The sequence below is a fragment of the Sphaeramia orbicularis genome, chromosome 2, assembly GCF_902148855.1.
Source record: "Sphaeramia orbicularis chromosome 2, fSphaOr1.1, whole genome shotgun sequence".
Taxonomy (NCBI): Eukaryota; Metazoa; Chordata; class Actinopteri; order Kurtiformes; family Apogonidae; genus Sphaeramia; species Sphaeramia orbicularis.
Window position 1 is genome coordinate 13,267,413 of NC_043958.1, and position 144,179 is coordinate 13,411,591.

Genomic DNA, 144,179 nt, shown 5'->3' on the forward strand with positions numbered 1-144,179 from the left:
CAAGTTCTACTTCTCATGCTATCGTACAATGGCACCACGGGTAAAATGCCGCTAGTAAAATATAACTTGTACATTAGACAAATTAGTGACAAAGTCATATTGCAATTTTTGTAGTCAAAATTGTGACTTGTAATTGAGAAAAACAAATGAACTCATGAATGTTCTTGTTTGACTATTAAGGGCAACGTCATTGAATCCAAAATATGACCATACCCTTCTTTTATTTATTGTTAATAAACACACAAAAAGAAAACTGGTTGTCACATAATTAAACTGCTGCCTCTTATCATCATATAATGACACAGGCTGATAGTTCCTGAAAGCATGTGACCATCAGGCTACAGCAGCTACGGCTACCATCAGGCTACAACAGCTAAGGCAACCATCGGGTAGAGGACATAGAAGACATTATAAAATCTCTGAATGTCATGTCTGGTGAACTATCAATGCTGACATCGTAACAAAAAGGACTTATAAGTTTGGTTGATGAGGTAAAGGCACTAAAAAATATGACATCGGGTAAAGACAGGAAAATAAAAATGTTGGAACAAAGGGTGGATGAACTAGAACAATATACAAGGAGAGATGATGTGGTGATAACGGGACTCGTAACACACCAATCATATGCTCGAGCCACCGCCAATATAGAAACAACAGATGATGCCCCACAGGATGAACTACAGTCTCTGGAGCAACAAGTGGTGAGTTTCCTGCACAGCAAGGACATAAACTTTCCATAAGAATCAATATCTATTTGCCATACACTACCAAGTAAATCTGGGAACACAGGAAGGGCCACAGGCTAAAATCATAAAAAACCCAGAAGAATTAGACAAGTACAAAGGAGGTTAAAGAAGCAGGACTGATGAACCTGAATCCAAAAAGACAGTGCTATGTGTGTGTAGATATAAAAACACTAAATGGGCTCTGAAATAATAGACTTACACAATATCCTAGACAAAGATACAGAAAATAAGATACATGAACTAAAAAATGGTATAACTGATAACTTACTGCAAGCTAGTAATAATAAATGTGAATATTATACTGAAGAACAATTTAATAATAATATTAACATGGCTGGGACACTATCTATAATCCATATTAATGCTACAAGCATAAACCTTAACCTATCAAAAAATTACAGACTACCTTAAACAACCTCAAAACAAATTTACTGTAATTGCAGTATCTGAAACATGGCTAAAAGAGGGATATTCAGATGAACATCAAATAGAGGGTTATGAACTATTCTGTGCAAGCAGGAGGAACAAACAGGGGGGTGGGGTAGCACTTCACATTCAGTCAACCCTGAAATGTAAAATTATTGCTAATATGACAACAGTTGTCGAAAACATTATGGAAATTGTCACTGTGGAAATTATAAATGCAAAAAAAAAAAAAAAAAAAAAAAAAAAAAAAAAATATATATATATATATATATATATATATATATATATATATATATATATATATATATATATATTGACCAGCTGCATCTATAGAACACCTGGGTCCTGAATAGAGAATTTCTCAGACAAAATAATGGAGTTATTTGACAAAAGCCCGAATAAAACAATTTTTCTATGTGGAGATTTCAAAATTGACACAGAAACCCAAAATGGATTAAACAGAACTGATGATTTTCTAAATTCAATGTACACTCTAAATCTGTACCCAACGATATTCAAACCTACAGGAATCACAGTTCTAAGTGCAACTGTCATTGATAATATTTTCACTAATATAATAGAGGGAAACGTTACAAGTGGGATCTTGATAACAGATATAAGCGATCACTTACCTTTAATCACTGTTCATAAAAATTATCAACGTAAAATGACAAAATCTCCAGTAAAAATACAAATAAGAGACAGATCCAAAGATACGGAAGCCGAGAACGGCCATGGTTTTACACATAATTTTTTGGTCATTATCTCGTGATAACGACTTAATTAATTCGTTATCTCGAGATAACAAGCTCGTTTTCTCGTGATAACGACTTGATTATCTCGTTATCTCGAGATAACAAACTTTGTTACCTCGTGATAACGACTTAATTAAATCGTTATCTCGAGATAACAAGATCGTTTTCTCGTGATAACGAGATAATTAAGTAGTTATCACGAGAAAACGAGCTTGTTATCTCGTGATAACGAATTGATTAAGTCGTTATCACGAGGTAACACACTTTGTTATCTCGAGATAACGAGATAACTTATTCGTCGTTAACTCGAGATAACAAGTGTATTATCTCGTGATAACGACTTAACGACGAATAAATTATCTCGTTATCTCGAGATAACAAAGTGTGTTACCTCGTGATAACAACTTAATTCGTTATCTCGAGATAACAAAGAACGTTTTCTCGTGATAACGAGATAATTAAGTCGTTATCACGAGAAAACGAGCTTTGTTATCTCCAGATAATGAGTTAATTACGTCGTTATCACGAGATAACGACCATAAAATTATGTATTAGCCATGGCCGTTCTCGGCTTCCGTACAAATCATATCAGACAATAACTTAAGCAGAAAACACACTGTAATACCTTATATGTACTAATAAATACAATTTAATATGAGGAAAAAAACTGAAAAATGTAATAGGCTTCTACAGCCTTAAAATGTAAACATCTAACTTTTAGTGATGATGATGATAATGATGATGAGCAGTAGATGGCAGTGTTGCTTAAGTTTTCCCATGATTGACCAACCAACGAATTCAACCATCTCATGTTCTTTCAGAAGAGAACAGGGACAAAGTCTTGTTTATCAGATTTGTAGATTGATGATTTGTACGGAAGCCGAGAACGGCCATGGCTAATACATAATTTTATGGTCGTTATCTCGTGATAACGACTTAATTATCTCGTTATCACGAGAAAACGATCTTTGTTATCTCGAGATAACGAATTAATTAAGTCGTTATCACGAGGTTACAAAGTTTGTTATCTTGGCCCCTAGTGGCCAGTAGGGAGTGTCATACTGACATTAAAAAATTTCTCATCGAGCCGACAAATATATGCTGATACTCATAAGCTAACGCCAACAGGAAGTTAGCAATTTGCCTTTCAATGAAAAAGGCACACAAAATTCCAGTAGGAATGTTGTAGAGACATGAAACCAATGGCAAAATGTTTGTCTAATCCAGCTCTACGGAATCATGTGCTGACACACACATACCACTAGATGGTGCTATATCCCCGTGCTTTGACAGTGAGATTACTTTTTTGACTTTTCCCTCACCTAAAAAAACAAGCAAAACAACTTTACTGTCAAAGTTTCCACTCAAGAACATTTTAACAATGCGGAAAAAATAAAAAAAATTCAATAATAAATATATATGTACGTATGTAGAAATTAATATATACAAAAAACTAGAATAAAAATGAGGGCATGATAAAAATGTGAATGGTACACTTACACACAATACAGGGTTTTTCAAAATAAAAGCCTTGAATGTGGTAAATTATGAATTTTATGCTCAAATGTCTGCATAATTTCAAGTCACTCAAATAGATTGTGTCTCTCTCACATACACACACATTTAGTAGGGTTTTTCAAAATAAAAGCCTCATTAATATCTAAAATAATGAGTATTACATAACTTTTCTTCATTTTTATGACCAACCACTCAATTATTTGTACAATTTTAGTTCATTAAAAATTGTTTCTAACAGACACACACAATAGGGTTTTTCAAAATAAAAGCCTTAAATGTGGTAAAGTGCGAGTTTTACACTCAACTATTCACACAATTTTAAGTCACTCCAACGGATTCTGTCTCTCTCTCTCTCTCACACACACACACACACACACACACACACACACACACACACAGAGCATGTTTTTTCAAAATAAAAGCCTCATTAAAAATGCAAAATGAGTATTTTGAGTGTTTGAGTATTATATAACTTTTCTTCATCTCTATGACCAACTCTTGACTGTTTGTACAACTGTAGTTCATTAAAAATTATCTTTCCACAGACACACACGACGCACAACAAGGCCTGGCGGCCCCCCAGGCCTATAATGCACTGGGGGGAATCACTGGTTCTACTCTCATAGCACCTAGGTTAAGTTAGTCACTCAGTCCACTCTCATGTAAAAGAATGAGAACAACTGGGCGTCCTCCATCCTGGGCGTATTGTGTCACACAAACAATAATGCCTGCTTGTCGGTCACCGTTTACAGTGTCATTATCCTTTTTGAGCCTTCAGCTTCTTCTTCTTACTGCCACCTACTGGGCTGGAGGTGTAGTGCATTCCCATACAATATCAGCCTGATTTAAATAAATTGCCTGGAACTTTGGGTTGAGGTGGAAATGCGAGGGACACAGATTACCAGGACTTGTTTTACCTCGGTACATAAGTTCTTGGTAATAAAAGTTTCTGGTATTTTGGTGGAAAACTGACTATTTTCCACCCTGGTATTGTCACAGCCTGTCCCAGCTGTCACTACAAGTGATGTGCCTGAGGCCATGCAGACTGGCCGCACCCATCTCACTCCATTGACACTGATGCAATGGTTGTGGATGACAATAAGAACCAAAGAGTAAGAGGATAGCAATGTTGGAGATGAAGAACAGGCAAGGCTTGTTGCAGAACAGAGGGACTGAAGTCACTACACAGGCTATGGTTAAAAGAGTTGTTGCTCCAAACAGACTAAAATAGTATCAGCAGAAACTTTGTGTTGGTCTAGCTAGCTATGTTATCAATAAAAAGAGATGTGATCCTAACTAACAACATCTCCTCGTTAGTATAGTGGTGAGTATCCCCGCCTGTCACGCGGGAGACCGGGGTTCGATTCCCCGACGGGGAGTGTATACACCTTTTTTTTTTTTTCTTCTTGGCCCTTCAACATTAACATTTTTGCAGTTTGCAACAAGTCTGTCAGAAAAATTCTGTTATTATAATTTGCCTTAATTAAAAATAAATGACCCCTTGTCACTAAGTAAAACACTAACACTAAGTCTATGGGCATTCTTATTGAAAGAAAGACATCACAACTTCCTGATTATTTATGGAGCAATAACAATGGTTAAAAGCAAAACAAAAGAAAAACACACGTTTTTGTGCTACTATGGCAGAAACGGTCAGAACTAACAAAGTGTGCAAATTAATGGAATTAATTTTAAGTACTATCATACAGGGGAAGTGTTTATTATTAGTTTATAGTTGCTGCAGATTTGCAGCTGAAATTGGTTCAAATATTGAAGAATAGATTTCTTAAATTATTTTCCAAAAAGTAAAGATTATGACAAAGATGAAAAGGAGTGTTGCATTGGCCGGGAATCGAACCCGGGCCTCCCGCGTGGCAGGCGAGAATTCTACCACTGAACCACCAATGCTCACATGCTAACCATTATTGCCAGCCGAAACAAAAATGGTATTAGTCACAACATACCATACATACATTCACTTCTTGAACGGGCAAGTCTGTGAGAGGTACATTGAGGTTGCTTGGGCTTATCCCAACTACTAAAGGACAAAGCAGGGTATACCCTAGACATGTCACCAGTTCAGCGTAGGACAACATAAAACACAAACATAAATGCTGTTCAGAAACAAATAAAGGAAATCTTTCCCGCAGCATTCTATTTCACTTCCCCAAAAAATTACCTTGAACGCTGTGAAACCCTGTGTCGTACTGGCTACAGTGTGGTGTCTTCAAAATGACAGCTAAAGGAAACCATTCTCATCTCCTCGTTAGTATAGTGGTGAGTATCCCCGCCTGTCACGCGGGAGACCGGGGTTCGATTCCCCGACGGGGAGTACACATACCTTTTTTTTCTCCCGTGCAACATGAACCATCTCACAGTTTCTCTTTACTTTGCCAAAGGTTTGCCAGAAAACATTTTGTTATTTTAATTTATGAGCCTATCTACTTCCACCCCCCAAGCCCCCGACTCCTACACACCCATACTATTCCACATACTTCATCCCCTCCCCCCTCACTCTCATGCAGCATCTCTCCTCCTCCACCCCTGAAGACAACAGCACCCTTAACATGACAATGCTGACCTGACGGTCTTCTATTACTGAAATACAAAAGCTGTTCAGAAACAGATACAGGAAATCTTTTATGCAACATTCCATTAAACGCACCTGCTTCTGGACATAAACCTATTTCCACTATGCACTTTTGTGCTATTTATGCACATTCATATTCATGAAAAATTCTATCTTCCCTTGAACTCTGTGAAACTCTGTGTTGTACTGGCTACAGTGTGGTGTCTTTAAAAACACAGCTCAAGGCAAGTACTCCTATCTCCTCGTTAGTATAGTGGTGAGTATCCCCGCCTGTCACGCGGGAGACCGGGGTTCGATTCCCCGACGGGGAGTACACATAACTTTTTTTTTTCCCTCCCCCCTTACACATACTCCCCTTACATACCACAGCAAGCTAATGCTAAGTTAGCAGTGGAGAAGCTATACTGCCTGATCAGCAGACAGTTACACACAAATGTACCCAAACAATGGAACATATCCTCAGAGAATGTGCGTTGGGCCCACACGGCTCCAACAAAGACCTTCTGGAAGCAACACAAACTCCCCTACTGTGGTCCAGTGGTGAACTGATAAGATATGATTTTTTTATTAATTAACTTGATTCTAAGAAAACTATTTGCCCCGTGTGAGGCTCGAACTCACGACCTTCAGATTATGAGACTGACGCGCTGCCTACTGCGCCAACGAGGCCTGAAATAAGAAAGAAATTGATAGAAAAAAGAAAGACAGACCTTACCATTTAGCAACAGCAAAAAAAAAAAAAAAAAAAAAAAAAAAAAGAAAAGAAAAAATATATATAAATGATAAAGCTTCTTTGTGACATCAAGATGAGGTCAGATAATATTGCAAATGTAAGAGAAGTATTGTAAGCCCAAATTTGTGAACCAAACATATATTTCCTGATAGAACTGCACATACAAAACAGAGGGTTATTCATACTTATGCCATAACATGGCCACAATCCTGAACTGCTCCCCGAGGAGCATTGGAGAAGGTTATTCACCACATGTATCTCATCCCAGAGCATGGGGTTCGGAGCCTGATAATCCAGCAGACGACCCATCTCCTCCAGTATCTCAGCCTGGTATGCATACAGCAGTGTGACAGCGTTGATGAAGCACACTGACTGTACTTGTACATTCTCTGGTAAATTGATGCGGTGAGGCGATCCCACTTACTGGGCAAAGAAATGCTAGGGGACCCTGGGAGTGATTTTCATTTGGGGTGGAGGTGGTGAGCCACTGAAGGCTTCACAGCTGGGGGTTCGGCCTGCCCCAGCTCACTCATTCCCTGAACCTCCAATGTACAGCCCTGGTAGGTGCATTTTTGAAAAAGGAAAATATATTTTTGATTTACAAAACTTCACTTGTGCTTACAATATTTCCTGTACGTTTATAATCTGGCCTCATCCTGACGCCATACTTCTTACATTTTTTCATATTGAAAGAAAACATTTGTTAATTTTATCTTCCAAAAAGTAAAGATTATGACGAAGATGAAAAGGACTGTTGCATTGGCCGGGAATCGAACCCGGGCCTCCCGCGTGGCAGGCGAGAATTCTACCACTGAACCACCAATGCTCCCATGTAAACTTCATTCACCCATAACACTGAAACCACGTGCTCCTAAACGCCAGTAAGATTACAGAGATTGTGACTGACTTCCGCAGGTCTCCCCCACAATGCATGCCAGTGAACATCCAGCGCTTAGAGATTGAGACTGTGGCCAAAATTAAGTACCTGGGTGATCACCTCAACAATAAACTATACTGAATAGGCAATACAGACGCCCCGTTGAAGAAGGGCCAGGGCTGGAGTGACATATACACCATTTTTAAACAAAACATATGAGGGGCCGTATGAGACATAATTCAGAAGTAGCATTCACGCACGCATGTTGAATGCACTCACACGCACATGTAAAAATGCACACATACACTCACAAACATTTGTGAAAACGCACACACACACGTGAAATGTATTCACACAAACGTGAAAATGCACACACACACACGTGAAATGCATTCACACACACGTGAAAATGCCCACACACACACACACGTGAAAATGCACACACACACGTGAAAATGCCCACACACACACACGTGAGAACTCACACACGTGAAAATGCACACACGTGAAAACACATACACACACGTGAAATGCATTCACACACATATAAAAACGCACACACACACATATGAAATGCATTCACACACACGTGTGAAACACTTTCTCAAACATATATTTTTCACTTGAACAGGAAGGCATTTCACTTGAACAAGAAGGCATCTCAGTTGAACAGGAAGGCATTTCACTTGAAGCAGCGATACTGACAGCTCTGGCAAATAGGTCTACAGACGGCCAGCATTCCACTACTTTGACACAGTTGGTCAGACCCATAGACAACCACCTAACAAGGCTTTTTACCTCACATCAAGCTGGCACAGCTCCGGAGCACCCCAGGGATCTCCTTCTACCTTAATCTGCAGATATGCCTGGATGTTGCTAGGTGGTTGTCTACGGGTCCGACTGACTAACTGTGTTGTAGAAGTCGGTTGCTGGACTTCAGTGTCCAATCGCGGAATATTCAAAACGTTGTAAAATGGTGTAGTGCTGTGTCCCATGTTGCAACAACAGAAATGATGTACATAAAACACTAATTTCCACTTTCCTCCGACAAAAAGAAGAGAAGATGGCTGAAGTTGGATCTCAAATGATGAATACAGTTTAGTGTAGGCTAGCATCTGTAGCTTACGTTAGCTACTAGTACTAGTGCTAAATATTAGCTTATATAACGTGACCTGTCTATATGTAACTTTAAAGCAACGAAACCCACGCACATGCACCCACCCACCAGTGAAATGCATGCGCGTGCACCCCCCCATTACCCCCCAACATCAACAGATGAATTCCACAGGACACACTGACTGTATCCAATGGTTCAATAAATCAATCGTTAAGGAATATGACATGCTTTTTTCATGAAGGACATAAACAATATTTAGCTTTTATTCTTATAGACCGTATTGAAAAAGAAATTCAGGTTCTCAGGAAAATTGCCGCTTATCAATTAATCGTTACTCGATCGATAAGGTCAACCAACTAATGATTAATGAATTAATCGATAATTTGCATCCCAAGTGTGAATGGTAATTCTGAATAATGTCCCATACGGCCCCTCATAGAAACGTGTGATAAATTCATAGCCAATATGGGAAAAAAAAAGGTGTTGCATTGGCCGGGAATCGAACCCGGGCCTCCCGCGTGGCAGGCGAGAATTCTACCACTGAACCACCAATGCTCACATGACCAGAATTTCTACCAGGAAGGAAAAGCGTTATCAGACACAACATTCCAGAGCACTCAAACAATCATGGGGGTTGCCAGGTTTTATCCCAGCTGCCAAAAAATAAAGGCAAGGTATACCCTGGATGTGGGTATACTCTGTGTTTTTTCAGATCAACTTATTTGTCAACAAAGTCGAAGTGGAGTCGACAACTCATATGATGACATCATCCCATTGACAGCGGAGGAACAACACAGACACACGCCGTTCCCCAATGAGCAATTTGTACTAAAGTTCACTGGAACATTAACAACATACAGTAAAAAGCAGAAAAAAAACTTATAAGTCACAAGCATCAACAGTCCTCAGACATTTTTACCAAAACATAGGCTAACACCTTGAATTTTCTTCTAAAATTAAGTGAACAATATAAAGTGGGGAAAGGTTAAGACAGCGGCAGCCATACTTATCCACTACAACACTAACTTTTCCAAAATACAGTGTTAATGTATTGATACCTCAAAAACTAATAGTGTATTTAACATTACTGCCATGCACAAATGTATTTGTCTGACAATTTTCTCCCAGAAAATTGTTGCAATAGTATTTCACTGTCCAGAATAAATAAATAAATAATAATTTAAAAAAAATTAACCGCCCAACGTGGGGCTCGAACCCACGACCCTGAGATTAAGAGTCTCATGCTCTACCGACTGAGCTAGCCGGGCTTGTTCAATGAGAACCTGACTGGATATTATGTACTGAAATATAACCTCTCCAACACAATACATGAAAATTATGCTAAAATACTATTTCTCACATCAACCTATATCATTACTTCAAATGAATCCTGAGACGACTCTTTACATGGATAACAAGTCTTTGTCACATATGCACATACGCAAATAATACATGAAGTACAAGCGGCAAATGACTTTCGCAATTTAAAGGTAAAAACGTCTGGGGGAAAAAAGTAAATTTAGGACTGAATAAACAGCAAAACACATGCCCCGTGTGAGGCTCGAACTCACGACCTTCAGATTATGAGACTGACGCGCTGCCTACTGCGCCAACGAGGCTACGAAGCCTGAAAAACCCGGAAGTGGATATAACGGTGCTGATACAACACAAGGGAACATGACACCATTCGAATCCATATGTACATGCCCTGTTACCATAGCACTCAGAATTTGAAAATAAATTAAATAGGGGGCATAAAACAAAATAAAAATCATTCATCAAAATTGCTTCGTATTAATGAATCAGTTACAGAGTTACCGGCTCCGGTTCTCATGCCAGCTGCTTGTAGATGCTGTGAGCTGTACTGTCCACTGGAGGGCAGCAGACTGCTGCAGAACCTCTGCACATGGCCTGCTCATACCAAACACACACTTCCGTCACCGATGCCACTTGCTTCTTCCACTACCACAAGCTTCACATGATTTCCTCCAATTTGGATTAAATTAATCTTGTGGTCCACAACTCACATAACTAACGCTGGCGTGAAACCAAAGTGAAACTACATACTTTCACCGTCCAACTCCCGGGTCTGTTCCTCTGTTCTACAGCAGATCATACAGGACATTTCCACAACTTCTGACCTGGATCCACTGGACACACAAATGCTGGGCTCCATGTGTTTGTCATCCCCCTTTTCGGTGCCCCAGCTCATGGGTACGTTCGCGAATTCTGAGCCTGCCGACAGTTCGGTTCAGTTGAACGTTAATGCCAGTTGACCCCCCCCCCCCCCCCCCATCAGATCGCACCCTGCACATAACCTTGTAATTAAAGTGCACAAACCTACACCTCTGACCACTATAAAATATCTGGACGTTTTCATCTTTAACATTTTACTAATTACATTAGCAAATAAAAAACTAAAATGATTAATTTGCGCCACTTTTTTTTTTTTAGCTAACTGGACGCAGAACACCTGCGTCACTACACTTAACTGAAGTTAGCTTTAATTAGCACACACCCAAACTAAAAAGTACACTTAAAAAACACTCACTAACAAATGGTTTGTAAACAATATGGTAATAAATGTGCATGTAACTCACCAGTTGGTCGCATTAATTTTGTAGACTTCATTTCACAGTGAGTGCGCATCTGTTTTTTTGTTTTTTTTTTTAGGCCAGTTGGATGCGGCCCACCTGCGTCACTACGCTTAACGCAAGTTCACTTCTATTCAAATCCAAACTAAGCTACACTTGAATAATAACCAGTCCCAAATGTGTAGTAAATGATATGGTATTAACCGTGCATGTTACTCACCAGTTGTGTTGCATTAATTCTGCTGACCGGAAGTGGAAGCTCTGTGCAGAGGGTCAAGCTAGGTTCAACGGTGGACTTTCTTTGGCTCAACTTTGTTTGCCTATTTAAAGTATTTCTCCAAGAAAATATTAAGTATAAACGAAAGAAATACATTAACTGAGCACGCTACTTTAATGAGGTCTAACTTTAGTTTTCCATCAACTTAATAGATTCGCGACACCTAGGAGCCGTCAATTAAGGAGCAGCCAATAGGAAGTTAGAGAAGGAAACCACGTGACGTAACCGAAACTAAAAAGGTGGACAGTTGTGACCCTGGGCTAATTCTTAATTGTGTATTACTATATATTATCAGAATGATTTAGTGTAACTTTTAAATTAATATACAATAAAGATATATTGAAAATAGAAAATTAAACATAGTTTCGACTTACTCAAATGTGCAGACATGAATAGTTTGTTTTTACCTGAGGTAGAATGATTAAAAACCATCTATACTCAGCCATCCAAGATGAAGACCATAGCCAAATAAAAGCCATATTTAATAATTTAACTTCACCATGCATAAACCATATAGAAAATACTTTACAGCAATGACAATACTTAAAAAAAACTGACATTTCATGATGCCAAAAAAGCAAATGTCACAGATCACTGAAGGCTCACAAGTTGTCATGAGGTTAGGCTGATGGTAGTTTGTACATGGTTAGATCGACAGGGTTAAAGTGTACCCCAACAGGAATGAACAATCTAAGTCAACAAAACAGTTCAAGAAAAACAAACATGAATGAAAAATGTAGCTTGTTAGAAAATGCTGATGTCACGTCCATTCAACTGATACCCATCCCAATGTAGGTTTGAAACACACTATTTCTGCCTTTTCTGTGTGAAATGATCTGGTGTGTCATCACTACTTTGCCAATGAGGTTCACTAGAAGGAGTTGATCTGTGACCCCCGACAGAAATGGGGGTGGAAAAGAAATAAAAGGTGTAAGGATTGGGATTAGTTTGTTAATGTGAGGCGGGGGAGTAGGCTGAAGGCATTCTTGCACCCCTTTCAAATGGCACTAAAACAACAATAAGACAACCACTGTCCTTCATATAACAAGAATCTGGATGAAACTCATCTTCATGCCAAGTGATGTCACTACACCAGCTTGTAAATAGGCAAAGAGGAATTCTTGTCAAAGGCAGAGGTAAGAGAAGTCCATCTGATCAAACAGTCTAACTAAAATGCCCTAAATATGAACAATAAACACTCATATATCAGAAAAAGAATGCAATATTATCAGTTTAATTGCAAACATGGCTGAAGAGTGATGAATGATATGAATTATTGTTTTAATTTTGGAAGTGGGAGTCAATATTACAACTGCAAGTATCCCAACTCTGCTTTGTGTATTTCAATGATTCCACCTAGCCCACTAAAACAGGAATTATTGGCATGTTTGACTGTGTGCAAAATTAGCTTCATAACACTGCTGATTATAATACTGCTACACGCATGTTACAAACCAAAGTAAAACATAAAGCACTGTTTGATTTTTTCTTTATATGAGTCATTTGAGACATGTCCTTTTTCACCATCTGCCGCTGGTGTATGACAATTAGAGGAGACTGATTTAGAAACACGTAGGAAAAATGTTAATCATTTAAGTTACAGCTTCAGCAGCTCTGTTACTGGTTTGACTTCAATGGTAAAACTAGAAAACAACCACTTAATAATATGTGTTAGCAACTAAATGCCTAATATGTCGTTAGTGTAAGATGGCTGTATAATTACACAGTAATGGCACTGACAAAAAAGCTGAAAAGTCAAAAACGAAAAAAAAAAAAGTACGTAAGGAATGAAAAACAAAACAGGTCCAAGTCACTTAAGTTCCATTCAGAGGAATGAGTGTGCATTATGGGTGAGTGATTCACTTTTTCCATTCATTCATCCAGCTGTCTATTGTTTTGAAGTCAGTGCGTCTTCTCTTGAGGAGGTTAAAAGGATACCTTGACACTTACGAAAACAAAGTAGTAAACAAAACCCTTTGTAACTACCAGAACTTGAGGAACTGATTCTAAAGCAGTGCATTTTTACTTCAAATCATCAGTGACCACATGGAGACAGTGGTTCATTAGCTTGTTGCTAGCCAATCATTTGGTTTCAATGCAAAGAATGCTGACCAAGAAAGCTGCAGCACAAACAGTGGCAGTATGGTGAAAGCAAAAAAAAAAAAAAAAAAAAAGTCAAGGCATCGGTTTTAAAAAGAGAAGATTTTAACAAAGATGGATTCCACAGTGTTTCCCCTAAGAAGTTAAGTAGTGTTGCAACATCACTGTTGATTTTTCCTCTTGATAGAGAACATATTCTCCATGCTTCTCAGAAGAGATTATGACAAATATTTGAAGAGATTTCTTGTTCTCATTTCTGTACGGATACTAAACGATACATTTTAGATTTTTCGCACAAGCTTCAAGTTTTTAATGGGTCTGTTATGATCACACCAGAAATAGACTAATAATAAAAGAGGAAACACTGCATCCTTCCATTAACTTTTCACTGTAAGTGTTTTAACTTTCTTGCAGTTAGGATTATCCTTCATTTTTATCCACACCTTACAAAAATCAGGTAGCGTCCCTTTTATCTTCTGTTTTTTTTTTCAAGTCCAAGGCATCAAGTTTATTCTTCATTTTCCTTTCAAACGTTGTCTTTTCACAGAAAAACAAAGTATCTGAGCATTGTTCGATCAGGTGTGTACTCCCTGTCCCTGTTGGAAGAGTCACTCCCACGCTTGTCTCTTTCTTCTTTTCAGAACAGCACGTCTTCATTAGTGATGAGAGTCTCCACCACCAGTCTCTGGTATCTGATGTCATTGAGTGCTGTCATGGCATCCAGCTCAGGGGCCCTCATCAATGTCGGGCCAAAGACAATGCCCAGGTTCTCACTGGACATGAGATTCTCCTTCTCACACTGCGTCACCCTGGATCGGTACAATGACAAATATGTGGAATGGCAAAGGTAAGAAAATGGACAATAGAAGCAGGGTGATTTTGTTTAAAGGAAAGATTCTTTAACAAAACCCACATCTGGGTGATAATGACTTTTTGATTCAGACCTTTTGAGGTGAGCCATGAGGTATCGCAGGGTTTCGCAGTGAGCGGGTGGCAGCAGCTTCAAGGCCTCGTGGAGAGACTCCAGTCGTTTTTCTGGGTCTGCAATTTCTGCAATACACAATCACAGGACAAGCTGTTTTTCAGGGGTTCTAACCTTTTTTCCAGAGCAGGATTATCCCCAACACACAAATGAAAAAGGATTAATTATCAGATAACAGAAAAAGACCAGGAACTATAAATTCATCCGTGTTTCCTTCAAAGTCCTCGGATGTGCAGGATTAACTGTACTGGTTGCCATGGTTTTTCCATGCTTCACTGCATTTTATGTAACAAGGTGCAGAAACCTTTACCACTTAAGCTCTTTTTATTTAATCAGTGATTGGTCCAAAACTGTGAGGCCAAAGAGAGCAACCTCAGGCTCTGTGGATAAGGAACACTTTGGAGAATTTTGAAGTACAGTAAGTCTGTGTGATGCCTGAGGGAAATGTGTAAAACTCCAGCAAAAGATTAACTTGGCTCCAGCCTGATCAAGTTTTAAATTAGAGAATGAATAATAGTGCTATAACAATGAGTCAATAAACTCAAACTTGTGTTAAAATTGTCAAGCGCAACAGCAATTAAGATGAGCAAATGTAACACTCATTGTGGTCATAGTAGTGGCGGGGGGGGCCTCTATATACAAGACATTTGTTTTGAAGAGCAGAATGTGAACCCGTGATTTCCATTGCTAACAGTTCTCAGCACACAACAAATGATACTATCATGAGATATGACGTTAATCTGAGAAACTAGTTCAGGACAATCAGGAGATGGTTCCAAACTCCATGAGTTTCTTATTGAGCTTTTGATCACCAACCACCAAAATGTCAAAGGTCTGAGGTTGCTGACATTTTAGGATTAAAATCCAAACTGTTGCATATTTTATAGTATTCATGTTTTGTTTACATATGGTAAAAACCCAATTTGTGACCTTTGGGAAACAGAAGAACAAACTTGGCAAATTTGTCAAAATAGTGGACGTGGTGTTCTGTTGTTAGATAGTGGTTCAGACTTGGTACATACTTGCAGTTTCTATGAAGCGGGGGTAGGCATCATAGGTGATGATGGGAATAGGCAGCTCTCTGAAGTACAGCTTGAGGGCGCCAGTGATGATGTTTATGTCTTCGTAAACATTTGAGGAAATATCAGCCTTCTCTCCATCTGTATACAAAAAGAAATCACTATCAGCAGGGTTTTATTGACTCTAAAGAGAGAGGTTCTATTTTTCTGGTGGGGATTCAGCTTGTCACAGTGGTAAGCACCTGTGTGAATAAACAAAACGTTTAAGTGCAACTGATTTTTGACATTTATGAAAAACAATGTTGGATGACACTCACCTCTGTCAAAGCTCAGCTTGACATCTTCAATGAGCTCACTGAAGCCTGATATTCGGTACAAACCCTCTGACTGAAGACCTAAATGAAGACAACAAAGAATGAAAGGGAATTTATGAATTATTGATTATAACCCACTATAAAATGACAATAACAGCTGCAGTAGATTACATTTAAGAGGATACATGCTTAGAGCTTACAGCAGGTGGAGGGACAATAGAAATAAAAACAATGAAGATAGATGAAGACAGAGAAGGCAGGCGGAGAGAGCTGTAAGTGAATTCAGTTGTCTCTCCTGCTCCAGTCAAGTTCAATCACTCCAAGTCGGGTGTCTTTATTGATTTTGCATGTCATTTTCACTCAGTCTTCAATCAGAGTCAATAAAATCCTGTCTGTGGCTGCTTCCCTGTGACCACAAATGCTGTATTACACACAAGTTATTCAGGCTGTATATATCTTTGTGGACTTTTTACCCCCCAAGAGGATTCACTGATATGCACACATCTTGCATCCTCTAGCCCTTCTATGTAAGCTGCAGCAAAACGATACTTTTTTCAACATTATATAATCACTGACTCACACTTTATCTTGTTCTCTCACCTCTGGCCTCAATTTCCTGTATGCACATGTCAACCACCATGGGCCTCTTGGTGTTGTGGGCTTTGACCAGCGTGGTTAGGTCACAGCTGTACACCTTCTTGACGTGCCGCAGGTCTGGCTGACAGTCGTTTGGGACAACCTTGGAGCACTGCTTATGGACATTCAGCCCACAGTCTGACACAGAAGAGATAAAAATGAGCCTGTTGTTTGTTATACTTATTCCACTCAGCATCATAGCTAGATCAGAGGGTAGGTAAGGCAAGCTAAAGTGTAAGTGTAGGCGTTGCAGAGGAACTAAATACACATGCAGCAATCTCACTCACAGTGTGTTCTCTGGCATCAAATTGAATCTTTTAACATTTAAATCTGTGACACACTGCGGATGAGTCAACAGCAAAAGTGACTAACTTTAGTGTGCTGTCCTAGTTTCACAAGCGAACATGTTAGAGATAAAAAGAAGCTACTTTTTTTTTTGGTGTAGGAGGATTAACGTCAGCAAGACTAAGAAATCAATATTTCCACAATGAGATCCATTTCTGCCCATTTGTTACCTGCACACTTGACTCCCTGAGCGATGAGACCCCACATGAAGTTGGCACAGTACTCACACCAGTGGGGGCCTCTGAATGTGTGAACCTAGTCAGAGAGTCAGAAGAGAAAAGAGAGAAGTACAGTGTTATCAATGACAACTAATATTAAGGGGAAAAAATCTCTCCCTGTGCTGCTTGACATGACTCTTGAAAAAGTGGTCAAAGAGGGTGATGTTAAGGTCTGATGTGAGGACTGGTCTATCCCATAATTTGCACGTTGTCTGCCTCAAACCATGCGCAGGTATAAGATAATTTTGTTTCAGGTGGGTCGAGCCTTTCTCCTGTTCAGACGCTAATCTATGGGGATCACATTCACTCTTCTCCATGTTACTTGTGTTGCCTTCATACAAATTCCTGCCTGCATCTATACCATTTGGAAGAACGCCAACAGGGCATGATGATAATGAAAAATATTACTGGAAAAGATTTTGTGACACAACAGAATAAAAACTGGGGAATAATGAGAGATAAACCACATTTTTGCATCACGACACAATATACAGTTTTTCATCATATTGCACTGCCCTTTTACAGTGGGACAAAAATATAAACAGTACAAATGTTTAAATGTGTTTAAGTATACAACAAGAGAAAAGGTGAGGATATTTAAGTAACCTAGACTTGGCCACCTGGAATATAAGAAATCATCTTCACAGACTAATGGGCACTGACAAAAGAATGATGGAGACAGAATGGGGTGCTGAAAGGCCACTTATAAGACAGCTCTGGACTATATAATGAAATGCTAATAACCTCCATCACATCATTGTCTGTGTCTGTCAGTGTGTAGTTCTTATAAACTGAGTACATTGTGTCTCTGACCTTTGTGCTCTGTAATAATGGCTGCTTTTTATATGGAAATATGGGAATTTAAAGCTTATTGTCTCACACGAGAGGTGCAACCCTGGGATGTAAATGCAGAAATATGGGCTTCCTGGTCTATACACCCTGTGCTCTCTAAGGTGAATTTGAATAAGCCCTTACAAGCTGAATCAGCAGTGCTGCCATTTTTCAGTTAACACACACACACACATACACACAAACAGGGAAAATAGAAAAGGCACAGAGCATCTCACCTTGAAGTTGTGGACCTTCTCGTACTTGGGTGCTAAGTCGTTCTCCCTCAGGGTTGCCCGCCGTACCAACGATGTAAGCTGTGAAAGGGCAAAGGATCTAATTGGTTGCCAGAAAGTAGAAGCAGGGGAAGTGGGCTTGGAGGGGGCTGGTGCCCGGTTGAGACGGGGCCCTGGCCCTGGCCCTGTGCTGGGGTCCGATGTGCTACCAGGACCCGGTAAGGAGGGAATCGAACCGCTCACGTTCAAACCCAGAGCGGTGCTGAACAAAGAGCCTTTCTGACCTGCCTCCTTTTTGGCTCGCCTGCCTGAGTGCTTTTTACCTCTTCTAACCATGTACACCTCCCTGCTAGGCATTGTGGGACCTGTAGTTTTGGTTCAAATCAAATTCCGGCTCTGGACCAAAATATGGATCCCATTAATAATGACAGGAAGCCAGGAAGTTTAAAATAAAACTGAAAAAAAAAAACAAGTAAATTTAGTACACAGAAGGTTCTAAAATAATAAAAAATAAACAAAAAGCCCTGATATAATACACAAAAACAGAAATTTTTTTTAACTTGCTCAACAACTAGAATCTCTGAGCGGTGCAATCCATCTGACAACAACACAATTCACAAAAGAATCCCAAAATGAGGAGCCAACACTGTACAAATCCGGCTGTTTTAGTGCCACAAAGATCAACCAATCAGATCAGCTCTGCATAGCGATGGGCTGCTCTGCGCGATTCCATTTCACAACAAAAAACAAAAGCCAGCAAGTCCATAACTAAACTATCTGGAGATCTCAAAATTAAAAGCAAAAATTAGTCTAGTCACTAAATCTTCACTATTTGTATGCACAAAATCCATCAAAGATGCGGCAGAATGTAGATTCCTGACTCTGTCTTGTGTAGGTGAGGTTCCCAGCCCACATGGCTCACTGTGTGTGTGTGTGTGTGTGTGTGTGTGTGTGATAATCCGCTTTTCCCTGCCTCTACACACTCACTGGATAGAATGAGCAGAGGGAGGGAGGGATAGAGGCGGAGAAAAAGGAGTTGTGGTGGTGGGGGGGGGTCTGCAGAGCAGTAATGGATGAATTTAACAGGTCACATTGAGGAGAGAATGGGCCAATGAGAATACAGCATTTCTTGTTGTTCATCACCAAATCTGCCATCTCAATTGTCCCGTGGGAAGAGAAAGAGAGGCAGAGACAGACTGCGCTGAAAAACAGGCTATTATTTTATTCATTGTTGACATATTTTTGTTCCTTCTGGTTTCCCTCTTTTTTGCCAGCTGTACCTAAAACATCAGTCTTCACCTGTTTTAACCATTTTCCAACAGTAACTAAATAATACTTGAAATTTCTAAGAACAAAAAACTGCCCTGCAACATCTTTGTATCCTTAGATGCATTATAGATCAAAAGTCACAGCCTTCAGTTTTCTTACATTGCATAACAGAAGAACAGTTGAAGGCTGAAAGAAGTGCACTTTAGAGATTTTTGGTTAAGTGCCGCCTCTGGTTGTTACATGGACTTGGTTCCTTTCTGATTTTTGGGCTACAAAAACAACAAAACAAACAGCAGGACTGCAAAAAAAAAAAAAAAACAACTCAGTATCTCTGTGAGAGATTAACAAGATACAAACTTTGTGTTTGTTCTTTTAATTCATATTTGACCTAAATATGTTACTGGTGTTATCGTTATACCATAAAATTCCATGAAGCAAACATGCTCATTTCCAAACCATTAATCCACAGCTAATATACTGAGGACCATCATGAATATGTGGATCAGTGGTCATGGATATTTAATGACTGTTTTCATTGCATGAGGGGTGAAGGAGTGGAAGGTGCAGGGTGCAGGGTGGCTAACAATAGAGCACCTCTGATATGGAAAAGAGTCCAATTAGAAAATACAAAAACACAACAAAAAAAGGAAGAGCTTGTGTATTGATACTGGTGGGATTTTAATTTTTTTTATTTGTGTTTTCTACAATATGGTTATCTTCACTCACGCTCTCCTTTTCTGCCTCCGTCCACTCACTTCAATCTTCTAACAAGCCTCTCATCACCAGAGCAATATCTTATAACTCCTCTTATAACACCTATCAATATCTATAACTCCTGCTAGATTCATGGAGCTGTATTTAATTGACAATACCAGCTAACAAACTGGAGTATATCATACATGCACAGTTATTTCTCATGTATTTGTCTTCAGTGGAGAACCACCTCTGGTCTCAATGTCACAGCCTTAGTGCTTTGTCTGCAAATCCATCCAATTACGAAAGTGTACACGTTCACAGGACCACCCCCATTACACACATGCACACACCACACACACACGGACAGTGATGTATGAGGTGTGGTATAGGTGGTCATGCACTGCAGGTCATACAAGGCCTCAGGAGGCTCGGCACTGGTGTAGTGGGTAAATGCATTGCACATGCTGCACTTTGTTATACGTGCCTGTTGGTGTGTGTTTTGTCGTCAGCTAATATGTTCTACAGAGGAGTGTGCATACGTGGTTTTACATAAGAGTCTGTGGAGTGTGTGGGGGTTGCAGCAGTTGTCTGAATGGATCTGCATTTCCTGCTTCATTTTCACACATCCAGCTGCACTTATAGAGCTGCAGTGCTGAAGTTTCCATTAAACTGAGCCCAGTGATAAGCATCTCAGTTTACTCCAGTGTCACAAAGACATCACATATACCACCTTCTGGTTTCTTGTACAGAAAATCAAGTTTCAACTTCAAATCAAGACCAACTTTCTGTCTTGGGAACTAAATATAAAAACCTCCTAATTACCTCATAGCTGAATGGAAATTAATGGGCCAACACCAAACTGGCTGTGTGAATACTTAGCAGACAGCTTTAGGGAGACAGCGGCTTTCTGCAGGCACACTGCTGTTATGTAATTTTACTGCAGAGCCCTTGGCTGGAGGCCATCGCTCCTCTGCATCCATCCTCCTCCTCTTATTTCTTCTTCTCCTCCTTTCACCACCTTCCTCAACTCTCATCCTTCTATCCTGTTACTGTATAGACAGCAACTTCTAAAAGCATCTTATATAAACTCCGCAGGTTACTTCCTTCCCACAATCTATGCTTTGTAAGCGTTTCTTTAGATATATAATTACATGCATTTGTGTTGAAGTAGCTTCCATTAAGGCTAAGACGCTGTCTGAATGTAACTTTACCAGTCTTCACCTTGATACTCAAATCTTCTGCTAAACAATCCCTTAACATTAAAGTTCAGGAGTTAAGTAATGTTGTGCCTGTGCTGAAGGGAATCTATTCCAAACTTTCTTCTTTTTATCTTCCCTCACTCCTCTGCATCATTTCATCTTGCAAGAATAGGTGCAGTGTTTATGTAAACGTCTGTGTTTAGATATGAATGATACAGTGTGTCACGTTTATGCTAATTTTACTAAAGAGCAAGAAAATTAGCAATATGCCTAGCTAGGAAGGGTTAACCTAATTTGTGTATTTTGAGGTTGTTGTTTCCTATGTTGACGAAACCAACCACTTGACTCCTCTGAGGAAGCCTAATCCCCCCTGTCAATGTGCTGATGCTTTGGCAGTGCTAGCAGTCATTAAAAGCTTGTTTTCATCCTCACCCTCTCCTCTGTATTGCAATCATCTTTGGCTGGAGCAGGTCCATCGGGGGCTTCAGGGCTGTGCGGCAGGTGTTTTTTCAGGGTGGGCTCCTGGTTCAAGGTAGTGTAGCCGACATGCTCATAGATTGGATTTATGGTCATCTTAGCAATATATTCTGCTGCCTGGAAGAAAGAGATATTCCTGTAAGGATGACTGAAAGGGGTCGTATTTTGCTAAACCCACTTTTTTTTTAAACTAGTTTTATTGATCATCAAGGTCAAACATTGAGGGGGGGTCCTGAAATACCTGGCCTTAACCTTCCACTGGAATTCCTTCCACATTGGGCTACTAAACCCACTTTTATTAGTCTTTGGTACATTTATTTGTGTATTTGGACCCTAAAACTTCCAAAAATTTGAATTTGAACCCTCCAGGTACTGCAAAGCTATCTTTATATTCATTCCAGCAAAAATCAAGTGGATTTCTACAACCCCTTTTAATTCCTGCTTAATTTGTTACGTCTGTAACTAGTTACGTCACGACATTTGGTCAAGACTTCCGACGAAAATTTCAAACTCCAAACAGTTCCCTGAGAGGCAGTGGAGATTTTCTGAACTCGCTACCTAGTGGACCACGCCGGAGTAGCCTATAACTCTTTGGTTCTGAATGTGACCAGTCAGTTTCTTCACGTTTGGTGGGTTTCTTCAAGCTGTTCAAGCTCCAAATATGCTATAATTGTTTGTCAGCAGCAGTGGTTGTAGTCCATACTGAAAATATGTCCAAACTTCAAGCCGACTACCTAAAATGTTCAGTTGTTGGTTGTATTAACAAACACAAGTGGCCGAATGGGACAGAGCAGCATGGTCATCAACCTGGAGGCGGTGGGGTGTGAAGTGGCTCATTTGCATTTAAAGGGCCAGTGCTCAAAATGACCTTTCTGGTGTCATTAGTCAAAACAGGGTAGAAGATGGACCTGTGGAGTTTAATTAATGAAGAATTCAGACACAAGTATAGCATTTACAGTTTACGTAGACCACAAGGAAATGTTTTAAAATGCACAATTCCATTTAAAGAAAAAAGCAAAATATCACTCCTTTAAACTGGACTCAGTCCCATTCTGTATGACTACATGACTGTCCAACAATGATTCTTTGTTTCAGCACATAAATTACTCTTTACTTCTTTAGGCACTTTTACCATTGTTATTAAGAAAACACTAAAAAAAATGTAAATGTAATAAAAAATGTATTTGGCAGACAATCTAAAGGATGGTGTAAAACGATCATGAATCATCATATTTACAGTGACAGATTACAACTGTTGAGCCCTGATCACTGGGTCTATTGTAATCAAGAATCCACATGCATTAAAAAACTAACAAAAACTGTTAAAGAGATTTGGACGTGTGACTACTGATGGAGCCACCTGGACTGGGTCTGTTCATGCTGCATCCATTCTGCATTTACATTTGCATATAAAACCTTGCAGTGTGGGTGGTCTATAAAAACATTTTAATTCTAAGTCAAAAGATCCAGCCAGACAGTCATTCAACATGCCAAATGTTTGGAGTGGTCACTGTGACCCAGAGGAGAATGGTAAATGCATACAAGACAAGCAGAGCAAAGGAAAAAATTTATAGTGTATCGGATAGTTTATAATACTAAAGTCTCAACTGTAGTAGGAGAGGGAATTCATACAAAACATTCTGTGAACAACACATCACACTAACTCATCTTGATCCACTTTAGTTTCACAGTAAAGACAATTTTACCTAAGATAATGGATTCGTGGATACAGTCTACATTGAATAATGTACAATCCAGGGTCTTATATATACTTTTTGAATCATCAGTTAACAGCACTGTAAATGAAAAGCACTAGTTCAGAAGCAAATAATTCAGATCCATCCACTGAATAATTAATGCAGTGATTAATATGTTTCAGCTGTAACACGTTATTTAAGTAGACGTAGCTTCTCATTTCTTAAACAACCATCAGCTTACTAGCATAAATACTGGACTGTGTTCCAATGGAAAAGGGTCATGTGGTCTGATGAGTCCAGCGTGATGGGCATGTCAGGGTGAGAAGAGAGGCAGATGAAGTGAAGTGATTACCCATTACGCCTAGTGTCTACAGTACAAACCTGTGGAGGCAGTGTTACAATCTAGGGTTGCTTCAGTTGGTCAGGTCTAGGTTCAGCAACATTATGTGTCGAAGAAAAATTAGGTCAGCTGATTCCTAATATACTGGATGACCACATCTGAACATCATTGGATTTTCTTTTTACTGATGGCACAGATTTATTCCAAGGTGATAAGCAATTGTGCACCATCAAAGCTAAAGGCAGTCCAATTAAATATTTTTCTTGCCATGCTGTGTATGTTTGCTGCGACTCTTGACAGCTGGTAGACGGTTACAGTGAGTTGTGTTCGTCTGATGACAAACTGTCCAGTCACGGAGTATGTTGTGTTGTTCACTGACTCATCCATTATGTTTGTGTTCTTCTGTATGTCTAAAGCTAGAGTCTACTCCAGACTGATGAAACGGCGTGTGTTAAGAGAATATCTGAGCTACTTGTTTAGTATATGTTCTGCATAAAAACATACCATACTTTCTACAGTTTTAGCATGCAAAGAAAACTCGTATATATTATTAAAAGGCAAAGATACCTTATGTCCTTACATGTTATTGTGTTAAGTTACTTTATTAGTTGTCCTGTTTTCATTGTTCCATTCAATTCTCTGCATTCTGTACTCTGCTGAATGAATGTATGTTATAAAATCCCAATAAAAACATATGAGAAAAAAAAAAAGGCAAAGATACATGAACTCACCTTTGTCTCGATGTAAAGTGTGATGAGGCCATCTGTGACCAGGTCATGGATGGACTCAAACCTCTTCTCTCCTACAAAGTGTTTCCCATCATGGTAGAGACGGAAGTTTCTTGTCTGGTTCCCAAACCTGAGAAAGGATAGAAGTAGAAAGGTCAGAAAAAAAGATAATAGATCTTCAAGCCATTCATAGGTAAAATCAGATCCATCAGTCTCTCAAACAAAACTCAAATCTTTTCAAACCTCACTGACTGCTGATAAATCTATATAAATAACATTCTCAGTTTCTTGATATTAATTGAAATCACAATGTAATTTCTCACATTATTGCATTATAATGCAGTTATTCATCAGGATGACTCAAAAAGCTCAGGATGTCAGAACTCTAACGGACACAATGAACTGGGCCAGTATTCCTTAGTGGATCACAATGAAATCACCAGAAGTAAAATGGTACAGCTACATCATTAACCCAAAATCCAACCTTTCCTTTTTCTGACAACCCAGAGTGGGCCCCTCGTTTCAGCTGAGGTATTTATGGAAGAAAATAATAACCACAGGGATGAGAGAGACAAATTTGTGCAGGTGGAAGAATGATGAGGCTATGAATAGCATAAACTGACCCAAAACCATTCTGTGTGCCACATTCAAATGAAGCCATGCGCCAATTTAAAAGTGTGACACCTCATAAAATGATAGCTCACGTTCTAGAGAAAACGGCAACTTATTCTCATGAGTGAAGATAGAGTGTGAAGCCTTGTGAGTTTCTAGATGAGCGCTTCTTAACAGCTTATAAGAGGACTGCTGCCATAGCTGCAGGGGATAAAGCCTCACACCTCTGAGAAGTCTGAAGAATTTCATATTTGGCGGACAAAGTCTTTAAGTCTTTACCTCAGAGCCAGTGTGTATGTGCCTGGCTGTCTCTGACTTTCTCTGATGAGGTAGCTGCCTTCGGCTTGGCTCAGTAACTGGTCAGCCTCTTCTCTGGAGATCATGCCATGGTATCTGGGCAGAAGCAGGAGGAAAAATGTTAAGAATTATGAAATCACGGAAAACATAAGATTGGGTTAAATTTGCAACTTGTGATACACAGCTTACTCTCTTCCATAATATTTAGGTCGATTATCCACCTGAAGGAAAGAGAGAAATAAAATGTATAAAAGGGCATCAGGCAAGAACGTACACCACACAGAAAACTGCATTCCAATACTGTAGTGTTGTGCTCTTGGTAAATATTTTCCCAGACTTTAGCAGATTTGGGCTCAAATGTAAAGCAATGTGTGCATGGGTTTTCAGTGTGTGGGTGCACAGAATATTGCATGAGTCAGATAAAACACAGAGTCCTGAACATTCTGTTGTTCTCAACAAATCTGCTGTTGAGCCAATAAATCAACACAGGCACAACACACAGCAGAGAATATTAATTTAGACACGCAGAGTGTGTGCTGTTTATATGCGTGACAGCAAACTCCAAGCAGGTGCATTAACTAAATGTAAACTATGCTCAAAATGGTAGAATTTAGCGTGAGAAAGGCCAAGAATAATAGTAAAATATACAGTCGCAGAAAAATTTTTAGAACACCCCTTGTTTTTCTTTCAATTTCTTCTTCATTTAAATGCCTGGTACAACTAAAGGTTCATTTGTTTTGGACAAATACAATAATAACAAAAAAAATAGCTCATAAGAGTTTAATTTCAGAGCTGATATCTATCCATTTTCCATGGTTTTCTTGATAATAACCAAAATCACTTCAGTTCTTACATCAATACCTATGGCATTGTACTGACAATAACAGTGCTTTTAGACATTCCATGTTTTCTTTTCTGTCTGTTTTAGTCACATGATACACACAGGAGTTAGTACTTGATTGCATAACCATTGTTTTTAATGATTTTTGACGGTCTAATAATTTTTTTCTGCGACTGTATCTGTCTGAGACCAAAAAGAGAAGTAGTAGGCTAATAGTAGTATAATACAATCAGGTACAGGTAAGACAGTTTTCTGACTGGATTTGTTACTTTAGTTAGTCTTATAAGAGCATAAGTACTTTTGCCTTTACTTTGAGGAACTGACTGATTGTAGCTGAGCTTTTATTTAGCTTTTTTTTTTTCCAGGTATAATGGGCAGGATAAAAGAATGCATAGCCCCAGGTACACTATGATTTACAAAACATTTGTTACGTTATGATCAAATATTGTCACTTGATATTGCTCATTGTCGATCAAGTACCATTGGCTTTAAAGGTAAATTAAAACAGCATCTTTAAAATAGTTATTTTTTCAGTGCTAGTTTTAGTCTCAGATTTTTGTTGACTGTATTAATTCTGCTCATCCTTCATTGCACATTATAGAGTACTGAGCTGGAGGGAATGTACTGTCTGAAAAAGAAACACACTTTAGTCTCTGTTAGAGATCTCAAATCTGGTGCACTTTAAGTGAAATGATGAAATACATGGGTCGTGAGTGTAACGATTTCTAACTCTGCCTCGCCGAGTCTGGAAACATGACCATGAAACTTAATCCCATTTATACAACACAATGTGGAACATCCTGCATTCATGATAGGATTTTCCCTCCCACAAGTGGATCATCCAGGTCAATTTGGGCAACACCTCTCCCAAATTAAGGAAAAATGTGGAAACAATGAAAACTAACTGAGTAACTGAAGTTTTTGTTGTTTATTTTACTATCTGGTCTGGCCTACTGAAATATTTGTACACAGATGTGGCCCATCCAACCATCATCTTCCAATATCAACAGACAAATGATAATCTTTTTTACCGTAATTAACCTTAGATGACATGAAATTATGCATTTTTCATTGAAAATATATGATTTTTTCACCATATCAAACCCTGTGGTCATGCATCTACATCTACCAAAAACCTAAAGTGTAAAATTCTAAAAATATTTGAAAATCAATACACAATTGCTTGACAAAAAACATAAAATTTTCTTGAATGATAATCCCACACCTCTTAATGCACAGCCACATCTTGTAAGATCCAGACACCCTGTATGCCACGCCATAAGATCACCAGGGACATGTAATTCTTATTGATGCATCACTTAATCACATATGAATTTCTAGGTGGTGGTAGAGGGGGGTGGTGGAGTGTTTGGCTCCCCCTGTCATCTGTTTCCCAGTATACAGGTCTTATATGGGTCAGCACCAATTGCTGCCCATCAATCTACCAGGCCTTCAGAGAACTGTTTTACAGATTAATACACACAGAACACCAGATGCCCAGTCCTCCACCTTTAATCCCCACTGGATTTCCCCAAACCATGCTGCCCCCTAAACACGCACATCTGGTGGTTGCCTCCCCTCTGGGCAGATCTGCTGGTGCACGGCATTTGGTGGACATCAGCAATGTCTGGTGCCACCTGGGTGCCCTCAGCTGGAAGATGCTTCTGCTCATTTTTTAGATTAAACTACATTTCCCCATCTTCAGACTCTTTAAAACATTCAGAATACTGGGATAATACAGTTCTGAAAAAACAAAACATTTTAACCCACAGCAAGACCATCTGAGTGACTTGGATTCACCCTCAAGACAAAAAAGGAAAGTGGAAAGACAGTCTGACACCACAGGCTTAGATGTATTCAGTGATCATGTGTAGTGCAGGATTAGTGTAGCATCCGACCTTTAGCACAACATCATCTCTGATCTTTTCCATTTTTTCTTGTGCACTCATTTGTCAGTTGGCATCTTACTGAAGCAGAACAGCAGAAGCCATAAAAAAACACTCTAGATGAAGACTATACTGCAATACAGATCGCTTCAGACAATGGATTGGTGGACTACAGTGAAAACAATCAGTGCTGCTGGCAAGCAAGTCAGCAAATTCGGTCTCCAAGGGACATGCATAAATGCGCCAAATAGGCACACACCATATTAAAAATTCAGCTTACTCTTGGCTAGTTCCGTTTCAGCATCGTTCCAGTTGGCTATGATCATATTTAGCTCTTGTTGAAACCAAAGGCATTATTTAATCATAGTGCTTGTGATATTGTGGTAAACACAACAGGCCTGGGCACAGATAGAAAGAGGCTAAACTTTGTGCCAGACCTCCTTTGGGGGCTTTGGCTCTCATTCAAATGAAACATCTGCTAACTGATGTACTAATGTAATAACTAATGACACACTGCACCTGCTCCCAGATGCCCCATTTCTTATTCCAGCTACATTTAGTAGTGTTAAATTAAAACAGCACAAGGGACTGGAAGACCAAGAAGATATAACAGGTAGATTTGTTTTCAATGTTAGATCTTACCTGCTCATACAACATGCAAGGTGAAAATCTTAATATATGGTCTTCATACTATTTATTTGGATAAATCTTGCTTGTTGCCACCATATCTTAAGTGATGCAGGGAAAGGGAGTATGTCCTAATCAGCATTGTGACAAGGTGGATTATTTTAAAGAAAATCTGATTTCTGATATTTGACTGATTCTCACTTCAATTTGCTGCACTTCATAGCTTTTTAGCAAAGGTTCCATAATTACCTTTCCTCAAACTGCAATGCAATGGTCTGACAAGAAACAAGAATTCTACCCAATTCTGTGGACTGTGGAAATACTGTGGAAAATGTACCCCAAGACACAGACATGGAGTAACTGAATGTGACTCTACTCTGTGGTGCATCATGAAAGCTTGGGAAAAATGGCTTCACTTTTCCACAATGGTATGGATAAGGTTTTGCAGCTTATCTCAGAAATATATCCTGTTATTCCATCTTACCTCACATGTGCAGGTGAGTCTGCGTGGGTGGGGAGCCTCCTGCTGGAGCTGGTACACTAAGGAAATAACAATGCAGGTTTCCACCACAAATAAAATAAAAAGACCCAAATTTAGATGAATAAAAGAAAAAATCAACAAAGTAATTCTGATACTTACAATATGATTTCCACACTGGCGGTCTGTATTCATCATGATCTGAGGATAAAAACGGTGACTTTTTGAGTAATTCAATAGTTAAGCAAACTTTATTTATTTAGCTGCAGTGCCCCCAAGTGGATAAACTATGGTAGTGATGAGAGCAGATTTTATCTATGTCTCAAATTAGAATGAATTTACAAAACATTCATCAAGCAGAGAAGATTTTGAGTCAAATGAGTCTGGGATCAAATCAGGGTTGACTCATGTCCTTTCATTTAATTTCATGCCAACTAATCTCTTTCCGGGTTTATATTAGTCAGAATATTGGGGAGCGGATTTTTGATAAAAACCAGTCAAACATTCTCCAGTGTAGGTTAAATAAATGAATGATTAATTCTGGTCAGGACCACCACAAATCTGTACAAATTTCATATTTTTCAAGGCAGTACCAAAGATACTATTGCTATTTTTTTCACTACTAAAGAACCTGTCACAATGATGTTTACCATACTCTAGCATTATACATTAAGGTATGGTTTTATCCACTTATTTTCTTTTAGCAGTGCCATAATCTCTGAACATTAAACTAATGGATGACATATTTTTCCACAACATAAACACACTTACCTAAATGATGATTTAATGAATATATTTACTCTGCAGCACGCAAAAAGCTGTGGAACATCACTTTACCTCTGGAGTCACAGCTTGCTAATGAGCTTTCTGTGTGATGTTTATCTTTTTACACGCTCACAAGCTTATGCTGTCACCCCCCTTCAGGCCTAAATGTCTTAATTGTAAATGAAAATCAGCATTACGGCAGTGTTTTCTCACTGCTCGTTCAGCTGTACCAGCCCATAACCGACACTGACATTAATAGAACTGACTCAAAGCAACATTAGACACTGCCGAGAACAGATCTTCATATCCCCAGGCACTCATTTGGATCCTGACTGAACTATGCTGTAGCTGCTGAAGCTTTCTGTGACTTCACCAAAAATCCTGGACGATTTGAATTCAGCTTTTTGCATTTATTCAGTGACTTACTGTAGTCCACTTCAGGGGGATTGCTCTCACTTTTCTCATATTTAACTCTGCAGTAAATACCTTTTAAAAACAGAACTTTTAAAATATGCAAAGGTTATTGTTTTTTTTTATATATATATATATAAAATACAAAAGTTGCAGTTCTGTTATTTGCCTACATAAAAGTATATTATGCTTATTCCCAAAGTACAAAGAACAGTCAACGGATTCAGTCGCTATCACAACTAAAACTTCATCATTCAGGTTTAAAAAAAAAAAAAAAAAAAAGAGTTTGTATGTGATGGACATTCGTGTGTATGATAAGACGGTTCCTTGCACACTCAAGCTGTCTTCCATCGTCACTCCCTGGGTAAAGACTTACAGCCTGTTTCCTGTCTTGGTGTACTCTGTGTTCGCTCTACAAGCCTTATCTTTTTAGCACTCGTCGTCCCAGTATCCTGTCTTCAAAATAACTCCAAATCCTCCCCAAGTGTCTCTACTTTCTTCTCAAGGCCACATAGCCTCATAGACCAAGGCACAAGAAACCAGGCATACTGACTGCTATCACCTGAGACCTCTGCAGCTGAGGGGGAAACAAAATCAAATCAAACTAATATTTTTGAATATTTGTATTTTTGCAAGACATTCACTCCAGTGCACCCTAGAGATGAAACATAAGATTTTCCCTAAGACCTTATCTGAAAGAAGACACCAAACCATTTCAATTAACTGAGACACAAAAAGCTCTGAGCCCTTTCACAAGGCACAACAGATGAAGAATGAATAAGATTTTGCACTGACCACTCCCAATCTTTTCAAAAGCACAGTAAACTTAAAATGTTCATGATAATATATGGCTGTTTCCCTACGCATTGGTCTGAAGCCCAGAGCTATATACAGTGTATCAGTGGCAAAAGCAACAAAACACACATACAAATAAGAACAGAGACAAACAGAGTGGAAAATATTTGCCTTGCTATGCTGCTTACCAAAAACATTTAGGGCCATCTTGATTCTGTCTGTGATGTGATGATGAACAATAATTGACCAGTAGATCCAAAATCTCAGCAAAGCGGATCCACTTAATGCAACTACTGAAAGAGAACAGACGCGAAGGATTAATTTGAGAGTACTTACAACCAGAGCTTGCTAAGGATCCGTGGTGAAAGTGAAAACAGCTGAGTAACGATAAACAATAAATGATGAAGGCTCACATTAAAAGATAGCTAACGTTAGCGGATTCGCTCAGCGTTCATTTAGTTGGCAGGGTGAGCCGAGGATAAAACGGAAAGGCTGGTGTTTTGTGTTAGGCACAGTACAGCGAACATTTGTTCTGTAACACAGTGAAAATGTACCGACTGTGATTTATAACAGAATGAAATTGTCCATTGTTTTCTTTAAATCTAACGGTTAGCTAATAATACGTAGTACTCACATTCACATCCATTCTACATTGTAGTCGCCATCTTGCTGGATCACGTGAACAGTCTCGCCCTCTCTCCAGGGTAACTATAGCAACTGAACTTGCTAACGGTCCTAAATGGTCTAAACGTTGTTATTCCAAGTAAAAAGTTTGTCTTTTGTGTAATAAAATATATTATGTTGCAAAGTACAGTCCACCTAAAGTTCTAAGTCCAGACATTTTTCATGCAAGTAGCTGTTGGACTCTAACCAGCTGGTGTTAGCTAGGTTAGCTTAAGCATATTTCATAAACACTAAAACAAACAGAAACATATGCTTCCTTTGCGTATAAAACTCCAGTGTGAGACAACGTATATAAGGCCGGTTAGCTCAGTTGGTTAGAGCGTGGTGCTAATAACGCCAAGGTCGCGGGTTCGATCCCCGTACGGGCCAACTATCCTTTTTACGTCAAATATAATTGATTGAGAACAGTAGCTTCATGTTTTTTTATGTGAATGGAAAGCTTTTGACTGATCAATGCAGAATTCTAAATACAAACAAAAGGTATCTTCTTCTTCTTCTTCTTCTTCTTCTTCTTCTTCTTCTTCTTCTTCTTCTTCTTCTTCTTCTTCTTCTTCTTCTTCTTCTTCTTCTTCTTCTTCTTCTTCTTCTTCTTCTTCTTCTTCTTCATTAGAGGTAGCAATTGCTAACTTTGTACTTATCCAACTAGTTCTTTCAGTTAGTCTACCATTTACTTTTCAGATTACTTATTAATGGTGTTTCTGTCCTGTTGAGTATTTCTAATGACCTTATACCTTTGTGGGGTGAAATTCTTCAACTTTTTCAGCTTAAGAAGACCATCTTGACTCACCTGGAACATGCATGTCTACAAATCTGCAAACTGGGCCATGTCCATGAAGGTGAGGTTTCACCATAGCTGCACACGTATAATGTTGTAATCTTGTAAAATATAGTAAATAAAATACCTCTCAGTGTATATATAATGTGTTTAAATTGACCTCAAACTGAATCAGCTGCATCAGTAAAATATTGGACCATTTTACTGTGTAATTAAATCAACATATATATATATTTAAAGGTTTGACCATGATACCTTCACATATATTTGAGTATTCTGACTTTCACTGGTAGCAATCTGTCCCATCCTCCTGAGACCCAGTAGAGTAAAAGCTTTTTTTTTTTTTTTTTTTTTTTTTTTAATAATTGCCTTCTTGCTTGGAAGCAACATGATGCAGCAATTTTTCCAGATACATTTTTTTGGTTGTTTTGTGGATTGCGTTTTTGTTTGTTTTGGTTTTTTTTACTACATAGTACAAAAATGCTTTGCTTTCTCTGGGACTCAAGGTTCAAGGTGACTTTATCAATACTTGTAGGTAGATTTGTTCTTCAATATAGGGAGGGCATCTCAAATACAAAAAAAAACAAACATTAAAACCGCAGGACACATACAGGGGACAGATTAAAAACAGCACAGAGGAAAAACATGGACAGGTACTCCCAGCAGCTCGCAGATCATGGTTAAAACAGACTACAAATAAATAGATAAAAAACAGACTAAAATGAATAACAGTCATCAGATATCACTAAAAATGCACAGATAAAACCTGTAAAAACATGATAAAAACATCAACATATAATAAAAGAAGATAATACAACAGATAAATAAGTGATAAATACGTTAAGACCACATTAAAATAAGCCAGCACCCAAGAATTAAAACAAAGCTCTCTTTTGCTTAAATATATCGTAGCGACTATTTGTCATCAAATTTAAACAACTTAAAAGTGACTGAACTTAAGACTTTAACTTTACTCAAATAACCACTAGATGTACCCTGGGTTTGTGGTTAAAAAAACACAATGTCCGCTCCAGAGATGTATTCCAAGTGGTTTATTTTCAGGCTTTTTGCAGGCAAACAACAACCAAGGCCTTTTTGCTGTCTCTCCTGCTCATCCTGTCTGACTGTGACTGACAGTCTGACTGGTAAAAAAACATAGGCCCACCCAGGTGCATACTGATCTTCCTTGGTACTGCCTATTTAAACCCAGGTGCCCACAGTCTAAACCAGTGGTTCCCAACCTTTTTTGGCTCGTGACCCCATTTTAATATTACAAATTTCTGCCAACCCCAGACATTCAAAACGAAGACAATTTTTTGCTAAAATTAATTTGTTTTCGATCATGTAACAGTTTGCTATGCTATGTTGCAAATAAACGTTAATTTTAGACGACATTTAGTCTATATAATGTATATTATTATGGATGGAGGCAGAAAAGCCAGGTGTAGATTACTGTGCAAAGGGAGAGTTTTATTTTCCTTGGTCAGGATATGTACAGTCAGTCCAGCTTGTATTTACAAGGCTGACAATTAATACTTTAAAAAAAAATAACTCAATCTATGAATTATGAAAGAGCTGCAGCATCTGAAACTGACCACAATGAACATTTGAAATATAAACAGTACCACAGTGCTTCAGTTTCAGCTTCAGAGTTTGTCATATCTTTTATGTAATGTGATTGTCTCTCTGAACTCACCATAAATTTTATATTAGTAAGTTTTTGTTCTGTTTTTTTTTTTTTTTTTTTTTTTTTATCAATTCCTAGAAATTTTAGGCGACCCCATTTGAATTCGCAAAATATAATAAATTAGGATATATATTTAACATATATCCTTAGTGTCCAGCCAGGGTCATGTGCAATATATATTTATCTCTACTGTTTCTTGGTTGGTTAACATGCTTGTTTTTATTCTGTATATATATTTACATTGTCTTTTCTTTTAAACTGTTTTGCACTACGCACCACAAGAGAGTTGTCTCTTTTAATTCCGTTGTACATATGTTTCATGACAATAAAGGCATTCTATTCTATTCTATTCTATTCTATTCTATTCTATTCTATTCTATTCTATTCTATTCTATTCTATAAATTACTAACCCTTTCATGCATGAATTATGAGAACCTGAGTCATGATATTTTTCCTGAGTGTTATTATTTCTCTTTAGGCATGAAAAAAACAATGCAATCGAGTTTTTTTTAAGGAGTTACAAAAATGTCCACTCAGCCAGACACTATGCATTTAATTTTTGAAGCAAAGAAACATTTATTTAAAACCTAATATTAGAAAGTGATATAGAAAACTATACAATAAAAACATTATTAATGCAGCTAATCTGACGTTTTCTTACATTTTATCATACTCTAATACTAGTCATTACTCACTTCACGTAGATCATATGCAAAAAAGAACAACACCTTTTTGTTAAAAAAAAACCCAAAACAACCTGTTAATTACAGTCTAACAACAATTAGCCATTGATTTACACTAAAACATGTCAATGCAGATGAGGTTTATCAAGAACAACAAAGTTACAGTAATGGTATGTATGTCAGTGTATGGGATAGGGCTGAAAGATATATCGTTATCGTATCGATATCTAGATATGAACATTCAAGATATTAATATCGAAAAAGCAACGATATAAACGATATAGATTTCCCCCGCGCTCGCCCTGCATGTACAGCTCTGGAAGTCACAACAGATTTCATTTATTCGTACCTTATGTTAATGTTGATGACTGGCAGTGAGTTCTTATAAATAAATCTGCACTTTCCACATTCTTTTGTATTATGATGTTTGTATTTTTCTGAAAATGCTTGGTTTTCACCGAACCTGTAGTGATATCGTATCGTATCAATATTGAGATATCTGGCACGAATATCGAGATATGAAATTTTGTCCATATCGTTCAGCCCTAGTATGGGATGGTGCATAAGTGTCCACTGTGTGGGCTGATATGGAACTAAAACAACAAAACCCATGAATACAGGGTGGGGAAGCAAAATTTACAATGAGCATTTAGTTGTTTTTTCTCAGCAGGCACTACGTCAATTGTTTTGAAACCAAACATATATTGATGTCATAATCATACCTAACACTATTATCCATACCTTTTCAGAAACTTTTGCCCATATGAGTAATCAGGAAAGCAAACATCAAAGAGTGTGTGATTTGCTGAATGCACTCGTCACACCAAAGGAGATTTCAAAAATAGTTGGAGTGTCCATAAAGACTGTTTATAATGGAAAGAAGAGAATGACTATGAGCAAAACTATTATGAGAAAGTCTGGAAGATACTATTAAAGAAGAATGGGAGAAGTTACTTATAAGTTAAGAATACTTGCGCAAGTTTCAGGAAGCGTGTGAAGGCAGTTATTGAGAAAGAAGGAGGACACATAGAATAAAAACATTTTCTATTATGTCAATTTTCTTGTGGCAAATAAATTGTCATGACTTTCAATAAACTAATTGGTCATACACTGTCTTTCAATCCCTGCCTCAAAATACTGTAAATTTTGCTTCCCCACCCTGTATATATAATAATAGAACTGTATACAAGAGAACATCTGGAGAATAGCTGTCCATAGTAGTGACCACTGTGCATGAAAGGGCTAAACAACAAAGTAAATTATCTTTGAACAAAAAACTAAATAGACCAATAGCTCCTACATGTGCATAGATCATTTCTTCCATGTTACTTTTTTCTACTTGCATGGAGCAGCTGTCACAACTCAATTCCCTCCACACCTGCACTTCCCCAAATCACCGTAGGATGTCGCTGTGTCCCCGCCGTGGCTGCACTCTCAGTGTGTCTGACACTGTAGTGCCGGGGTGCCAGTGCTGGAGGCACTGTGTTGCTCTTTATTGTTCCAGTAGAAAGCTCAATGCACGGTTTCCAACATTTGTTTCAATGGCTACCGCACAGAAACCACGTCCCAGCTGAGAGGGAGAGCTTGAGCCGCGAACAGAGGACTACCGCATCACAAGTTCCTCAGAAAAGCGCTGCGTGGGGATTTACACTCTGCGTGGGGAGATACAAGCTTTTACCAGCGGACAGTGTGTGGATCTAAAGGAAAGAGGGGTAAGGAAATCATGCTATCCGGATTATGAAGCCAGGTTACACGTAGCCTGTGTGCTGTCTCCTGCATGCTGCTGACTGACTCATGTGAACGGAAGTCTATTATTATTATTTTGTTCCACTTTTAACACTAAACATGTTGTTGATGTTTCTTGATGTTTGATGAGCCTGATATCTGAAGTATAAGCTCGCTTCGATTGTAACCAGTCTGTTCATTTTCCTAATCGGCTGAGCTTTAGAAGGTCCGGCAGAGCTTCTTTGACTGGGAAGCCTAATGAGAACCCAGAGCAGCCTTCTGCAGTGAGTGCTTTGGACATTTACACACATTTAGACAAACCCTGGCACTAAACAAACCTCAGTTTTCCTCAAGTCTTAGTCATGTTTCATTTGGTGTTTTTGTTTTCTACAGACTCCCATCAGTCAACCCCTGCTGGGCTGCATTCATGCATGTTCATTATCCAAAGCTTGCAATAGCTGCAGCTTGTCATTGTCAGAACATGCACATTAATAGTAGTGTTCAGACCTAACACACACACACACACACACACACACACACACATACATAGTCTCTTGAGAGTGAGCAGGTTGCCTTACCCTACTGACATCTTTACTCTGGCCTAAAGGATTACTCTGCTAACCTACATTCTAGGGCTTGACTTTGCCTACTGTACTGTGTCATGTTTATGTGTTTGTGCACTTGTTTTATTTCACAAGACAAGGCGTGTGTTATGTTTCATCTCATTAAAACCTTGACCAGCTGCCCTTCCCTTTTCAATGAATGTATTGCACCTATTATCTTGGAGCATCAGCTGACCAACAAATCCCTTTCCTTTATTGATCTCTGGGGGATACATGCTCTTTTTGCCCCCCCCCCCCCCCCTCGTTTTGGCTGGAGAGGTCAGAGCACAGGGTAACTGATGGGGGAGGCAACACCTATTGGTCAAAAGACAGGCACTTTATTTTGCAAATGGGGAGGGTGGAACATAAAGTTGAAGCTTGGTAATCACTACGCTGCCCTGTTGCCCATTCACTTTTACAATCAATATCACGCCCACAATACCACAATAGTAGGAGATTTGGTGTTACGCTGCCTTCTGTCTTGCACACACACACTGCAGAAATTCTCCTGAGGGCACTAGAGCAGCTTAATGGCTTTGAGAGCAGAGAGTGTCACCTTGATAAAACGTGGTATCACATGCAAGCATTGATCTGTCAAGGACCAAGATGTAAGCACACTGTGTTGTGGCCTTGATCTGTGCTTGTAAGCTTGTACTTGATGCTTCCAGGTGTCATTTTTCACTTAGTTTGCAACCAGTAGCCATTTATACTTAAAAAAAAAAAAGCAATTAATGAAGCAGTGGATGATAATTCTTTCTTTCGTTAGATTGGTGTGATAATTATATATAATAGCAGGACATGGTGCTGAATACATTTCCAATTATTCCACATTTATTAATTTCCCCTGAACTTCTCTGCGCTCCTGTTTTGGTTTGATATTTCACATTACATAGGGGCAGATGAAATAATAGACAGGCCTATGTGTTAAATACAATGGATGAAATGTAAGCAGCAGTAAAAATGTGAAAGAGTATGCAGCTGCGTGATAGCTAGCAGGAGCTTTGTCCTTTATTATAGTCATTTTTTTACCATCCCTTTGTGCTCAAATGACAGACTCTACACAGTCATAAATGCTGCCTTTTGTACAAACTTACCCAGATTATGTAATGTGAGAGTGCTGTTGCATATTTCGACTTAATTTCACTTATCGTATGCATCCCTTTATTAAAAAAAGCCCCCAAATTGCTGTTGTTAAATCCAGCTCAGTAACCCCTTTATGCTGACATACACTAAAGCTTTCTCTGTAGACGCGTGTATCGACACGCACAAGCATCCGATTCCCAGGCTCTGGCTTCCCTCTCTCAAACTCTTGGGAAATTTTCAACTAACACCAGTTCAAAGGCTGGTTGAGAGGCCTTGGTCCCTCAGAGTTAAAGCCCCACTGCTGGAAGCTCCCACAGTGGCTTCCTTTGTGCCTCTGTGACCAGCTCGCTCTGTATTCCTCTCTTGCTCAACTCCATGTATTATCCTCTATCCTTACTGAGCACATGATGCAACCTCTGCTTCCAAATTTTGTCGACTGAAACGTAATTAGTTGGGATTGTAAGCAGGGGAATAAGGAGGGTACTTTGTGTTATTGATACGATCTTAAATCACTGCAGTGAAAATGAATTATTTATTTTGGGAAATTGTTAACACATTCACAGATTATTTATTGCAAGCTTTTGGAATCTGTGTTCATGCTCATTCTTGTGTTGGTCATCTAAAAACAAGCTTTCTAATACATACAACCTGCCGACATACCAACCCGCTGTGTGCTGATTTACTGATGTTGTCAGGGTAATTGGCACCCGCTTGTTAGTGAATGATTAGGTAGTGCTATAAACCTGGCTCTGACTTAACACTTGTTTTGCTTTGAGGGGTGGCAAATGGAGAGACTGGAATTAAACTTTAGGTGACTCTTAAAAACAGAACATTTACATTTGGGATGGTAATATACTCACGACAAATACATACACTGAGTAAGTTGTTTGCCAAATTGAATGAGTCATATTCAAGTAGAAAAAACAAGTGAGCAGAGCTTTCGTTTCAGTGCATTGGGGAAGTAGCACACAGGAACAAATGAGCGTTCCCACAGGTGTAATGAGTAACTTGAATGTCAGGTCTCTTTATTGTCAGGTCACTTCCTTGGCTCGGCTCCAGTTTCCAGTTACAGCTTTTGTCACTGAGGTGAAGAAAGGTGCTCATTTGTGTGTGCAGGTGGAGGCCTAAGTAGAAGATAGTGCTTTTTTTTTGTCTTTGCGTATGTATTACTATACTTTTAAGCTCTAATGCGGATTTTAGAGATGAAGGATCTGTTTAGTTTAAGGTGTGTGAGAACACACCTAAAGGCCAACAATGCCAGGGTGCCTGTTTTAAATAGAGGATTTGGAGATGTTTACCTATGTGTTCATTTTATTTCCATGGGTAGGCTTTTGTAACAACTGACTCAAGTCCAGTTTCACATGGGGGTCAGAGGTCAGCTGCTCAGCAACTCCCCTACAGCTTGGAGGCATTCATTTACTGGCTACAGAACCTTTTCTGGGGCCTGTAGGCTGAACCTCCTTCCTCAGAGGATTCAGCATCATGTCATCACAACTTCCAGACTGAGAAAAGTGACCAGCTCTCAGTGAGGTTTAAGATAGACTGAAGAACACTGCAAATTATACATCAGTGGAGATCCTACAGATTTAGTCAAAGGAACACTACATTTCTCAGGTAGATTTGCAACTGGATAGCCATATCAACTCAATGATGTACTGTATTTGGCCTTAATATATACTCTGGACATGGGGAATGCTTTGCTAAAGGATACCTATGTTGGGTGGATGCTTTCCATGATGGAGTTTTAAAGCAGAAAAACATCTTCCCGCTCACTGCAACACCCACCTGCACACAAATATTTACAATTATCTGTTTATACAGATAAACAGTCTTGTAGGTGAAGGGTGAATGACTTTTTTGCTTTTTTATTTTGTTTTTTTTCAATCCTAAATGAATATTGTATTCCACTTAGGAGGACAAAGACTTTTTGCTATTGCTACAAAGACCTAACACCTGTTAATCTGGGTCCAACAAGTCCCAAGCGGCATATTGATTTAAAGACTTATTGATCAGTAATTATGCAATCACGTGACCAACTGTAGCGAAAATAGAAAAAAATGCAAATCCATCTCAGAAACACAAGAACTTTGTGTTTTTTAAATGCATTTAATATATAAAGAAGTGTTTTAATGAACAGAAGTATAATTACAATACAGTTACCAGCATATTAACATCTGTAACATTTATATGGCAGATTTTATTTATTTATATGTATGCATAGGTCACGGCAATTCCTAATTAAAGTCTTTTTATGTAATATAGTGCACAGCAAAAGGAAGGTGAATAGTTTTTAAGCTGTGAAGATGCCAGTACACAGTATCAGACACTTCCCCTACTCTAACAAATGCATTACCCTTTTGGCCCATCTTGCAAAATCTAAATAATTTCTTAAGCTGATCTGTAATGAATGTCTGACTATTGATTATTTTCAATTAATTGCATTTTTTTTTTTGGGTCACTTTCATCCATAGCTTCATAGACTTTGATTTAAAACATGTCTCTCCTATTCCTTATCCTGGATCATGAAGCAGGTCACGACATTCTGTCCTTATCCTCTCACAGAGCAGCTTGAATGCAGACAGTAGGTAATACTGACTAATTGATCCCCAGGAAGTGTATGTCTATATGTGTGTGTGTGTGTGTGTGTGTGTGCTGGGACAGTCCAGCAGTGTGTAACCCTCATTACCCTCCGACTGTCTTCTAAAACATTCCTCCGCCATGATGTCATGCCTGTCTGAGGGGATATTTATTGTCTGAGGTTGAGGTTTATCAAGTGTGTGATGGAGGTGGGGGTGCTGACAAGTTTGTGTGTGTTTGTGTTTGAGTCGGGGAGAGACATGGGGGGGGGGGGGGGTGTCTTTGTGTGCTGTTAGACCGTATCTTTCCTGCCCTACTTGTGAAGCTTTGATTCAAGTCTGAACGAGTCCTACACAGAGCTCTGTGTTGGGTTTGTAGGAAAAACTCCAAATCCCACCTGCGAGTGCGGTTGTTGGAGTAACTTTGTGTCTAGCAGCATGTGAGCCATGTCTGTCTGGACAGACTCATGGCTTAGATGTCATACTGTATGTTGTCCTGTAATGTGGTTGTACACTTAAAAACCAAACAATAAAAAAAATCACCACAGAGAACTCCCTGACTAAACATTTAGTGGTTTTTACGTTGTGAAAGCCCATTTGAACTCAGACTGAACAAATGTGGCAACATTTCTTGCACATTTTGTAAACTAATTAAGCAGTGCTTCCCTCTTAGCAAAGTTGTTTGCATTACCACATTGGCCCCACTTACTCAGTTTTTGGGTTTATAGAAAAAAATGTTTGAAAGTTAATATAAAGATAGATAGATGGTTTTCCTAAAATGCTTGGTTTTTTTTTTGAAACACCAAAATACAGTCAATTAAAATTAGCTCTTGATTGTTATAATTTTTCAAAGGAATTCAATACATAATGTTCGATGTCATATATATAGCAACTGTTTGCTGTAGGAGCTTCAGCTCTATAGAGGAAATGCTTTCAGGCTTAAAATTGCCTACTATGTATTTAAGGATCCAAAAATCAGCAATGCCAAAATCACAGACTGAGGAGATTTTTGGCTGTGCTTGCTTGAAGCACATAAAAACACACAAACTGCAACCCTACATTTTGAGCAAAAACACCACTTGCAAAACACAGAATCTCAATGCACTCTTTTTATTTTTTGTTTTTTCCAGACGTGAACAGAGGTCCCTGAAGCTCAAGATCCCCTTACTGTAGCTCCTGCCACCATGGTTGAACCAGCCGACAGGCCGTCTGCAGCTGGACAGAGGCTTGGGGCCCCTGAAAGCTTTGGGGTGTCCACCCTGGAGCCAGGCCTGCGTCCTCCTGTCCAGCCTCCAGGGCGACAGGTCTCCATCAGAGTGCAGATGCTTGATGACACACAGGAGGTCTTCCAGATATCGGTGAGTAGGGTGGGCTTACGAGTGGGTGAATTATGTGATATTCTCTGTATTGAGACTAAACAAAACAATTTTCACTTTGTTTGTGATGTATTTCTCCAAATTCATGGATGTTAAAAAAATGTTATGGGTTTTATTGTCTCTGTTTTATGACTTTCCAGCTCTGTCTCACAGATTGTGTTGCTCAGAATGATGCATGATGAATGATAATGGGTGTTGAAAATAGAGAAATATAAAGAAAGAATTCCATCATGTCTCCTATTAATAGTGAGAGTTTCTTCATTTTATATCCTCTGTGATGTCAGGAAACATAAGCACTTGCAGCCTTTCACCACACACATTTTCAGATATTTTATGCTAGTCAATGCATATTTTGGATTTCTATGACTTAACTTTTTGTCTTGACTCACTGTTACTGCTTGACTTCCAAGTTTTATGCAAATTATGTGATCAAAACTGTACAAAACTCACCTTTTTAATATGTCTGGCCAATTTCGTAGTTTCTTCTTGTACAAGCTCCCCGTTCTCTCATCTGGGAAATGTCATTCCCATGAAGAACAGACAAATGGGTCGTGTTTAAACCTGTCTGATAAGCCCATACCATTTATGTGGTACTTACATTTTGGCAGCATATAAAAGAAGCGGTTACAGAATAACAGTGATGCCTGGAGGGCTGCGCAGTTTCATTTATTCTGTTTTTGAGGCAATAATATTATCTGCTTAAAGACTGTTTTCATGTCAGATTCCAGTCTTTGAAAAGGTGTAATAAAATATAAGAGATGTGACTTTATCAGTGAGGGTATTCAAATGTAATGATATTCAGCTGCAGGAGGATGGTTTAATATTTTCCACTTTTTACCTTCAGCCTTATCTCGTATCTCCACTTCCCTGACACACACAGGAAGTGGGACATGAGCCACCTTCCTGTCTAAACACACCACACCTACAGCACCATGGAACTAAGGGGGAGTGCTTTATGTGATTCTCCTTCATGAGCAGAAACTTGCACAGGAACTTTAGCTCGTTCCCGGGTTCCTTTCAGCCCCCGTTTTTCAATAGTGAGAACATTGATTTAATGCTGACAGGGAGGACACCCAGGCTCCTGGTGCTAAAAATATATGCGATCATGACATGTTTATAGTGGATACTTTTCCATCCTTCCCTTGTTATGTCTTTATTCCCCAGCATTTTCTCATCTACAGACATGATTGTATACTATTTGTAGATTCTAACCCTTGCACGCACACTTTAATTAGACATTTTATTATCTTCAAGAATTTGCAGCGTGTGTAGAGTGTGTGCTTCCATATAAGTGAGGCTTCATGTCTGCAGCAGCCTCCTGACTTCCTAATGCTGTTTAGAGAAAGGGCTCCTGTGAGAGTCTGCACTGCCAGCAGCTTTAATGACATCTGTGTGCTGTGTGGTGCTTCGGTATGTCGTCTCTGGGTGTAGTCTTGGGTTCTGAATTAATAGCTGCTGCAAGACAGAGTTTGGTTTTATTCCCTCCTTCTCGGTGATTTGCATGCCTTCTGAAAAGACAGCTGCTGTATTATCAGTATAAAATTTGGGGAGTTTTTGTGATGATAATTAAGTACAAATCCGGCGAGTCACTGTCTCGGCTGGCGTGTAGAACATCCAGAGCTGCCAGTTAGGGGAGCCGTAATTGGCTCTTGCAAAAATGCCAAGAATGTATGTGGTTGTTAGTGTGTCAATGCCTGAGGACGTGTCTGAGGCTAAGCGGACAGTTTGACAGAGCCTGTGTGCGAGATGTCATCTGAATGTATTTTTGTATTGTAGCTTTTGCAGCATCTTAAAATGATGTTTCCTTAAATTGATGTAAGGCCACAGAGCATGCGGGTCTCAACTTAGAAGCCCCCTCCCCCCTGCCTTTTTTTCCCTTTAATTTTTCTCACAAATACGAATACACATTGGCCTATCTGCTTGGAACATCTTTAGACGTCATTGCACAGTCAGAGCAGAACGCATCAGCTGAGGAACAGCATGTGTGTGTCTCCCAAACACCCACCCACCCACACCCACCCACACACACACTATTGTTTATTTTTGTTTGGTTACTGTCACCAGAGCTGGCCTACATCTCCAAATGTAAACCAGAAGGGGAACAGACTGAGAATGATAATGGAGGCAGATGTGGAGATGGAAGGATGGATGACAGGATGGGAATAAAATAAGAGGGTTTTTTAAAAAGGACTGCAGCAGCTATAGTGTGGAGGGGAAAGTAAGCAAATCAATAAAGCTGTTCCTGTGTTTATCACACATTCACTGAAATAAGGGAACCATTGTCTTTTAGGCTTGACTCACCTAATCTGTCTTTTTGCTGCTACAATAGCTTCCTGTGTGTTTGTGCAGTAGGTGTAACGTGTGAATCAAGAGATAAGCCGGCAGCTTACACTCATGTTGGCACTGATTGGGCATTTTGTCGCTGCAGAGCGGTAGGGTGGGAGGCTCACTCATTAACCAGGTCTGTTATCTTACAACCTCAGCTAGAATGCTGCAAAATGGGAGCAATCAGTTTTTAAGACCCAATGAATTGCACTCTTAGGCATGAAAAGGCATTTTTTTAGGTAACTTTGTGTAACAACGTTGGCATATCGAAGTATTATTCTATCATCCGGACCTGAAGCCATTTGGGACTTTTCCTTCCATGTTTTAATACATTTAGGTAGCGCCCATTGAGCAGATTTGTAATTGTGTAGCTCTCCACTCAGATTAGTTCATGTCAACTGATTTACAACTAGAAACATGAGTGCATTAGAACATGTAGCTGTAATAAAGTCAGATTCCTCAGCTCCAAGTGGTTGACATTCAGTGCACATGCTTTCATCTCTAAATTTATGTCGTTTATAAAATCAGCCTTATCCTCAGGGCTACAGTTCGGAATGTGGACCCCACTCTGCGCCATGAATGGATTCTATCAGTCAGAGTCCCATGAGGGATAACTCAGAATTTATTAGCTCAAAAAGTAGCGCCGTAGGAGTTTTAACTGGACTCAGGCACAGAGAATGAATGCCATTTAAATAGTCTCCCTCTCCTTGAATAGTCTCATTATAACACATATTACAGCTTGTGTTTATTCCTAGTAAGACTTTGACTTTGTGTAATATAGTGTCACCTCTTGTTTGTACTGACCTGGAGCTGCGAGGATTCCCCTTGTTTGAGTGTACATTTTATAAATAAAACATCATGACCAGACATTGCATACAGTAGAACACTGACAGCGCACACTTGCTACCCTTTGTGACCGGTGCAGCTAGCGCACACTCCCACACTCGGAAACTTCATTATTAATGTGGAAGAATGTGAGTGCAGAACACCGTCGCTCACTCCCACCTGGTGAATAATTGAAGATGAGAAGTGCGCTGTGTGTGAGTGTATTTGCATGCATGGCGAATAATGGGGGCTGTGTGTTATTCATTTTCTTTGAGATGGTGTCACCTGCTTTGACGTGATACTGCATCAGTGGAACCTTTCACAGACCTTATTTATGCGGCGATACAACTCAACTTGTTTGTGTCAATTGAAGCTTATTAATAACAGCATTCTTGCTCTTTGTTTCAGTATACAAAATAAATAACATCCAGAGATTTCTTCGGTCTCAGCCCGTTTATTGATATTTTATTTCACTCCAGGGTTTATTTGTGTGTCAGAGAGAAACTTCCAATACAAATGTTGCATGATTTACCCCCACATGTAAAGCCCGTTGCCCCAGATTCCCTCATTTTGTCATGAGGTCATTGTATCGTTGACTGATGGGAGGTTTTATGTATTTTTTTTATCCATGAGGGAAGGAAACAATTTTGGTTTTTGTGGTGGCGATTATAAAAACTCAAGAGTGGAGGAACAAGTGACTGCACTCAGATTTTACTCAGACCTGCTTCCAAATGAGGTCCATAAGCACCATCTACATGGTTTTTAATTGGGGGAAAAAAAAAAACAAAATTGACTCAGATTTCAATAATTCATGGCTTCTTTGAGCTCTGTTACAGTAAATTGGATGTCTTTAGGACCCAAGAAGACATATGAGGATCTTTTTGGGCTTTAGGAGACACCAACACAGATTTTTCAATATTTTCTGACTCTTATTCACAAATATCAATTAAAGAATGAAGAAATATGGATTTATCTTCCCTCCACATACCTTTTTCATTTTTACCAGGCTGTTTCTTTTCCTTTTAACCAGGTTTCTTTCTGTCCACTACCTATCTGCAGGTGCAGTTTGTTACAAATTTGTCCGACATCTGCAATATCTGCATGTTCCAGCTTGGGCTTGCACCGTATTATGATGACAAAGATGAAGTCCTTCTGCTTCCCTGGGGGGCAGTTGAGCTCAGTTAAGTCTGCCCCCTGTGGACCTGCCCTCACAAGAAAAATCTCATTGGTTCAGATGACGCATTCATAATACTTCTGGTAAAGGCCTTCACATATGGGACCACATTACTTGTGCTCTTGTTGGCCTCAAGTGACTTTTTTTCTTCATGTCTGTCAGTTGCTAATGTTTCTTTCTGTACAGTCTGCGTTATTTGACCTTAATCTGTGTAAGATCATCCATGCTGTGATGGACTTTCCCAGCAGACATCTTTGAAACTGACTGTAAGGGACAGAAGGGAATGGGGTTTGTGTTTGCATATGTATAGGAGGCTTGACTCTCTGCAATAAGATCACACATGTGTTTTTTTTGTTGTTGTGTGATTAGATTATGGCTTTATGATCTGCATGGCTCCTGGTCCTACTTTGTGTGTGTTTGTCTGAAACAGAGAGAGCTGTGGAAAGATATAGGACTACAGGGTACAGGGTTATTAGGATTAGGATGATAGAGACGCTTTATAGACAACATCAGTTGATGGACTAGCAGTCCCGGAGGCCTATGATAAATGAACTACAAGTCCCCTGCTCCATTATGCACAAAGACACACACACACACACACACACACACACACTTCTCAACTCCAATGTGGAACAGTTGACATTTCAAATGGATGGGCCTTTGTGGTGTCGGCTGCCTTGGGAGTAAATGAAACATGTGGGGAGAGGAGATATGAAAGGAATGAGAAGAGATAATGAGTTTATTCGAGCCTTAAAATGTCTTTGTCTTTTAAGACAAAAAGGCTGGTGAACCATAGAAATACTCAATGACAGACTGTTTGAGGCTTATTTTACTTTTCATTTCTTCTTAGTTTTTGTTACAAATGTGGGTTAAGCGGTATGTCACACTCCTTCACAACAAAGGTAGTACTGCTTCATTGTAATGCTGCTGAGACACTGGCGGTTTTACCTGAACAGGCACAGGAAATGAGTCTCGGTGCCTATTAGTGGATTCTGAAGATGAGTTCCCTTAAAGTACGACGCCTTTCTTTTACTCAGTTACAAAACTTTAATTTAATTTATGTATTATACAGTTTTTTTTTTAAGATCTGTTCCAGTGCACTGTGTGTTCTCTACTTTACTCTGAGGCTTGTTAAAGCTCAGCTGAGATTCGGTTATTTCACCCACTCCTGGTCTGCTTTTTTCACATTTACACAACGGAGAGGACAGTGAACCAGTGGAAACGTGTATTTTCAAGCTAGAAACCTAGCTCTGATCATGTTTCTTTATATCTTCTAAGGTTGGCAATAGTCCTGACAGTTGCAGAGGTTGGTTGTGTGTGTGGGTAGATCCAAGGTGATGTTTAAAGACAGTAAAATGTAGTTATTTCAGAGTGAAGCTGAAACACCGGATTTGTGATCTCTGCAAGTTTATATCTTTTCTTTTCTTTTCTTTTCTTTTCCTGCTTTCCAGCTTCAACCAGCTGCATATTGATACTTACATGGATTCATAAAAGCAACATTAAACCACATCATATGGACATATGAGTATATAGGCCAGTGTGTATGTCTGAATGCACAACGTCCACCCACTTCTCCAGCCTCTCAAGGCTAGATAATGTCTATTAAAATAAATATTTTATTAGATTTGCATAAATATCCTCCACAACTTGATAGATGGGGATGAAGAATGGGTCTAAATGATGTGCTGCTTTCACATTCAGATGAACAAGTGATGCATCATCCTCCCCTCTGCAGCGTCATAGACCTGCACAGGACTATTGAGTGCATCTCGATAGTAGGAAAATTTGAGGAACATGTGGACGCACTATGCGTGCATACAGTTTCTCACACAGAAACAGTGCTGTGTTATGTAATGGCTGGCATTCTGTGTCTCATTCCTGTGGTAGGAGACCACAGAGGAGGACTTCTGACAGTGGATTCACTTTTCTCTCAGCTACTTCTTGTTTTTTGTAGCTTCGACCTGCCTGTGGAAAGACTTTGTAGGTGAATAAATTAAAAAGGCTGTTAAACTGAGGTCAGGGTCAGGTCAAAAAGCTATGAAAATATTGTGTTTTCTGTCCTTTAATAGGTATTTAATGTGCTAGTGTTGAGCGAGTAGGTTGAGTACCACTCTTGCACCGTTTCAAAACAAGCATACATTTAGCTACGTTGCTATTAAGGTGGGTGTGAGCACGTAGAGCCACGTGGAAGTATTTAGACCTGCTGAGTTCAAAGACAGGGCCACAGACAAAGCTGCCTCCAAGCTAGGAAGAAGGGAATGAGCGAACGAGACAGAGATTATTGCTTACTGAGTGGAACACTGTTGTTGATGGAGAGACAATTACGGCGAGATCGCTTCTGAAAAGCAGCAGGGTGGGGGTGGAGTGAAAAGACGGAGAGGGCCCCACTGTGGGACGAAAAGGAGATGTGGTGTTACACTGACTGTTACAGAGAGAGGCAGAGATTGCAGTACTGTGAGAGAGAAAGACACTTAAAGACACACATCCGTCTCCCACAGAAGCCCTTTACATTACGCCGGCAGCCAGTGAATGAGCCAACACTGTCCGCTCAGCTTGGCTGCAGATGGGATCCTTTTTTATTTATTTATTTTTTTGTAAATGGAGTGAATAGGGTCCCCAGTGAGGAGGCTAGTCAGGCCAGCAGTGGAAGAGCTGGGCCCCATTTTAGGGTAATCACTGTACCTCCGGTTTACTGTGTTAGCCCAAACCATCATGGCCAATTTGTAGTTTTTGTGGATTCAGTGTAATTATTTTGGAGCAGCCTTGAAAAACTGTTGAAATGGTGAAGCGGTGTAACTTTCACTGCTGTTTTCTTTCTTATCGCTCCTTTCTTAAAAGTCGTTAATTATTTCCTGTAATTGATAGTCCATTGTGGTACTGTGATGCTTAGACAGACTCACAGGAAGTAGTGTGTTGGGATAAACCTGTTGCTGGCCTCCTTTTTCTGAGGGCAATTTCCTTTTTAGAAATGTCCATTTTCAGAGTAACAGTAATTAGACGAAACTTACTTGTTGGCAACAGGTCAGTGGTTAGTTTCTAGTCACGAATCTATATGTACTATCATACATCTTTGGGTAATGTTTTTTTTTTTTTTTTTTTTTTTTTTTTTTTAGATAATTGGTGGTAAATGTAGCTGCACAGGTATGTCATAGAAAAAAAAATTGTATAGCTATTGATTGTTTAATGATCAATGGTCAATAAATAGGTCTTGGGTAATTTACCGTGTATGTCTATGTATGATTATCCTACAGATGCTGGATTACAAGCCTAGACGTCCTCTAACAAGCTTCTCATTCCCAATGTTTTTCTGTTATGGCCATCGTCAATCAGAGTTGATTTGGCACAGCTATTAACTCTGCCTCTGACATTGACTTGACCAATGTACCGTTAAGTTACACATCACATGGGCTTCTGTGATATTGCTCTAATAATGTTCTGCAAGAGCTACATACAGCTATTAAATGGTCTGTGGTCCAGGGAGCTCCTGTAGATCTTTTATATCAACTTTCACCTCTAGGGCACCTTTGATCAAGTTAGGTTTGTGTTTTCTATCAGCAATTCTCATATCACATAGTGTAGATATGTACATGCCACTATCATGGTTTTATTTTAAGGGATTATCCAAGCACGATTATGCAATGGCACAGTTGCTGCATCCTGGCCTTAAGGCGTCCCAAGATGATTGTGATTTGTTTAAAGAAACAGAATAATCCAGGCAGTTCCAGAATGATGTCAGCCAGACCTCACCCCAGCACTGGTACAGTCTTAAAAACGGAGTGTCAAGACAGGTTTGGCTATGTAAAACTAATACAGTAATACCTCAGCTTCCTTGTTATCACTACTATAATACCAATTTGGCACGGTAGCATCTCAGCATTGTCGTTTTAATCACAATGGAAAATTAACATCAGCTACGAGCCATAAGCTGGTAGCTTTATCATCACTACCAGACACCCTGGCACACAGCCTAAACTCATTTCGAGCTCCTGTTGTATTGCAGGAGCAAAAATTAGAAGCTGTATTTTGTGATACATGTTGCTGTTGGACACAGTTTGTAGCCACAGGCGTGTATTTAATCAGGGACCTAGTGCTGTTTTCCATAATCAGATAACACTGCAGTATGGCGAGGAGGCTTGATTTTTCATTCTCTTCCTCTTGAGAACCAGAGCTGGGGTTGATGGCGGAAGGCGGTGAGGGGGAGGACAGAAAGAGAAGAGGTGGAAAAGGTGGTTTCTTGAGAGAGATTATTTCAGGTTAGAGTTATTGCGTTCTGTGGCTCCTCTTTCCAGCTGTCACTGCTGCCGTAAATCTTTACCCAGTGATGGAGGAGAATAGTTTGCTTGTGTCTGGGTTTTCCCTTGGCATCCAATCACTGATACACTGACTGGGAAGATTGTGTTAAGAGAAGGAGGGTGGCGTATCCTTGCCATGATTACACCACCCTTTGGGGAAATAAGAAAAGAAACAAAAAATTGCTGGTTTTATGTCAGGGGCCTGATTTTTTATGTAACTCTGATGCCCTTTGTATGGGAGCCAGTGCTGCAGATTAAAAGAGAAATGCATAAGTGGGCATGCTAAGGGTTTAGCAAGAAGCTTAGATCCCAAATGTCAGCTTCAATATCCCAAATGAGATTTCTCCCCCTTGCTAAGTGTTAACCATGGCCCCTTATTAAACCCCACTAAATCTGTGGAGCTGCCTAATACGGTCTCTGTCGCAAATCTGGACCAGACCCTGGAACTGCGCTCCCCAGTCTCTGGATATGTGTGGGAGCACGCTGCTCTGGGTTCTCTTTCAATAGGTGAAGTGTTTCTTAATCTCTTCGCTCGCTCCCTCCTCGCCTCCTGTTGGACGTTTTCCAGGAGCTTCAGTGGAATTCAATGGCGTCTGTCTCTCCCCTGCTGGGTCCCGAGTGTCCAGCCGCTGGTTTCTCTGAGAAACTAGTGAAGGAATGTGATGTTTGGGACAAAAACAAGTTTTGGTTTTCGCGTCCGTGCTTTTTCTTTCTGCTTTCCTTCAAACATGGTCATAATTCCCTCTGAATTTTACAGAGTCTGTAAATTTTGCCTGTGATTTGTTGATTTTTTTTTTTCTTTCTACTCTTACCTACATAGACGTCAATGAGCTTTCCACTTATATAAGTTATTATTTTGTAATTATATTGCAGATATTTCACTGTGGCCTAATTAAAGTGCCATTCCTTCCTCATAAGTCATCTGTACATCTTTGCAACCACACACAAATTTGTTTACCGCAGGCTCAGTTCAGTTATTCAGTTGTGTATCCACACCCTTTTTTTTGCTCGTAAATTAACAGGTTCAGCAACACGTGTGTAGAAATACACAAAAACACATGCTAAGTTCAGCCAGCACAGCATTCAGTGAGTTTTAAACCTTTATAACACCTTTATGAGTAGAATATCCATCATCATCATTTTACAGAGCATCTCATAGAAATATATATGTCTATTAGATATGCTCTACATTATTATTATCTTGCCCTAATAGAGTTTTAGTATTCTGGCATCCCATTCGCCTAGTAAAACCTAAGATAGCGATTGTCGATAGACCTCCAGAGGCTTTTAGGATCTAAAGCAGTCCTGTTTTAAGATTTACAGACCTCATTATTGCAAAAGACATGGTACAAACACAGCCACTGCTGCTTCTCACATCCTACACAAGACACTAATTGCTTTTTTTAATGGTACAACATTGTGCTTGTATTCCCCTCAGCTGCTCAATTTAATTGTCTGCCTCCAGTGTGCTGTGAGGCGTGGCACGGACACACTCACATACCCACACACGCCGCATACTGAGACACTTGGTCGTTTTCATGGCAGCCTGTAGGCATTTTCATCTCAAGTCCTCCCCCCTATCAAATGTGTTGCCAGTTTAATTTCCCACAGTGTGTTGCTTTCGTTGCTGACAGTGCTAGCAGGTATTTTGCCAACATGTTGTTTATTCAACATTCCAGTCTGGCATATGTGTGTCTGTGGGTACATCTGTCTATGTGTGAGTCGACCCTCAGTCCTTTCTCTTCTAGCACTTCTAGTGGACCAACGGGCTTTGACGTCTTGCCAGAAGGTTAAGCTGTTTAACCTAATCCCAATGATCCAACGCCATTGGTGGACAGTCGAGGAGGGAGGAAGCCTGTCCCAGCTGTCCTGCTGTTTGTTGGGTTTTCTGTTAAAGTCTTCGTCCTTGAGGCCAGTGGCTTTACGATTTTAGTACAGTTGGGATGACTAAAATCTTAAAATAATAAATATCACAATGTTGAACAATTAATAAACAGTTTAGATAAATTGAATGCATGGAAAAGCTTAAAAAAAATCATGGGAAGGAATGCTTCTAGGATCCAAAAAAGATTTTGTTCAAGGTGCTCTTTGGAAAAAGGGATTCATAAAGTAGATGACAAATGGGAAGAAAATTCCAAGGCACTCTCTTTAAGCATTAAAATGCCTTTATTCTCATGGCATGGTCATATATAGACCTTAAAAAACACTTCAGCGTATTTTGGCTTCAAGCCTTCATCAGGAAGTCAAACAAAACAGATTCTTCTGTTTTATGTTTATGTTGTTATTTTTTGTAAAAATGAATAAATATATGTTTAAAAAGAAAAAAAAAACATTAGAAGTACATTTTGTGAAAATTAAAGCCTTAAATGGCATTGAAAAGCATTAAATTCAATGTCCAGAGGCATTAAAAAATATAATACCCTTGATGGAAAATAAAACATTGTTATTCACGATTTATTTTGATTACATAAACATTTAATAATTTTGATCAGAAGTATAATGTGATGATTGACAGGTGGAACCCTTTATTTGGCTATTGTTTATGGCCGGTGCACCAAGTCCCAACACCGGATGCTTGGAATGTAACTGTAACTGTCATGTGCTGTGAGCGTGCTCATGCCGTGGTGAAAGAGCAGAGGGAATATTAACAAATGTCGGAACAATGGGAAAATCCAAGTTTCAGCAGAGGTGGTTGGAGGAGGAACTATTCAGAACCTGGTTAAAGCCTGTTGATGGTAAACTGTCATAAAACTATATATAAAACTGTATCTGTCGTTGGACATGGGCATTCAGTTTGTTTAAAGTGGCATTAAAAAGCATTAAATTAGATTTGCTGATACCTGCAGAAACGTTGGATAAAAAACAAGACTGCCAAGGTTGGTGTTTATTGTATTTTAATTCAGACATTCCTTTCCATTAGCAGTGACATATAGTAGCTTTAAACCACACAATACCTCTTCTGTGTTGTCTAGAGGACATTGTATTGTCCAGGAAAAAGAGAAAAAAAAGAGTTCGCCATTACAGACATTTAGACGCCGGCATTTGTGGAATAAACATGTAATCAGAACAAGTTAAGCAGTGGTCACTAGAAGAACAATTGTGTGTATATTCAATCATGGCTATTTTTCATGATCACAGCTGACACTGCCATTACTGTGCCAGGTGTGTACTCTACACCTGGCACTGTGTCTGACAGTATTGTATCCCATCTTCAGGGAAAAACCTGCTGACGTATCTGTTTCTCATATTGCTGAGCAGCTGCTGGGTTCACAACTGAACACTATGTGGGGGGTTGAGGAACACCAGCGGGGATCTACTTGTAATTTGTCTTCACATTTGATAAGTGACGCTAATGCTTCAGACAGCATTATGGAACGCAGTAGCATCCATTCCAAAGCTTAATACAACAGCACAAAGACAATTACTGCATCCAAACAAGAAATTATTACCTTAGCGCGCTTCTCTAAGAAATCCTTCTTTGTTTTTGAGCTGTTAAACATCGCACAGACTCATTACTTTGGGCCTTGGGGAGCACCCCCTTCTCACAAACCCAGATCTGTCTCATTTCTAATTGTCACAGTAGCTGGTCTGGGAATAGGACATAATGTTTGCATGAATACCAAAGCATACAGCATTAAAATACATCATTGGAGCTAAATGGAATTGTCCCTGAAGAGTTTGTGGATTGTGTTTTTTTGGGTTTTTTTTTTTTGCCTGCCTTCAACTTTGCGTGTTTCTCTGCCCTCTGTCTTGTTCTTTTTCTGGCATTAACTAAATTTGCTTCCAGTTGGACAGCGACTAATTGATGGATTTCCTGCATTTCCAGATGCTTTTAGTCCTTCCGAGCATGAACGAATTTTGGTGCTGTCAGTCCAAAATGCCCTGCAAATTTCTAACATAACATTCCAGCAGTTGTACTGTTTCAAAGCAGTAACTCAAAGCAAGAACACACTCTACTCTTTCTCTTGGCTGACAAAGGGGCACAGTGAAAAAGGTCCTAGCTGGAATTCACAGCAGGGGACGAGTGAAGGAACAGCTTTGAGGTGTTTTTTTCCTGTCTTTTCCCCTGTGGAGAGTTCTTATCATCAGGCTCACCCATCTGGTTTCCATCTCTGTTGACATTAGTCCAGACCAGGACCAGGGAAAAGTACCTTTCAAACATGCCAATCCGCCTCAAGATATTTGCCTTAGTTTCATGTTTTTAAATGAGTTTCATTATTCTAAATTTGTTGCAAAGAGCTGAAAATGCTATTATTTGGTTTGATTGGTGATGGTTAATGAAGTCTATTTGTGAACTTGGATTGTTTGCAGTTATTTATTCAAAATTTGTGTGTTTTATATTCATGTTAAACATTAAAGAGAAAGAAAAATGCCAAAAATCAACATTTTATAGTAATTTCCCCTATTTTCTGACTACCAGACCCTAAATTGAACATGTTTTAAGCACACACTTAATACCTCAGATGCTGTGTTGGTTAATTTTTGGCTCTCATTGGTCATTTGCACCTATAAACCAATGACGCTTTGAGTCTCTCTGTAAACCCTCTGCACAGCACGGCAGATGTGGGGCTTGTTTGACTTGGCCAAGAGTGAAGCTAAGGAAAGGGAGAGTGGAGGAAAACACTGGAGTTTAATTAATAGATAAAATGTGTCTGTAGATATCTAAGTGGAAGATCGACATGCTGTAGTTATGAAATGCCTTCTGGAGGATGTGTTAACTGTGTTGTTCAGGAAAAAGACATAATTTAGTGGTCTTACACTAATTTATTCTTCATAAAAATTAATCTACAGAGAAATGTAGAAAGATGGTAGATAAGAAACATGATTGAACAGAGGTCCAGATACATTTGCTATTAAGATGTTTCATTATGTTAGCTGTCTACTTTGAGTCAAAAAAGCTGGCTTTAGCCTCCTCAAATGTGTGATTTTTAGATAGCATGGAGTCGCTGCTTCCAGAATCAGTGCTGGTGTCTAGTATGATGTTTAACATGTTTGAAATAGTCACATACTGTTGTTGCTGTCTTTAAAACAATAATTACAGGTGGGTTCAGTGTTAATGCTTTTTCACAGATGTTTAGGGTTAAAGAACTTGTTGCAGTTGAGACATATTGATCACTGCAGTAATTATTCAATGGAAGGTTCTGAACTATTGGTTTAACCCATAAAGACCCAAACAGCCACTGGCAGCTAAAAGCATCTGCTGATCTAAAATGTTTAATAACTTCAGAACCACTAATCCTATCAGTACATGTAAATAATTGGTGTAAAATGCAGTTTTTTGTCTTTTCGTGGTCATCAGATATGACCCATTCGGACGTTCAGAGGCTCCGTTCTGAATGTGGAAACACCGTCATCTTCTACAACACTGATTCACCAGTAAAACCCATGGAGTTGGATCAATGACAGTGGATGGAGACACACGTTTTACTTTTAGTTATTGATATCTTTGCGTTTTCTTAAATTTTCTCTATTTCTAACATAACTCTTAACTTTAATCTGAGCTTTTATGAACATCTACATGATCAGTAAATTAAATACAGGAAAATAGGTGATTTACACCGAAAAAACACAAAATACAGAGAATAATATTGTAATAAATCACATAAAAAAGTTAGATACAGAGAAAAAAATATTTTTGAAAAGCCACAAAAGTAGCATTGGGTCTTTAATTAAATTAAGGTGAGGACTTTTTTTGGTCTGGGAGAGTATGAGAGTAAGTTTAAATGCTGCTTTTTGCTCCGGACTGAAAATAGAATAAACTAAATGATTCATTGTGACTTTAAGGTATTGTTTATGGTCAGAATTTAACAGACATGCATCAAACTGAATCCTGCTGAACACCTCCAAGATGAAAGATGGATGGACAAGATGGACTGGTCCCTGAACACAGATGTACTCTGTAGAAAGGGATAGAAGTGGCTGTTTTTTCCTGTGGAGGCTCAGAAAAAAGTGAATTTCCTCTTGGAGATCACGAAAGTTCATCTGTATGTGTGTCTGAAAATAGCAGAGTGCTTCACATGCTGTTTTAAAGGCTGAACAACAATGGGCCACAATCCAAGTATGTAGCTTCTATTCGAAACATGAAGCTGGAATAAAGTTGCAACATTCCTGCGATGAACAAGCTGTAAAAAAGGGGTTGAAGTTATTTGTCTCAATGGACAAAGGGCAACAGGATTTGAGAGGAGAGCAGCTACTTTGATATAACGCAGCCCATCTTGAATCAAAAATGAGTGATGCCGTTGGAGAGGAAGTGTGTTTGCTAGACTTAGTGTGTTTTTGCTGGCTGCTGAGTTCACTGGGTAACAGTGAGGTCGGGTTTGGCAGAAAGACAGTCTGACAGGCAGAGATGAGTAGACAGTCCTGCTGACAGCTTATTGGCCAGTGTCCCTCACAGGCAAAGAGCTCTAACTTAACTGGAGTTTGGATAACCGACAAAAGATGGAGAGAGTCCAAGGAAGTACAAAGACAGCAAGGAAGACAAGGACGAAACAGGGCAAGATCTTTCCTAGTCGCTAATCACATTACATAATGTTATCATGGTGCAGCTGGCAGAGTCTCATACTCTAAATATTCCTGAAAAATACTTTATAAAAGGACGGGCCTCTCCAGCCTTGTTTATTGCCAGTAACACAAACCAGAAACACTCGCTGCGTGAGACCACCACAACCAAGCAACCAGAAGACCATGATGGATATTTTTACCCTTTGTTGTGACACACAACCCCCTAGCATACATTTTGCGTCAGGAGTACCACTATAATTTGGGTCTACGTTGCTGTGAAAAGGGCCTGAGTCATTTTATAAAAGATAAACAGAAGGAGGAAGCTGTTTCCACAGCTGCTGCAGACAGCCTCACTGTTTTATTGGCACCTTCTTTTTGTGATTTGAAGATGTGAAAAGATACTGCTGCCCTTTCTTATCAATGAAGATCTTTCTTAATGAGAAATTTAGATTTTTAACAGCAGAAATATTGCAGGATCTACTTGAAATATTGTGTTTTCTTCTTTTTCCCATGTCTGGTGTTGTGATGACTTTTTAAAGCTCCTCTTGGATTTTTGGCATAGATACTTGGATGGTGGCCGTCAGGATTAAAGCCAGATTCCAATTTAGTTCATTGGTGGACAGTTGGTTGTTAAGGCTCACTTCTAGACCTACTGCTTTAGCAAAGAAGCCTTCTAATTATCTCAAGTGGGAAGAGCCATGTTGGTGTTGGTCCCAGAAGGACAGCTGTGTGAAACTGGACCCTGCCTTTAAAGTCTTGACCTTGTCTTTTGCAGGTTGCAGTGAATGCACTTTACATATGTTTTTTGCGTTGCTCTCTTTTTGAGCGTGCACTGTTGGCACTATTGTTCCATATCTGCTGAGTACGACAAAATCACACTTAAAGGAATGATAAAAATCTGTCTCTGTGTGAGTTTGTGTGTGCAGGTGTGTGTGTAGGTCAGTCTGAGTGTGTGGTGTGTGTTTTTGGCTGAGTAAGAAAGACTCATTGATGGAAGTTGCTGAATGAAGTGATTGTGATTTGAAGTGAAAGGACTTCAGTCTGGCTCCACAGGACCTGGTCAACTCTTTTCAGCTGCAAAATATCAACACACATGCACACCACTTATTTTTAGACATTTTATCTCTTGCAGAATCATGTTGAAAGATTCACCTCAGGCCTAAACATCTTTACACTCCCTGTATACTAGTAAGTGTAACACAGCCTATTTATGCTCTCCAGTTTTAGTATAAACAAGCCGATATATATATATATATATATATATATATATATATATATATATATATATCACATTTGACCTCAGCCGGATGACTGTTTCCTCTAGTGAAACTGTTGCCAAGATCAGAACAGATCATGAGAACAGACGAAATGTTCCATTTTAACCCTCAGAGACTCAAACATCCACCTTCTACCAAAAGCATCTACTGATTTAAACTGTGTAAGAACTGTTGATCCACTAATCCTATCAATACATGTCAATAATTGGTGTAAAATGCAGTTTTTCATCTTTTCGTGGTCATCGTATATGACCCATTTGGACGTTCAGAGGCTTCGTAGTGAACATGAAAACACTGTCACCATCTGAAACATTGATTAATCAATAAAATCAGTGTAGTTGAACAAATGACAGTGGTTGTAGACACTTGTTTTTGTTTAGTGACTGATATTTTTTGCTGTAGAAGTCAAATTTCCCTCAGTTTTCTCATTTACACTGAAGTTTTATGAACATGTACATGGTTAGTGAATTAAATATATGAAAACACACTGAACAAATACAAATTTCAGAGGATAATATAATATATGATGATAAATCACTTGGTAAAGGTTAAAATTAGAGAAAAATACATTTGGAAGTTGACACAAAAGGAGTTCTGGGTCTTTAAGGGTTAAGTTCTAGTTAAATTTAGGAGGCAGCATTTCCTCTGCTTTTGGATGACCGATTAGTACAAAATTACACCAACATCCAATTTTCACAGAAACAGACAAACACAAAGCCTTGACTATATTTTCTCAAGTGAATCTTCCCTGTACTTTTCATGTTCCTCACGAAAATAAGGGAGGATCAAAGAAACGATGCAGAGCTGAGGTTTTAGAGTTCTAGTTTCCTGTGAAAGGATGAGCCTGAGATGACTTGACTTTTCATCCTAACCCTTTTAACATGACCATTGCATGCTACAGAGGGAGCTGACTCTGTTGACAGGGGGGATTAGGAACTAAGTGGTCAGACTGGAAACTTGCAGGTATTATCCCAGAGAACAGGAAACTTTGGCTCTCACTGAAAAGCAGTATTTTCAGAGTTCTGTGCTTTTTCGCAGTGTTAAATAAACTACTTTCAGTCATCAATCCATAACAGGAATAGGAGGGTGAGTTTGTTTCAGATCCTTCACATCTCCCTTTAATGTTCAGCTGCTTCACTGAAGTAATCTAGAAAAAATAAGTCATTTAAAATTCAAATAAAATCCAAATAAATCAGTAACAGATATGACAGTTAACACATATGGGTGCAGGATGTTTTGGCTCTAGGCTTTGCAGTTTTTTCAGTACTATGCCGCCAGCTGTGTTGCTTTTAGGTTTTTGGGCTGACTATGACCGCACCTATTTTCTCACCTTTTCAGTACAGATCCTTCTCAAACCCAAACCTATCTCTCTGGAGGTGTTTAACTTTGGAAGATTAGTGACCTATACAGTGACACAGAAACACTTCGTTCGTGAAGCCTGTGTTATTTTAACTGGTATTAATATTTCAAGTTTTCATCGCTATTCACTCAAAGGCATTCCCATCTGCATTCCACTTTCTTCCATTACTTGAATGTGATATGGGATATCTCCCTACTGCACACGTACAGGCTTACAGTAGTTATTGGAGAAGGGCTTACTGATACTGGAGGAAATTGCTTTTGCCCCCAAACATGCTTGGAATTCTGACTCGGTGTCTTTAAGTTCTTCTTGTTAAAGATTGACTTGCTACAGTCAGCCCTGTGGACGTATAAAGATGGCTCATGTAGTTTTTCAGGTTGTGGGAACACTGTCACATAACCCTCTGTCCCATTATATTTATCTCACAAACACCTCGACTAAATGTTCTCCATATTCAGGACAAAGACACAGTTTTTCCCAAATGAATAATAAGAAAAATTATCATGTGGTATCATAATATTCTGTAAAAACATGATCTTTTGCTGTTGTATAGCCTTTATTTTTCTAGGCAAAGATACCATGTTTCTCACAGGGAATTATTAAAATATTAGTCATAAGTTCGATAGGAGGTTGACAAAACAGTTTCATGTTCGCGTTGTATGTTTCTTGCAATACAGTCACAGAAAGAATTATTAGACCATCAAAAGTCATCAAACACAATGTATATGCAATCAAGTACTAACTCCTGTGTGTATCATGTGACTAAAACAGACAAAAGAAAATATGGAATGTCGAAAAGCACTGTTTTTGTCAGTACAATGCCATAGATATTGATGTAAGGACTTGTAGGGTGATTTTGGTTATTATGAAGAAAACATGGAAAATGGGCAGATATCAGCTCTGAAATTAAACTCTTATGAGATATTTTTGTTGTTATCATTATATTTGTCCAAACAAATGGACCTTTAGTGCAACCAGGCATTAAAATGAAGAAGAAGTTGAAGAAAACAAGGGGTGGTCTGATAATTTTTTCCACGACTGTACATTTGAAAATAGCAAAGACCTTGATAAAAAAAAATTGTCTTCCAGAAAAAAAATCTGTGCAATAAATGCATTATCTTTTATCAGATTGTCTTTTTTGTCCTTTCTACATGTGTACTCTAGTCACACAATTGATTGTTCTCACAAAAAAAGCCCAAAATAAGTGGAAGCAGTGTCCATTTCTAGTTTCATTTCCCTTGTCGCACTACTCATACAGCTTGTCAAAAACAGAAATCCTTGCTTTTCTTTGTCCTTATCCTTTCTGTCTCTGTTGCTGTATTCCATCATGTCCCTCTCATTTCAGTCTCGCCATGTGCTCTGTGTTTTCTGGGTCACATGATAAGACTTCTGTGTCCCCTCCAAACCTAATATTGTTTTGCACTGCACTAAACTGGACTCTGTGTTGTTGAAGTTGGACGCTCAGCGCAGAAGTTTCCATGCAAGGTTTAATTTGAACCGCAGCTCTGTTAAATGCAAATACAAGTAAAATAGGCGGGTGGAGCAGTTGCAGGATGTCTTTATTTTGGTCTTTGTCTCTTTTCCTGTCTTTTAATATGTGTAGCTCTCGGATTCTCTTCCAACCTGTTCTCCCGCTTCCTCTTCACCTCTCCCGTCTTAACCTCTTTTCAACTAAGATTACCCCAGGCCAGAACTGGATGCTGTCCAAACCCTGGAGATGTGCAGGCTTTGTATTCGACCTGTCACCTGTCAGTCAGGTCTACTTTCACACAAACAGGGATGTCACTGTGTCTGTGTGTGTTTTAATATGTCTGTACAGGGTAACTGACATGTTATCGGTGTAGTTTCTGGGGTGGGTGTGCACGCCATGCAGACAGACTGACCACACAGAAACAGATGGACAAACACACACACACACGGTAGCCAGATGGTGACAGACTTGGCCCTCTCTACTCTGATTCACCTCCTCTTCATTTTTCTTCTTTCCACCCCCTCTTTTTTTTTCTTTTCCTTTCTTTTCTTTTTCCACGTGGTGCTTTTACTCAGTGCATTAAGAATGTGCATGTAGACACCAAAATCACACAATGTCAGTCAATATTTGCTCGAACAGAACTTAAATTGAACTTAAAAATGCTGAATTCAGACTTACATACACACTGAGATTACAGATAACATATGTACGCATCTATCTTTTCTGGTACAGGAGTGTGTATATAGGGTCTGCAAGTGAAGCTTGAAGCTATGCGATCTCAAATCTGTTGATCGTAATCTGTTTTTTTCTTGTGTGTACATGTCAAAGAAAGGAACTCTTTCATTATAGCTACATATTAAGTCGACTAGAGCCTCATCGGACTCACTGAACACGTAATAGCACGGTGCGACTCTTCAAAATGCAGGTTGCCAGGGTCGTACTGTACCATTTAGCTTAGGGGAAATTATCCCAGGCTAATTTGGGGCTTAGTTCGACGTCTGTGTCTATTTTGGGCTCACTCTTAGGTTTGCAAGTGGATTGACAGAAATCTCAAAGACGTCATGTTTGTGCGTTGCTTTTAATGCTGTTAATATTTAATGCTGAATTGCAGAAAACAATAGTAGAGCATCATTAGACTGAGCCCAGCTGATGCCAAAGTAGATCTAAAAACACACCCTTCTCCGGGGGCATTGTGCTCGTTTCAGAGTGTTGTGGTACCTCCAGCTGAGCCTCGGCCTCCAGCTGTTCATTAGACTCAAACCTGGAGCTCGGACCTCCCATCAGGGTCAAAGGTCAGTAGCTTGTTAAGTGAAGGGAGGTTGTTAGAGAGTAAGAAAACAGCAAGATGGTGTGGTGCAAAACTGCCACCTCAAAGTAACCCTTAAAAACATTTCTCTTCCCTTCAATTCCATTAAGAGCACTTCCCTGATGAGATCCTTTCTGACGCAGTGGCCCTCTTCTCACCTCTTCCTCTTCATTTTAATGGAATCTTAATTTGTTTTCCCTCTCTGCTCTTCTCCTTCAGCAACGTTCCCCTGGTAAAGTGCTGTTTGACCTGGTTTGTGCGCATCTCAACCTGACAGAGGGAGACTATTTCGGGCTGGAATACCAGGACCAACGCAAGATGACGGTAAGAAATGCACAGAAATGAAGAGTGGGAATTCACTGATTTGGCAAATATTGTGAATAGTGATCACTGTTATCTCTCTTTGGCCTCAGGAAATAGTTGATGTGCACTTACGGTCAACAACACATTTCCACTCCTCAGCAGGTTTCCTCAAAGTAGCCTCTGGAATGAATACTTTATTACATCTGCAGCTTCAGCTGAAATGCAAACAAGGATCTTCTCTTGTTTGTGCCTCTGGTTTAAAAACCGCCTGACTTACACTGATCTACTTTTAGCCACTAAAATGTTTGTACATGGAGAGGATGTTCATCTCTGTGGTTCAATTTGCGCAAAGCACTCGAAGCGAGGTTTCTGTCTCTGTTTCCCACATTTTAACTTTAGCCTCGTGTTTTTTCACATGGGTACACAGGTTTCAAGGGAAGCTCTTGATAAGCTGCACAGAGACCTTGAATAAAACCATGAAACACCCTTTTCTTATCATCCTTTCATCCACGTAGATCATGGCTTTCACCTGGATTCCTTTGCTTAACCTATTTCCTCAAGCGACAGCTGGTAGTAATATTTTACACACTTGGTGTACATGCCAGGGGTGTGTGTCTGTCACTCATCTATTGTCTTAGATCGTGGAAGGAAAAAAGCTTTTAGAGCTCATAAAAAGAAGGCAGATGGACTGAACCAGTGTCATACATACTCATACAGGCACCAGAATGTGCACATACACAGATGCTCACTGTGCATTGGCAAGAAGCCTCAGGCATAAGTCCTGAACTGGATCAGTGGAACAGATGATATAATACAGAGAAATAATGACAACATTGTCTGCACTTGCACACATTCAGATCGAAGAAAGGCTTACTAGACATAGTAGGGTTTTGTAGTCTGGTATGAACATGATGGATACACCGAAGGCCATGAATTGTACAGTGGTAGTGCTTTTGGAGAGTTCAAATTTAGTGCCAGTAACCATTGGAGACCATTTAGAATAGAAATTGTGTTCTTAAATGTAAATATTTATTGGCATTCATTCTTTAATTCATATCAGAACAGATGTGCTTTAATAAAATGATAGTACTTTATTGAGTAGTTATGTGCTCTATTCTCTGCAGCTGTGGCTGGATCTCCTCAAGCCGACGCTGAAACAGATCAGACGTAAGTACCAGAGCTCACATGTACAAACCTTTTTTTTAACCATTGTCTTTTTATTAAGTTTTTCTTACAAATAAAGCAAACAATAATGACAATGAATAATACAGAACTGTACATTGTGGAAAAGAAAAAAAGGAAAAAAACAAATTAATTCCTAAATAAAAATAAATAAATAAATAAAATAATCCCCTCAAAGTAATCCCATTTATCTCCATGTAGTTCAATGTCACAGGCCCAACACAGTCCCTCATCTGCCATGACGTATTTGTGCTAGTTGATAAAAAAAAAAAAAAAAATTATGATTACTCATTATTCAGGAATGTGTCTAAAAAAAAGGGCCCCATATCTTAAAAAACTTTGCAGTAGTTTATGGTTTATTAGTTTTGATCCCCATTAGCTGCTGCACACCTCGGCAGCTGCTCTTCCTGGGATGTTTAGCGGTAGTACGCTGAAGCGAGGCAGAGTCTCTCCATCTGAGTAGGAAACAGGGAACAGAATGACAGAGCCTGTGTCTTAGATGATGGTAAAGTCACCTGATTATCAGAGACCCCAAACAGAGCAGTCACAACAGACCTTTAAATGTCCTTCCTGTTTATTACATAGATACTAACCAATGAAATCAGTCATTTCTGCACAGATATTGGTTTTAAAATGAATAAAATTTAATTTAAAATGTCTGTTTTTGTAATGTTCTTCAGACTAACTGTGAATATACCTGCACATACATAAACATGAATAACCTTATAGCGACCAAAACCATCCCCTGATCGAAAATGTATAATAGTTGTTGAACCACTAATCCTCTAGATACAATTAAACAATTCACATAATGTACAGTTTCTCAGCTTTTCATCAGTGCCACATACTGTATGATGCATTGGGATGTTCAGAGGCTTTGTGGTGAATGTGGAAACACCATCATATTCTGCAACTGATTCACCAAGAAAACCTGTCTGACAAAGGACAGTGGTTGTAGACACTTGTTTTTATGTTCAGTTAATGATATGTTTTGATCATCTTCATGGTCAGTGAATTAAATGTAGGAAAGTACCTGCTTTCCAATTAAAAACGTAGATGAGGTTAGATGCAGACACAAATAAATATAGAAGTCAACATAAAAGTAGTTCTAGGTCTTTAAGGGTTAACTCTTCATGTTTAATTAGAACTGTGAATCAGCCCAATAGCACCATATGAAGCTGTATCAGCAAATGTTCATATAAAAATAAATAAATAAATAAACCTAGTGCTTTAGGACTGACATAAAGGAGGTTGAAAACATTTGAAGTGCTGAATGATGCTACTATTGTAGGATTCATTTTAGTCAGATATTCTCAAACCTCTGTTACAGGCATATTTGCACTACGGTGAAATACACATTTTTATTGTTGCGCCTTTCGTCTTTTGCGTTGTTTATGTTTCATTCTTGATTTGCTTTTTTTTTAATCTTTTGCATAATTTTTGTCTTAAAACCACCAATAACCATCTTGTTTCATTCGTACATGATTCGTAGAATATTCATTCGATTTTTTGGATTATTTCAACAGCATATTGATCTTTAAATTCAGAGTAAGACATTCTTAAGTGTTTTATCTGTCTGTATATTATACAAGTCTGAAACATTCATGAATTTAGTTCGCAACTAAGAAAAAGAAGAGAAAAATATTCAGGTGATTTCCTGAAATTCTTACAATTCACTTTTGTAAGACATTTTAGCACATATCAGTTCATATTAGTGATGTTCAGAGCCATGCCCATAGTAACACTCTTTTATTCATAGCAACCTCCTGCTATACAGAAATACTACTACTTCTACTACTACTAATACTACTACTACTAATAATAATAATAATAAATTGCATTTATAAAGCACTTTTTATTCAAAAGAAAATCCAACTAAAAAAAAATAAATAAATACCACATTAAAATAAAATACTGCATGTAAAACAAAACATTATAACAGGAAGTGAGTAAGTACATTTTATTTATAGAGCACTTTTCACAGACAGGAAGTCACAAAGTGCTTTACAGTGCAAGACAATTAAAATACAGTTAAAATACAGTTAAAATGCAATAAATACATTAAGTGTAATCGGTTTGTAGCAGCCCTGAGTCAGTTTGGATTTAAAATGCCTGCTTAAACAAGGAAAGTCTTCAGTCCCTTTTTGAACAAGTCCAATGACTGTGGAGCGACTGTGGAGGTAGTCAGGGAGGGAGTTCCAGATATGGATTATATAAATGGTTGTATGTATGATTATATAAATGATTATATATATTAAAAAGATGTATTCCCCAAAGCTCTTTAAGGATTATATTTTTATGACAGCCTGTGTATTAAGACCAGTCAGTCATGCCCAGTGGGTCTGAATTACAGTCTTTTCCTAACTGTAATACTTAGAGGGACTTTACGGAATCTTTCTAAATTGGACACTAAATTGAAAAATGAATGAGGATATCCCAGAAGAAGTTTTGTGAGAACATCTATAAAAATCTGCAAATAGATTTCTTTTCACCCCCACTACTGTCACGTACCATGTCTTTTCCTGTCTCCTCCCCTCTTTAACCATGCTCCTCCGTGTCCCTCCTCAGGACCTAAAAACACCATCCTTCGCTTTGTGGTGAAGTTCTTCCCGCCCGACCACACGCAGCTCATGGAGGAGCTGACTCGGTAGGTCTTGCCGACACACAAACCACACCTATCTGACGAAGTGCTGCCTAAATTAAAAGACACCGTGTGTTGCTGTTGGTTTTCTGTCTGACCAGAGTGTTTTCACTCCTTCAGCCAAGTCCTGGGGGATTTTTAAGTACCATTTATGGTTTACAGCTGAATCTAAACATAAAGCAGACGCCTTATTACAATATGTTTGGGTCTCTTTTTGTACTTTTTTCCTGTCCTTGGTCAACCACTTACCATTTATAACATACACATCCACATAACATCAGACACAGTAAAGAGTTTTGTTTTTCCTTCCCTGAACAGTTTGTCATCTGGGAAACAGGCTCATGAAAACATTTTTGTTTAGTTTTTTTTACCAGGAGATGAGAGCTGTTACCAACTTTGGGTTTTGATTTATAGTTTCATTTTTACTGCAAAGAAACTCAAGTTAGTGACGTTGACAGACATATTGATGTATTACAGTGAATAGGAGAAGCTTGTTTTTCCTTGATTCCATTAGGTCAGGGTCAAGTTTATTTATATAGCACAGTTACAACAACGTAAGTACTGTACAAAGATATAGTTAATATACAAGATATGATAAAACTAGTAAAAATATATAGATATACATGATAAGATATACTAAAACTGATAAAAACAGAATAATAGGCTAAAGAATATCTAAAAACACAACCAGAAGATAAAAAGACATACAAGTCACACACTTGTATTAAAAGCCAGTGCAAATAGGTGCGTCTTTAAAACAGATTTAAAGTGCTCAGGTTAGGGTAGAGTGTTCCAGGGCCTTGAACTCTGACATTATTGAATATATGTTTGAGTATCTGCGCTGCAGTTGGTTTCAAAGGTGTAGGTGTAAATGAATGGTTCCCAAATCCCAATCTTTTTTGCTTGTGACCCCATTTTAACATTGCAAATTTCTGGCGCCCCCATACATTATAAACTGAGACATTTTTTTTTTGCTAAAATTAATTTGTTTTTGATCATGTTGTAGTTTGCTGTACAATGTTGCAAATAAATATTAATTGTAGATGACATTTAGTCTATATAATGTATATTATTGTGGACGGAGGCAGAAAAGCCAGGTGTAGATTACTGCACAAAGTGAGAATTTTATTTTCCTTGGTCAGGATATGTACAGTCAGTCCAGCTTGGATTTACAAGGCTGACAGTTAATACTGAACAAACAAGAACTCAAACTATGAATTATGAAAGAGCTGCAGCATCTGAAACAGACCACAATGAACATTTGAAAGATAAACAGAACCACAGTGCTTCAGTTTGAGCTTCACAGTTTGTCATGTCTCGTATGTATTGGGATTGTTTGTCAACTCACCATATATTTTTTATTAGTAAGGTTTTTTTTGTTTGTTTGTTTTTTATCAATCACTTGAAATTTCAGGTGACCCCATTTGAATTCCACATGGGGTCCTGAACCCAAGGTTGAAAAACACTGGTGTAAATGATCAAGAACCATCATATCTGCTCTGTTGCTTTGTTTAGTCTAAGTCTTTCTCAGTTGGTTGCTCATTCAGAACTTAGATTTTCAGCTCTAGTACACACACGTCTGTATTTTCCCATGATGCTGTGGTTCACCCAGCTGGATTTACTTGAGACCAAAGCCAAGCCGGAAGTGTGCGTAGTGCCTCTCATCTGCAATGGGACCTCTTGAGATCGAAGACGTAATATCACCACAACAAAACATCATCATCACTTCATACTGCTGTACGTATTTTCCACTGACAGTGTGGGGCTTTCAGCTGGCTCCGGTCTATTATTCCACTGCGCTTATGTCGTCTCAGAGTGTGCCAGCTGATTCCTGCATTAAACGGGAAGTGGGCTCCCGGTCGGTTTCCCTTTGTTTGGCTGTCGCAGCATTTCACTGTGTCATTGTTTCCTTTGTTGGTAATGTGGGAGCAGACAGAATAAATGGAGGGACAGATGGAAGAGAAGGGTTTTGGAAGATATATTAGAAAGATAGGACACCGGTCAATCAGGAAGCAGAAGGAGGTTTTCTGATGGATTTTTTTCTAAATGTCATTAATGCATACCCTAGGCTAAAATAAAGTATTACAACTTGTAAAAGCCTCATTAACTTTATTAGAGACTTAATCACTTTGCGCCATTAATCACACTCTTGCACACACAGATTTAATGGGAATGTTGGCAGCCAGCACAAATGTACCCTGAAACACTCTGTAGAGACCCGTGAATCAGCAAGGCTCTATGTTTTAAAGCCCTTATGTGAGAATCTGTAAATTACTTGTGATGAATTCTCTTATTTTTACCACAACGTCTGTTTATGATGATGATTCTTGGCCTAAAATATGCTCTGAATTGTTTACAGGAAGAGCTGTAAAGTGACAATGCTTGTGCAATTTTGTCACAGTATGCGCTTTTATGTGTGTGTTTGGTTTGTGTTGTCAGTCATATGCATACATTATATTGTGTAAGGTGTAGTAGCCTGTGTATTATGAGGATTAAATAACCAACAGTGTCATTAACACGAGGATATTTTCAGCAGATATGTGGTGTCAACACCGAGTGCCTCTAACACTATAAATGTTGAATTTATAGAGCACCCATTAACCTAATAATAACCCTTTTCCTATTTTTCTTCTATTTTAATTTCTTACTCGGTTGTGTCTTTCAATGGTGCTGTTTCTCTTTCTAGGTATCTGTTCGCCCTTCAGATTAAACGTGACCTGGCCTGTGGTCACCTCATCTGTAACGACACCAGCGCGGCCCTCATGGTCTCCCACATCATTCAGTGTAGGTGCAACACAGCCAAATGTACAACAAACCTTTATTTTTATTTGAAATGTGCGTTTAGGAATGGAATGGGAAATATGCTTGTTATTTCCCATTAACTCTATTTTAGGTTACTGTGTATATTTTTGTCATTTCTGTCATTGCTCCCCTGTATGAGTATGTTTTTGTTTTTTGTTTGTTTTTCTTTACATATATAGAAATGATATACATGATGTAAAAAGCTGATAAGATAAAGCTGCCTGAAAAGAATTATAAAAAGATAATTCCAAAAAAAAAAAAGAAACGTGCATTTGGATGGAGTTATTTTCAGTGTAGTTGTTGGAAACTTATTAGTGAAAATAACAGAAGCTTAAGAATTATTGCAATCATTAAAATCCTAAACAGATGAATCAAACAAGAAGAAGCAGAAATGTAAAATATTTGTGTGGTTTGGTCCAAGTTGCAGTAAAACAGCCCTCCCATCCATCCCACATTCAGGACGCGTTTCTTTGCATCATCATGGCCATGCAGCTGTTTGTCAGTCCATCTGTGTACATCTTATAGATAAAGGTAGAACATGTAGTGTATATAGATTGGATTCAGTCCTGCAGACAGTGGCAGGCTGCTGCACAGCATGCTAAAGAAGAATATCACTCGGTTGCCATGGTAACGGCTGTATATGTGCCTGCAGGTGGTACAGTATGAGGGGCTATTGTTGCAGATATTGAACAGATGGAGTCACACACACACACACACACACACACATCGGCACACTTCATCCGAGCTACATCAGAATAGCCTGGGATGAATTTCGAATAAGATTAAAATGAAGTATAATAGACTTTAGATGGAGAAAAACATGGAGGACAGACTGATAGAAGTTCCTCATTGTTCACACTTTTGCTTATTCCTCATCACTCTTATTTAATCATGTCCTCACCTTGACCGTCACTTCTCTTCAGTTCCACTCAAAGTAACTACTGTGTTCTCGCTCTCTCCTGGTACTTCTTTCCCATCCATCAGCTGAGATTGGAGACTTCGATGAGACCCAGAGCTGGCAGCACCTTCTCCACAATAAGTACCTGCCGGATCAGGACGCCATTCGGGACAAGATCATGGACTGTCACCGCCAGCATGTGTGAGTATCAGCCTGACATTGATGCACATTCAGCAAAAATGACATTGGAAACGCCAGCTGTGATTATTTTTAGACAATCTAGCCTTTACAGGAAGTACAAAACAACACCTCAGGTCATTTCAAATCCTACAGCAGCAGCTTTGTTTGCCTGCAAAAACCAGCCAAGATTATCCTTGCTTGCAAAACATCACTGAGCTGCGGTTAAGTCAGATTTAGGGTCATTTTCTTGGGTGGTACTAGATTTCAAGGTGTCAGTCCAGATTGCCTTTCATGTAAATACAGTGCACATGTATTAAGTCTAACACTGAGATATGTATCTGTTTATTCAAATGTGCATGGATTAAATGCTGTAGATCCACACCCCTTACACCCAGCCCATAAATCTGTTTCCTGCAGAGATGTTTATCTCCTAAACCACAACTGCTCACACACTTACACAGTGACTCACATGCACATACACTTTTAATCTCTCCCCCGCAGAGGTGCATATTTGCAAAGACCCCACTTGGACCCCTGGGATCACACATACACAAGACTGATCTCATGAAATCGTGTTGTATGTCACACCAGTTAGCATTTGGCATGCTATACGTACACATTTTTGTCCTTTCGCATGTTATTCAACGCCATTTAGTCGCGTGTCAATTTATGCCAAGATGTCCAGTTCACATAACCCTAACCCCTCTGCATGTTTTTTTTTTTTAACTTGTCTTGTCCAGCATCATAACAGCAGAATGGTAGTCTGCCTGCCTTTTGGCGCTGAACCAATTTGCTTTGCCAAGGGAAACTTCATTAAGTATATGAGGCTCCCCTTGATATTCTACTGTCTTTATTTAGAGTTTTGTTGAACCACATTTCAGTGCCGGACCTGACATGAAGGAATGGGGAGGAGAAAAAAAAAAAAAAGAACAGGGGGGAGGAGAAGAAAGAGTGAAGGGAGAGAAAAAGGAAGAAGAAGGTGGCAAAGACCCTCACAATAAAATATCAACAATACTAACAATAACAACTATGGTGATAATTATAATGGTAACAATAACTAGAACAAGAACTGAGTAAACTGGGCAGAAAGGCGAAGAGAAAAAACAAAATTACAATAAAATAAAGTGCGTGGTATTTGACGCGGCGTGAACATACGCACGGAAAGTTTATAATGCATACAGATAACACACCAATTAAAAGTGTTGTGTATATTTATGCGATTTCATATCACGTTGCATACACACTACACACCTTTACTCATCATTACAGCTGTGCTTACCCCACAGCTGTTAACAAAAAATGACACTTTTTTTTTTTGTCTAGAAATGCACATCCTTTTCTAAAATGTTGCTCAACCACAGTCAAGGACTTAGAAAACCCAAACCACTGATTGTTGGGTTATTAGTCATAGTATGTTAGCATTGAGGCCGCTTCAGACCGTCTCACACTGCTAACCACAAACCCATTCTCTTTCTGTGGGCTCCTTCTCTCCCCTCTCCCATTCAATCTCTCACCCTCCTCCAGCAGACGCAGGAAGGAAGTGGCTAATTCAGCAGCTTATACAGGAAACAGGAAGCTATTTTCAGATTTTGTGAGGAAACAAACTTCTTTTGTGGCTGATTTCTTTGCGCCCATAGTGGGAATTGACATGTGATCCCGTGGTGTATTTTTAGAGTGTTTATTGTTTCTATGTTCACAACTAGAAGGGGACTCCGATGGTGCATACCTCTGCCAAGGCCCCACCGTCCCCTAATATGTCAGTGGTTTGTTGGTCTGTCAGCAGGATAACAAACTACTGCACCAATTTTCATACCTTTTATTGCAGTGGTTCTCATCTGGGACACATTTCACACAAGTCATTAAGTATTAACGCATTTTTACATCATTAAGTACTCATATGTAAGTCATATTTTAGTCATATTTAAATATTCTTATCAGATTTTATCATATAATCACATTTTCAGAGCACATTACTCTAGGGATAAGTAAATATCACAAGTGTGTCGTGTTGAGACTAAAAATATGACCAAGATTAACACGTTTTTTGTGTTTTTGTTTCATTTTTTATTTACACAAAAAGCAAAAGCACACACAATTTTAGGCACTGTTTAAATTCTAAATGATATTTTGTCTAAGCAGTGTAAGCAGACGAGGTTTGCTATCACTGTTAAATCCATATTAAATACACTCAGGGTAATATTTGCACTCCATCATCTTGCCTTCTATTGACAATGTGAACTTAACCTATCACCTTCCAATCAAATATTTCAATACGATGGCAACAGCATGTCTTTTGTGCTCATTTGTCAATATACACTAATAATCTGACATAGGATAGCAAGGTTTTAACCACACTCTCCTATTCTTACACTTTCTGCAGTCAAATGTTTTGGGTGACCACCAGATGAGAGAGCTGTTTCTAGTGTATATAGAGCGCATATCTTGGCCGCTGTTCTGTAATTCAGTCATCCTGCTACATTAAATATGCCCACATAAACTGGATTCATTCTTATTATCTGAAACATGTAAACAAACACATAAGCTCATAGTGATGGATTTGAACTTCTTTAACTTCATAACTCCCTTTCAGGCACAACAGATCCATTTTCTTATTTCTATTTTATTTATTTATTTTTTGGTCTTGTTTTCTTTTGGGGTTTTTTCCTATGTTTTGTATTATGTTTGTGTCTGAAATAAACTTAACTAAAACTAAACTAGAAAGCTAACCATTGCTGAAATCATCACTGTAGCTGTTGCTATGGTAACAGTTTCTGTTACTACCCCAGAGTTGATATAATATTTATATATTTGTGTATATAGAATAGATGAATAGAATAGAATGTCTTTATTGTCATTATACATATGTACAATGAAATTAAAAGAGACAACTTTCTTGTGGTGTGTAGTGCAAAACAGTTTAAAAGAAAAGAAGTGTAGATATATATACAAAATTTAAAAAAAAACATGTATGAGAGATGTATATATACACCTGCCAACAGGGCACATGTTAATAATATCATAACTTTTCTTTTTTCTTTTCTTTTGCTTTAGAATGCCTGTTGTTATGACATATAATTAATGATTCCATCTGACTATTGGTTCTCCTCCACAGTGGACAGACTCCGGCAGAATCCGACTACCAGCTGCTAGAAATCGGCCGGCGGTTGGAGATGTACGGCGTTCGCTTACATCCAGCCAAGGACCGCGAGGGCACCAAGCTCAGTCTGTCTGTGGCACACACAGGGGTGCTAGTTTTCCAGGTAAAGCTATAAGTTATGGTTTGAACAACTTTCATAAAAGTCTGAAAATGGTTTTCTTTGGACAGACAGGTGGGAGCTGTAAGGTCCTGCAGTGTTCTCTGCAAAATGAAAGAAATAATGAAAGGAATGTTGAAGGTTTCCAGACACAAAGTCATCCTTTAACTGCATGTTGAAATTTAACATGTCTTGTCAGATTTTAACAAAGTGAAGACCATATATTTTTGGGAAAGTCTAGTTGCTAATCTCATATTTCTTCCAGTAATCTTTGGAACTTAAGAGGCAGTGCAGACTCTTTTGACCACACTGACCCCAATTAAGCCCTACTTGCACAATTTCCTCACCATGAATTTTCTTTCAACTTATCAGTGTTAGGATCTGGATAATTGAGCTGATATGGCAACTTGTATAATTGGGCTTTCTGAGCCAAATGTTCTTTTCAACACCAGACGTTGCTTTGTGCTGAGTTTGTCAATTAAAATGTACTGAGACAAGTCAGATTTTGAGAATATTCTGTTAAAAAAAGTGTAATATTTTTCTTGAAAATCTGTGAATCCTGTAAATATTAAATCCTGTTTTCGTTCTTATTCTTTTCCCGTTTTTATTTCATAAGGTGATGTTATTTCATGGATTAACCTCCCATTTTTTTCCATCCTCCTTTTTAGGGCTACACAAAAATTAACGCCTTCAACTGGTCCAAAATTCGCAAACTTAGCTTCAAACGCAAAAGGTTCCTAATCAAGCTGAGAGCAGATCCCAGTGTAAGTCAATAAAGCCACACACTTCCTTCACTTGTGTTTTTTTCGGTCCATACTAACATTTCCCCTCCACGTCTTCCAGCAAAATGCCCACCATGACACACTGGAGTTTGCCATGGGCAGCAGGGATTGCTGTAAGATTTTCTGGAAGATCTGTGTAGAGTATCACGCCTTCTTCAGACTGTTTGAGGAGCCTAAGCCTAAACCCAAACCCATCCTCTTTACCAGGGGCTCCTCCTTCCGTTTTAGGTAAAAGGGCACTCGGAAAGGAAAGATAAATGATTAGTTGATGAATACTTCCTTTCTCGTCAGTATTTGTAATTTGTTTTTTTGTCTCCTGCTTTGCTCTTCCGTTATCAGTGGTCGAACCCAGAAACAGATCATCGATTATGTGAAAGACTCCGAGTTCAAGAAGGTTCCATTTGAAAGGTAAAACTGTCTCCGTTTTCATTTGTGTGTATCTCCATGGGTCTGAGTAATTTCACAGCATGTTTATAGGATGCTTTGCAAATTAAGGAATCACTGTTAGACTCTACCTACCCAGATTGTGTTTCATTTTAACCAATCAGCATCAATTACTGGTGTGGACACAAGCCACAAATGAAATTAATCCATTTCCTGAGTGGTTTCACATGATTTGATCACATCTGTCCCTCTTCTCACTTCAGGAAGCACAGTAAGATTCTGTCCAATAGCAGCATGTCCCCTCAGTCGTCTTCTTTCCGGTCACAAGTGCCAAAACAGGTAATGCATTTTAAAACTCTAACAGATGGCAGCATGATTCTTTGTATTTTCTGTGAGAATTCAACCCCTCTGTTGAGTCGGACTCTTTCAGTTCTTTGTGAAGGTTTTTTCACATTTGCAGCTTTTTTGTGTTTGTTTTTATTGCTTCTTTCTATCTCTTCTTGGCTTAAAGTACAAAACAGTTGTTGTTCAAGGCAGTGCTGGGGAGTGGCGGTGTGAATGTGGGCTTTCACTCTGCTCACTAGTCCCCCAGGCTGTTCCTGTAAATAACAATTTATCCAAAGTCACCAATTCAGCTTAGAGCCAGTTAAATAAGAGCTTTAAATGCTTCACCTCAACTCACTCGCTTTTTTTCTACATTGAGTCATATTGTACTTTCTCTCCTCTTTGTTCTGTTTTTTTTTTGGTAGAGTGCCATGTCTATCCCGCTAGCAGGAGACCAGCTGGACTCAGCCAGACTGGGCCACCAAGCTGAAACAAATGGTTCTGAGGAGCCCCTGACATCCCAATCCAACACCAACGGCTTCCATGATGTGCTAGCGGCGCCAGGCACGGATCTGACTCAGCCCAGACAGAACCATCATGGCACCGGATCAGCGCCGGACCAGCACCTCCTCAACCCAGGTCCAACCTGCAGGGCAAACAAAGGCAGCAGCTCTTCTATTCCATACATAGACTGCAGTGACATAGACAGTGAATGTGATGTAATGAAAACCAACAGGGCTACCAGGGGCCACAGCAATGCAAATGACAGCAATGAGGATGAGCCGTTGAACAAACATAGTGTTGGGGGGAACAGTCACAAAGGGGGGCAGGCTGGGAGTCTTTTTGGGGCTGTAAATGGGTTCTACCACACTAATCACCAGAGCGTGATTCAACAGCATCAACAGCAGGACATGATGGGTAACAGAAACAATGTAGATCAGTCTCCAAACAAGTTCAATTTAAGCCACGAGCTCACAGACGATGAAGTTTTAACAAATGGTGGTTCGTTTCATGGCCGTCTTCCCCTTCATAGCACGCTGCTGGATGAAATTTTTCAGGGTCGTGACAAGAGAGGTGTGGCTTTGGGGCGGCCGTTAGGAACTGGGACTCGTAGTCAGTGCTCCAGTCCGGTTATCAGTAGCTTCCATCCACGCACAAACTCACTCAGTCAAGCTGAGATGACCAACGGTCACGGTCAGCCACGCTCGGCCTCACGCTGGGATGATGGCGGTCATTACTTTAGTAAACGGCCAGGGATTGTCGCTGTGGAAATGCCGGCTGTACCGCCATCATCCCACCCTGTGCCGCCAAACCACTACGGCAGCTACTCCCCGATCACCTCAAACCGCACTCCACTGCATTTTGCCAAGCCATTTAACAACAACAACATGCGCAATCGATCTGACACTGACCCATTCATTCTGAGCCAGCTGACATCCACCCCGATCCACCATCATGACTCACATCGCGTGGGGCTGCACACCCAAACGCCTAATTCTGCCCCAGTGGAGCGCAGAACGATGATAACTAACGGTAATCATAAGGGGAACCTCTTAGTGCCAGGTCAGGTGCGCTCCAACACAGTGCAGCGGTTGTTTGGTCGTCAGGGAAAACCCGGTAACAACCATAACAACCTAAACCAGCCGGTCCAAATGATCGATGGCTCCACCAGCAGCGGCACTGACACCAGCGACACCGAGTCCGACACCGGTAGCAGCGCGTACAGCCAGCCGCTCATGTACGGCAATCCAGCTGCAGTGAGTTCCATGAATTCAGTCAACTCAAACGGTGTCAGCTCATCGCCGGTGCCTCGTAGCAAGTTCTCCTTTGGGAGTCTGCAGCTGGAGGAGGGGGAGGATGGGGAGGAAGAGGAGGGCTGTTACCGATTTAATGAAGAAGATCTCGGGGGTCGGGTTTTCAGCTGTTGAGGGGACAAGATATGTGGGTAGTTGAACCTCACACTGGGCATCACCAGTTTTGTAAAAGTTGCAACTACATCGACTAAATGAAGCTAGTTCAACTTATGAGAGTAGAATGGAGTATTATAATTCCAGTCTGCTTTGACACATTACTTTGATAGGATAGCTGTATTATAATCTTATCTACCTAAACACATTCAATCACTTTTTCTAAGCTTGGAAATTGACACATTTAGTGTCAGCTGTGAATAGGAAGAGCCGTCCTACTTCTAGATGAATCAATAATAAGTCTTTTGTTTCTAAACCTTCGAAATGTAAATGTTTGTATCTTACATGCAAACCTTTTTCCTACCATGCTGAGTTTAATCAGAAGTAATCATAGGAAAAACACAAGGCGGTATTTCATTAGGGGACTCATCCCTGTTTAACCCATACGCTGTGCCATAATGTGAAGAAAACTGTAAATCAATGTAGATTAATGTGCAAACGAATAATACTCATTATGTATGGAGGGTAGGGAATTGAATCTAAAGAAAAACACATTTAATTATGTAGGTAATTGTTAATATCTCTATTGTTAATTATCCTTTAAATGTAGAATTTCTGATTCTAAAAATGAACATCTTTCATTTAATTAGGAGTATGTAGCATATGATTTTGTGAATGGATTTGTAGGTGCAGTGCAGTGCACATTAGCCTATTTCAGGAACTCTTGAGTTGACCAGGATCTGTTGCCTTTCTGTGTCATTAAACTCAGTGTTTTTAGTCATACTATTTGTAGTTTTCTAATTGTAGAATAAGCCTTTGTAATGATTTGTCTGTTGTCTTGTGCAATAGAAGGGCATTAAGATAAAATAGTTGAAGTTTATTAAGGGATTTCACTGGGATGACACGGAAGTTAAAATGGGACCACAGGTTTATGTCAGATGTTATATACAGTTTGTCTTTCCTCCGGTCTGTGGTCGCTCCTTTGGGAGTGGTTTTACCCGTGGTCTTATACAGTTTTTACTGTGCTAAACCACCAAGCTAACACAGATCATTGAACTTCTTCCCCCTTTAATTGTACAGTCTATTGGAATGTCCTCAGTAGGGAATGGTTGTACTTAGAATTATAATCCTGACTTTGTTGAAATGTGTGTTTAATGTGCAAGCTGTTGGGATCTGTTGGAGGAGAAACACTGGAGCTACTGGCCCGTCTGCCTTCTCATTCGGTTTTGTGACAAGGCCCGAGCTGGCGTCATTTTCTTCCGAGCACTTTTTCAAGCTTTCCTGTGATTCCTGTCTGTTGTGGGCAAGTTGCACTGTAATTTGGATGTTTGTGGTAGAGGCTTTTTGTAGAAATCTCTTTTGTATTTCCAGTTAGTTAAAGGACAAAGTCTTTGAATAGATTTGCATCAGTTAGGGATTAATAAACATGGCCCTAACACTTTTGTAGCTGTATTTTTGATAATAATTCCAGTATCAACATTTCTACTGAACCTGCATTTTTCTGCTTCTGTTGGCTCTTCACAGACTTTTTTTTTCTGTCTTCTTCCTTTGACTCTTTATTTGTCTGTGTTTTTTACGGTTTTACCTATGCACACATCACACACAAACACAAGAGGCATAATCAAACATGTCGCCAGCCATCGTGCTTAAACCAGTGACCATCCATAGCTGTCTGCTTTGCTCGGCTTGGCCCCTGGCATGCTGTACAGTCATATGTAAAAGGTAACTCATTGTTATCTTTCACTTCCTTTGGATGCTGTTTTCTCTTCTGTTACGATGCTGCACCCCCGCCACTGCCATTTGCTGGCTGGCTGCTTGCTGCAACATTCATAATAACACTCAGAGTGTGCTTTTTTATTCATTCATTTGGACAGAAGTATGTAATTAAGGTGGACTTGTGTAATTATTAGTAGTACGGGGAGGCTATGAAAAATTTATTTATCGCATTATTCTAAATTTGTTGAACTAATGTTGAGGGTACACATAGAGGATAACTAAATCTGTCATCAAATTTCTATGTGTAATCACCTTCTACACTGCTACTGCTTCCTACCTGAAACCAACCTGACTGTTAGCGCTGGCTCTGCAGCGTTCATGCTTTGGAAATGCACTGTTTTTTAAGCATGTTCAGTGGGAAAAAATGCTCCTCAACACTGTTTCCTCACCATTTCTTTTTCTCGACTCTGAATGCATGAAGCACAAATCCCTGCTTTTCTGTCACGGCTGCTTTGTTTTGACTCACTTTGTTTCTGTCACTGGGCTCGAAATGGATCCATGTGTTTGAGAAACACCGGGTGCAATATAACAGAAGGTGTTCTCCACACTTCTTGTGGGTTGTAGCGGCTTTATGATGAAGAAAGTGCACCCTGTCTTTTTTAGATACTCTGGAAACATTTGTGTTGGAGCCTCAGGTTTCCTCGCTGTGCACAAGGACCAAACAAGGCTGATTCAACTCCAGCGTTCTTTAACCAGAACGGGAGAGGGTGACGGTAGACACATGCAAGTAAAGTTAAAGTTACTGAAAGTGCAAAAAAAAAAAAAAAAGTACCGGTGAGAGACAGGCTTTTTCCTTTGTTAGGTGTGAATGTCTGAGTATTGTTTGAAGTGGGACACACACACATGAACTCTGGAGTTGAGTCCACCTTGGTTCCTCTCACTGCCTGTCATCAAATAGCACTTGCAGTAAACCACTTCCATTTAGTCTTTTGTAAAGTAATTACACTGTATATACAGTAACACAGTGATAGATTGTGATTTTGTATTCATATTATAATTTGTATGTTAATGGACTTAATCAGAGCCAAATTTGATAGATTTTCGTACAAAGAATTCGTAAAACGATTGTAGTTCTGCTATGATGTGATCAAACCTGACTGATATCAGACTGCTTTTTCTGATTGTTAAAATGGTGTAAGGTGGCATTTTAACATCTCTCTTCCTGTTTACATAACACTCCTGATACTGACGATCTGACCTCTTTTAAAAGAATAAATCAGCTTTCTGGCAATTCTTTTGTTTGATTATGTGATTCACTGAAAGGATGAAGTTTGTAAATTCTCCTGGTGCATGTGAACAAATAGTGAACATGGAGATGTCAAACTGTGCCTGGTTGAGCTTGAGAATTGTCAAAAAGCTGTTGTATTCCTTTAAAGAATCAAGAGAGATGAAGCATTTTTTCCTTAACACGCTCAGTTTATGGCCTAAAAACTTGGTTTTCTTTGTCACTCTTGATACACTTTGTATTTCTGCACACCTGTCCTTTTTATTTTCACCACAGAACACCTTCTGGGTTTTAAACTTGTGACTTTTCTGTTTTTTTCCCTTGACTCTCATCTCCTTTTTAACACTGTAACTGATTGTGAGCACTAGTGTCAATAAAAAAAACGAGCTTTTATGTTCAAAGAAAAGGGACTCGAGAATTTTCTGTTGAGGAGACCATGTCTGAGTGACCTCTGACCCCACGTGTCCATCCCCACCTGCCATCAGCATATCATTACATTGCCCGAATTGTGACCCCTTTTTGTGTTATTGTGTTGTAGAGGTAGACTGTAGAGTAGATGTGGTTCATTTTGTTTGGTGTTGTGCATGTGCTTCGTCTGATGCGCACAGACTTTGACCCGTTTCTGTCTGTTGTTTCTGTTTTCTAGCATTTGTTCGCTTTTTTGACCTGTGTTTTTGTTGTGCTAGTTGTTAGTTTTCTTTCTGTGTGGCGGTAAGTTCTTTTATAGCACCCATCACAGATCTGCACTCAGGGTTTTACCCATGATCCAGTTTGGTGTGTAACAGTGGACTCTTTGGAAACTTTGCACCTGGGCAAGTATACAGTCACAACTTGTAGTTCACTTCTGTAGTGTCTGTAGCTGTAGAGAAAAGTAGGTTGATTTCGTCTCATTCTTCAGCGCTGAGCTATAATCAGGCCAGGAATGTATTTTTTAACATAGACTCAATTTAAGGCTTCACTGAAATAGCAGAGGATCATATTGGTCATAGGTGATTGTAAAGGAGTCAGAGAAGAGAAAATTCCAAAGATAAATTGTTGTAATGCAGTCAAAAGTAAAAAAAAAAAAAAAAAAAAAAACCTGTCATTTTGTGGTTAAAATTTTCACAATTTAAACTTTGCAGCTTGTGAATGTGCATGATTTTCTTTTCACTCACCCTACAATGCACAAATCTTCATAAAACTGACCCATGTAGTCTGTAGCTTTTTACTAATCATACTTTAGATTTTTTAAAAAGCCTTGTCTAAAACATTCTCTGACTGTTGATGTAATCATCCTAATGTTTATGCCGTATTCCAACCTGCTGGAAGACAACAACTGCATAGCTTGGATTCTGACATAAATCAAGACACATGCTTTACTGTAGATTTGTGCAATCTCGAAATTCATTGCCATACTGATTTTTTTATCAATTAGAACGAGTAAAAGCATCACAGTAAGAACTGAATAGATGAGAGAGAGGAATCCAAGGTGGCAGTGAATTTCATTCAAGTACTTGAGTATCTTTCCAAATCATAGGATTGATTCTAGCTGTGTCCATTTTCCTGTCCTACCTTCTCCTACCATCTGCTGTTTTATCTCACTCTTTGTTCTTTTCCTCCCCCAGGCAGTCCAGGTTCAGAGGACTCTCCAATGGGAAGCCCCCATGTGGTAGTAAACGGCAATGGTTCGGTGAATGGACAGGGGACGGGCAGTACCGTTGTGTTGGGTCTGGGTCAGAGCCCTGAAGGACGGCAGTTATCGCCGCTCACCAGCCCACTGCTCACTGACGCTGGTTATGTCCGCAACGAAGATGAGGACGAGGCGAGGCGAAAGGTGGGTGTGTCCTATTTTATGTTATAGGAACTTCACAAATGAATAGAATCTTTGGGGGGGGCAGATGAATCGATCTCATTTTTTTGGTTTGTGTCCAGAAGTTTCCCACAGACAAGGCCTACTTCATAGCAAAAGAACTGTTGACCACAGAGCGAACCTACCTCAAAGACCTTCAAGTCATCACAGAGGTAAGGGCATCTGACCTAAACACTCGGACAACAACTAAAGCAGCAACAAGATAGACAGAAAAGTCCAAGATGCCAACCCTAATCTGAATTTGTATCTTAAAATATCTTAGAAAGGTACATTTTGTCAGTTTACTTCTCTTAAATATGGATTAAACTTAAAGCATAATGAAAATAAGAAATTTAAATCCCATTGCACCATTTAGAAAAATGCTAAATTTTTGGAACTTCAGGCGTAAAGGCACAAGGGAAGTCAGAAAAAATGCTAAGTTACAGTAAAAAGCAACTAGCAAACAATGTGCCATTCTGGTTTTAACATAATAACTGGGTTTATGCGGGTCATTAAGAAGCATGAAAAATCATTAAATAGATTTTTGGAAAATTAAAGCCTTAAATGGCATTAAAAAGTATTAAATTCGATGTCCAGAGGCATTAAAAAATTTAATACACTTGCTAGAAAAAAAGCAGTGTTATTCACGATTTATTTTGATTATATCCAATCCAACTTTATTTGTAAAGCACTTCAAAACAGCCACAGTGGACCAAAGTGCTGTACAGAAGAATAAATAACAACCAAAATAAAAGAGTAAAATACAAGAATAGATTAAAAGACATAGAACAACTGTACAAAAAAATGAAAAAAAAAAAAAAGTGTGGTACAGAAGAATAAATAAAACCTAAATAAAAGAATAAAATACAAGAATAGATTAAAAACATAAAAAGCTGCACAACAAAAATTAACGACAAAAAATAAGAAACAATACAAAAAAATAAGAACATTACAAAAATAAGAACAATATAAACATTTATTAATTTTGATGGGAAGTATAGTGTGATGATTGACAGGCGGAACCCTTTAATTGGCTATTGTTTATGGTCGATACACGAAGTCATCAACACCGGATGCTTGGAACGTAACGTGCTGTGAGCGTGCTCATGCTGTGGCAAAAGAGCAGAAGGAATATTAGCAAATGTCGGAAAAATGGGAAAATGCAAGTTGCAGCAGAAGTGACTGGAGGAGGAACTATTCAGAACCTGGTTAAAGCCTGTTGACTGTAAACCATCATAAAACTATATATAAAACTGTATCTGCAGTTGGACATGAGCATTAAATTTGTTTAAAGTGGCATTAAAAAGCATTAAGTCACATTTGCTGATACTTGCAGAAACCCAGAATAACTATCACCAAATCCTGGCCCTAATGCCACAAAACAGGAACTAGGTCTTCTAATGTCTTCATAATGGTTCTAAAAAGAAATGCTCAGTTGTTGAAACCTGCAGAAACCATGGTTGACCCTCCCCTCTCCTCTGTCTCTGTCCTTTGCCATGTCCCGTGCTCACTGTCAGCCGTTCTCAGCTCAGATCTTTGTAAAGTCATCTGTGTCGAGTCCTGGAGCTGGTCTCGCCAAGTGTAAATACATTTGCCTTCAGAGCTCACAGAGGCTAATGCAGGACGACACTGAGCCAAGATTGTGCTCTTTAAAGTTTTAGTACAGGGGCAGTGACTCAGAGCTGGTTATTACAAAGTTTAAATGTCAGATTGCGAACTAAAACTGGGCTTTTTAAAGGTTACGTGTGAATTCAGGGGTTAGTTTGGGTTGCTGCTTGTGGCAAAGGGATTTGAGGTTGTTGTTTTCACAGCTGATACAAGGACAGTGACCTCATTTTCAGTCTTTTGAAAGTCAAAATTGTGGGAAAAGAAGCTGAAGTTGGGCTCAATTATTGGTAATGCAGTTGCTAAAGTTACAATTTAATAGTTCTGTTTTTACATGTAGTTTTCTGTCATTTGACATTAATTACACCCACTGGAGGATTTATTTACATACCATAAACATTTACTCTGACTTAGGTACAGCAGCTGAGGTCTATAAGGCTTTTTCTTATGCACATAATCCACCTTGTTTTTAGTTGATTCATGTTCACCATGTAGTTAAAGTTACCAAAGCCAAGTTTCTGCTGATGAGCCACGGCCTGACTGTTTATGTTTACAAGTAAAACCAGTAAAATCCACATAAAGGAAACACTCATTCCACATTCATGAATACAATGTCTGGGTCCTAAATCCTGGGATGAAAGCACATCTTAATGTAGATCAATGTCTGACTGGCTTTGGTTTCGTGTGACAGACTATAAAGTAAGCACAGGCTTTTATTGTGCGTATCTAACAAACAAGGAGGAATCAGTAGCAGGAGTGTAATGTAAGCCTCCATCCAGCATGTGTCAGCTCCTTTTAAGCAGTAAAAAGAAGATCCCATAACCTTGAACATGACCTTTGACCTCCATATGGATGGAGCAGTGAACAGGGACACCTTCTATGATGGCCTTTCCCATATCTCCCCTCTGTTCAGTCTGTTTCTCCCTCTCAGCTGTTTTTCTTCCTAACAGTAGTTTCCACCCTCTCTGATGTGGGAGGAAGGCGTGTGCTGGCACTTTTTTAAAACCCTCTTAAATATTTTCTTTGGCTGGCACTGCTGCTGCTGCCTAGGATCCCACACCCTTCCCTCTATCCCTCCCTGTGTCAGTCTCCCTTCCTCCATCCCTTTGAGTCCTCCTGTGAACAGCTGGACAACCTTCTGGTCACTGGAGCTGTTATAATTCTGTCATTTAATTCAACACTTCAGTGGCAGGGGTTCCAAGGATCACGGTGTATGTGAGACAGCTGGTGGATTTTCTTGGTGCAAACAAGTCTTGGTGTCCCTCCTTTTAATCTTTAAACTTTTAGGATGTGTTGTATGGTTTTGTGTTTTCTCCACATGGCCACATCATGTCATTTCTGATCTGTTTTTGTGTGATTGGCCATCCCAGTCCTTCCAGAGTGCAGTGGGGAAAGATGAGGCCTTCCCAAACTCTGTCCAGAATCTGATCTCAGCCAACTATGATCCGATCTATACTTTCCATGAGGGTTTCCTCAAAGAGGTGGAGCAGAGGCTCGCGCAGTGGTAAGTGTTTGTTAGAGAAGTCAACAAACACTAAATCAACCTTAAAGCATCTTTACTGTACTGGGCAAAAGTCCTAGGCCAACAGGTTTGTTGGTTTAGTAAAGTTCTAATGACCACATCTGCATTTCTCAGTCTCTATACTTAGATCCATTCTGACATTTGTGAAATATATATAGCAGGGAAAGCAAAAAAACAACTTCTATAGAACAAAGTAGTCATATTTAATGTGACCTCCCTTTGCACTTAACATGTCTGTAACCCTTTGTTCAGACAATATGAGACTTATTGCATTAATTTTCTGATGTTTTATACCAGGTTTCATTCAACACGTCAGATGTTTCTAATTGTTTGTGCTGCTTCTTGTCATGGGGTTAGGGGTCACACTAAATAGTGACATTAACCTACTTAGTTCAGTTTTTGTGTGTCTTTTAATGGTGTGCACATATTCCCTGTATTATCTTGTTATATGTGAAGAAACATGAATGAGAAATAAATGCATCTGCTCATTTCAACCCTGCAGAAACAACAAAGTTAAAGGTGACCTATTGTACTATACTGTCCAGGGATCTTTTAAAAATGCCCACACATATATGTAACAGACATATGTAGGTATTACATACTGTGGTTTACTGTTAACTAATCACCTGGACGAATCACTGTGTTTTATAAGAAATAATACAGTTAATATTTCTACATGGCTATAAATGTGGAAAAATTGACACTGAAATAGTCAGTTCTGAGAATGTCCAGGACAAACTGTACGAGGGTGCCAGGTTTCATTCTTGTACAAAGAAGTGATCATAACACCTGGACTCCTGCAGGTGTGGACAAAAACACAGAATCTCACCCTGCTGTAGATTTACTGTATCCTGTTGCATTGTTTCCAACCAGCTGTTCAAATATGACGCGTGACCTTTCACAGTGACATGCAACCCAGTTTAGTGCAAAGGGCAAACAGCCAATAATCCTTAAGGAGGAGTCATGGATGAGGTGATATGGGTTGAAATAAGGAGACGAGCAGTCACCTTAGTTCAACCACAAAGTTCTCATTTCCCACTGATGGGAATGTTGTCTGTTATTTCAATAGTAACAGGCAGGAGGGGGAGTTGTCTTTTGGTCTCACAAGTGTCTTTTTCCCTGCTCTCTCTCTCTCTCGCCCTCGCTCTCTCACACACGAACCCCATTTTTGGAGGGGACCCAAGTATATGCTGGTAATGTGAATGTGATTGAGGGATCTCAGTGGATATTTTCCAGTGCTCTGTGGTAAATGTAGCACTGCCCTGACATCTAGTGGTATATAAGTGTTCCTACACATGAGGCAAATATTCTCTATTGTGTCTCTTTCTTAGGGAGGGACGTTCTAATGCTCACATTAAAGGAGACTATCAGAGAATTGGTGATGTTCTCCTGAAGAACATTCAGGGCCTGAGGGTAAGTACGCTGTAGACCTGCATTCTGTATTTGCAAAAAATGATAATAATAATAATTCACTCACTGTCTTATCCATTGTAAATCATTGTCTTGCATCTGCAGCAACTGACAGTTCATCTCCAGAAGCATTCTGAATGCCTGGTGGAGTTGGAGCGGGTGTGTAGGTAGGTAGTGAGTGTTTACTGGTGTTCAGTGATGTAACAGAGTGCTCTCTTTTCTACATGTCACATTTTGAGCATGAACTTTGCCTCAGGTCTGCTCGGAAGGTGGAGGCTCTGTGTCGGGACTTTGAGCAACAGAGGGTATGCTACCTGCCCTTCAATGTTTTCCTCCTGAGGCCCCTCCACCGCCTGCTGCACTACAAACTCATCCTAGAGAGGCTCTGCAAGCACTACCCACCCACCCACGACGACTTCAGGGACAGCAGAGGTACGAGACAGCGCGTGTTCTCAATTGGAAGTGCTTTCCAAAGTAGAGTTTTCTTTTCCTGACTGTCTGTTCCTTCCTCTCCAGCCGCTCTAGCTGACATCTCAGAGATGGTGCTTCAGCTTCAAGGCACCATGATGAAGATGGAGAACTTCCAGAAGCTTCTAGAGCTGAAGAAAGATCTAACTGGTATTGACAACCTCGCCATCCCTGGGAGGGTAAGATTTTATATTTTGGGATTAGTAGTTTATTTTAGTGTTAAATTATCCTCTAAAAACTATGTTTGTGCCTTACCTGCAGGAGTTCATTCGGCTTGGTTGCCTCAGCAAGCTCTCAGGGAAGGGACTTCAGCAGAGAATGTTCTTCCTGGTACAACACAACACCTTTCACTACTGGAATTTGCTGAAAATATCGCCAGTGACATAAATATGACCCCTTCTCTTTGCTCTCCCCAGTTTAGTGATGCTTTGGTGTACACCAGTCGAGGGATGACACCAGCCAATCAGTTCAAGGTTCATGGCCAGCTACCCCTCTTTGGAATGACGGTACATTAATCGTACTCTGTTGGCTGTTCAGAATTTAACCCTTAAAGACCTAGAACTATTTCTGTCATGACTTCCAAGTGAATTTTTTTCTTATTTTTAATTCACTGATCATGATCACTGATCAAATCATAAAAACTGTAGTTCAGTTTAAAGGAAACTGTAAGGTTATTCTATCAAAATAAAAAAAGGTGATGGAAAAACTGTCTTTTTCAGCTAAATATATTATCAACTGTGTGTAAAAACAAGTGTTTGCAACCAGTGACATGGGTGTTTCCATGGTTACTACAGCACCTCTGAACATCCAAATAAAACACATCTGACACCACTGAAAAGCTGAGAAACCACATTTAGATCAGTACATGTTTTGATCACTGTTTACTGTTTGACATTGTGTCTCACCAGTGTCATGCATTGATTTGTCTGTAGATCAGAGAAAGCGAGGAGGAGTGGGGAGTCCCTCATTCTTTTACCTTGTTTGGGCAGCGGCAGTCTATAGTGGTGGCAGCCAGGTATAAACACATATACACACACACACACACCAGAACAAAACAATGATCAGCTTTATAATTAGATGATGCAATAAGGATTACCAGAGGCCCTGTTTAGACCTGAAAGGTTGGTGATCAGATCCCAAACAGACAGACATACATTCATTACTCAAGCATTCAGGGCACATTCTGATGTTATCTGGGTTCTGGATGGCCACATATGCATCTACATGACGTCACAGTGTAAGTAAAAGTACATGTTCATTCACATGCCAACATGCACAGATTGAATCCTTATGTCTGAAAATAGATATAATATAGGATTTTATTATACTGTGATAGTATATTACCAGTTTATATAGACTTAATGAACATTTTTAATCATGTGAAGATCTGATCATTATTAAAGTGTATAATGTTGATAAATATGTGTTGCATCAAGAGAAATATGCTATTTTTCCACCTAATGACGTAAACCAGTAAAGATGAACAAAGTAAAACATCCTTTCATTTGATCATTCAGTCTTCTGATAGTTCCTTTATTTGTGATGCCATAAAGAATTTATCAGATAAATAAACTTGCTGCGTCTATGGTGCCTGCAGGAAATGAAAGCTTGCCTAGCTTTCATTTAGGCAATTAGAAGAGCTTTTTTATATGCACAAGAGTGTGTGGATCACGGCTGGTCACGGGAGATGCATGTGGAGATGCATTCTAATGCCAGATGTGAATTGACGTACTAGGGCCATCCACTTGGGATCAGATCACCAAAATAAAATAAAAGACATTAAAGAAACAAAGAAGAAAGAGATCGAGTGGGAGCATTGCAAAAACAAAGAAATCTACACACACAAAGAAAGAAAAAATACAACTCATTCATTATAAATAGAAGCTATGTGCTCTAAGAATAACATTTTTAAAGATTAATACAGGTCAGCCTCATTAAAAATGGATTTCCTCTCTGCAGGACTTCAGCCACAGTTTAGTTCTCTAATTAAAAAGGATTTTGTGACCTAGTTTCCATTTAGTCATTCATTCACAGATCAAAAACAGGGTTTCTGTTGTTAAATGAAGACCATAATATGCTGATAATTGTCACTGACACAAATACAGGCATAGTGACTGTATGTTATAGACATATTCAGACTTCCTAGTATTTTCTCTGTGCTTTTTGCTGCCTACTGTCTTATTTTTGTCATTATGTGTAGTGTCAGTTAGATGAACTTTTGACCTGTACTGTGTAAGAGCGTTACCACAGTGTTAGAGTGTTGTGTTTTGTGTGTCCAGCTGTACGTCAGAGATGGAGCGGTGGGTGGAGGATATCAGGATGGCCATAGACCTGGCAGAGCAGAGCAGCAGCCCACACACTGACCTGCTCTCCACCAGCCCCATCGACAACAGTAAGACTGCCTTTTATGTACACAGAGGATCGCTCACTCATTCAGATTTTCCCAGGGTTTAGGCTGTCAGGCCCCGTCAACCTGCCTCCCCCAAAAATATCACAGCCACTCAGCTCTGTGGGGCTGTCTGCAGTCCTGTGGGAACCGAACACTGTGTGGAAAGGATTCCACATGACGTTTGTCAGCGTCTTCAAATAAAAGTTAATGTGACACAGCTGGGACCTGCTAGCTTGACTGATCACTGTGTCTAAGAATGGGTGCATTGGTATGAACTTGCATCAAAAGCTCTTTCTCTTAAGGAAATATACGATCACAAACAGGAAAAAAAAAATTTCCAGTCTTTTTCTTTCCTTTTTACAAGAGAGACAGCTGCTGTCAGCGCCTCGTGAACCTTACAGATTTATTCCCAGTGGTCTTTTCATCATATTTTTAAAGTCACCTGATATTTCTCAGTCTGTGCCCCCAGCTGTCGCCCCTTTCTCCTGACTTCTGTTGACTCATCCTTTACCTTAAAGGCCTGTCATAATGTTCAATGTGTCCCTCCCGCTGATGACCTTTGGGTTTGACGTCTCCATTGTTCCTCAGCTCCACAGCCTTCAACATACATTTTAAACTCAAACAGTTAAAGAGTATTGGCTTACAAGTTACAACAAAAGGATGGTTTTTCTCCTTTTTTGTAGCAGACTGTATTGAAATAGCTTTGATCACTATTTTGGCTCAGCTCTTTGTTTTGTGTCAAAGGAGTTCTTGTACTGTTCTGCCCCCATTTTTATATTGCAGTGAACCGAATATGACATTTTTTTTCCATGTACGTGATTGCCCTCATAGTTACTTTTAATATAGTTTTGCGTTTGCTGACAAGGCATTAAACAGCATGAATCAACCGGATTGCAATACTGTATTAAAGTAGAAGGTAGATGACGTGGATAGATTATGGAAGTATTATCGTATAGTGATGTCTCTTTTTTATGAACACGGTAGCAGTAGATCTGTTGACAAAAAAGCTAAAAGCAAGAATATTTCAATTCCAGTAAAGCTGTCAAGTGAAGTGGTTAAAATATCAATAACCAGTTGTGTAGGAGGTACAGCACTTTCCTCAGGATTTTATACTAAAACAGTTTAGTGTCTTCTACGCACATTCATGTGCTGCACTGATAACATTGTCAAAGTTAATGAATTAGTGAAAGAATAAATCACAACCCTTAAACATGTAAAAGTACTAATGGTACAGTGTGAGAATATCCCACTATATTACTATATTATACTGTGTACAAGTTAAAATACTGTATTCAACACTGTTCTTTAGTCAAATTATTTAAATATTGCCACCAAAATGTACTTAAAGTATGAAAAGTCAGAGATATGATTGTGCAGTCGAATGGTCCCTGTCAGTGTTTTACTATTTTTTAATGTGTATGTTTCAGTTTACTGCTGTAGATTTTAAAGTTGCGCTCATTTTGAATTCATCATGAGCTCAGCGTTGTGACTGCTTTTTTTCAATGAACCAAAGAAAGTGTTTAAAAGTTTATTTAGCTTAAGATGGAGCTTAATTTTCAACTCAACTCATAAAGAAGACGCCATCTGTTTATCACAAACATCACATTTGCAGATAAGTGGTTTTAACTGGATAGGAAGAGGATGAAAATTTGTAATCTGAAAAGCAATCAGTAAGTTATCAGGCTCATGTAATGGAGTGAAAACAATATTTTCCTCTGTGATGTAGTGGAGTAGACGAAGAACCCTAGTCCTTTTCTCTAACCACAGTCTTTAACCTGCCCGTCGTTCTCCAGAGCTGACAGAGGATGGTGGAGCTGAGCAGGAGTCAGAGGAGGAACTCGGGGGTTCACGCTCATCTCTTGAGCGCCAAGGTCACCGTGGTAACACCACCGTGCACGTCTGCTGGCATCGCAACACCAGTGTGTCCATGGTGGACTTTAGTGTTGCTGTGGAGGTACCCGACTGTGTTGTGTCTTGTGTTTGTGTGTTAATTGTCTTCTCTCACCAGCAGTTTTTCCTTCCACACATCCCATGTCTGTGGAGTCCAGTGGCTGTTTCTGCTTTGTGGTTGTCTTGTTTCTTCTCCACAGGCAAAGGACCATTGACCCAATGTCCTTTGTCTTACTTTTCCACTCACATGTGTGTTTTTGTCCCTTCTTCTGTCCCTTTTCCTGTCTCCAAATCCTCACCCGTCATGTCCCTCTGTCCTCCTTCTCACCACCTTCACCTCCCTTTGTCTGTCTGTTGGTTTTACCTCTGTCTGTCCACACTGACATTGCTAGAGGCCAGTAGTGCGGCCAGTGAGTTGATGAGGCCCCTCAGCAGCCTTCAGGGGCCCATGTGTCACTCTGTGGCTTGCTGGTACAGGACACACAGCCTGTTCTTTAGTGACATCCGCTGGAGTAGAGAGGTACTGCAATAGTCACAACCTCAGCTGCTGAGTGCAATCTGACCAACGTCAAATGACCTTTGTGTTGAATCTGAAAAGCAATTTGTCTTAGTAAGATTTAGTTGCACATATTCAACTACGTAAAGTCCCTAAATTGAGCCTCATTGTAGCAGCTGCCAGGAGATCCCTCTGTAACTATTAATACCATACCATTCATTAATACAGCTTATGTTAATGTTATGTGAATAGTATCTCTTTTTCTTCTCTTCTCCAATTATAACACACAACACAGTAAAGGATCTTTGTGAATATCTTTGACTTTATGGCTCCATATGTCTGTAACTGTCTCCTTTCTTGTCTCATGGACTGTGTTGACAGAACCAGCTGTCAGGGAACCTGTTGAGGAAGTTTAAGAACAGCAACGGGTGGCAGAAGCTCTGGGTTGTCTTCACTAACTTCAGCCTCTTCTTCTACAAGTCCCACCAGGTTAATCACTGTAATCATGTGGTTTGTCTGAAAAAGTGTCTCCTACCTGTATAAGATCATAGCCTATTAGATACAGTATTTATATGTCTGAAGGATGACCGTTGAAACTTTTTTGTGGTTCACTCTGTCTCACAGGATGATTACCCTTTGGCCAGTCTTCCTCTGCTGGGCTACTCTGTCACTGTCCCATCAGAGTCAGAAAACATCCACAAAGACTATGTCTTCAAACTCCACTTTAAGTCCCACGTCTACTACTTCAGATCAGAGAGCGAGTACACATTTGAAAGGTACCGTATTTTACTGGAAAAGTGTATTTAAAAATGGGTTAAAGCTACAGGACCTGAAAGCAGGGGAGTTTAAAAATGCCTAACACTTTTTTACTTAATTAAAAGCTGATGCTGTTTCACGTCACTGTGGAAAATTGGAATTCTTGTTGAATATGCTGAAAGTACCGTAGCTTTAATATATCTGACTTAAAGAGTTTATTTATGATTCGTGTTAACAGACTTGAGAAAATAACTTCATATTTCAGCACAATCCACAGATGTCTTGCCTCACTGTGTAAATAAAATGGATGAAGTCAGTGTTGATAACAGGGGAATAATAGTAATGAAGAGCAGACTAATGAACTGGTGAAGGCTCCAGTCTTATTTTCCATTTACAAACTCCCAAAGACATTTCAGTTTCCATATTTTCCCAGATGACGCTACTGCCATCTATCAAAGCTGTGAGGCTGCGAACAACAATCAATCACCTTCAGCCTGTTAAACTGCCTCCGTGACATCTGCACACAGATGTGACAATATCTCCTGCGGCTAAATGCGGATAAGACAGAGATATTGATGCGACTGTGATCACAGGTCAAGATAGAGCAAGCACAAACACCCAGACAATCTTGCCCTGTTCGATAAGTCAGCACTACAGGCATCTTTGTGTCATCTTTGAACACAAGTCAAACATGTTAAATAAAAGTTTTAATCTGGTTTTCATCATCGTAGACATATTACACAAGATTACACAATTTAATTCTGGTAATAATCATCATAAGCTGCTGTCAGAGACACAATCACATCTCACTGATCCTGGCTTCGTTCCACTTGCTGCTGTTGCCTTTAGAATTGATTTTAGGATATTATTGATTACTTTCAAAGCCCTGAGATGCCTTGCCCCAAGTTGTTTACCAGAGCTGTCATTGCCCTTTGTCCTCTCATGCCCCCTGAGATCCTCAGACGTTATCATCCCTCATTGTTCAACGGTTCTGACTGATGTGTAGAGGTGAATAGAGCCTTTGCAGTCTGGGCTCGTAGACTGTGAAATGCCCAGTTTGTCTTTTCATTCTTAAAATTTTATTTATAGCACTAGTTAATTTTTATTCCCTTTGTGTGTGGAGTTTTTATGGTTTTTCAGTTTCCTTTTCTATGTGCACTTTAGTCACCCTCATTTTAAAGGTGCTCCATAAACATATTTTATTATTCATATTTATTAACAGTAGTCATTTTATCAGCACAGCCAAAGTAGGTGTAATAAATAGTCAAATATTTCCATCTGTTATCTACAAAATACCTCGGCTCAGAAGCAGTTGTTTGATGATAAGTTTTGTTTTAATTATCCTTGACTCCAGGTGGATGGAGGTGATCCGCAGTGCCACCTGCTCTGCCAGCCGTTCCCTGCCAAACACCAGAAAAGACCTTTACTGATGAAGCCCCCGCCCCCCTCCCTCGCTGCACCCTCTTCTTTATTCTGCACAGAGACACTCTTGCCTGGGTGAATATCTGGACTCCAAAATGCACAAATGCCAGAAAGAGACCCTTGGATGTGGTCACACTACCACACAGCAGGCACTAAAATTGACACTCTTAATAATACCTCTGAATTGCTTCACACATACTCGCACACCACTCAAGAGATCTTCCCACTTCACTTCAGTCACCTCTACTTCCTGTCTGCACCCTTTTATTACACACAGTGCATAACGCCAATTTCTTCACCACTAGTGTCTGATTAAAGGCAAACTGACAGTATCTTTGTAATTTTAGTTGTTTTTTATGCTGAACTGGTTATATTTGACTCTCTGTTTCTACGACTGAATGATGTTCACATGCACAAACACATGAATTTATCGTTCAGGTTATGCCAACAACATATCCATTTTGCAATATTGTGACATGAAATACATGAGATTTATCTTAAGTGTTCGGTACACTGTAGCATGACTTTGTAATGTGCATTGTGTCATATTACCATTTGGACATGTAAGTGTTATTTCCATGGTGATATTTGTACAAAACCTGCTTTATATGTATGTCGGGTGCATGTGAACGCACTTGTGGTGATGGAGAGTATTTTTTGTATGACAATCTATATATGAATTGGTGAATACTTGTGATCCCAGTTTGGACTTTATTAAACAAAACAGCCATCGTTTTCTCAAGGTAACTGTTTGTACAGTACTTTGATACACTGTGAAATGTTATTGTCTCCATCTGTTTATTTTTATTTTTTTCCCTCTATGTGTGCTTGAATGAAAAGGACAAAGTCATTTCATAACTCAGCCTACAGAGATTTTATTGGTTCACTGCCAAAATGTCTTCACTTCTGTATCCTTCCACTTTTTCTGGATTTTATAATTTTAAATAAAGTTCTAAAAAAGATTGATTTGTTTGTATGAAACACACAAGGTTGCTCAGACACATAATGTTATCTACTTTTTTATAGGGACAGCCCCAGATGAAAACAGAAAACAATTTATTTACAGTAATTTTTCAGACTAATCAGTTGTTTGAGGTATACCAACAAGGATGTAAGGTGTGTTTATTCAGTGTATGATCAGTTTTACAGAGGTAGTTGTGCAGCATTTACCGGTCCTCTATTTCTTTTAAGTCATACTCAAGCCCGTGCTTTCCATACGAGTCATAGTTTTCATACATGGGCAGGGACAAACAGTCTGAGTCGTAGGTTGTTGTGCTGTAAATAAAAGCCTCAGTGATGCTCCCTGGTGTCGGGGTCTCTCCTTCTGCAGGCCCGACCCATTCCTTCACCTCCAGTTTGACCAGCGTCCGTTGGTACATCTCAGGAACACCCTCAAAATCATCCAGGAATTTCAGCATCTGCTCATCCACTTTGTAGATCTCCCCGTGGACTTGGTTGCCCTGACCAGGAATGTTGAGGAGGAAAGGGATGTTGTACTTGGTAGCGATGACCAGTGGGTATCTCTCAGTGGTGCGAGCTGAAGCGAGGAACTCAGCTTTGCCATTAGTGGTGTCAAACATGCGATAATAGTTGGGCTGGCCCTTCTTCAGGGTCCCATAGACAAAAACACAAGTCATCTGGTCTGGAGATGTGAACTCAGCTGCACCTGTGAAAGAAACCAGATAAGGACTGTTAGTGTTTATCACATATTTTACTGATAAACTGCAGGTTAATTCAAATAACTGCAATGCACCTGTGTGGAATGCATTCTTCATTTTCCTACAGGTAATACATACTAGTCTAACTCTTCACCTGTTTATCTTGATGGAGTTGTGACCTGCGCAGAACAGACTGGATGCACAGTTTAGACCTGTTATCATAAACAATTTTTGACCTTTGTCAGTGATTAAATAACTGCTAGAGGCAATGGCGGATTTTAACAAATACATTTCCTAAAGCACTGTACTGAAGTATAATTCTGCCATATTTGCACTGTACTTATTTCCATTTAATGCTACTTTATGCAACATATATTCTTGCAACTTTTTACATAAAACACGATTTGCTTATAAGACAAATAAACTGCGATATTACAAACTAAATAACACAATACTTGTGCACTTTTACTTAGGTAGCATTTTTAATTCTGGACTTGCGGAGAATAGCTAAACTTTTATATTTACCGTAAATTCTATAAAGTAGAATAAACAGCAGACGATCACGCGCACTCATTCCACTTCAGTGATTGACAAACAGTCGTTAAATGTCACGCTTCATACATTAAAGACTTTTCCGCATTCAAATGACACCATTAGATGAGTCTCACCTGAGAAAAAGCTGAAGATATCTACGATCGGGTACTTAAAAATTCGGTTATAACCAACTGGGAAATGTCGCGGGTACAAGGCAGCAGGAATCACCGTAACACGCATGCGCAGGATTCAGATTAACGCGACAGATTGACAGGGAGTAATAAGAGAGAGAGACGCATCTGGTTAGGAGTGAAAACAGTCTGACATTGTACAGAAATTGAACAGAAATACCAAATTAAAATCTTACCTTTAATTTACTATCCTTAATCCTTATAATATCCATGTAAAAAGAACAAAATAAATAAATCTATAAATCTGCAATAAAATCATCCGACGTCAATATTTTTTGTTTTTTTCCTGCATTTATCTCTTAAACCATGTAATCTCTGCTCTTAACAACCAAATGTTCAACAATATTCAGGATTCAAACTTTTTAAATGCCAGTTTTAATATGAGATGGCAAAAAACCTATTATGATACAGCCTGTTCTCTGTATAATACATGGTGGGGGTTGTGGCATTGTTTTATATCAGTCTTGGACATACTACAGATTAACAGTAACAGTGATTTCATTTCATATTTTTTGTGCAGTGCAGGGCCATCATGGCAAAAATGCCTGATTGACTTATATTGAAACTTTTTTTTTTTTAATCTCACATGAAAAATAATAATGCAATTAAATCAGTGTTGTCACTAATCCTTGACATGTCCAGCACTCTAATATAAAACAATTCCACACACACCCCACCATGTATTATATGGAAATATCTCATATTTTGTGTTGTTTTTTTTATAATAAAACAAGTGGCATCATGAATTCAAACTAGTTTTCAAAGGGTTGAAATCCAGAAAATTATTCAGTATGTTTGTTTTGAGCAGAACCAAAGTAATTTAAGGGATTTATGCACAAAACTGTGGAAAAAAAATATTGATATATGATGATTTCATGGCTTTTTTTGTGCAGTTTTTGGCTCAAACTTTCCCAGAGGGTGCAAAAAAGTTTCTGTAGTGTATAATAGACTTGTAAGAGTAACTGACATTAGATTCCAAAAATATGTCTAAGAAACATCACACAGACGCAGAGAAAAATAGAGATGTTATTGGTTCACTACCAAATATCTTCAGTTCTGCATCTATCCACTTTCTCTGGATTTTACCATTTCAGATCAAGACTAGATTTGATGATGACACACTGAAGAAAATCCACAGGATACTCACATCTGATTTATTAAATATATAAACTTAATCTAAAACCATCAGTCATGTGTTTTTCTTGTTTTTGTAATAATAATAACAATAATAATAATTAAAATCTAATTTCACATATCAGGTTGAAACAGAAAAAACCTATACCATCAGGGACAGACAGGTTTAGGTCCATTCTCTTAGTCTTCTTAGTCAGTCCGTGCTTCTCTGATGACATACTCCAGCCCGTGTTCTCCTTTTGCATCATAGCTTTCATATGTGGGCAGTGATGGCCAGTCTGATTCGTAGGTTGTTGTGCTGTAAATAAAAGCCTCAGTGATGCTCCCTGGTGCCAGGGTCTCTCCCTCTGCCGGCCCAACCCATTCCTTCACCTCCAGTTTGACCAGCGTTCGTTGGTATTTCTCAGGAACACTCTCAAAATCATCCAGGAATTTCAGCATCTGCTCATCCACTTTGTAGATCTCCCCGTGGACTTGGTTGCCCTGGCCGGGAATGTCGAGGAGGAAAGGGACGTTGTACTTGGAGGCGATGACCAATGGGTATCTCTCAGTGGTGCGAGCTGAAGCGAGGAACTCAGCTTTGCCATTAGTGGTGTCAAACATCCGGTAGTAGTTGGGCTGGCCCTTCTTCAGGGTCCCATAGACAAAAACACAAGTCATGTGGAGACGTGAGGCTAGATGCACCTGTGAAATACAGCACGACAGGAATGTTAGTGTTCACAGTGAATCACAACATTAACAGCTAAGAAGCCTGTTCCAAACATTTAAAACTGGTTTATAATTGTTCTGTAAACTACAGCGGCAGTATAATTTGAAGTGACTCCACTCTGTTTATCAAAGCATTCCTGTTGGATCTGCTCAGAATAAAGCAAAATGTTAATGCCAACATAAAGTTATGGATGCAGAGATGTCTTGTTTGTATCATAAAATCTCTCTGACTAGTGTTATTATAATTGAAGGCAGTGGTAGAATGTAACTATTAATTTTACTCCAGTTATACTTGTATAACTGTTTGTATTTTACACTACTTATCTGATTTGACATAATGCTGAGGGAGTGTGAAGCTCTCATCAAAATAAAGGTGGCTACTGAGAACAATTGTACTTTATTGCCAATAAAGTTGGAATATGATATTTTTTACCTCTTCTCATGAAATGATTCTAACAGTGTGACTTATTGATAATGTGTAACTGCACCTTCTTAAAAGTGATGTAATGTGTATAAAGTGTAATTAAAAAAAAAAAAAAAAAGAGGACTGTATCTAAAAACAGAATTATTCCAGTGTTACAGGCAATAGTGTAGCTTTCATATCTTCAATATTCATTTATAATGTATACAATTATAAAAAATAAATAAATAAAGGTAAAAACATGTACTTTCATCTTTGACACTCCATTTGAATTATGACTACATTTTAATGATAATCCTTGTGCAATATTACAGTTCAGGACTTTTGATTGTAGCAGTTGAGTATTTCTACCTATGGGGTTATGCGTGCTGTTGAAGAGTAAAACACAGGATACACTGAACGTTTCATGTACGGCAGACAACAGCACCCACTCACAACAAACACAACACACAACTATGTGGGGTAATATTTAACAGTGGTCACATACCGAAGGCTAAATGATTTATAAAAACACAGTATTTTAGTACCAGTACCACCCTTCACAGATGATAGGAGTTTCCACAAACGACATTATTAGATTAATCTTACCTTTGTGGATGTGAATGATCAACAGAGCACCTAGTCTACTGCGACACTAACACCGGTTCAGCTGGAACCGACAGGAAACACCGGACCGCGCATGCGCAATACAAATTCCTGAGAACCGGAAATCGGGATGAACGTCTCCAATAATTATATTAGGCAACACACACCGCACCAAAAAATGTAATTGATTTATTATTTAGAATTAATTGAGGTAAATATCCAACATGAACCAGTTAAAACAAAGAATAGTTTAAAGCTTAATTCCTAATATACATTAAATTAGAGTTGAATTCTTACTGGTAAACAAAATGAAAAGTCATTACAACGAATTACATTGTAGCTAACAGCCATAAAAAAAGAGCACTGCTCTAAGTGTTTTACGAGCAAACATTCACATTCACAAGTAATAATGTCCTGATAATAATAATACCAATTTTCTGTAGTCATTTTAAAATAAATAAAATAAATAAATTCATATATGTTTGGTGTATTTACCAGAGCTTGTAGTGTTGATGATTTCATTGATGGTATTATTCTTACTTTTTATTTTCATTGCTTTTATCAGGAATTGATTCATTACAAAACCTGATTTTATAACAGTTTGCATTCTTTTATTTTACACTGCAGTGATGGACTGACTGTGTATCTGAAGGTTTTTTGTTTGTATTTATGATTACTGATTTTGTGACTGTACGGCCATACAGCAAAATGTAGGACTGTGGTTCAAGGCAAATTCCCCATGGGGAAAAAGTCTATTCTATTCTATTCTATTCTATTCTATTCTATTCTATTCTATTCTATTCTATTCTATTCTATTATTATAGATGGAAAATAATCCATTAGAGCCATTAAAAAGCTATTAAACTAGGAATACTTTCATTGCTAGTGATTTAATAGGGCATGGCTGTTACAAAGTTATAATAATGGTGAAATTTGCACCTCTGGCTCCCCTTCGGCCAAATTAGCATAATTTATAAATACATAACATAACATATTCTAAAGTTATGCAACAATAATATGTTATTAAATATATATAACTGTTGCATTAAGAGGACACATAGCAGCAGTAATTTATACACATTAGGATTACACTACAAGGAGAGGAGAAAGAGATCATGATTCCTTTGACAAATGTTCTTAAAAACAAACATTTTTCATTTTGACTTTCTTATCAGGCTCCAGACTCACTTGTGAGTGCTTGATCAAATGAGATGGTTCAAGTTCATTCACTTTGCCCATATAAGTGCTTAACACACATTACAGTCTTACAGTAAAAAAACCCCTGCAGTCTGATTCAAGGCAAGGCAAGGCAAGTTTATCTGTATAGCACATTTCAGCAACAAGGCAATTCAAGGTGCTTCACACAGGACATTGAAATAAAAGAAACAAAAAGAAACACATTTAAAACATTATAAAAGAAACATGTAAAAGGTGATTAAAAACAGCAAGTAAGAAAACAACACATAAACAACACATAAAATCAAATAAAATAAATAAATAAATAAATAAATAAATAAATAAAAACACACACATATTAAAGTAAGAGTTGCAGTGTAGAGTTTCAAAGATAATATAAAATTTAAAAAGTCAAAAGCCTTTTAGTCAAAGGCAGCAGTGAACAGGTGAGTCTTTAACCTTGACTTAAAAGAACTCAGACCCTCAGCAGACCTGATATTTTCTGGTAGTTTGTTCCAGATATACGGAGCATAGAAACTGAACGCTGATTCTCCATGTTTAGTTCTGACTTTTGGAACACAGAGCAGACCTACACCAGATTACCTGAGGGGTCTGGATGGTTCATACTGGACTAGAAGGTCTCTGATGTATTTTGGGCCTAAACCATTCAGTGCTTTATATGCTAGTAAGAGAATTTTAAAGTCTATTCTCTGAGAGACAGGGAGCCAGTGTAGAGACCTCAGAACTGGACTGATGTGGTCCACTCTCTTGGTCTTAGTGAGGACTCGAGCAGCAGCATTCTGGATCAGCTGCAGTCGTCGGATAGACTTTTTAGACAGATTCAAGGTAAACATTAAATACTTTGCTTTAGTAGAATGGAGAGAAATCATTAACTGGTGAAGAAACAAGAAGAAATCAAACACTACTCTGCACTCTCTCACAAAACTCTGAATTAAAGAACATAAAAGAAGTAAAAGTGTAGAAATAAACTCAGTGTCAATGCAATTTTTTTTTTTTTTTAGAATTTTGACTAAAAGGTAAAGGAATTAACCATACGGAGAATTTTTGCGTTTCCTTTTTCTTCTTGTCTATTGGCTTGTTACAACTACAATCCAGCAGGTGTCCGTAAAGCAGCTTTAAGTTATTTGCCAACCACTAATAAAACCAGAGAAGAAGACGGACTCCGTGTGTTACGTAAGCACGTTCGCAGCCTAGCAGCAGTAAAGACGGCGTAAACAAAGCACAGAGCTACAAATCAGCTAACGCTAAGTAGCTAATATTTAATACGTAGCTGAGACAGGCAGTGTTTGCTATGAAAACATTATTTTTTTTTTTTTTTTAGCATGAACTCCATTTCGTTGGTGTAGCAACTGACATACCGTATTTCGTTGTGCTTAGACCAAAACCAAACGAGTTAACTAGCTGTTTTCATCGTCGGTTAGATTAGCTTTAGGTGCTAACGAGTCACGGATTTCGTACGTAAGAGTGAATGGTTAAGTACATATTTATTATATATGGGCAAGACGCGGAACTCACCATTGCTTATTGGGCAGTTAAAATCAGAAGGTGTGACGTATAACTGTTTAAAAAACTTAGATCGCTATGTAGCAATTTAAGGTAAAGAATCGAGCAGCTAGCCGCCTAGTTGTCACCACTAAACCGGGGCTGGATAACGGTGTGACGCTCCTGTCTAGATGACCACTTGATTGCAGTCATCTGGACTCTGACTGCAATGTTTAGCCTGATGGCGAATTGCTGTAACTGGCTGAAACGATGGCGAGAGCCTGCAAGGTGAGTAAAGAGGAAATCACTGACAGGTCATTTATAGAAACTATTCATTTAGCAGCGTGTTCTTAGTGTGGCTTGAACAAGTTTAACGGTGATCCAGATTGAGCCATCTCGATAATGACAGATGTTTGCACGTTATCTTGAACAAACATATGAAGCAGACATGAAACTAAAACATTGTCAAGCTTTTGTTGGGACTCGTAAGTCCATATGTTGTCCTGCAGTGATCATTTATATATGTCGTGTATAGATGGTGTTTAGGGGTTTGTTTAACTACTTTTATCACATGTTGTCTTTTTATCTCAGCTATATTCAACAGTGCCTCCCCTCTTCTATAATTCTTAGATGTTGTCAGTCTCTTACACCTTCAGATACCCTTTGCAACTGTAGGCAGAACATGTAATACACTGACTGTGCAGCAACAGGCACAGCAAAATGTAACCATAATCACTTAACACACGTGGTACCTGTGAGGCATTTGATCCTTTGGATTTAGTGAGAAATCCTCACCTAATCCGTCAGCCAGGTCTGTTCAGTGGGTCGTTTCCCTTTGGTGTATTGCTGCGAGAGGTTTGTCACAGTGTGGTCAGAGGGTTATGGGTTAGTGGACAGGGACAGGCCAGTGTTTAACTGTTTTGGATATTCGCAATAAGAAGCTGCCCTGATGAAGGCCAGTTGGCTTCAGAGGACGGTGAGATGGATAGTTCGGTTAATGTCCTTTCGGCGCAAGTTTCAAAGTTAAGTATGCAGCCAGGAAATGAGGATGCATTGTGTTTACATTAATGGTTTGGTGTTGTGCTTTGTGTAGTGTTTCTTATTCTCAGTGTGCTGTAAATAAGTGGATTCAGATAATTTACTTTTTAAATTTTTACCATGGTACAAGGTTCAATGTCCTTTTCAATAAAATCCATACTGTTGAATTAGACGTGACTTTGCAACTAGCTAGTGCATGTGGTTGTTGTGCATCTGTCCAGCTGTGCAGATTGGCATACAGGGACAAGTGAGCAACTGAGCAGAGATGCTATCATTTATGTTAATTTTCCTTTAAAGCACAGACCATTATGTTTATCACCAGCAGGTGATGGCAGAATGGGCCACTTTGTCAGCCCAGTCAACTGTAACTCAAATTCCATCTTGTATAATTTAAATGGTTTTAGAAACACAGATGGCTTTAGGGAAATTTTCAAATTTAAAACCATACACTTGGTTTTAACACTATGTGTTGTTTGATTAAAACATACGGATAATGATATGTTCCTTGAAGAAAAGCACAGTAAAACCCAATTTGCCAGTTTAAACAGGGGCCTAATTCTACACTTTAGAACCAATATCAATATAGTATGTCAGTGTGTTAGAGTGTTACTTATTTATGTTAGAGTACCACCTGACTATTAATGACGCATTCATTCCTCTTAGCAGATCTCTGATTGCGTTGGTCATTCAGATTATTCTATGGCTTATCTGTGCCCATAAATGCGTCATAAGGTGTAATGCCAGTTAGCCTGCTTACCAGGTATTTGGATGCAGAGCACCAGAGGTCACAGTCGAAGAAACTGCTGGTCTTAACCTGAATGTGTACATATATTCACTTTTCCCTTTTCTTCTCACAACAGAAAGGTGACACTGGTGATGGTGGGGCTGGATAACGCTGGGAAGACGGCCACTGTTCGAGGGATACAAGGAGGTTAGGGCCTTTTAGTGAATGCGTACATATTTTCATCATGTTCATTTGTTTGAGCGACAGATGATTTACTGAATGTTTGAGCTTCGACTCTCTTTGCTAACAGGATTTGTATTTATTTAATCTTGTTCAGAGAACCCCCAGGATGTGGCTCCTACAGTGGGTTTTTCCAAGGTTGACCTAAAACAGGGAAAGTTTGAGGTGACCATTTTCGACCTGGGTGGTGGGAAGAGAATCCGAGGAATTTGGAAGAATTACTATTCAGAGTCACATGGCGTGGTGTTTGTTGTGGATTCCAGCGATGTGCAGCGGATACAGGAGACACGGGAGACGATGGCCGAGGTTCTGCAGCATCCACGCATCGCTGGAAAACCAGTGCTAGTGTAAGTGCCAAACATCTGCTGCAGATGTGCAGAAGTCCTCTGGTGCCCAAAATGGAGAAAAAACTGTTAGTCCTAAAAGCCAGGTTGTTGCTGACTTAATCCAGTGCAGGTTTAGTTGCTTGAATACAAAGCACAGGTTTGGGCTCAGAAGGTTTTAAAGCTTTTTACACGTATGCAGGCAAGGTTTACAGTCACTACAAGTTCAGATAGTCAAGCGCTTCTCTACAGGGAGTGAAACTAGTTTGTGCAGACAGGAGATTTATTTATTTGCATTTCTTGAATGATAAAGTCGATACTTTTTTTTTTTTTGTCAGCAGCCACTGACATTTTATTTTTCCTCACTACCACAGACTTGCCAACAAACAAGACCAAGAAGGAGCACTGGCTGAAGCAGACATCATTGAGAACCTGTCATTAGAAAAGCTTGTTAACGAGAACAAGTGTCTTTGTCAGATCGTAAGTGTTTGTGCACCTGTTGGGGAACGGTAGTTGAATGACATTAAGGGCATATGGTTTAACTGTGGTTTCACCCATATTTAGAACTAGAGACTAGATCTACAAGTGATCAACTTCCAGGGTGTTCCAAGAAGAATCAGTTATCTGAGCAAGCCTTAAAGTGCCTTAAATAAATATTTGACAGGTCTTAAAAACTGACTGGATTTAGTGCTTGGTGTAGGCTGGATGAAATGAGGCCTGCTGCACCATATGGAATAAAATGCTTTAATTAGGGAATTTTGGTATAAAGTGATTAGAGTTGCATGAGAAGATGAGACAAGCTGCTATTACAATCCACTAGCAATTGTGACCCAGCATGCCTCTGTATAAAGCTTCACCATAATCTTGGAAGCCTCGTTGCAGTCTTAATACAATCTTATAATCATATGTGAAATGTATACAAAAATGGCATAATAATAGCAGATATTCCTCCATCTTTGTCTTTTCTTTTTCTCATTTAACATGTTGAATCATGGAGAAATCCTGGACTGCACAAACACATGAATGGAATTTGACTTTTTGATTTTGTGTTCTATAGTTTCATGATTTGATCTGTAAATGTACTTTACTGCTCTAGGAGCCGTGCTCTGCAGTTCTTGGTTATGGCAAGAAGGTAGACAAGTCCATCAAGAAAGGCCTTAACTGGCTACTGAACAACATCGCCAAAGACTACGAGGCCATTACTGAGCGTGTGCAGAAGGACACAGCTGAGCAGCGCGCTCAAGAAGAACAGGACAAGAAAGAGAGGGCAGAGAGAGTACGGCTGGCACGAGAGGAGAGGTGACTGATGAGGAGTGATGAATAGAAGTGCAACAGCCAGAAAATGTCCTTGATTTGTTTTTTCTTTTTTTTGTTTGAAAAATAGCTTTAATTTAAAAAGTAATCATTCACTGAATGGCGGAAATGCACATTTTAATTAAATGTGACCTCAGATTATTATTTATGAATGCAGCATTGTCACTAAGATACTGTATGTGCCATTATGCTCAAAGGTTAACATCTTTTTCACAGAGCGAGGCAGGAACGAGAGGAAGCAGAACGAGAGGGCAGACAGCTCCAGGAAGAGGAGCCTGATGATGAGAACATGCCCAACCCCTTCCAGCCAATCGGCAATGTTATCACTGAGGTGGGTGTGTCCGCTGAACCCAGACACCATTGGATAATTCATTGCTTGGTTTGACCCTCTGTAATAGAGCTTGTGTTAAATTGACTGTCATGTTTGCACTTAGCATGAGGACAAAGAAACGGCGAGAAAAAGGCAAAAAGAGCTGCAGGAAGGTGGGACCAACAGCCTGAAGGCAGATGGAGATCAGGAGGAGGATGAGGAGGAATATGAGGAAGAGCCAGACGACACAAGACAAACACCAGAAAATGCCAGTTCAGGTAACTGCATTTTTAACCTGCATGAGTTTAAAACCAGCCCAAATCTCAAAACCTCTAGCTTAGTCCATAACATGCATTTGGGAAATGTTGAAGTATACCTGTCAGATTTGTACTTTAGTGCTTGGATAAATCTACCACACTTCACACACTCTACAAACTCTTTAGTAGTTTTGAAAACGTGTTTGGTGCCAAGATGTTAATTCAAAAGTGGTGTAAAAATGAAAGAGCCTTTACTCGCATTATGTAGTAGAGATTTACATCATATGGGAAAGAAAGTCTGAAACTGGTGGTAAATGGAAACCTGTTTTAGAATGAGAAAACAGATTTTATATAATTAAACTTTCACGGGTAGAGAAAAGTAACAAGGATCAGGCTAAGATGTAAGGAAATTTTAAAAAGAGGTTGCTACTTGAATTAAGCAACTGACTGATCTGTTTTCTATAAAAAATAGATATAATTACACAGTAGGAAGATGGATAATTTATTAAGGAATTAGAGGAACAGAGGGATTTTGCCTCTACAGTCCAGTGATGAAAGGAGAAAAGGTAACGCAGTAAAGAGATGGAGTGATCATGCTGTAGCTTCTGCTTTTATTTCACCATTAGTGATGTGATTTCTTTTGAACATCAGAGTAATTTTGACCAAAGAATATGTTTGAGCGTTATGTTTTGTGTTTGTTCTTTCAGCTACAATGGGGGACCAAAGTAAAAAGAAGACGAGGAAGCTGCACCTGAAGAGGAAGCACCGGGTGGACCCTCTGAGGACAGAGGACGCTCCAGTAGAGAATGCCACCCCCCCACCTCCCCCAGGTCAGTGTACTCTCACAACTGATGCTAAAGCTAAATGACTGTAAATGAGGCTGTTGTAACGGTAAAGGATGATCAGTTGCATTTTATCTGAAAAGATTAATAAAGATTCCTAAACAAACAAAGACTATTAAAAGATAATTATTGTATTTGTTCAGTACCTTTTTCATATGGTGTTTTGTTTCTGATCTCATGACTGAAAATGTGAAAACACTTCTGTTTTATCACAAAAGTTAAGACACTAAGGTCAACTGTATTCCAGTGGTGTAACTGACATAAACTACATTCAGCTGCTGATGTGAAGAGGGAGTCTGAGCATCACTTGCAGTTTTTTTTTTTCAGGTTTGTCCTGATTAGTCTTTCTTTACTTTGTGTTTTAGTGGGATGGGCCACACCCAAAGCTTCTAGGCTGCCAAAACTAGAGCCACTCGGGGACTCGAGACATTCTGGTAAAGCTGCGTCTGAAGTTTAGTTGTGCTCACTCCCTCACTGTTCGCTCACATAACCTCATGCATTACTTTGTTTGTTGTTACATAGCGTTTCACTCTCTTACTAACTTATGTGTGGTATGGATTAACTTGACACAGACTCAGTGTTTTCTCGAAGCACAAATTATTTTTAGTTTTTATTCCTTTAGAAGAATGAAGGTGCCATACATATTTTAAGTTGTAGCTCAACATTTCAGTGCTTCATCGCAGTAGTTGTGAATTGGGTATGTGGTGTTGCAGAGGGAACACTGAACTCTGTCTGCCTTAAGGTGTGAGTTGACTTTTAATTAGTATCTCAAACCCACATCACTGTCTGTTTTTTTTTTTCTCCTGCATTTCACCAGGCTTGTGTTGAATGTGTGTGGATCCTTCATGGTGGCAGACATCTTAATCAACTCAAAGGCTTGTCTGTGCATTCATCCACAGTTTACCCCAATTTACATATCTCATCTACCTCTGTGCAGCGCTTTCCGCAGCTGATGTCTTTCTTTTGTTGCTTTCAGTATTTTTAAGTATTCTAAGTTGAAACGCCAGATGACAATGGCTGTGTTTTCATTTCAGGATTCACTGGCTGTACTGACATAGTCCAACCTTTTCTCCCTTTTTGCAGACTTTTACAAGAAGCCGCTACCACCCGTTGCAAACAGGCCACGGCCTAACGGCGACACTCATGACGTCATTTTTTAGACCTCCTTTATTAATTGAGGTTGACTCTCCACCAATCACAGCTCTCCCTTTTGCTTTCTGTTTCAAGCAAGCGGTGTATAGACAAGCAAACACAGATTGTGGGACGTGGCAGCCAGTGAGTGCGGAAGTGCAACGAACACAAAACGTAAAGGATGGTCAGATGAGCAGCATGGGAAGTCAAGTCCTGCTCAGAAGCTGAAATCCAGTTTCACGGACTGACACAGTTCAGAGTGAAACGAGGAACCTGCTTGAACTAATGCAGTTGTTTTGACAGTCAGGTTCCGTATCCACTTGACATAGGCACGCCATGTGCTGAACTCTTGTTGCTACTGTAGACTGAAATTTTATTTTTTATTGTTAATATCAGTATTAGATGGTTTGGACTCCATTTGTCCAGCTGAAACGGCTTTTAATTTACAAAGAATGTAATTTTTTCTATCATAACATTATGTCTGTTTAGGTTTGTTACTGATTAATGGATTTGTACACACACAGCCATTAAAAAAAGACACTTCTGTATTTCTCTACATATATATGTATATATATATATGTATATATACATATATTTTGCACAAATGTGTAATTTGGACAAAGTTTGACAGAGGGATGTACCCGAATGTTGATAAAACTGTAGATGTCTTAAGTGGTTTTTCACAGCTCAGTGCATTAAATATAATAATTTTCAGGTTCAAAAGATTTCCTTTTTTACATTAACTGTGTGAAATGAGGATGAGTCACAGTTGAACACTTGCAAGGGGAGGTTAACAAAATTGTTCTTTGAGGGGAAATGGGTGTAGGTTGGATGTAATTTGCTACACTGTGTTATTCGTAAGAAATATGTTACTTGACACAATTGGTCAATTTTAGCTATGTGACATTTATCCCTTTTTTAGCATCCATGAAAAAAAAAAAAAAAGAAATGATCTGTGATGTCCTTTTTAAGTGGTACTCCTCATGAGTCTCTTGCCAGCAGTCACATCATATTTATTGTGAAAGAAAAGAGATAAGTGCATAAAAATATATTTGTCTTACAGGGCTACAGATTCTTTATATATATATATATATATATATATATATATATACTCTGCTGTTTACACTACGTTTCTGTTTCCAAAGTGATATTTCTCTTGAGGCAGGAATCAGGCTCAGACTCACACCCTCTCAGGTGGCCCTGAGGTGTGTGCCAGCACTGTTTTTGTTGTTGTTACTGTTCCAGCTTTTCCAACTTGTCTTCTGCCTCCTCTTCACTTTGAAAATATCTGAAAATGGCTTAAATTATATCTCAAAAAACCACAAACAAACCCTTGGAACAGCTCATTGCCCCACTTAACTTTATCTGTGTTGGAAGAGTTTGCAGTGGGACAATGAGGGAGCAAAAAGTAGGAGAGACACTACACCGACTCCTGGAACAGCCAATACTGGATCACAATACGACAAAATAATGTGTAGCACAAAGTAAACAACTGCTGTACTGAACTGAAATATCACTTTTTGAAACATTCCTGTCTTTTAACTCTTAACTTAATGAGGTAGATGTTCAAAACCATATTTTTTCTACACAGCTTGACTTTTGTAACAGCACAATTAAAGATGTTTAAATATCTTCCTAACTCTGCAGAGTCCATTTGTGTTTGTTTTTCTGTACTGCAACTTTGCCTCAAGCAGTTGTCACTAGTATTAGATTTGTTTTTCTTTTACTTTGGGACCAATGTGAACATGACTTGGTTCATTATTCAGCACCTGCCGAGCGCCCATGTCATCTACTCTTGTGATGTGTTGATGTTTATTTGCCACTCATGCTAATGAATCAACACTTTTTCTGTTTTTTTTTTTTGTTTTTTTTTGACAACTTTTTCATTACTCTAAGGAGTCACAGTTTAGTCACGCACCTGCACACTCGGCTATTTTCTTTCTTTTTTCTTTTTATTAAATTAGATGGAGAAGTTCCAGGATTTAAAGGAAACAAATCAATCATCGTCATAAACCCTTCATGTTGGACACATGAAAGCGTATATCAGAAATCCTCAAGAGACACCATTCTGAATACGCCCAGGTCTAATTTACAGCAACCAATCAGAACAAAACAATTAGGTAGCCTCATTCTGATTGGTTGTTAATTGTCTCTTTCAGGAACTAACTTAGTAACTAAATAGTAATTAACAAAAATATTAGTTTGAACGATTTTACAGACAGGAGTTCAGCCATTCAAGAATATAATTAATTAGAATATAGTGTTTTTGGCACATTTGGTAAGAGGTGCGCTTTGCTGAGTGTTAACTTTCTCCTGGTTGGACACCTGCACACCTCGCGGATGCTAATGCTAAGTGCTAAGTTTAAAAAAAATTCTGACCCAAGGTAAAGCTAAATTCTTCATATGCTCTGTTATATTTTATTTTTATAAGTGTGCGACAATTTTGTGAGCAGATATTTGGACTGACACAAACTAAAGGTTAACCTCCTGAGACCCAGTACGTAATTGTTATTATTATTATTTTTTTACATTACATAATTGCCTTGATTGAAAGCCGTGTGACGCCACATTTTTTCAGAAAAATCTGTTTATTTTTATTTGATGAAATGTCCTTTGCAGTGGACAGTTTTTTGTTTTGTTTTTGTTTTGTTTTGTTTTTTTAAATTAAGCTGTGAAACTCTTGTCCATCACGGACAAAAACGCATTGCAGGGTCTCGGGAGGTTAAAGTGATGATGGCTGAGTTCCATTAAGTTGATATGGGGAAACATTTTATCAAGTGTCCATGTGCAGTTACCAGCTGCTGAAACTGGCTGAACTAAATGGAACGCAGCCCCTGTTAATTAGCCTCTATCAGTAGCACCTGTGGAGCTAGCATAAACATTTTTTTTTTTAAATTTTTTTTTTAAATTTTTAAAATTTTTTTAAGTTTGAACAATTAACATCGAACAGTAAATATACATAATAGTATACAACAACAAAGGTAGAAAGTTCCATAATTCACAAAATCTTTTACATTATATAGAGAAATACATGTAAGTAAAAACATTAGGAAAGAAAAATAAATAAATAAATAAATAATAATAATAATAATAATAATAATAATAATAATAATGATAAATAAAAATATGTAAGAAAAATAAAAATTGCTCCCCCAGGTTTAATTGAACATATCAGTTTTGGTTTATTGTATTTACTTTGTTACAGGAATGCATGTCCCACTAAATAATGACTGTCTGAGCCATTTAGGTTTGTTTGTCTATCTGTTTATCTGTCTATGCATCTGAAGAAAAAACTGAGTAATAAATATTTATGCTCATATTATCCCTGCAGAAGGTGGTATCACAAGTAATGTGATACCATCGTCTGCAGGGATGAAATGAGCATAAATATTTATCTATCTCAGGTATATGTAGTTTATATAAATTTATATATAATTTATAAATGTAGTGGACAGAGGTAACAGGACAAACTCAACTATAACTGTAATTATTTACCTTTGTTTGTTACTGCTGGTTGGATCAAGCACCTCCATAAGGTAATGCAGATATAAAATATGATCCACTACACTGAGATTATCAGAATTTGCTTTTACTTTTCAAATAGTAGCTAAATCTTACTTATTTTAGATAAGATTAATTGGGAAACAAATGACATAAGTTTTGGTTGGTTAATGTTATCAAGATATATACTTAAGTACTATTGCATATATACTCAGGCTTATGTAAATTTACATAAGAGACAAGAGGAAATCTGAAAAGTGAACGCATTGCAATATGCAGACAGTGTTGTGAAGTAGAAGTTGTAGCCCAGAGACAAGCATGCCTGTTGTGTAAATTACATTCTCTCATTAAAATTCATAGAAATTAAATTATGACCCGATACTGTATATTGAGCTATAGCCAATTAACACTTTTGACTTCATTTTTCTTCATTAGTGACCCAAGTTTCATTAGTTTCACTCTAGACGCATTTGCTTGTAGACCAGTGTAAATTAGTAAATCTTAACAAACCTGCAAAATGTGTGAGACAGTATAGCTTTAACAGCTGTCCAGACCAGCATGTACTTTCATTATTACAGTAAGCAATCAGATTAAATGAGATGGCTTTTCATCAGCACACAGGAGACATTCCTGTGGCTAATTTTACACCCAAACAAGCCCTGCTTTTTATTGTGCAGTCAGCCTTCAGAGTATACGTTGTCTGGCATGCTTTTTATGAATAAAATGAACTCAAGGAGCACATACACAACCTGGTCATGCAATCTGATTTGTCTGTGATCATGCAGTACAGTAGTGATCGGCTGTCACTAGTATAAATTAAACTGCTCAAGGGCAAAACATTTTTCAGTTTGGAATTTTGCTGTCTGATTAAACAACTCAGGCTTTAATTCCGAGAGCTACTCACCATGTGGAAAAGGTGGCATGCTCCAGAGTGATGAATAATACAAAGCGTTTAAAAGTATAGCAAAAAATAAGGAATTCAAATTTGTTGGAAAGTTATACATTACGAAGTGCTTGTGAAAGTGTTAGAAGACGGGAATGGAGAAAGAGAAGACAAATATCTGCCAGGACTTGAGGAATAATCAGACCATTGTGCAGTATATCTATAGAGAGTGCATGATTATTGTCTTTAAGGCATCTAGATCATGTTTTAACAGACATAGCCATGTTAAAATGAGCCTTACCAAGCTGCTTTCCTCTAAAAATAAATGTTTTTAGCTGTCAGACTCTGGCAAGCATCTGTTAGCAGCTTCTACAGGTCATGTCACTTGCAAATAGAACATTGCAATAATGTGCTGTCTCATTACTGTTCTCCCTGTTGTCGATATTCAGACAAGTTTCATTTAAGTGAATGATGTCACGATGCAGGTGCTGGTTGTATTGGGAGCCCTCCTGCAATGATGCTGTATCCTGCAGGGATGTGGACGGCAGATGCTCCGGTGCCCTCAGGCAGGTGCTCTCAACCATCAGTTCCACTCTCATTATGCTTACAATGTTTGATACCATCAATCTGTGATGCCCAGTTCATTCCAGGAGCGATTTTGTGATGAAGTGCAGTAATTTACCTCTTTTTACCCCCAAATCTGCTTGTCTGCATCTGCTTCACTTACTGATTTTCTGATACCCCAAATGCCTTTCAGCAAACCCTTAGAAAGTTTTAAGTAAGCAGAGAAGTTTTAATGTTGAGGAAAAGTATGTGTTGCCATTATATGCCCAGTCCAAGTGATAAAATTACAGAAGTGCCTGAGGACATGAAAACTGCAGGATTATAAAATGAAGCTGCATTGCATTTTGGTCTAATGGAGATTTTGTCAGTATCTCTTTCTCTTGTACAATGGCAGTGTCTTTGTATTGTTGTGCAAATGTAGGTGCAAAGATGGATAAAAGAAAATTTTCTATTATCCGACCTTATTGTTGGCTCGCTAGAAATACATATAATATATATATATAATTCAGTGAGACATCCAGTTTGTCCCATAAGCCATGATAAAACTCTGAAGATGTTGCTAATGCGTTTTGCTATGGTTTTTCACATTTAAAGTTATATGTTCTTTATGGACAGACTTTGTAGTTTGGTCATCTGTCACTTTTACTAAGGAGGTCATGTGATTATTCGTGCCTCTATGTCAACAAGATTGTGCAGAATTACAGCATTTCTTATATTTAATGCATATTTGTAACCTTTGTTTTTAGGTATTGTTGTACCAGACCAGATGAGGGGATGCCTCTATTCAACTGCAGTTGCAAGGTTTGTAAAGGAGAATTAATAAAAAACATAAAATATAATAAGTCCACATGTTACAGTTGGCATGGTTATGTATGTGTTTTGTACAGAAAGTTAAAATTTACTAAACAGAGACGTGAAAAAATGGGTTAAACTAATAGATAAGTGATGTCATGATGATTTGGCTGGACATTATTAAATATTCATAGACAACAACACTAGTATTTATTCATTTATAAACCTTTGCGGGGTAAACTCCCAATATACCTCAGTACCCTTCTCAGTTATAGAACTTACTATCTGTACATCTCTAAGTAGTTACTCTTGAATGTTCTTCGGGTTTGGCTAGACCTTGGCAAAACAGCTTTTTTCTACCATGTACCACAGTCTAGGTGTAATCTCCAAAAAGTTCTTAATCTGAAACTATTCATATCCAGGAGTGATTTGAAGAGCATCATAAAATATGCAGTGAGGGTAGAATGTCATTGTTCTCTTCAAAGGCGATTGTGCTTGAAAAGCTGTTATTCTGTTTTATTCTTCCTTTATGTGTTGATTTTGTATGGCCAGGTCTCCCTTGCAAGAGAGATTTTTGATCTCAGTGGGACTTCCTGGTTAAATAAAAGTAAATTAAATAATGCATCAGATTAGTCTTGAATATGTGAGCTAAAATAAATAATGAATTAGCCTTTTTTTTTTTTTTTTTTGAATGAATATTTGAAATAGAAGACATCTGGGTGCTTCTATGAAATTGCTACCTAAACACAGGACAGAGGGGCTAAAAATTCAAACCAGATGTAGACTAATGTTATGAAGCAAGTTTGGAAGCACTTTGGGTCTATTTTAAAAATAAATACTTCCTGAGATAAGAGAGAAACTAAATTTTCAGATACATATTACATTATATTTAACACAAAAATCTGCATGTAACACGGCCAGAAGGACATGAAAATTACGCGCTACGATTTTTTTGAATATCATTTTATTCTCTCACAAGTACATTTTGGGAATTGAAGTAATTATGCAAGGCAGAGTGTTTCACAAAAATGACCGCTATTGCAAAATTATTTGTGATTTATTTGTGTTTAAATGGACAGGTTCTGCATGTAACGCAAGTGGACATGATGGGTTACACACGGAACCTGGAATGAGACTGAAATTCATGAAAAACTTGCATGTCTGGGTTAGAAAAACCACTAGAATCATCAAATTTAACACAGTGTCTTTATTTATAGCACTATATAAGACCATTTCAAGCCATGTTTTCCAGATTAAATGCATTGACACCTAGGTAACTTTTCCTGTCCCAATTTTGGTCCTTTTTTGGGCCCCAGTGTTTTATTAAAAATTCATTAATTTTGAGATGGCTCAGAGCAAGAGTATATATATATATATATATATATATATATATATATATATATATATATATATATATATATATAATTTTTTTTTTTTTGCATTTATCTGAGGCATTTATCATTAGGTACATCCTGGGGGGAAATATGTCTAATTTTCTCTTTTAGTTGGTCTAAAAACCTGACAAAGTGCCAGGTACCAAAATGTACCCAGTTTTCATAGATTCATCCATCTACATGAAAAGTTCTGCAACAAAAGCCACTTCTGTACATATTATGTATTTAAAAACATTTTATAGTCTGTATGAGCAGAATTTAGCCGGTCTGTAAAGAGCACTTGAGCTTATCTGATTACACTCTGGAGACATGCCAGATAAAAAAGGTTGGGAGCAAATGTTTGAGTCAAGGGGGTGAGTGTGAATTAATTGAGAAATTTTTGGTGCTTGGTGATCCATGTTGTGCAGCACTTTGTACGACTTTCCTCTAAGTCAACATGTCTCCAGAACATTTCTTTCCTTTTTTTTCTTTATTTTTGTGTTTATTCCAAATAAACCTGCTGCTGCTGGAAACATAAAATGCATCACTTCCTGCGCACCACAGCATTTTTCCTTTGAATGACCTGCAGCAGTGGGCACTGAGCGTTTAAAACAGCAAACATAAAACCTTTCATGAGCAGGGAATAGGTTGAATCACCATTGTGTTAAATCACTTGGCAACAGCAAGCAGCAAAAGGGCCATGAACTGAGATGAAATCTTTGTGGGCAGTTGTGCTGTTGCCAGTAGGGTGACCATTCATCTGCTGTTGATTGAGAATGTTAGACACAGCATGTTGGATGTGGTCAGATATAACCCTCTGCTGCTGCCCTCTTTCTCATATGGCAGTGTTAATAATGTCAGGTAATATTGCTGCTGGCAGAGAGGGAATTGTTCAGTTCACTGCTCATTGACTCTTGACTTTGTGAACATGTTGGGATATGCTGCATACACAGTACACATGGCTGGAGGAGACATTCATTTTGAAAGTGGATTTGTCAAGGGTCATGCATATAGCAGCACATTCTATAGTACATCTCTCAAAGGATTCAGCCTGAAACTCTATGTATCAGATACTTAGAATTGACCGCTCTCTTAAGTGCTCTGGATGTTTGATGTTGGACTCATATTTCAAAGTTTACTAGACATTTATGCTCCGACCTCAATTTCTTCTGTCTTTAAAGTCTTTGATCCCAGGATTTACTATTCACATTTTTACTCTTTTGCTTTTTAGCACTTCGTAAAAACCGTGAATTACTCATAGTCATAAAAGGTTTATTTGTGAATTTCTTGTGTTTATCTGCCTGCTTCCTGTTGTAAAATTAAACAAAATAAAAAGAAGTAAAAAGACGAGCCACTAAAAGTCAAACGTCAGTAAACTCATTTGGTGAGATTAATTTTTGACCAGTGCGATGTGTTACTGCTGCAGTGTGTCCTCACTTTTTAGTTAATGTTCTTTCAGGCAATTTGGCAGTACATAAGGATCTTACTGACATTTTTTCATGCCTCAATACCTACATGAGATCTTTGTGGCGAATACGAAACAGTGGAAACTTTCATGTTCATCGCTTTTTCACCATGTTACTCACTCACTGCCAATCCTATGTCCTTGGTAGATAAATGTCTTTCAGTTAACATTTTCAACATTTTGTTCTGTCTCATTCCTCTGCATTTTCAAGCAAATTAGAACAATGTAAACCTCCAGTGGTGTTGGTTGCAACATACAGATGGAGGGTTTAAAGCCTGTCCTTGAACATTGTATGATTTAAAAACATGTGCCTGGAAGGGGAAAAAGCATGTCTTCACATCTTTGCAATTCTCTCTCTTTTTCTCTGCAGTTTTTAATCACGCCTTCCACGTGGGCTTGCCTCATTTTCTGTCATCTGGCTGTTCCCCCAACTATTCCTGCATCTGTCATCCAGGTGAGAGGGTGTTACTGGAAATATTCATATCAGCACATTTAATACAGTCTCATCTCAGTTAGGTTACACACTTATTATTTGAAAAGCAAAGAGGTAAGCAACAACCACAACTGTTGTGTACAGTCGAGGAAAAAATTAATAGACCACCCTTGTTTTCTTCAGTTTCTCATTCATTTTAATGCCTGATACAACTAAAGGTACATTTGTTTGGACAAATATAATGATAACAACAAAAATAGCTCATAAGAGTTTAATTTCAGAGCTGATATCTAGCCATTTTCCATGGTTTTCTTGATAATAACCAAAGTCACTTCAGTTCTTACATCAATAGCTATGGCATTGTACTGCTGTTTTTGATGACTTTTGATGGTCTAATAATTTTTTCCGCGACTGTCTATGTTGTCCATCTCACACTCACCTTATGACATGACATACAGGTGCATCTCAAAAATTACATTAAAATTTTAAAAATGGATCAATAATTTTACTTATTAGTCATTTCAAGATGTGAATTTGTATATATTCTGGAGTCCCTACATATATCTTTCAAACATTTATTGATTTTAATTTTGATCATTGCAACCAGCTGAAAAAAATAGAAAAAAGTGTCATCTCAAAATATTAAAATATTTCATTTCCACTTTTAGTAAATCACTACTTGGAGTATGGGGTAAATACCATGAGTTTGTCGGTCGGGTTTTCTGCAAGCTATTAAAATCATAAGGAAGACTGCTGACATGACACTTATTGATGTTCTTCACATGGAGGGTAAGCCACAGAAGATCACTGCTGAACGGGCTGAGCAAGCACAGAGTGCTGTGTGAAAATATAGTCATGGAAAGTTCACTGAGAGAGAATAGTGTGGTAAGACAAGCTTTACAAGCTACAAGGATGACCACAGCTTTGAAGATTGTCCAACAAAGCCCATTGAGGAACGTGGGGAAGTCTCAAAGACAGCTGACTGAGAAAGGAGTTGGTACATCAAGAGTCAAATGGACTACAAGTGTCACATTCATACTGAGCCAAAAACATCAGAAGTGTAAATAGAAAAAGTCCTAAATCCTTTTTTCAGATTAAATTAATTTTAAATTTCAGTTTGTAAATCTGCAAAGTTGTAAGAAACCTGGATAGCTCAGTCAGTAGAGCATGAGACTCTTAATCTCAGGGTTGTGGGTTTGAGCCCCATGTTGGGTGATTAATTTTCCTTAATTTCCTGAGGGCTGTCCCCACAGGATCAATAAAGTTCTATTTTCAGCTATATCAAAAGTCCAGTGGAATAGAGGAGAGGTACAGTATGCAAGCTTCTTCAAGTCCAATCTGAGCTTTCCAGTCAGTGATAATGTGGATTCCTGTATGATCTGCTGGTGTTGGTACACTGTGTTTTGTCAGATCAACACAACCGTCTACAGGAGACTTAAGACGAGTTCTGTGCTTCTGTCTGCTGATGAGCTTTTTGGAAATTCTGATTCCCTTTTCCAGTAAGACTTGGCACCTGCTCACAATGCTTAAACTACTCACGTTTGCTGGTATTACCATGCTTGATTACTTTCCTGACCTGAGAATCTACAGTATGTGGTACTGGAAAGAAGAGGATGAGAGATGTCAGACCCAACAATACATATGAGCTGAAGGCTACTTACCAAAGCAACCTGGGCTTCCATAACACCTTAGCAATTCCAACAAGCTGATTGCATTGAAACAGTAATTTGTGCACAAGGAGCCCTGACCAAGTACTGGCTGCAACATTCCTGTATTATAAATCCTTTTTCGATGGATCTATTGAATATTATGATGTTTTGAGATGCAAAATTTTGAGCTGTAAGTTGTCCATCCAAATTAAAACAAAATAGACCTGAAGTATTTCACCTTATGAGTAATTGATCTAAAATAAATGAAAGTTTCACTGTTTGATTTAAAGGTGTTTTTTTTTTTCTGTATGATATTCACATTTTTTGACATGAACCAGAGCCTTTGATAAATAAACAGTCAGGCGGTGTCCCGGCCAGGGTGTATGATACTGATGATAGCTGCTCATATCTTGTCATTAATTTTTTTTTTTTTTTTCCGACTATTTTTGGACTATTTCACTTGTTGGCTCCACTATAAAGGTTATAATACCAGATCCATTTACATTTCTTTCCTTGTACTTACAGTGTATTTTGTAAAATGCAGATTTATTCTTGGTGCTCATACCCTGTTGCTGAGGGATTTTTCATGATCCAGGCACCTTTGAGGCATTTCTCTCCTCATCTAAACTTTGAATACTGTAACCATGGAGTTCATTTTACGAGTTTAAGTATGAGGGAGTATATTTAGTAAAATGAAGCTTTTGTTTCTACCCTTAATAGAGGGTAGTTGCGGTAACTGAAATGTGTTGGATTGTAAGGTTCAGCGCCCCGGACAAAGCCTAGAGTGGACTTTGTTTTTAGCTTCACTGGCTAATAGGCCAAAAGGCGCTGTGTCCGTTGTCATTGTCATGGTCTTTGTTGTCGTTCATTCGCAATTTATTCAAACTTCTTCTCTAATGAAACTACTGGACAAATTCATTCCAACTTTTATATGTAGCTTCCTTGGGACAATGTCTACAAAGTCTGTTCACAGTTTTGTGAAATTTTGATTTTTGAATTTTTGATACATTTTTGAAATATTAAAAGTTTTCCTTTACTTGTAATAGACCATATTTTGCTGGCTTATAACATGGACATGGTTAGAGATATCCATATAGTTACTATTGAGCACTGATAGGAACTCATATATGGACACTGATTTAATTAGTTGAGTTCTCCTCCAGTGAAAGTACCACCCACTTCTGTTGGGAGATTGATCTCCTGCATCAAGACCACAGGACTCTGACATAGCAGCAGAACCTGACAACCTCACATATTAAAATTGTTATTGATTATTGATAGAACATGCCGGTAAACTACAAGACCATTGGTCCTGTTTTTTTTTTTTTTTTTTTTAAATTTAATTTATTTTTTAGATATTTTACGATATTATTTCAACTGTTTCACTAAATGTTTATATCAGGTTATGGGGTTACAAATAAGCACATTCGATATACATCACCATAGCAATCTTTTGATCTACGGCAGAGTGGAAAAGAATACTTATGACCAGGTTCTGTGTATGAGCTGTTACAGCTCTGCTCTATCATAGCTAAAGTATCTCATTGTAGAACTGTATGATCTGTAGCTGTCAGTGACATTTTTTTGTTACATAAGAATCTAAATCTCTCTCTGGCGTCTGTTGTAAATGGTTTCCAAAGCTTTTTTGAAACAATTTTTTTCTCTCTGTCTTATCACTCATCATAGTCCAGCACTCTTTAGATGCAGTAACGGTGCATGCTGCAGGCAGCTGGTCACTGCTGGAAGCCCTTTGTCTTCTTGTGTCATTTAATGTGACAGTGACGAAGACAAATCACTCATATCTGACGTAGGTGGTGTATCAGAGAGTAGTGAGACACATTATCATAATAAGTCATAGCTGTACAACTGCTTTGATCTTGTATTATACACCAGTGTCTAATCAAAGTGCAGAGTTGGTAACCACGGCAATACTGTACAGTCTCTTCTCCTTTGGATGTGTTTGTGGGAGTATTTCTGTGTGTGCAGTTCTCGAGCCTCATCAGTAGTAGAACTCTGTTTTGCAGTGCAACGAGTTTGAAAAGAATGCCTGTGGTGTGCTGTTTGTAGACAGAGCTCAACCTGCCATGAAACCCTGAGGGTTAAATAAAGAGCAAATAATGAGTAAATTGTGCTCTGGCTTGTGGTTTGTGCATCTGTCTTTAAAATGGATAGAAAAGGTAATAGGTAATTGAGTGTGCTTCAGTGCTCGAGGGTGTTACACGGCATTAGGCTGAGCCTATAGGGAGTATACAGCACTACTCTGTGGTGAATCACTGCCTCTCTGTGTTGTCACTTGCATACATGTTGCACTCTGCTTTTCGCCTTGTGTCATTTTTTTCATTCCTGCAGAGGGCAATGCAGCTCCAGTAATCAATGTACACTGGAAACACAGAGCAGAGCTGGACATACATGGTCACTGAACAGCTGTGAGTCTTGTTCTTCATCTGAGTTGAATGATGTCGCTTAAATATCTTGACCTATGCCTGTGACTATAAAAGGAATACAATATAGTACAAGAGAAACTACATTTGCCAAAACTGGCTCATTGTAACTAAAGAGCAGCAGGTTTAATGTAACACATTAAACATGGCTCACTATGTAACTAAACACACAGAAGGGGAAACTTGAGGCATTAGAGGAACAGACTCACAGAGCAGCTGCTAAATGTACACCATACATACTGTAGCTAATACACTGGAGATTGTTTAGGTTCTGACACCCCCCCCTTATTGATTAGGAAATCATGTAACATTTTCTGTGTGTAAATATGTTTGGGTTTTCGATCAGTCTTTGAACCAAACAAAACATTTGGATCTTGGAACTTTGACTGGAACATTCACTTTCTTTCACTATTCCAACATTTGTACATATGCTTGTAGATGAATGACTGATTTATCAGTCACCGGTATCACAGTTTTTGTCTTTGGTCATTCCTGCATCATGTTAGTGTATTTATAGGAGCCATCACCTTAAATCCCAAAAACAAAAATTATACCCTGCTAACAGTGTTTTCAATCCAGAATTGTCAGTGTGTCCGCTATTATAACTACTACAAAGGGGCAGAAAGTACTGGTTCATGAGATTGAGGCTGGATTCCATTGAAGCAATTTGCACCTATTGGTGAAGATGAATACAGTTAATGTAAATGAAGAAACCACCCTGCAAAGCTCTTGAGCTGGAGCCCTTGCAATCTAGTGCCCTTATCTACAAATGCACTCGGCTGTGTTAATGGTGGACCTATTTCACTGTCACATTATAATATCATTTCTGATCCAATAGCCTCATTGCCCAGAGTAAGTACTCCTCTAAAACAATGGACTAATCCACCAGATGCACTCTGTTGTAAGTCTGTTCATCTCCCACATCTTCTTTTAATGTTTGATCTTAGTGCGCCTGATGGAGACACAGTGTAAGGCTTGATTAAGGTCCCTAAAATGAAAAAGGTGGAGGTTAGCAAACAGCAGAAGGAGATGCAAAGAGGCTGTAAAAAGAGGAAGATTAAAGGCCAAAAGGTGCAGAGAGATGGGAGAGACAATAAGAGACGTAGATAAGAGATAATGAAGTGTTCTTGGGAAGAGTGATAGAGAAAGAAAAGAAAAGTGCAAATACTGGGTGAGTGGAATTTGGGCAGGAGACAGTGGAGATAAAGGTGAAAAAGGACCAGACAAAGGTGGAGGTATCTTGCCAGGCTCAGCAAAACAGCGGCTAATATGTGAGCTGGGATAGAGAGGGGCCACACTGAGAGTGTAAAAGGATTCTGAGAAAGCTCGACGTAGATGAAGCCATCTACCTCTGAGTGACAGGATGGTGTGAAAGTGGACAAAGGGGGGCTTAGGGGACTTTGACAGCCAACTATGGAGCAATATGGAAACAAGAAAGGTTGCATAAAGCTATGGCTGTGCATAGTTTTAGCATCAAAGCACGTTCTTTTAGTGATTTTGAACAGACGTGGGTCAAAAAGTTCCCTTTATTTTGTAGCTTGACAACCATTTTTCCACAGAAACCCAGTGAAGTCAGTCATACAGAAGGAAAATTATCCTTTGTTTATATCAACATCTGTTTTAATTAGTTCTTTACAAGAGTTTCAAGAGCCATCAGATGGCACAGTCCCAAAAGCTAACGCCCATAGTTTGGTGGAAATCTGGTCCAGCTAACTTCAGACTGCTGTTTAAGGTCACAGTCAGGCTACAAAATACAGTCAGTGTCTACAAATGTTGTTGTGAAAGGTAAAAATAGAAGCAGTAGATTTCAGATGAGCTGCCACTGTGTAGAGCACTACAACATGCCGCCTTGGTTCAGATTCATTCTCAGTGTTTGTCCTTGGCTGCAGACACACTGGGTGAAACAGTCTTTACAATACTGCCAAAGAACTTGGATTAGAATGAGGTTGATGTCATGCAGTCTGAGCGCACCCTAAGAAAGATGTACAGTCGTGTGTGGTTGGTAACCTTCCTTCCAGCCATGTTGAGAGGTAACTTTGTCTGTTTGACCTCTCCATTTGTCTCTTGAGATGAAAATATCATATAGAAAGACTCATGAATGTGAGAGGTAGCAAATAATTTTTTAGTGAATTTATTTTAAGTGTCACATTACATCGTGTTTTTTTAGGGTGCAAGGATTTAGACAGAAACTTAAAATGCAGTTAAAAATTAAAGGGAGATCATAAATAGAACCACTTGTAGAATTTGTCCAGTGTCAGTGGCTGTAATGTAAACTCTGAATTTGTTTGCTAAACAGATGCAACTTTATATAAAATGCTAAATTGCATTTTCCAAAAGAGGGTTTGCACTGATTATGCATCTCCTCACTGGATATTGAGGCTCTACAGGTCGTCCATTTAATTAAAACACAGCCACGGGTGCAGCAATATGCTCTGGAATCACCTAGAGGGAAAGTGAAGTATTAGTTTATATGCCCAACAGAGCTGCTGATTAGAGAGGATGGTCTGAGTTGGCATATGGGTCAAGGTTCAAGGATTGTTGTTGATGCTGTGTACACAATATGAACACTGTCAAAACAGTGTGGATGTTTGTGTTGTTCATGAGTCAGTGTGTCAGTAGGATGGAACAGTTGAGATGCAAATCATATTTTGCTGACAATAATATCAAATTCAACTCTGAAAATGCAGAGGTAGAGCTTCGTGGAAATGAATGTACAAAGACAGAAGAGATTTTTATAAAACTTAACTTGTGTTAATGCACACCAATCTAAAATTATTCTGTTAAGTGACAATCTTCAAAATACATGTTTTCATTTTTGTTTTAAAGAACTGCATTCTCAAACAATTAGAGGTGACAAACATATGTCACTAGTGTTCGGTGACTGCTTTTCTATCACTGTCCAATTTTCCTTTCAATTTGCAAGCATGCACATGATCTCGACATGATCTTAATTGTGATGCACGGCTACAGAAAAAAAACACAATTCTGTTCCCACTGAAAAGCAGTTGTATGCTGAGGTTGGCCATAATTACTTGTTTGCAGACAGCATAGAATAGGAAAGCCAAAAGAAATCATTAGGGAGCTGTCAGGTCCCTGGAACACTCAGATGTCAGTCCTCTGGGGCTCAGTGAAACAACAGCATTATTGTTTCTGAGCCTTTCTGCGTCGTCGAAATACACAGAAGGAAGAGAGATGGGAGGGATAAAATAGGATAAGATGAGCAACACTGGACACCCACTGGATACAGACTGTTGGTGATGTAAGAAATTGTTGAGTTGGACTAGATTGTTTATTTAACCACATGACTCAGCAGCTGCACTTTTCCTGTAGTAACTTTTCTGTCTAGTACTTTGGACTCCGATTCATTGTACAATCTGTTTTAATTAATTTTAATAAGATCTTTTGATTATTTTTAAAGCCATTTGTGGTTTGGCTCCATATTTCAGTTTTTTTCCTGATCCATAATCTGTATTATGAGTCAGTCTGGGCTGCAGCAGCCTTAGATAATATTCCCCATTGTAGCTGGTCAGCAAAGTTAGTGCTGTGTTTACACCTGAACAGCCTTTTTCTTGTAATTTTACAGAGTTTATATTTTCACTTCTTTATATCCACTCTTAAAGTGTTTCATATATAGTGTTTTATTTATATCTGAATGACTAACTTCTACCTGTATTTGGGTCACACCATGCCCCATTACATACAGCCATTTGATCCATTTTTGTTATACAAATATTGATTAGTCCGCTTTTATGATGGATCTGGCCCAAAAATGCCAGATGCCAAAATTCCTAAACTGTCAAGAAGAAAGCAAAACAACAGTGGAATGTAGCCTGAATAACTTGTGTATTTAATTCAAGCTGAGACAGAAGTCCATTTGGGTGATGAGTATCTCTTGAATGCTTAGAGCAGAGGAGGGAAGAGAACTGTCAAATCAAAGAAACAAGGCAAATAAAAAAGAAGCGAAACGAAAAGGAAGTGCAGCTCTGATGTTGATAGGCAGAGGAAAAGGGCGGTCTGGAAAGGTATTGAAAGCACTGCAGAGTGATTGCTCCCTAAGGGGTGAATCACACATAGAGGGAGAGTGATTCTTTTCACAGGGGAGATGTATGTTTTGTATTGTAAGTCAGTAGTCTCTGACCCTGTCTTTCTACTGACATTGAGCCGCATTAATAAAATTCAGGTTTGTATGGTGCACTGGCCTCTGTTACTGTTACATGTATGCATTTTGAATCCTGCAAAACTGCATAGACTATTTATACCAGAAGTGAAACAATTATAATGCCTAAATATAAGCTATTGTAAAAGGAAGGACATCTAACAAAATGCATCAAAACTACAATTCTCATCTAGGTCTCTGAATGCACGCAGAAATTCACAGTCATTTGAAGGTCTTGAAAATTTGATTTATTTACAGCAGCAGAAACAAGGCTGTAAAAAAATGCCAGAATAGCAGAAGGGGAAAAAAGAAGTGTTGCATCTTTGTAGCCAAAAACAAAAAATAGTCTGGCTCTGTTATTCTGCCATTCATTGTCTGATGCACCATCGTCACTGCATTTAAACCATTGTGACTGTAGTGAGACGTGTAAACTTTGGCGCTCAGCCTCACCAATTTTAATTCCAAGACCATTCCCAAAGCTGCGGCATGTTATCAAGATATTGTTTGTGACCACCTGGTTGAAGATTCCCTGTGGAGGACCTACAAAGATTCGGCAAACTGAGCACAAAATCACTCCACAACTTAATGTAAATAACCATTTTCCATTAACCCATTAAGACCCAGTGCTACTTTGATGGCAGTTCCCAAATTAACATTTCTCTCTATTTAACCTTTTCTAAGTGATTTTTTTTTCACCATTTATTGTAATATTATCCTCGATAATTTGATTTTTTTTTTTTTTCAGTGAAAATTAGATTTCAATATTTAATTTGCTAATCATGTAGATGTTCAGAAAAGTTCAAATTAAAGTTGAGGGTTATTATATCAGAAAGTGAGAAAACTGAAGAAAAAGTGATTTTTTCAGTGAAATATATCAATAACTGAACATAAACCCAGTGTGTCCATCCACTGTCATTTTTCAATCTCCATGGGTTTTACTGGTGAATCGATGTTGTAGAAGATGATGGTGTTTCCACGTTCATTACGAAGCCTCTGAACATCCAAATGGTCAAATGTGACCATGAAAAGATGACAAACTGTATTTTACTCTAATTATTTACATGTTTTGATAGGATTAGTGGATCAACAGGTATTTAATTTTTGGTAAGCGATATTGGTTGCCAGTGGATGTTTAGGTCTTTATGAGTTAGGATCAATCATTGTCCATTTAAAAAATAAAAATGTAGTATTGAAAATGTTCAAGATTTTGCAAAAGCTTTCCTGAGAACAGTATATCTACCTCAGTAGTGCCAATGTTTTCACACTGGCCTTAGAGTTGCAAGGCTGTGCTCATCCCAATCAATAACTACCTGTGTTACTTTTAGTGATGTTTTGGGACCTGTTCCAGTGGACACTACACAAAGCCATTTTGGCAGAACTGTCCAATTTTAAGTTTGATATTTCATTGCGAGATATGAAATGAGAAGATCAAAAGTAATTTGTGAGGGGACATTGTGGGTGGATTAAAACCAGTGAAAAGGAAAACAATTCTCAGATAGTTACGCAAAGTGTTATCAGCCCCTTGTGTTGTAAGAGCAAAGAGTGGGTGAGGAGAGTGGACACACAAGGTTGAAATCACTGCCTAAGACTGAGTGCAACAGGTCTGCGGGGAGGCTGGGTTGTTGTGTTTTATTGTCCTCAGGAAGTGTAGGAACCTGAAGCTGTGTGGGTGGTAAACTCAACCCATGAAATGCCCTGCTGGTCCAGGATTTTGACAGTTTGTTGTTCAATGCAATCTACACGACGAGTTGACCATTCAGTTATTTATACATTTGTTAATTCATTACAAGAGTCAATTTGATAGGTAGAAACAAAGAGGGTCACATTTTAATAAGGAAATGTTGAAGCATGTGTCTGTGTCTGTATTTATCTCAAGTGCAGAATATAGGCAGTTATTTGTAACAGGCTTGTATTAGAGGCAGGCTTTTATTTCTAATACCTTTGTTAACTACTTGTTTTAGTACAAAGCTTCATTATGACTCACTTCTGATTGCCTTGTTAAAGTAATGCATTTTGCTATTAATAAAAAATCCACTTAACACACTCTAAGCCCTCCAGCTTTTCATTGGGCAAAAATACCCTCCTTTTTTAATATAGCTTTTATTGTGAAACATTTACAGGTAGATGTGGACAAACATTCTAATCTTTTTGGATGAGATGCAAATGCAAGAACTGAAATACAACAGGATATAATCACTTAAAATGAGTAAGAACAACAAACGCTAGATAATGGAATTATATTGGGAAAAAAAATTGGATAATGTCTGCATGACATGTAGACTATGACAGACATCAGGAATTTTTCCATCCTAGTTTTTTCCTTAAAGGACTGATATTTTGCTTTTTTTTAAATGGAATTATGGATTTTAAAACATTTCCTCATGGTCTACATAAACTGTAAATGCTATTCTTCGGTTTGAATTCTACATTAATTAAACTCCACAGGTCCATCTTCAACCTTATTTCTGAGTAATGACATCAGAAAGGTTGTTTAGAGTGCTGACCCTTTAAATGCAAATGAGCCACTTCACATCCCACCCCCTCGAAGTTGTTGGCTGTGCTGCTCTGTCCCATTCAGCCAACAACTGAACAATTTAGGTAATCGGCTCAAAGTTTGGACCTATTTTCAGTTTTTACTACAACCGTTGTGGCTGATAAACAATTATGGCGTACTCAGAGAAATGTTCGTCGGAAGTCTTGACCTTATATGTGCACACGTTGTGACAAAACCAGTTATAAAATGAAACAAATTATGCAGGAATTCAAACAGGTTGTAGAAATCCACTCGATTTTGGCCAAAAGGAATATAAAGATAGCTTTGCAGCACCTGGAGGGTTCAAATTCAGCCTTTTTGAACTATTAGAGTCCCCAAGTTCACAAATAAATGTACAAAAAAAGTAATAAAAGTAGGTTTAGCAAAATTTGACCCCTTTAACTTGTATTTGGCGGCATGTCTGCTGAACTCCCTAGCCATTTTTAGGCTTTTAATTAGTATTTTTTAAAACATTCCTACGACTCCTCTCCAGTTCAGAGTCCACCTCACAATTTGCTTTATCTTGTCAAGTTGGCTGCATGTGGAAGGATGTTGTTTTATGAATATTTGGTAGTACTTTGTTGTTGGATAATGATGAATGAATCCCAGTGTGCCTAATACAAATCTTTGTTAATTTCGTGAATAATTATTTCCCTTCTAGTCACAATAGGCACAAAAATCATGTGGATGATTACACTTGAAGAATCCTGTCATTATTTACTTAAGGTAAATGGCTGAGCTGGTCAGTGTATCAGAATATGGTGCTGATTAGATCGTATTGTTAATGAATGGTGCATGCACTGTGTGATGTATGATGACCTCTGACCTCTTTCACGTCAAACCATCTCATGTGTGATGTAGTCTCTCTGCTTTAAGAGTAGATAGTAAATTGACAGCAGATCCTCCACTGAAATTTTTTTCTGTGCGCTTGTCTGATTGTTTGTGTCTTTACACGTTTCTGTTATGCATGTCTGAATGTGCCATGGGGTGCATCTCGGTGTGGGTGGGCCTGCAAACAGTAAGATGTTGAAAATAGATCCTTAAATCAAAACCCTCAGAATCATAGAGTTTCACATCAAACTTGCCGTCAGCTGTTGGACCTTGGGGATGACATTTGCTGTTATTTTGTTTGAGCAGAGGAGAAGTCTTTTTATCTGCAATGTCATTTTAGAAGGTCATCTTTCTCCACAAAGACTAAACTCATTAAATTCATCACACAGACACAAACTGTTAGAGGCGCCATACAGACGTGTGCGTAGCAGGCCTCAATCCCAATTGTCTGAGTGAAATTAACAATCAAGATCTTAAGACAAGGTAAATTTATTCAGACTGAAAAAAAAAAAAAAAGAATTACAAATTCAGACCTTTGGTGTCCAGGTGCTCTGAATGTTGAAAGTGTGTATGAGTAATATTTATCACATCTTCCAGCATTTTTTTGTTCTCTGCGTTTCCTGATTTTATTATCCAGAAGGTTCAGGGCATTGGGATTTTCATTTGTCTCCCATTCTTCATATTTTATGAAAGGACTTTTTCTAATTGTAAGAAACTGGACATGTTTAAAAGTCTGCTGTTATAGTTTAAACACAAACATAGACTGCTATCTTGTAATAAATAATAAATGATGATGGAGAGCATTGGAAATCATTGCTCCCCACCATGTGGCAGAACAGATAGCTATTATGTGAGACATTAAATCTGCATCCATTTAAGACATTGACCTAACGTAGACACACTGAAGAGAAAGCTTTTTTACCGTCTAAATTTGGACAGGTAAAGTAGTCTGAAGGCTTTGGAACAAACTGGTTGTTTTTTTTTTTTACTGCAGAAACCCTCAGAATTTTATTTTCTGTCCAAGACGAACTGATTATTTTTTTGTCTCTGACCTGTGTAACAATCTTCTCTTTTGTTGCCTCAACTCCTCACTTATAAATATCCAACTTACTCAAAACTCCGCAGTCAAAATACAGAGTACAAATAAGCTCTACTGGGTTCTGGGTTGCCTGTAAATGTACGTATTGATCAGAGACTCCTACTTACTACTTACAAAGCATTGCAAGGCCTTGTGCCTCAGTATACTGTTGCTCTGATTTATTTACTACCTCTCAGCCCACCCATACTTTCTACTCACAGGATGCCTTGTCATCCCCCTCATTTGGAATTAAACAGCTAGAAGCAGAGCCTTGGCTTTGTGCTATCTCTCTTTAACGTCCCAGCAGTCCATCATTTGCTCACTTCTGTCCGCGCAGCTTTGAAGTTCATAAACTGTGAAGCAAAGGATGGCTGATCTGATGGTCATTGCAGCTGAGCCAGAAAGGGCCGGTCAATAAACCCAGAGAGTGAGATGCTTTTGCAGAATCGCAGACAGACGTTAAAGTGTCCCCTGTAAAATCATGCACCAAAACACATTTTACCTTTTTTGCTCTTTTTCTGTCACACTTTCTCTGAGTGTTTTTGGGTGTGGTGTGATAGGAAAGCAATGAGGGCTCTTCAAGGCACTTCAAGGACTGCTGAGTGCTTCTGAAAATAAGATCACACTGTTTAGCATATGAACGATTATCAGGTTTTTGATTTCCTTTCGAAAACTGAAAGGTAGTTTTCCACTGGGACTTTACCATGGTCTAGTTCTTAGGATTTTAATGTATTGGCTTTGATTTCCAAACTGTCAAAGCCTCTGTTTGATCTTATTTGCATGTAGTATTTGCTTGTCAGAGGTTTGGAAATTTAGCTTCAAGTCATAATACAAATACACTATCTAAAATATGCATAATAACTTTAGAATAACTATACAATGCTCCTTTATATTTAGGAAAGGAAGCTTTCAATTTGACATTTCTTTTACTGACACTGCAATACTGCCATCAAATGCAACACAGCTATTGTGTGGATACATCATGAAAGTTCAGGAAATCAGCATTCACAACAGTGCCAAGAGCTGTTATAGTGCTGCTGTTCAGACATAATGAATGTGTTAGAGACCAGGCTTCATGTAAAGTGAATGTGGGAAAAAAATGAAGTTCACTTGACCTCAATATATTCCACCCAGCTCCTGAAAATTGCTTTTGCTTTGGTCCTTCCACTTGATATCTTTTTGCCAATCACAAAAAGTCACAAAGATCCACAATGTCCTCTGTGTCTGTGCACAGTCAGCGCTGCTGTCGAAGCTGAGATTGTGCTTAAGAGCATGGTGCACATGTGCCAACTCAGCAGCTGTCACCTAAAAGTGAGGAAGGCCAGAGTATGAAAAGAAATCTGTTCATGCTTGACACTTTTCAAGTTGTGAGAATGACAAAACAGAGAAGAGTTGCATAGCACCCCAGTGGGTAAACACATTCTTGCCTCTCAAAACAGAGGGCCTCAAGTCCCTGTTGGGGAAAATGTCCATCTTTTTGAAGTGTCGTTGAGCAAGTCACTGAACCTCCAATGATACAAGGAATGCTAACATGTAGCATCCACTGAAGCTAAATAGCTATGCTGAAAATGGCTGCAAGATGCTGCTAGATATCCGACAAATTTTGCTATTCAACATCTGTAATGTTAGATATGTTTGTCACAAAACATGTGACATTATGGCGTCACTACCCCTAACTGGCACTCTGCTAGTAATAAAACTGCATACATTTAAAGCAAAGATTTGGTTTTCTTGAAGATCTTTTGCTGAACTAATGGAAACAGATATATCTTTGTTGGCAGATATTTGAGATATTTGTCCAATCTCTTGGTGTGGCCTGTGTAGTTTTGAATATCCAAATAAAGTGAAATTTACTATAGTAAATAAATAAATGAGGTAAATTCAGTATGACAGGTTTCACTACCAGATCCCCACTGGATGTAAGCAGCGTAAAGAATGCAGTTGTGCATGTCCGACGGTTTGGACCATGCGCATTACTCTTGGGTGGTAAAGAAATTTGGGGGTAAAAATTGTACAGCGGCACAGAGCATATGCAGCTTCTTACTGAAAATAGTAGGCCTGTTATATATATCATATTATAATATGTATAATAAGTCTAATGCGACAGTGAAGATTTATTGTATAAAAGGTATGGTGGGGTGGCAAGGCGTCACCAGCAGAAACACTGAGAGGTGAAAGCAAGTATATACAACAACTCTGAGTATATCTGTGACTATTTTTCTCTCTAGTTTTTCTTTGAGCCACACAGAATCAGAGTTTAGTGTCTATCCTAAAGGTTTCCACACAGCCGGTCTGCTCTCTCAAATGCTTCTCAGCCTCTATGAAAACAGTTGTTTGTCCGTTTGTGAAAAACTGCTCATTGTGTTTCATCCTGTCATGCTTGAAGGTACTGGCAGAAGACTTTACACTGCTGTTTGTACACTGTATTGATTGGCACAAACCTCTCTTTGCTAGCATAGCCTTTGTGCATGAAGATCAAAGTTGTCAATTGCAGCATTAATCATACCATCATCTGAGATTCCACTGAGGCTGCTGGGGATGCAGATGCCTTTATTCCAGTAATGTGATTGCTTGATTGGCATGGATGTGAGAAACTCAGTTCAGTGTATGAAACATAGTGACCTAAAGCATTTAAATCATTGATTAGTGCTTTCCTTCCACATTCATGATGTATCATAATGGCTAGACCTGCTGTTTCAGGCGTATGTATCTGGCAGCATTATGCAGTGATGTCTTGGCAAAATACAAGAGCACAGACATTTTCCTTTGAAGACTCCCCATCGTCTATTTGTGTCCACCAGTTCAGACTCAGAGAATGTCGAGTGCAAGATCCCTACAATCACTGCAAGGCAGGCTTTTACTGTTGACATTAAAGACAGGGTCTTAATTTATCTCTTCCAGGATATCCCTCGATACACCTGCAGCCATGTTACTTGTAATACATGGGTTTCACATTTTGTTGGGTGATAGATGTGCTTTCTCCACTGTGTTACTATCCATTCTCAGTCATGCAAATTATCCTTTATGCTTGTTGCAGTTTCATTTCACTGTGAGTGTACCTGTACATCTGAGCTGTAGATCTTGAATCTTATGTGTTAGTGCTGCCTTTTGCAATTTAGCAACCAGCTAATCACAAGGAAGATGTATAATATAGGTAAATGCGCTTTGTTGAGATACTGATTTTCAAAATATTTATGGAAATTTCTTAGTCTGAAGCTGTTGAGCTCATTTTTGACTCATTTTTAAGATGACGTGCAGGTTTATATACTTGTCATGTATGAGTTATTAATTCATTACACACTTTACACAACATTTGGTGCAAATACACAATGTATTTTTTTTTTTTTAAATTAGCTATATATAAGTCAATTTAGTCAGCATTTCTGTCCATTTTTTCTGTAAGTTGTTAATCATTTCTTTTCTTTTCTGTTACATTTTTCACCTAACTTGCGGCAGTTTCTGAGTTACATGTTGGCGTTGATGCTCTGCTATTTTCTCTGTAATCGGGCCATGGTGTCCATCCTGCCATTTGCCAGAATTTTGCTTTTGGAGAAGAGCTAGAAAACCATTTAATATTTTTTTCCAGTAAGTTACTCCTAAAATTCTCAAGAAACTACACGACTCTTCTGCAGTGAAACTATCAGTAAGAAACACCACTTGTTATTTGATTCTGTCGGGGCTGGGGGATATGCTGGTCCCTGATGGCGCCTCTTATTTTCATAGAGCACCTTTCCTCATAGCAAAACTAACAGTAACATTCAAAGAACAAACCAAATCAGATTTTCTTGGTCATTCAACACACACAGTGTGTTTCAGTAGCCCTCCAGAGGCTTGAAACATATTTAGTCAAATCAGAGAAAATTTTTAAGTTGTTATCAAAGCAAGCTCTGTGATGTTTCAGCTGTGTCCTGAAATAGAAATGTCTGGTCACTTTCCTCAGTAAACCCATGGGAAGCCTTAACATGACATATTTTAGACTCATTTGTTTTGCTGCAGACACTTTTTAAGTGTCAGAGATATAATAAGCAAGTCAGCTTTGATCAATCAAAAGTAAAGAGCTTGATATGAAATCGTCCAAAACTGAATTTGTTCATTTGGTCTTTGTACTTCTACATGAAGCACTTTGTCCGTAGTGTTCTTGCCAGCGTCCAACGTGATCGAGATTAGACTTTTTAGTTCTACACAATATCTTTCACAGATCAGTTTTCCTCTGTGGATAAGGAATAAATGTTGCCCTTTCAACAAAGTCCTCCATGTAAAGCAATTGTAGTTAGTGAAGCCTTATTTTTTCTGTCTGTTTCTGGTCCTTTGATGTTTGTCTTGTACATATTCTTCATATTTTATAATATAATCTCTCTGATCGGTCTTGGGGGAATTTTACTGTTATCATGGTTAATAAGCTGGTAATGCTATTTTGTAGATGACAAATATTAATCACTAATTTACTGGAATTCAAATTATTGTTTGACCCCTTGACTTTATGTACTGTGTTATTACATATCTAAACCTCAGTGACTATGAATGAGAATGAACACCAAAGTGTTTTATTGGTTTGTTTGTTAGTATTTGGTGGTTTATAGTGTCTTTAAATTCTAAAATATTGATTGTATTCTACTCTTTATTAAAATGTCCTCTGCAGTGAGTAACAAATGTAGTTCTTGAAGTGCACTGCTTGCATCTTGTATATTAAATAAACACAACCCAGCATTTGGACTATTTATGATGATTTTATTTAATGGTCACAGGCTAGTTTTTTGTCTTTGCTACTAAATTAATTTAGTCTGGCTCAACTCTTTCATGGAAATGATAAAGAATAGCTGTATTTTTTTTTTCTTTTTTTTAATGTAGCTTTATAACTGTTCAGGTAGATTTAGGTTTGCCAAAACTGAATTTAAATAAAACACAGAATAAGAGCACTTCATCAGTTTCCCTCTTTTGTGAAAACACACTCACCTGGTGCATTAAAAAATCAATCTTATAATGATTCAAAGCAATAAAAGCGATAAAAATGGATTTTATGATGAGGAGCTGCAGTCTGTGATAGGCCCAAAGATAAGCACTTATTGAAATGTCACATATTTGATCAATATAACAGCAGCTGCATTGCCTTTATAATTCATGAGTTCCTCTTAGAAATGAAATAGAATGAACTTGGCTGAAATAAAACAGCAGAAGAGGTGGAAGTCAACCACAAGGATGTAAAATGCCTCAAGGTGATGCTATTTTGGAAATGGTACCTCAGGTGCCTGCAGGTACCCTTCCAACAATTTGTGATTGTGGACAAGCTCATAAAAGGACAAGATACAACCTGAACTTTGAAACCTTACACTTTGTTTACAAGACAAGTTGTTTTTACCAGCTAGGCCTCAGCATCTGCTTCTGCGTCATATTTAATTGCTGACTGAAACTACAAAGAGCTTTGAAGGACGACTCTTTGGTGCCGCCTTGCTGTTTAGATTGAAGTCGCAGTGATTTGGTCTAGATGAAAGTTAATTTATGGAGCTTTTTAACCAATATAAGGTTCAGTCTGAGTGTTTAAAGATAACTAAGGGAGCTGATTACAGCCATGATTAAGGTTTATGTAATTTGTAATGTAATCTCATGTCATCTTATTCATTATTATGTTATACCATCATTATCACACTCACTATCAGTGCTTTTCTTCCTTTTTCCTCTATGTCCTTATCTTGTTACTTAGCTACAGAACAGTATCATCATGTATTGATATTTTACTTCAATAGTGTCAGAAGGCTGAACAATTTGGTGAAAAACTTATATTGTAATTGTGGTGGATGATTTTTGCTTGGTAGTAAAGTTAAATGCAGTGACTGTTTAGAAATACTATTAGAAATGTCAAGTCTTACAAACTTGAACCAGTGTAAGAAACTTGAAATATGCATGAACATAGAAATAATACACAAAGGTGCATGTTTCACACTGTACCACTCTCTGCTCAGTCTCACTAAATCTACAGTAATACAGATTTAAAGATCACCATACAGCAATTAATTCCACACAGAAAGGTCCCACCACCATTGACTGGTGTTGAAATTGAACCCAGGACCTTCTTGCTGTGAGGCACGAGCCCTATCCGCTGCACCCCGTGTTGTTCCGTGTGGAGTTTGCATGTTCTCCCTGTGCCTGTGTGGGTTCTCTACGGGTACTCCGGCTTCCTCCCACCATCCAAAGATATGCTCTGATAGGTTAATCGGTTAATCTAAATTGCCCATAAGTGTGAATGTGAGAGTGATTGTTTGTCTCTACATGTCAGCCCTGTGATGAGCTGGCGACATATTCAGGGTGTACCCCGCCTTCACCCTTAAGTAGCTGGGATGGGCTCCAGCGACCCCCGTGACCCTAGTGAGGAGAAAGTGGGTTCAGATAATAAATGAATGAATGAATGAATACAGCATCAATTTGTTTACAATTGCATTCTATTAATTGTGCAGCTCTATTGCACATAGGATAAGACTTTGTCCTTCAGGGAAATGTAAGGGAAACGGGCTGTTGAGGGGAGATAGAACCCGGTCGACTTGCACTTTAATTTATTTGTTCCTCCATTTAAGTAGTTCAGAACTTTATAACACTTTTTAAGTTTGCATCTCTCTGATTTTTAGGCTTGCTTTAATGTTACTTTATTTCCTGGTGATGTGTCTTTTGAAAAGCTGATTTTTATGCAACAAGCTGAATAGGGAAAAAAAAACACGCTCTTCCAGTGCTGTTAAAGTATACATGTGTCCAGATATACACATCTAGTTTTTAAAGAGAACTGTGGCATATCCCTTTGCTCTTGTGAGTGTGAGTGTAAGACACTGATTTGGGAGTCGCAGCAAGGGCGGCCTTTGTGCTCCCACAATCCAACAGCACTTGCTGTCTGGCTCCTTCAAGTGGAGTGAGGGGCGACAAAGGTGGTTAGCCATTGTTGCATAGACAGGTATAGTAATTACATTCTCTTCCATTCAGTCCCTATCTCCGTACAGCACCAGCACACCCTTCTCAAACTCCATTATACGCTTGCCAAATGGAACAAAAGCCCAACATTCAATGGTTTGGCACTCAAAAAGAGACACTGACCCCTTCTGGGGTTAGACATCAAATTGTGTCGTGGTCTCTTGCAGGCAACAGACTATGACTTTTAATTTATGGTCTCAGAGCAGGGTGTTGTATCAGCTGCTGGATTATCATCATCTTGGCATGAGTGCACTTGAAAGCCCTCGCCCTCACTCTGACTGGGTACAGGTCACTTGAGAACTGAACTTTTGATGATGTAAACCCTTTTTTGTATGATATCTTCCCTGTTTTGTGTCAGTATTTTAAAAAGATCTGATTGCAATGTGGAATTTTTGATTTATGTATTTGAACATACATTTCTTTTGTAATTCCCTGTAGAAACACCAAGTCCAATCACCTCCAGTGGAACGTAAACTCAGAATGAAACTGTAGTCCTGTTTGATTTGTCATTGTATGCCAATTTAAGTTGTTTTTACATGTCAAGAAAGTTGCAGTTTGTCGTGAAACTGCTAAAATATCAAACTGACAATAGGTAAATAGACTACTTAACAAAAACTGGATAAGTAATGTCATTATAGCTGTCTCTCTGGAGTCTGTTCAGAGTCACAGAAGATGTCACTGCATCTGTTAACATGACCAGAGCTGTAGTGATGTTAACTTCTTTTAATGTTTAAATATACTTCAGTTTCATTAACCAGAAAAAATTATATTTTAAGTAGAAAAGCATCGTGTGTTGTTGATGGTGCAGTTAAATTGGGATCAGATCATTAATCACTTACCATTGACCATTACTCATATTTTTTTTCTCTTGTTAGATCCCACGTTGCACGTCGGAAGGGGCTTGGAGCATCCTTTCTATTCTTTCTTAGGGAATTTAAACTGAATTTGTTTAAGCAAACTTGTCAAACCTGGAAATAGACAGGAGCAACATAGTGTCAAGTTAGGTCGAGGTCAGGGCTCCTCAGGTCAACATAGGCATAGAGTCGGAACATATTATCCAGGGTAAAAACAGTGATCAAGTATAATGTAATACTAACATGATGATTGAGTTGATTCATTAAGTTGAATTAGACATATGTATTGTGATCAATAAGTATGGTTAAGGTAAAACAATGTGTAGATGAATGTTGATTCATTTGTATGCTTAGGGATGTGTTGAGACATGTTAGAACAGAGAGGGGTCAATTCGGGACATGACCTGTACAAAATGTGCGTACGCAGTCAGATCAATGTTGCAAAAAAAGAGAAGTGAGAAAAGCAATAGGCTATTTGCTGCACCCAAACTGGTCAAGACCGGTAAAAAAGGGAAGTTCCACTGCAGACATCTGGACATGACTCATCTATCGATGAAGTCAACTGTCTAGGCGTTAATGAAGTAATGCCTAGAGTTTGGTTAAAAACCAGAATCGCAATTATAGCATTTCAGAAGTACGAGATGCTCTAAAGAAGAGAGTGCCCTACGTTTTAAGAACGTAGAGAAGATAACTCTGAGTGATGCTCTTTTGAAATTTGTTCAGCTAAGTAGTATCTTTACGGGTTAGTGCGTGAGGGTAAGACCCCAGCTTAGCCATGTAGGATCAGGACCCTATTTAAACGGAGAGCTGAACCATAGTAGTACCGAGGATTTAACAATAGCTTATAAAAAAGAAAGTTTTGTTGGTAAATGTGAAATATTGCCTCAACCCAAAATTTTAAAGAAAAAATACTCGCTTGTTGTTCGTCACAACTGTTCAGATTACACTAAATTGAATTGTTAGGGCTCAGTAGACAATTCCTAATGAATACAAGGGCTACACACACCTCATGCACAGTTGCTTGAGAGCACACAGATGTTATAGTGGAGCCAGAAGTATCACACAAAGCAAGGCACTTGTCTTGTCTGATGAGAGGGCTCATTTGGAACTGCCATTAGTAGACATGATTTATGGCTCTGTCTGCTGCTTGTACAGAAATCACTGCTTTCACTTCAGCAACACAAGAGCACTGGTCTCTCTTTCAGATTCTGTCTTTATGTTGAAATAGTAGGCTTTTACTGGTGTGGCTAGATGGTGGAGAAAATGTGTCCCATGCCATGAAATAAGAGTTTTTAAAAAATAATGGATGGAAATAAGGCATATGTTTTGTACTGATGTGGTAAGGTTTTCTTCACAATAGTCCACTTGTTGGAGATGTCTAACTTAAGAAAAAGCAAGTTAGAAGACTGTGTTCTTCCTCGTTGTCCTTAAAATATTTAGAATTGCATACATTTCTAGTGGTGATCCACAGTATAAACATATGAAGCTGAGGTAAGGTTTACTTTGGTTTTCCAATTAACTTTTGTTTTATCAGCCAAATCCTACTGAGCTGCACTGTACTTTCCAAGATGAGACACAACAAGCTATTCAAGGAAGAGGCAAAAAAATAAACCCTAAATTACACAAAAACATAATTATACATGATGTCCTTCTTTGTGAACATATGATACTATTGTGAGAGTTAACAATTTTTTTTGGCAAGACAAACACCGTAACAAATCAGAAAACATAATAGTTTTATGGTGGAAAATGGGTAGAGAGAGTTTCAGTTTACCCCTGTTTTGACAATTGCTGTCAGGCTGTTTTTACCAGTGAAGATGTGGAGCTCACTTTAAAAAGTTATGAGAATAAGCTCAGGTGTTTCATGCTCCTTCTGACAAACCAAACATAACACCTACAACACTTAACACCGATTATATGTGTGTGAACTTCTGTGAAAATGTGTTAACAGTGCACCTATCGTTATAGTAAGTTACATTTCCTTGATGCCATATGTTAAAATGGATATCATATAATGTGCTTTTTACATCATTATGTATGTGTTGTGCTAAAATGTGTGTTTAACCCATAAAGACCCAGTGTTACTTTAGTGACAGTTCCAACATATTTTTTCTCCCATATTTAAGTTTTCTGAAGTGATTTATCACAATTTATTATGACATAATCCTCTGTATGTTGCATTTTTCAGTGAACACTAGGTATTTTCCTATATTTAATTTACCGATCATGTAGATGTTCATAAAAGTTCAAATTAAAGTTGAGGGTTATTATATCAGAAATAGAGAAAACTGAAGAAAAAGTGACTTTTTCTGCAAAATCATTATCATTAACTGAACATAAACCAAGTGTGTCCATCCACTGTCATTGATCCAATTCCATGGGTTTTACTGGTGAATCAATGTTGTAGAAGATGACGGTGTTCTATGTTCACTATGGAGCCTCCAGACATCCAAATGGGTTATATCTGATGACCATGAAAAGATGATAAACTGCATTTTACACCAAATATTTACATGCATTGATAGAATTAGTGGTTCAGGTTATTAAACATTTTAGATCAGTTGATGGTTTTGGTTGTCAGTGGCTGTTTGGATCTTTATGGGATAAAAACAGACAGTATCTATCTGTTTCCTGTTTCTAGCCCTTTTCTTTGTTTTCTTAGCATGAGCACAGTGTCAGTTCTTCCTCTCTGTGCACTAGTTAGCCTCAGCATACTTCATTGTTGTACCTGTGAGTTGACCTCCAAACCGGCTGGCTGAATCTGCTCTTCTCAGTAACGCTCTAGGCATGATTCCTACCAACCTGCACTGGTTTTGACCCCAGATTTTGCCTTGTTTTTGGATACCTGCCAAGGTGTTCTTGGACTGAAATTTCTTCTTGTGTTTTGCATTGCGCAGTTTTACTTGAGCATTTTATCTGCCTCCAGAATCAGTGTGAGCCCAAGTCTAGTCACCCTGTATTGGAACCACAGGATGTTGTATACCATGTACCTTATCCAATTGAGCCACCGGGAAACCCTGGGGCAATGTATCTATCTTTCAGCAAAAAGCTTCATGGTGAAAAGACACATTGAAAGGGCATTAAACCTGGTCACTTACCACTTTTATTTCATGTTCGTCAGTGATATTTACACCAAATGTCAACCAGTTGTTATTTTGACCAGCTCACTAAAGAAAAAAACAAAATCTGAGCCATTTGCACTTTCCAAATGGCACTCACTCAGATTCTCTCTCATAATTTCCTCTTCCTGTCCCCACTAAGTTAAAAACAGGCTGCTGATGCCATCAGGACCGAGATGATGCTCCCTGCCTGAGTGCTCCGCAATGCCACATCTGTCCATCTGTCAAGCACAAAGCCCCATCAATCAAACAGCTGAGAGCAGGTAAGTGTGAGGTACAATGAGCAACCATTAATCACTTGGAGACATGGACACCACTGGGCTGTCTCAGTTTGGGGGGATGTTTAAACAATCTGACTGAATATGTAGATGTGTGTGTGAAAAGGAGAGAGGGTGAGAGATAATCACATGATGCAGATATCTGGCGTTTGCCTCAGAATTTGTGGGGACTTTTTGCTTTCCTTGTTTTGTATTTATTGGTTTTTCAGATGGAAAAAAATTGCAGTGCAGTCACAGAGTCTTAGACACCTGATTTGTTCTTGTTTATATCAGTGTAGTCACTATCAAGTCAGTGTAAGAGCAAGTAAATGCATGCATTATAGAATTAAGGCTGAATAATAACCAGTATACTGCAAGCCTTCTGCTAGATTTAAGGGTGTAAATAGCCTGAACTATGATTTCCACAAACCTGAAATGAGATTTCATGCCAGAACAATAACTACATTACAGAGTAACACTTCAGCACAGTGGTATTGGTGGTACAGGGCAGGGAACAATGTGTGGACAGAGTAGGGTGAAAAATAATACCTCCATTTGTGCATCAAGTGGCACTCAGCTGCCACTGACTATCATGTCAAGCCTTGATTGCCTTAATTGGTACTAAAATGTCTATTTCTATCTATTGAAGGTCTTTATTGGTGACATGTAGTCAAAATAGATTTTATGAATTGTCATTTTTTTCCATCAGTGTAAGGCAAGTGTAGTCTATTCTGCTGTAGCTTTGTGTAAATGGCTGCAGCACTCTTAATGATAGTGAGCCAGACACCTTGGCTTATAAATAACCCTTTAAAATGGAGTGTACTACAAGTGACATACAGCCAATTATTATTAGGTGTGTTGTTTGTTTGAATAATAGACATGTGACAACCACAGAAACAGTGTGAAATGAATAAATGAGTACAAGTGGGGAAGAAATGGCTTATTTTATAAAAGGCAGCATGGCAGCGTATTTTTTATCAGAACAACATGAGCTTTGCAGTGTTGTTAATATTAACATGATTGCCTGTTTGTCTTTTATAAGTAAAATGATGATATTCATAGTGAGGACCTTGAATTCGTAATAACTTATTATTGTTAAATCTAGAAGAGTCAAAATCAGGGGAAATCGACAGTTTGAATATACAAATCTTCATCCTGCAGCACTATAGCTTTAAGTACATGTTTATTTTTTGTCTTTTGAAGTGATGGAGGTATTGAAAAAGTATTAAACAGTCTTAAATCTAAATGAACAGGAAGTTGAGCTACCAGGAATCTGGAATCTGTACACAGACTGGGAATGGCTGATCACATCACCAGATGATTGATTTTGAAAATACAGTACCAACCTGCCTAACTGTCATCTTTTGTGATTAAAGTATTAAAAATATCAAAAGGCAAGTGAAACACTGGCTTATGTAGTCTCCAGTCTGAAGTGAAGTCATCATGAAGTGGTAATACTGTGCTGTTTATGCTGGTAAAGGAGAAAATCCAAAACAGACAGTTGTGAACAAGCTACTAATAATACTTCACACACTTTCAGTTGTAGCTCTATTACTGATGCCACAATACAAATGGAGTTCATAGTACAGTTTGGCATTACTAATGATCAAGCCCTTGGGGATGCTCCCTACGGCAGGAATTTACAATAACAGCATGAAATCCATAGCAACATGTTAAATAACGCTAATAATCCCCTGGTGGGAATTATCATAGACAGTGCAGCCCTCCAGGGTGCACTCAAACAGAGCACAGCAGATGCAGGTGGAGGCTGTGGTAAAGGTTCTTATGAGTGGATGTGTTATCAGCAAAGGGAATAGTGAATGGATGATCTACTTGACCTCCAGGATTTCATTCCTATGATTTGTGAATAACTGTCCTTAGACATTTTTGCTGTGTGGAATTATTTTTGTTACTTTTCTTGTTTATTTATTTTTAAACTTTATTTACACACCCTAAACACCTTTTTGGAGTTAGGGCTGTGCTTGTGATATTCTGGAAATGTACGTTATATTCTTCCTTGACATTCCTGCTGTATCCAACATAACTGAGACCTTCTATCTAGAGCACATAGATCACATCTCAGGTAACAGGAGCATTTTTTAGAGTAGAAAAACAAAGTGTAAGCTTAGCTTTGCAAGAATAAATGCAGATACTCAATCTCCACTCACTGGGCTGCGAGGGAGAGAAATGCCAGATGCGTAAGAAAGAGATGGATAGCAGTATTTGGCATCTCTGTGCTTCTGTAGTTTTGTGATATCGTACTTAAGCCAACCAGTGACATTGAAAAAATCTGTCATAAATCTGAAAGAATCACACTTGTTTTACAAAGTTTATCTGCGTCAAGTGTTTCAGCAATTGATTCTTTGTCAGCTATAAAAATGTCACCAACTAATATCACAATTCATCTCTTTAATTTAACAAAAAGTCTGCATTCTCTGAATTCAGCCTTTTTAGTGCAAGTGTGTTCTGTTTTCTTTTCTCATCAGTGACAGTTAACTGACAGCGTTTGGGTTGTGGACCAAAGCTAAATTTGAGGACATTGTTCTTGGCTGTAGAAAGCAATGATCATTTTCATCCTTCTTTTTTTCTTTTTTTTCATAGACTAAGCCAGTAA

General features: G+C 38.6%; 5 protein-coding genes and 10 non-coding genes across 23 annotated transcripts; 6 read left to right on the forward strand and 9 right to left on the reverse strand.

The window, feature by feature from the left end:
• The first annotated feature begins 4,752 nt into the window (after positions 1-4,752).
• Positions 4,753-4,824, forward strand: trnad-guc (transfer RNA aspartic acid (anticodon GUC)). The gene has a single exon. It is a non-coding gene; the product is annotated as a tRNA-Asp (tRNA).
• A 458-nt stretch (positions 4,825-5,282) lies between these two features.
• trnag-gcc (transfer RNA glycine (anticodon GCC)) lies at positions 5,283-5,353 on the reverse strand. Its single transcript has one exon. It is a non-coding gene; the product is annotated as a tRNA-Gly (tRNA).
• A 352-nt stretch (positions 5,354-5,705) lies between these two features.
• Positions 5,706-5,777, forward strand: trnad-guc (transfer RNA aspartic acid (anticodon GUC)). Its single transcript has one exon. It is a non-coding gene; the product is annotated as a tRNA-Asp (tRNA).
• A 497-nt stretch (positions 5,778-6,274) lies between these two features.
• trnad-guc (transfer RNA aspartic acid (anticodon GUC)) lies at positions 6,275-6,346 on the forward strand. Its single transcript has one exon. It is a non-coding gene; the product is annotated as a tRNA-Asp (tRNA).
• A 285-nt stretch (positions 6,347-6,631) lies between these two features.
• Positions 6,632-6,704, reverse strand: trnam-cau (transfer RNA methionine (anticodon CAU)). Its single transcript has one exon. It is a non-coding gene; the product is annotated as a tRNA-Met (tRNA).
• Positions 6,705-7,523: 819 nt separating this feature from the next.
• Positions 7,524-7,594, reverse strand: trnag-gcc (transfer RNA glycine (anticodon GCC)). The gene has a single exon. It is a non-coding gene; the product is annotated as a tRNA-Gly (tRNA).
• Positions 7,595-9,246: 1,652 nt separating this feature from the next.
• trnag-gcc (transfer RNA glycine (anticodon GCC)) lies at positions 9,247-9,317 on the reverse strand. The gene has a single exon. It is a non-coding gene; the product is annotated as a tRNA-Gly (tRNA).
• A 640-nt stretch (positions 9,318-9,957) lies between these two features.
• trnak-cuu (transfer RNA lysine (anticodon CUU)) lies at positions 9,958-10,030 on the reverse strand. The gene has a single exon. It is a non-coding gene; the product is annotated as a tRNA-Lys (tRNA).
• A 278-nt stretch (positions 10,031-10,308) lies between these two features.
• On the reverse strand, positions 10,309-10,381 carry trnam-cau (transfer RNA methionine (anticodon CAU)). Its single transcript has one exon. It is a non-coding gene; the product is annotated as a tRNA-Met (tRNA).
• A 1,699-nt stretch (positions 10,382-12,080) lies between these two features.
• LOC115433905 (N-chimaerin) lies at positions 12,081-32,156 on the reverse strand. 3 transcript variants are annotated; one of them, XM_030155463.1, is made up of 15 exons: positions 32,064-32,156; positions 31,618-31,722; positions 29,621-29,659; positions 29,465-29,520; positions 25,816-25,847; positions 25,609-25,722; positions 24,721-24,847; positions 21,908-22,069; positions 18,315-18,392; positions 17,200-17,284; positions 16,649-16,822; positions 16,052-16,129; positions 15,738-15,875; positions 14,678-14,783; positions 12,081-14,542 (listed from the first exon to the last, which is right to left on the reverse strand). In XM_030155463.1, exons 2-15 carry the CDS (start codon positions 31,634-31,636, stop codon positions 14,371-14,373), a joined length of 1,380 nt encoding a protein of 459 aa, XP_030011323.1. In that variant the 5' UTR covers positions 31,637-31,722; positions 32,064-32,156; the 3' UTR covers positions 12,081-14,370. The 3 variants fall into 3 exon arrangements, with proteins under 3 accessions (XP_030011323.1, XP_030011331.1, XP_030011341.1); XM_030155471.1 differs by having other exon boundaries at positions 31,618-31,719; positions 32,064-32,147; XM_030155481.1 differs by lacking the exon at positions 32,064-32,156 and adding an exon at positions 31,843-31,950.
• Positions 32,157-32,408: 252 nt separating this feature from the next.
• On the forward strand, positions 32,409-32,482 carry trnai-aau (transfer RNA isoleucine (anticodon AAU)). Its single transcript has one exon. It is a non-coding gene; the product is annotated as a tRNA-Ile (tRNA).
• Positions 32,483-36,724: 4,242 nt separating this feature from the next.
• Positions 36,725-95,558, forward strand: LOC115433748 (FERM, ARHGEF and pleckstrin domain-containing protein 1-like). Its single transcript, XM_030155230.1, has 28 exons — positions 36,725-36,971; positions 42,376-42,603; positions 63,372-63,476; positions 64,580-64,622; positions 67,206-67,284; positions 69,965-70,062; positions 71,065-71,179; positions 74,271-74,418; positions 75,081-75,176; positions 75,256-75,422; positions 75,534-75,602; positions 75,842-75,917; positions 76,328-76,541; positions 82,415-82,623; positions 82,722-82,811; positions 85,614-85,747; positions 87,097-87,178; positions 87,281-87,342; positions 87,432-87,607; positions 87,692-87,822; positions 87,905-87,973; positions 88,060-88,149; positions 88,576-88,658; positions 89,923-90,035; positions 91,826-91,986; positions 92,800-92,907; positions 93,043-93,194; positions 94,529-95,558. The coding sequence occupies exons 2-28, from the start codon at positions 42,430-42,432 to the stop codon at positions 94,602-94,604; spliced, it is 3,120 nt and encodes a 1,039-aa protein (XP_030011090.1). The 5' UTR covers positions 36,725-36,971; positions 42,376-42,429; the 3' UTR covers positions 94,605-95,558.
• LOC115433779 (gamma-glutamylaminecyclotransferase-like) lies at positions 95,456-97,104 on the reverse strand. Its single transcript, XM_030155274.1, has 2 exons — positions 96,923-97,104; positions 95,456-96,262 (listed from the first exon to the last, which is right to left on the reverse strand). The coding sequence occupies exons 1-2, from the start codon at positions 97,026-97,028 to the stop codon at positions 95,763-95,765; spliced, it is 606 nt and encodes a 201-aa protein (XP_030011134.1). The 5' UTR covers positions 97,029-97,104; the 3' UTR covers positions 95,456-95,762.
• A 66-nt stretch (positions 97,105-97,170) lies between these two features.
• On the reverse strand, positions 97,171-99,901 carry LOC115433787 (gamma-glutamylaminecyclotransferase B-like). 4 transcript variants are annotated; one of them, XM_030155297.1, is made up of 3 exons: positions 99,831-99,901; positions 98,262-98,797; positions 97,171-97,189 (listed from the first exon to the last, which is right to left on the reverse strand). In XM_030155297.1, exon 2 carries the CDS (start codon positions 98,771-98,773, stop codon positions 98,303-98,305), a length of 471 nt encoding a protein of 156 aa, XP_030011157.1. In that variant the 5' UTR covers positions 98,774-98,797; positions 99,831-99,901; the 3' UTR covers positions 97,171-97,189; positions 98,262-98,302. The 4 variants fall into 4 exon arrangements, with proteins under 4 accessions (XP_030011157.1, XP_030011148.1, XP_030011162.1 ...); XM_030155288.1 differs by lacking the exon at positions 97,171-97,189 and having other exon boundaries at positions 97,996-98,797; XM_030155302.1 differs by lacking the exon at positions 97,171-97,189 and having other exon boundaries at positions 97,996-98,799; positions 99,834-99,874.
• Positions 99,902-102,200: 2,299 nt separating this feature from the next.
• Positions 102,201-110,324, forward strand: arl13b (ADP-ribosylation factor-like 13b). 4 transcript variants are annotated; one of them, XM_030155247.1, is made up of 10 exons: positions 102,201-102,794; positions 104,405-104,475; positions 104,606-104,855; positions 105,206-105,311; positions 105,928-106,130; positions 106,362-106,476; positions 106,580-106,733; positions 107,420-107,542; positions 107,920-107,988; positions 108,638-110,324. In XM_030155247.1, the coding sequence occupies exons 1-10, from the start codon at positions 102,736-102,738 to the stop codon at positions 108,712-108,714; spliced, it is 1,227 nt and encodes a 408-aa protein (XP_030011107.1). In that variant the 5' UTR covers positions 102,201-102,735; the 3' UTR covers positions 108,715-110,324. The 4 variants fall into 4 exon arrangements, with proteins under 4 accessions (XP_030011107.1, XP_030011103.1, XP_030011116.1 ...); XM_030155243.1 differs by lacking the exon at positions 102,201-102,794 and adding an exon at positions 103,318-103,529; XM_030155256.1 differs by lacking the exon at positions 102,201-102,794 and adding an exon at positions 103,319-103,529 and having other exon boundaries at positions 108,782-110,324.
• The last annotated feature ends 33,855 nt before the right edge of the window (positions 110,325-144,179 follow it).

Excerpts from the sequence above, each read along its gene's own strand:
- LOC115433905 (XM_030155463.1), bottom strand. Across the intron at positions 25,848-29,464 it reads GACTCACCTGCACATGTGAG|GTGGATAATCGACCTAAATA; the intron begins GTAAGATGGAAT and ends TCTTTCCTTCAG. Across the intron at positions 24,848-25,608 it reads ACATACACACTGGCTCTGAG|GTTTGGGAACCAGACAAGAA; the intron begins GTAAAGACTTAA and ends ATCCTTTCTCAG.
- LOC115433748 (XM_030155230.1), top strand. The coding sequence starts at position 42,430 with ATGGTTGAACCAGCCGACAGGCCGTCTGCAGCTGGACAGAGGCTTGGG. Across the intron at positions 67,285-69,964 it reads CTCATGGAGGAGCTGACTCG|GTATCTGTTCGCCCTTCAGA; the intron begins GTAGGTCTTGCC and ends TTCTCTTTCTAG. Across the intron at positions 76,542-82,414 it reads CCAGCACCTCCTCAACCCAG|GCAGTCCAGGTTCAGAGGAC; the intron begins GTCCAACCTGCA and ends TTCCTCCCCCAG.
- LOC115433779 (XM_030155274.1), bottom strand. The coding sequence starts at position 97,028 with ATGCGTGTTACGGTGATTCCTGCTGCCTTGTACCCGCGACATTTCCCA. Across the intron at positions 96,263-96,922 it reads TATCTTCAGCTTTTTCTCAG|GTGCAGCTGAGTTCACATCT; the intron begins GTGAGACTCATC and ends TTTCTTTCACAG.
- LOC115433787 (XM_030155297.1), bottom strand. The coding sequence starts at position 98,773 with ATGACTTGTGTTTTTGTCTATGGGACCCTGAAGAAGGGCCAGCCCAAC.
- arl13b (XM_030155243.1), top strand. The coding sequence starts at position 103,456 with ATGAAGGCCAGTTGGCTTCAGAGGACGGTGAGATGGATAGTTCGGTTA. Across the intron at positions 106,131-106,361 it reads CGGCTGGCACGAGAGGAGAG|AGCGAGGCAGGAACGAGAGG; the intron begins GTGACTGATGAG and ends TCTTTTTCACAG. Across the intron at positions 106,734-107,419 it reads ACCAGAAAATGCCAGTTCAG|CTACAATGGGGGACCAAAGT; the intron begins GTAACTGCATTT and ends TTGTTCTTTCAG.